This window comes from Poecilia reticulata, chromosome 14, assembly GCF_904066995.2.
Source record: "Poecilia reticulata chromosome 14, P_reticulata-male-v2, whole genome shotgun sequence".
NCBI classification, from domain to species: Eukaryota; Metazoa; Chordata; class Actinopteri; order Cyprinodontiformes; family Poeciliidae; genus Poecilia; species Poecilia reticulata.
In genome coordinates, this window is record NC_088843.1 from 8,436,569 (window position 1) to 8,537,886 (window position 101,318).

The following is a 101,318-nucleotide window of genomic DNA, read 5'->3' on the forward strand; positions in this document are numbered from 1 at the left end:
ACATGAAAGAAGGCAACGCCAGCTGTTCTGATGTAAACCACATGTTGATTAAATAAACAAAACTAATATACACATTTGCTGTGTGATATGAAACTTTTTTGTGACAGATGAATATCATATTATTTTAGAAATTAATGAAACACAGAGTTGAAGAAGAAATCTCCTGCGGTGAAGCTTCAAGAGACGTTGCCATGTTTAAAAACAGCAGAAGAGAAATTCTTCATGACGTGTGTGAAGACCCTGAGAAACAGATTTTTGCCCTCTGCCACATGGCTGCCAAATCACTCCGACCCTTGAAAGCATTTCACACATAGGTTTAAAGTGGCGTCTGCCAATCACTTTACCTTCAAACCTGTCTGTGGAAATATGATTCACATTATAGTGTGAACGCGCAAGCACAAACAAATCTAAAAATATAATACAAGCACCATGTGACAAACAAGAAGGGCTACTGCCAACAGGGCCTTTTTGAAAAACATTACACTGCAATAGTAAAAGGTAAATTAGAGGTGTCAAAGTAAACATAGACTTCAAGGTCCCTTAAGGAACATCGACATCTGACTGTATTCTGTAGTTTCTGATGAAGTTACAGTTGAAAATGTCATTTGGTGATAATATCAATTATATCAACACTTGGGTTTCAAAAAACAAAATTCATATTTCCACATAAAACCTTCATTTATTTGTTATTGCTAGCTTATGTTTTTTTTTATTTAAGAAAAAAAGGAATGGCTTCTAAATAAATGGCATTATCTTCTATTATTGAGGCTTACGGGTTTAAATGTAATTTACATTTAAATGTAATTTAAATGTAAATGTAATTTACATTTAAAGCAACATATGAAGTATGTCTCTTTAATTCCAACGTGGCAAATCAACCTCAGACCAACTATGTTGTTATGATGTTAATTTTCTGAAATGTTATTTTTACAAGATGGAAATGCACGCTTTTCTTAAGGTTTTGTCTCGAATACTATTCTCTGATATTCTGGATATAGTCAAGATGTTTCTGGTAAATGTGAAACAGGCTTTAGGTTATTTCAATAATGATTATTTTATCTTGGATTTGTGTACAGAATATTTCTTATTTTAAAATTGTGAACATTGAACTTAACTGATGCAAGTCAGCGGTGTTTAGAGACCTGGTATAATCTTATTTATATATATAATTACATTTTTTTATTGATTTTCTGAACATAATGTCACATGAAACATAAACAATAACAAAAACAAAATTGCTGACAAATTTTAAACTTTTCAAGAAAGAGATTTTTTTTTTAACCAAGTAGTTTTCATCAATCAATTCATGATTTAACAAGAGGGTGTTGGTTACAATTTCACTGATGGCCAGATTATTTTTTAAAGCTGTTATCTCCTTAAACAATAAAATGAAAATTTGAAAACTGCTATTTGTATTTTCTTGGGTTCTCTAGTTGTTGTTTTTATTCATCAGTACATTTGAAACAAAAAAAAAGCAAAAACAAGAAAGAAAAATTTTCTTCACAACAGAATGTTATTCCTCTGTTCTATGTTTACATTTATATCCTCTTCAAATACATTTGCAACCTTTATGTCTTGTAAAGAACTTTTTTTTTACCAATACGAAAAGTGAAGATGGCATACACTAATTATTGGACATTTTCAACATTATAATTAAAAAATATATTTTGTGGCAGTACATATTTTGTGATTTTGTGTCTCTAGTAAGTATTTGAATTTAAAAAATATCAATCTTAGTACTCAAGAAATTTCCCGAGAATGTTTACAAAAAAATATCACTTCTGTTTTGAAAGTTACTTCCACCCATAACGTTAGTTTTCAAACTAATGCTAAATTACTAAAACTGGGATAATTAAAGATAAAACCAAGAATGGTAGAACCGGTTCCCAGTAATATCTTGCACTCTCATTACATTAAAACTCTTCAAAATTACAAAGAAATATTAAAACTATGTTGATTTAAACATCCATAAAAAAAGATAACTGCAAGACAAGCAAAGCATAAAACAATAAAACTATAAAATAATTTTAAAAAAGATAGTAAAACACAATAAAATAGAAAGGGTGAGTCAGAATAAAAGTACTAAAATCTTACAAAACAAATTGGCGCATAAACATTCTCTTTACATCTCTTTAAAAAAACGTGCCCAACGCAACGTGCTACGTCATCGTTCAGCGTGAAGAGCGTGGTGATGTGGTTATACGCTGTGGTCCACCGCCAAATTCAAATTGTAAGGAAAAAAGGGGGAGAAAGGGAGCAGCTGCAGCGGAGGACCGACGATTGTCACAAGTATCTGTTTGGGGTGAGTAATTTACGTTGTGAAAATACTTTTCCCCTCTTTCTAACTTTTAGAAGCTGCCTCTAGTCGTAGCATGTCGAGTTATTATTATTTTATAAAGGAAAACGGGATTCCTTTACAAAATGAAGATCACGAACAAACCCCTCAATGTTAATATATGTGTGTTATTTTTAAGCTTGACGCGCGGTTGCTAAGGAATGTGAAAAGTTTGTAACTTTTAACGTAAAGAAGAGCGTTGAATCTCAGTTATTCTTTGTTCTGGGGGTGTTTGGAAAGCAGTTACTGTCGACTGGAGTTAAAACAGGGCAGGGCAGTCTGCACGGCAACACACACACACACACACACATTGTTTCAGAAACATTGTCTGAAACAACAAAAGAAAGTGAGGCTCCACTAACATGATTTTCGTTGCTTGATTGTGAAGGTTGTTACGGGTCATTTTTCACCTTCTGAATATTTTTCACACTTCTTGACAGTTTCTCTTTGAAAATTCCTTTATAAAATTAAACATTTGTCGATAAAATGGTCTAAAAAGAGTTCTGCCTTTTGTTTTTTACTTTTTGTTTACTTGTTAGTGCTGCATTCAAAGTAATGCAGCAATTCAAGTCGCCTGTTTTCCCTCTCCCACTAATTTGGGTTTCTGGAAAATGTTCTTGGTGTGAAAAACGTATCTGAATTGTTTAATCACTGCTACTACTTGTATTTTCTCTATCAATTTGTGTTGTATTATTTAACAGCAGTAAGAACTATTGATGTTTTTACATTTTCTTTGTGTAAATATTGTGAAATGTTTTTTATTTTGTTCAGTTTTATCATACCTGCTCATGACTCTGTATAGTTGTGTCTTGTTTATCCAAGCTATACTTAAGTTACTTTTTTTTAAAAAAAGATTTTAGATTTGGCTAATATATTTCACTGTTTTCATTTTATTTCCGTCTTGTCAATACAGAGTCACACATCATGGATGGGTTTGGAAGAGCTGTGGTTGGAGTCTGGCGGGCGCACACAGTCCTGGATGAATCTGATGGGGCAGAGAGCTCCCCAGAAGTTCCTGATCGTTTCCGTAAGATGCCCTCCTCATCCTCACTCGGCTCCCTGCGGATGTCTTTGCGGAAGCGGCTGCCGCTCCGGTCGGTTCAGGCAAACTCCCTCCAGGAACCGTCAACCACAGAAATCCAGAAGGAGCAGCCCAAACCCAGCACAGCCCGCAAGCTCTCCCGCAGCGCCAAGAACTCCATCAGTGAAATGTGTCAGGTGAGTGTTTGCATCACGACTTGCCTTCTGTGTATGTTATGCATGAAGTTAAGTGGCTTTGTTTAATCGCCTCAGAGGTTTCAGAGGACCAGAGAGTTTTCACGTGAGGAGTGCTTGGTGGCCACCCCGGGTCGAGACCCAGAAATTGCAGGTGCATCATCTTGCACTCCGCGGCGCACTCCTCGTCGAGCTGCAACACCCAGACGCACCCCTAGATCTGCTGCCAAACCCGGCCGCATGCCGGGATCTAGAGAACAAAAGACCCCTGAAGCGTCTGTACGTGGGGTGAAAACGGGGAGAGGCAGGAGGCAGCTGGTCCGAATGGCTGCGCTGCGAAGTCCCTATTCTTCCCCAAACACAGAGAACCAGAGAATGTGAGTTACATAGTTGACTTTTTTTTTTTAATGCTTTATTACTTGGTCCTGATTTTTGAACGCCTTATTACTTAGTCCTGATTTAAACCCTTTTTTGGTGTACTTTTGTTGCTTTTATTTAGAAAATTTGACAAAGATTTGGAGTCTGTTTCCAGTGGAATCAGACGACTCAAACATCTGTCCAAGGCTTTTGATGACATAATTCGAAGAGAGGACAGGTAAATTTATGTTTCTCCTAAATGGGTGTTTTTATTTAGTTTTGTTTCTCTTGTTTAGTTTTTTTTTTTATGATATAGTAAATAATATTTGATAAAGAGAGCACCTTCCTGTATCTGAGGAGTGTCAAAGGACTGTTGAGGCAGGTCAGGATCCAGTGCAGATTGTGGGTCTCCAGGCTTCCTCCCCTTCACCCGCCCTCTCAACATTCTTCCCGCCTCAGTTTCTGGTATTTGAATAAGTGGGGGTGGTGGGCGTGGGAAATTGGAGCCAGATGAAATGACAAAAATGTGGGTGCCTTTTTTTTTTCCTTTTTTTTTTTTTGCATCACTTCCTGTGTTGACATTCAAAATCCAAAAGCAGCGCCAGAACCGTAAGCAATGAGACACTGTTAAAGGCGGAGACACATGAACAGTGAGCTTATGTGATATCTGTTCAGGATGCATGCCTCTATGGGTGATCCTCACTATAAAAAAAAATTTGCATATTTAGAAGTTTATTTCTCTACAGGGAGCTCAGACATCCCCTGATTGTGGAGTAGGACCCAAGGTAACTCAACTCCTAGAAAGATGTTTAACCAAACTTGAACACCGTTACTAATTTCAGCATGAAAATGCATGAAGAAGCCCCCCTCATGCCTATCTGGCTTCACAAACCAAGTCTTGAACATCTAACATTCTAACAGTTGGTCATTTAATGAATAACTCACTGTTCAAGCAAGAAATGTTTTTCTTTGGTCACGTTGCACAATTATTCTTACAGGTTTCAAGAGAGCTTGGAGGGACTTGATGATGTATTAAAACTCCTGATGGAAAGCTGTGATATCTGGCATGTCAAGGGTCACAGATATTGTTGCATGCCCAAATAATTTATGATTTCTTTTTTGTTTTTATAACCGTAACAATGTTAGTTTGAAACTGTTTTTTTTTTAATGGCAGGATATTGCTTTTGAAACTTATTTCTGACTGTCCAGTCCCACACGGTTTATATAAATTCATCAAAACCATTTTGGGTTCACCCTTTTCCAGGGTGGAATAATCATCTTCATTCAGTATAATATGTTTTTATAGTAGATTTTCTCCAATCCAAACAGGGTCAACATTTTTTATGCTTTCCTATGTTCATCCATGCCCCCTAATATTTTTCTGTCATTTAGCAAGTTTTGTCTTGACGAGATCTTTTTTTTTATTTTTACAACTTGAAATAAACTTCTGGCATATTTCAGACTTGATATTTGACCCCTCTTCTTGGCAGAACTGTAGAGCTCATGTAAATCAGTTAAATTCCAACATTCATATTTATAATGTTGCCTGTATTGATTAAACAGAGTATATATACACATTAAATACTGTACGTCCTGTTTTTGTGTTCCATACAGACCTGGTTCAAGCAACCGTCCTGGAGGGGCAATGATGAGAAAGTTGGACCCTAGTGGTAAACTCAGTCGGTCCAACCTCACACGCCGCGCATCAAACCTCTCCAACACACTGGGAGGATGGGCCAACACAGCTGTGAACACTATCCGGAAACCAAACTGAAGCACACAGAGTCTTCAGTAGCCATGTTTAAAGGTGTTATTGTGGTGTCACTGTTACATGTACTGAGAAACTTTCCTATAGCTGCTTGATTTTCGTCTTCTATGTATGTCTAGCATTATTTGTGAGTCTTGTGTTTACATGTCTCAGGTTAGCTCTGTAGAGTGAACATCCTCATAACTACCAAAGGGATTGTGATGTTGAAACAATATATTTTACATATCCTAACTAGTATAAAGAAATGCTGCACTATACTCAGATTGTAGCTGTAAAACTAACACTAAGTGTTCTGAGAGAGTACAGGTAGTTTGTCTTTACCATATGTATGTAGAAATCTTAATGTTTTTATACTCTTTTTATATTCCTTTTAATAAACCAAAATTTTATATTTTTCCTTTTTATGCATTTGTAACGGGACCTTTTTTATAAATAGCCTGGGTAATATTTAAATGGGCACTTTCTAGCAGAGGTTGTTGCTTGCAATGGTCTGTGAATGATTCATGCTCCAATACAGTACACATAAATCATCAGATAATGTGATGGGGGGGGGGGGAGTGGAAGAGTTAAAGGCTCATTACCAGATGACGGCAGTGATGATGATGTTATGAAGAAAAATCCAGTGAGTTATTAGCGTAGTGACAGCCTCAAATGAAGCAAAACATTTTTTTTTTCTTCGCTGTGCTTCCTTTTTCTGAATTAATGGGGAAGAAGGGAGAATCTGCCTAACTGTGAAAAGGAATTATACAATAAAAACTGCAAGTCAACATAAGTCTCCTTTTTTATAAATGTATATAAATGCATTTGTTTGAAACGACATGTTGGGTAACCTAGAACTGTTCTTGTAAATTATTTGTATGTTACTGGTATCATTAGAGTTAAATCTTGAGTTAATTTGTTTTACTGTTTTCCAAATTAATAGATTCAAACATTTTGGGTTAGAAAAAAGGGGCTTGTTTTGTTCGACAATGAAAGGCTTTCAATTTGGCAGTCATTTATTTTGTCACACCACTAATGCAAATGCTTTCTAGAAATCCTGAGTTGATACCTTCATAAAAGCACAGTTTGTCGTAATCACAGCAAGTTTTTCAAGAATGCTCAGCTCTGTACTTCCTAAAACTGAAATTTTTCCCCATTCTTTTTAGAATAGTTTCACACCAGTCAGATGAGATGTAAAATGTCTTTTCAGATTAAGTCTGGAAGGAGATTTTCAGTTGCATGTAGGTTTGAACACATGTATATTTTTGATATAAGCCATTCTGTTTTTCTGAAAGATTAACAATGTCTAAAGCCCTGTTTCTGAGTTTCTTTCAATACAGTACTGTCAGATACTGAGCTATTAGCATGTCATGAGACTGTCTTCTGAGAACAGTCTTCAGTCAGAGGCCTCTTCAGATTTGTTGCTTGACTGACTGCTATCAGAGATCCTTCCTCTCCACAGTATCACTATTAACACCTATTTGAATATACTGGATATGAGGTACAATTGTATTTAATTTCCGTTTGGGATACATACAAATATTTGTTTTAATTGAATTGAATTAAAGATTGTAGAAAATATTACAGCACTACTTTGTAAAATGTATTTTATGAGAAAAGGCACCATCAGTGGTTAAAAACTGAGCATTTTTCATAAGACAATACTTCCCCCATGTGGTGTATCCTGGTCACATCTGAAAGAAGAGTCGTTCGGTTTGTCCCTTGTTGGTTCCCGTTAGGTTCAGATTGCACCTCCTCCGTCTCTCCGGCTTTGTACCCAAAGCTGAACACACGCCGCGGATTGCTTCTCCAGGATACCGGGGCTGCATAACGTCGAAGAATGGCTCTCCACATCCCCAAGCCCCCTGGCTTTGCCCAGATGTTAAAGGATGGCGCAAAGGTCAGAATACATCGGCATGTAGACTTCTTGGAGTACTTTAAAGAGGGCAACATGGAAGTTAGCATGCTAGCTACGGCTAGCCATGAGTTAGCATGCTCATTCACAGTCATGTGGGAGCTTTCTAGAAAGAGGCAGGCCGCTTGAAGCTGGTGGTCCCGCATCCGTAATAAAAGACAAAATTCAGTTTCTTAAACGCCTTTTACATTTCTTTACCAGCGTACAGACAATATCTACGTCTGTTGGTTAAATGATGCTGCAATGATAAATGATTAGGCACACCCAGTTAGCCTTCAGCTAGCTGTCACCACTGAGAGTGATGCTGTGAATGTCTAATACATCCTGTTATGGCTCGTTTCACAAAAGGAGCCATCAAACTCACCTAGATAGAGTTGTCTCTTTCTTTACAAGTTGTTCCACTTTCCACAAAGTAAATTGCTGCGCATCTCAAGAGACTTGTATATCAATTCATATTTATTTATTTATTTTACAAAAGTTACTATAACAGGTTTCCTGCTATTTTTAAAAGTAATGAAATTAGAATTTTTCATTTTCCAACTCTGGCAAAAAATATTTAAAGACCATTTTTAATCATTGTTCATTGTCCCTTTAATTAAAAAAAGAAAACAAATTTTAGCAGAAGTTTTTTTTCTATGTTACATTTATTTATTTGTGGATGCTGTCATTTATCTTACATTTTACGCTGTACAACATAACTTTTTGTGCAACTTATTTATTATTTTGACTTTTAAGTTACAGAATCACTAAAATAATTTGTTTTCTTCTTTTTTTGACTATCTTAGATTGAGGTTGTAAATTGCACCTGGTTTAAATCCAAACAAAGTTATGTCGCACACAGTTGTTAAATATTCAGAAACAAAACAGATGTATCTCAGATCTAAAATTGTAATTAAAAAAATCTGTATTTTTCACGTTGGACAATTGTTTTGGTGACAAGGTGCCAAAAAATAAGTAAAACAGCTCTTTATCAAATTGCTGGAGTTGGCTTCGAAAGTTTACTTTATTATTTTCTAAATGTACAGATACTAAAACATCACTAGTCAGATGTTTCAAATATGTTGGAATTGTAATATTTGTTGAAATCCTAATGTAAATTTATAGTAAAAGTAATCACAAATTTTATATTAATATATAGCTGAAAATTTCCCTTTGTTTGTAAAAGGCTCACTGTAACTTAACAAAACGTTTCTTTTGTCAAAACAGCACTTTTCAGGACTTGAAGAGGCAGTCTTTCGTAACATCAGAGCTTGTAAGGAGCTTTCTCAGACCACACGCACTGCATATGGACCCAATGGTAAGCATTTTCCTCCGACAAAAGTATATTTGAAGAGATTAAAAATCTAGTACCGAAATCAGATAGGCAAATAATTAAAAAAAACTGTCAAATGTTCCAGGTATGAATAAAATGGTCATCAACCACCTGGAGAAACTGTTTGTCACCAACGACGCAGCAACGATCCTCAGAGAACTCGAGGTGAAGCCTCTTCTAGCCATCATGTTCTGTCTGCTCAAAATTAACTGAAAAATTTATGTTAATTATTTCTCTCTTTTTACTTTTATTTTTTTCAAGGTGCAACACCCAGCCGCCAAAATGATAGTGATGGCGTCCCACATGCAGGAGCAGGAAGTAGGTGACGGAACCAACTTTGTGCTGGTGTTCGCCGGAGCTCTGCTGGAGCTGGCTGAAGAGCTGCTGAGGATGGGCCTGTCTGTGTCAGAGGTGATCACATGCACCTGCTGAACATTGTTGTCGATAGAAATTTATTTTATACAATTGCAACAGAGACACTTTTCGCATCATGTCAGTCGTGATCAATAGCCTGATGTTACCATCCATCCATCCATCCATTTTCTTCCACTTATCCGGGGTCGGGTCGCGGGGGCAGCAGCTTCAGAAGGGAGGCCCAGACTTCCCTCTCCCCAGCCACTTCTTCCAGCCGAGAGACGTAATCCCTCCAGCGTGTCCTGGGTCTTCCCCGAGGCCTCCTCCCGGTGGGACGTGCCCGGAACACCTCACCAGGGAGGCGTCCAGGAGGCATCCTTACCAGATGCCCGAGCCACCTCAACTGGCTCCTCTCGACGTGGAGGAGCAGCGGCTCTACTCTGAGTCCCTCCCGGATGACCGAGCTTCTCACCCTATCTCTAAGGGAGAGCCCAGCCACCCTGCGGAGGAAGCCCATTTCGGCCGCTTGTACCCGTGATCTCGTTCTTTCGGTCATGACCCAAAGCTCATGACCATAGATGAGGATGGGAACGTAGATCGACCGGTAAATCGAGAGCTTCGCTTTTTGGCTCAGCTCTCTCTTCACCACGACGGACCGGTACAGCGCCCGCTTCACAGTAGACGCTGCCCCAATCCGCCTGTCGACCTCCCGCTCCCTTCTTCCCTCATTCGTGAACAAGATCCCCAGATACTTAAACTCCTCCACTTGAGGCAGGACGACCCCCCTGACCCGGAGAAGGCTCAAGACCTTGGACTCGGATTTGGAGGTACTGAGCCTCATCCCGGCCGCTTCACACTTGGCCGCGAACCGCTCCAGTGAGAGCTGCAGATCACGATCTGATGAAGCCAACAGGACCACATCATCCGCAATAAGCAGAGATGCGATCCTAAGGCCACCAAAACGGATCTCCTCAACACCTCGGCTGCTCCTAGAAATTCTGTCCATAAAAGTAATGAACAGAATCGGTGACAAAGGGCAGCCTTGGCGGAGTCCAACTCTCACCGGAATGCGGACCAGACTCTGACACCAGTCATACAGGGACCTGACTGGTGTCAGAAGGGCCCGGTACCCCATACTCCCGGAGTACCCCCCACAGGACCTCCCGAGGGACATGGTCGAACGCCTTCTCCAAGTCCATAAAACACATGTAGACTGGTTGGGCAAACTCCCATGCACCCTCCAGGACCCTGCTGAGGGTGTAGAGATGGTCCAGTGTTCCACGACCAGGACGAAAACCACACTGCCTGATGTTACTGCTGGCAGAAAAGACAAAGACAAAGAAGACAACAGGAAGGAGGATAATGATGTTTTTTAATGACTGATCATGTGTGACTTTATTGCGTTTCTTATTTGATGGAAACACTGCTGTTGTGAAATTGTGTTGTTTAGACATAAGTGGAATATCAACAAAGTTTGGTGCACATTTGTAATAAAAACAGTAAAGTTGGAAAATAGTAATTAATGGAGCTATATTTGCTCCTGCATATAGATATATTACTGCCAAGTCATATTCCATTTTTAGAGACTACTTTAAAGCGTTTGGTCACATATACTTGTTTTTTTTTTTACGTTCTTGCCTATAATGCCAGTGAATGTAGCCATACCTGTGTGTTTAACAGCAGAAACCACATGCAGCTCTTCCCCACTCCATCACCATAATGTTTTCCTCTGACCTCAGGTCATCGATGGTTATGAGAAAGCGTGTAAAAAGACTCTGGAGATCCTTCCAGACTGCATATGCTCCTCTGCCAAAAACCTCCGTGACATCACCGAGGCCACGGCTCTCATCCGTACAGCGGTCATGAGTAAACAGTACGGTAACGAAGACTTCCTTGCCAACCTCATCGCACAGGCCTGTGGTGAGTTGGCAACTTAGACGACCTCAATCAGCTCATCTGTAAAAACGTGTTGACAGCAGTGTCTGACTCTGTTCTTTGTTTGGTTTGTTTTTCAGTATCCATTTACTCAGAGTCCGGCAGTTTCAATGTTGACAATGTCAGAGTTTGCAAAATTTTGGTGAGTGGCTGTTTTTGTTTAATATTTGGGGGGGTTTCTTAAGTTTGAGGCTGTTTTCTTATAAGTATTTGAATTCGTTTTGTGTTTAGGGTTGTGGAGTGACGGCATCCACCGTGCTGCATGGGATGGTTTTTAAGAAGGAGGCAGAGGGAGACGTCACATCTGTTAAAGACGCCAAGATTGCCGTGTTCTCCTGTCCCTTCGACTGCATGGTGACAGAGACCAAGGTAACAGACTTTAAAAAAAACAACTCTTTTTTTGTTGTTATATTTCTTTCATTCTGCTGTATTTGTGATCGTTGATGTTTCCTTGACTCGTTAAATTCGTCACGGCCCGTTCAGTTTTATTGCCAAACCAGATACAGACTCAAAAACGGTCATTTGCTAAAAGAAAAACATACTCAGAACATTAATTAAACCAAAATTATGGAAAAAAACTTATATAAAGGCATCATATTTGTTTTCCAATTTTAAAAAGAAGTCAAATTATTTGTTTAGTTGCATCTTTTAATGTATTTCTAATAGTGTATAGAAAAGCTTAAGTGGTTAACTAAAAAAGCTACAGGAGGTGTCAATTTTTATCTGAATAATCATCGATTACTAATATAATCATTGTTGCTGCTCTACTAATTAATGCTCATGGAAACTATATCCTCTTGCATTACGTGAATGACAAAATTAACAGTCCATGTGTTTGTGTTTGCTCATAGAGCTTTGAATAATTAAAACATTTTATAGCAAATCATTTTCATCTTTTATAAGTCCCATGTTTGAACTTCTGTTAAAGTAGACGGCAGCATTTAATGTGTCAAGGCTTAAATTCTGCTGAAGTTTCTTGGTTGGTTCCTAACAGCAGTGCTGCTTGCTCCACAGGGCACAGTGCTGATAAATAATGCGCAGGAGCTGATGAACTTCAGCAAAGGGGAGGAGGACATGATGGAGGCGCAGGTGAAGGCCATCAAGGAGGCTGGAGCCAACGTGGTGGTAACTGGAGGCAAAGTGGCTGACATGGCTCTGCATTATGCCAACAAGTACAAGCTCATGGTGGTGAGGTAGGAACACAGAGGCTCAGGTGATAAGATTTAAAATGAAAGCAAAAAAGGAGCAATTTTAAAACAATTGGACATCCTGAATTTTATACTGAGAAGGTTGGTTACAAGTGGAAAATATTTAAGACTGTTACTAACTTTCTCTGTTAAGTGTTAAAGTGCAGGACACTAAAATTAGGGGAAAAAACATTAGAGAGAAAACCAATAAATTAGCAGAACTTTGGTTTGGAAAATTACTGAACCAGTTACCAAATTCATGGACAATGTCCTGTAGACAGACTGAAACAAAGTAGATATGTTTACCATAATGCATGGTGCCATCACACATCCTTGAATTAACCTTGAATTGAAAACATATTTTCCTTTTTATTATAGCTTTATTCTCAAGTTTTGGTTCTAAATCTTTCCTGCAGACTGAACTCCAAATGGGATCTCAGAAGGTTATGCAAGACCGTGGGAGCTGTAGCTCTGCCTAAAATGGTTAGTTTACTCATGTTTTACCGTCTTCAGATATGGGAACTGTAACCAAACTAACTTTAACGTCATCCACTTTTAGACGGCTCCGACTCCGGATGAGATGGGTCACTGCGACAACGTCTACCTCACAGAGGTGGGAGACACTCAGGTGGTGGTCTTCAAACATGGCAAGTCTGTTCTTGTTAAATTCACAAATTCAGACCAGATTTATCCTTTAGGACTTTTATGCATGACTTATTGTTTGCTGCATTCTTTAACAGAGAAAGAAGATGGCGCCATCTCGACGGTGGTCATCAGAGGCTCCACTGACAACCTGATGGACGACATTGAGAGGGCTGTGGATGACGGTGTTAATACCTTCAAGGTTCTGGTCAAGGTAAGTAACTTGTAGAATAAGACTGTCAGCTTAGCAGCCGTGAGACAGGGGCTACAGTTTCCCTCTTTTTCTCCCTCTGCAGGACAAACGACTGGTACCCGGAGCAGGAGCCACAGAGATCGAGCTGGCCAAGCAGATCACCTCATTTGGAGAGGTAACAGAGAGTTGAGTTCTGCTGTTTTATCATTTGATGTCCACGTCATCCCAACCTTGCATATATAACTTGTCTCTATAGTCCTGCCCTGGGCTGGAGCAGTACGCCATCAAAAAGTTTGCTGAAGCCTTCGAGGTGTTGCCGCGGGCGTTGGCCGAGAACTCAGGGGTGAAGGGGAACGAACTCATCTCTAAGCTGTATTCTGCTCATCACGAGGGAAACAAAAACATCGGTTTTGACATCGAGGTGAGGAGATGGAAATGAGCTATAATTTCAAGTCATTTTAATTAAAAACCTACTATTTGAAGCAACTGATGGTGTGGCTGCCCTGTAGGGAGAAGGTCCGGCTGTGAAGGACATGCTTGAGGCCGGCATTCTGGACCCCTACCTGGTGAAACACTGGGGCATCAGACTAGCCACCAACGCTGCCATAACAGTGCTGAGAGTGGATCAGGTCTGTATAAACACATGGAAAAATATAAAAGTTACTCCAGCTGATATTGAAAGGAGTTGCTTTCTATAGTCGCTTAATTAAAAAAGATTGATTAGGTTTTTCCTTTCATAAGGATCTTCTTCCTGTCGACATGGTAATAACTTACCTTTCCGCAGCAGTCTAATGAGGAAAGTCCAGATAGATGATTTAGTATGTATGTATATGATCCAGATCATCATGGCTAAGGCTGCAGGGGGACCCAAGACTCCCAAGCAGAGAGGCCACTGGGACAAAGACGGTTGGGATGAGGAGCCTGATCATTTTGAAACCCACCATTAGAGGGCGTACTTGTACACATAAAGTGCTCTGTCAGTAGGTCTCCGAACAGAAAAGTTGCTCGCTCACAGAACACTGTAGTGTTTGGACTCTCACTACTAATGTTGAATTTCACCCCAAAACGTTTTTAAGAGATTTAACTTTTTCCAAGTGTGTCTCTAACAAATGTGTCTCTAGGGTTGCAGCTGTGTGAAACTGCACAAAATAGTGAATGGTGTGACGGCATGCTGCATGTACGACTGAAAACAGCGCAGGATTATAATGAGAGTGGAGTGGAGAATTTTGACATGCTCAGTTGACTTAGAGATTTTTGATGTATAAATATTAGCACTTGGACTGGAATGAGAAATTGCTAAACCTGACCTTTTAGTAACATGTGGCCACATTATAACTTGTCTTGTGACATAATCCTACAAGGAAATTCACTTTCTTAAACTTTCCTTGTGGTATTCCAGCAGCTGCGTTTAACTCAATGCTCTAATTTACATTTACAAAATATATTAAATATTTTTTTTTCTTTTCCAGATTATCATGGCCAAACCAGCAGGTGGACCCAAACCTCCCCAAGGCAACAAGGACTTTGATGATGATGACTGAACCTAAAGCTTCCCATCTTAAGTTCCTGCTGCATTCACAAACCTTTTCTACTTGTTTATTTAAAGCTCAACTGTTTGGTTTATTTTGTAGACCACCTCTGGTTGCATGGATCAACATCATATGTGGAAGAAGAAAGTACAGATGGCTTTGTTTGCTTTTTATGTTCCTAGGTCCCAAATAAAAGGCACTTGTGCTGTCAACTACTGGCTTGGATTTTCCTCATTTTGTGGTTTAGATATTATGCCGAGTATGTTTTTAGAAAAAAACCATTTAACCTTTTTGATTTTTTTCATTCCAAAACCATGGAATAGAAAAAAAATGCATGTTTGTGTTGTGTATTTGCTGAATAAAATATACAACTTCTTTTTCATTAATGTTCTCTTAATAAATATCTTCAGATTTATTAGATAGGACTTGTTAAAGATATTTTAATTTGTTGTACTGCTTTAACAAGGCAGTAATTTTATAGAGATTATTGAAAAAATAACTTTAATAAGGCTATATTCTGATTTTTACATACATTTAAGATGTACTGTTAGCTTAATTTTGTGTAAATTGTGAATTTTCTTTAATGCTACTCTGAAGGTTTGTCATTTGCAGGCTGAAACCATAGACAGTTCTGCAACCAGTGGCTTAATTTCAGTAATTAATCTCGCAATATTTCACTGAACGCTTTGTTTACAGTGATAATGGATTTCTTAAAATCACAACTGAATCTAAGCTATTTTGAGGAATTCAGATGTTTTAATTACACCGACCAGCAGATGGCGCTGAAGTCTCTGGACGGCCGAGATGTAGGCGGATTTGCTCTGACGTTGCCCACATTTGGGATTAACTTGTTTTTTTTATATATATCGCCATATCCCTCGTATTTTTGCAAACGAAGCCAGATGAGCTGAGGATATTGAAAAACATAAATTTGCTTCAGTAGGCCCTTCGTTTCAGCCATCTCTCTGCGTTGGGTTTTGGAAATGGGACGGGGATGTCCTGCGGCGCATATTGAGAGGCTGACTGAGGAGCAGCAAACGTCGCACTGACTGAGCCTACTGCGCCGATGTCCCCTTACGCTGATAATAATAATTATAATAATAATGGGGGCAGACGGAAGTAAAAACAGGAAGGTGAGTTGAATGGAACTCCTGGTTGCTAAGGTGTGGCGCTCTCTGTTTCTATGGCGATGGTTTGGTGTCCAGGATGCAAAGTCGGTTTCTGTACAACTAGAACACACGGCTCCGTTTCACCTTGTTTTAAATCAGCATGCGAAACTAAAGTATTACATTTTTGTTAAGGATTTACCTCCATAATCAATAAAATATTTCCACAAGAATCCCGCTCTTATAGCATCAAGCTTTTACTTTGAATGTCTAAAAAAAAACAATCTTCCTATACATAATTTATTTCCAGATAAAAATATTGATACAAAAGGCCTACTGCATCCTGTGTCTGTGGTGGCAGTATTGGATTTATATGTGTTTTTTATCTTAGGTCATTAACTTTTCCTGTCTGAGAGATTGGTGCTGCTGTGTGTAATGAATTATGGTTTTGATAAAAACAGTAGTACTGCATGCAATTAAAACTTATACTGGTAGCTACTTTAAATTCATTACAAAAGTGACTTTAAAACTGTAAACAAAAATACAGTAACAATACTGGCAATAGTGCATTAAATGAATTGTGGTTATTTTGTAACTTTACCATGCAGTGACACTATAAACCCTATTCCTGGCATCCAGATGTTGCAGTAGAAATAAACAACAAAATTGCAACTCATCATCTTGGCGTTTCTATGATTGTCACGACCTATTTTTTTACTGTTTGAATCAGAAACATTTTTAGATGTTAAGTCAGTTATGCAACAGGGGGGAATATATCTTTCCTCCGATTCTATGCAAATCTGACCTGCCAAACAGAGATATAAGAAGCTTGTGAAAAAATATTGATTAAATTAAATTGGTAAAAAAAATAAAATAAATAAAATTGTCTTGGTTAGAACCAGAAGTTGGGGAAAAGCAATCTAAAAACAAAGATGGAGGATTACAGGATCTACTACCCCAATACAAACCTTTTACAATTCTTTTTTTTAACCAAAAACTACCCTGTGGAACATTTTCATGTAAGGAAATGACAAAGTGTTCCAAAAGAAGAAATTCCTGTGGAATTCCTGTGCATCAGGAATTAATCATCTTCTGCCTAAAATTATTCAGAAATTATTAAGAATGAACATTTATTTTTGATATGGTAATTTTTCTAACTCAGCTTTAGCACTCAACAATAGCATCTTATGTACTGTACTGTTCAAGTCTTTTTCCTCATTGTCTACTAACTTTTTCAAGGTGAAACCTTAAAGAAATAAATGTTTTTAGGTATTGGATGCCTTCCCGTATGAGGGCTGACTGTGAGTCGAGTAAAACGGAAAGAACTAACACTGTTTGTCTTTTTAAAAAATAGGTTTGACTAAAAAAAACATGCATCTCTAGTAGGTTCTCTAATATCCAGTATTGCTGTGTTCTCTTATTGTTCGCTTATATCAATCAAGTTTATTTGTATAGCACATTTCAGCAAAAAGGCAGTTCAAAGTGCTTGACATCATAAAAACACACACAAAAAAATACAAAGTTAGAGCCATCGTTACACATCAAAATTTTGATTAATGTTTTATTTATAATGATTCAACAACAGCTCTAAACAGGTGAGTTTTTAGTCGAGATATTTGATGAAGTACCTTTTAAATGTTGTGTCTGTCTTCATTAAATCACTGGTCCTGTCCCGTTGCCCTACCAGAGGGCCTCAGGAGGGGCTGAAGACGAGCCCATCCCATCTGGATGGCGGGGTCTCCTCTCCAGCATGGGCCTGTCCATCCCAGAAGGTCTCTGCCGCCTGGCCCCACCCGCCCTCCGTCTGGGCCAGCGTCGGATGCTCCAAGGAAAAACCCCTGAGGTGCCAGAGCACGTCCTCAGGTTGGCGGGAGTCGGACCAGGCAGGCTGAGAGGAGAATGGAGCCTTCCAGGCTTCGTTACCATGTTTCTGCCTGAATTCCCCCACAGAGCTGTGCCAGGGCACGAACACTTTCAGGTAAAAAAAAACAACAAACTGCTTCATTAGACCCACTTCAGCTCTATTGTATTGTCTATCTTCTATGTTTTCAAGCTTTCTCATTTGATTTTTACCCTTTCTTTCTAACAAGGTGCTGGGATACATTGCCAAAGGTTCATTTGGACCCATTCTGAAAGTGAGGGACAAGTCCAAACAGAAAACATATGCTGTTAAAGTGAGTGTGCTACCTGATTATTATACGCCAATGTGTTTATTTAGCCTATTTAGTCCATGATGTGATAGTTTTCTATCTTAGTTTTTCTATCTTGTGGGTTATTCTTGATTGAATACTATTTGATGCTGCAAATGTAACGTAAATGTGCCATGTTAATTCACAAAAAATGTTCTACATTCTTGCTTGTTAGAATTTGTCTGCTGGTACAGATTTGCATGCATTCATAAATTCTGCTGGTACAGATTTGCATGCATTCATAAATTCTCTTCATATATTCTGTCTGAGCTGTTTTTTTTACACTTTAGTCTTTTTAGTGGGTTTCACCTGGCAAAATTATTCATAATTGAACATTTTTACCTTTTGATACATTTCAACCACAAATTTTGACACATTTTATTATTATTCTATGCATTTTACTTATATATATATTTTTTTGCGAACAATAATCCAGATGTGCATTTGTATTTTAACCCTTTTTAGTCTTATTTCCCAAAAGAAAATTCTGGTCAACCAGTGTTTTTTAAGGTGCTCTATTTCTAACTTGGACCCAGCTGTGTGTTATTTTATCACAGTGTAAATTAAGCTGTTCTGTGAAGGCCTCAATAGAACAAAAGTGAACAAACATCATTGTGAAGCTCAAAGGACACAACAGAGGTCAGGGACTAAGTTGTGGAGAAGTTCCAGTCAGTTAGGCTTAAAAAACCCAAAACAATCTTTGAGGATATCAATCCATCGAATGAAAATTAACTGCCAAAGAGATGGCCACCCACCTGAAATGTAAACAGTTTGTTCATTATTGTTTTTGCTTCCACCAACAGGTTATACCTAAAGCAGAGATTTTAAGGCTGGCGGTTTTGGAGCAGTCTAAAGAGGAAGTTATAGTTCAGGTGAGCGCTGCCTTCGAAGGTCTTTAAAATGATTATTGATATTTTTGCTTTGTTGCAAATATGTTTCTATAGACGTATAATTATTCATTTCATGTCACAGTAGACTTCAAAATTCATACACTTGTAATTAAATTAATTACAAGTTCCGTGTTTGATTTTGAAAGTTTCAGTGTATCCAATACTTAGTACAGTTCTGAGACAGAAAAAAGCAATGCAAAAAAAAGCAAAGAGAAAAGAAATGAAGGAATAAAACCCATATAAATTAGCTTTTTAAGGAATTTAATTTTTGACCTTTGCCCTCTGCAGCGTCAGGTTCGCCACCCATTTGTCCTCGACCTCCAGGACTGCTGGCAGACTCAGCGCCACCTTTACATTAGTGAGTCAGGCAGTTAGCAGTATCCCACTCGTTCCCAAATCTGCAACCCAAGAATCCCTCACTTCCCCTTCTGTCCCCTCTGCTTCGGTAGAGTTATCTCCCCACAGTCCCAAACCTAACACCTAGAACATGATAAGAGAAATGCTTCGGTTCAAGTGTTTAAATTCTGGATTTCACCTAAGCTCCCAACCTCTCCAACTCCCACCATGCCAGTTCTTCAGCCGTGTTGCCCTTTTTCCCTTCCCTCCAGAGCATTTATCCCTTTTTCCAAAATTACTCACTGACTCAGAAAGTGTGACCCACTTAGTCTGCCTCCCAACCCCCTGTTAAAAGAACTCCACAGTTCAACAGAAACACATGCCACAGTTAAAAGGGCCTGCTGCATGCTTTTATCTAGAATCCTCTTGTAGCCATGCTGCTGGAGTTTCTTCTATATATTAGCAACAACAGACTGAAAACCAGAAGAGCCTTTCCCTGATTTCTTTAAAGATATGTAGGTGTTCCTCACTTTAGCACAAGTTTCCCTGGTTTAGGTTTTTCACCAGTGTTTTTTCTATCCTCTGCCGCCCATCACTGCTCCTCATATGTCCCACTGCGTCAGAGGCTCATGTTAAATCGTATTCTGCTCCAACAGTGTGCGACTACTGCAGCACAGGGGACCTCTACACCTACTGGCAGATGATTGGTCAGTTCTCAGAGGAAACCATGCGAATATTTGCAGCAGAGCTGGGATGTGCACTCGGTTTGTATGCTATATTTTAATATAAGTATGTTTTTTAATGTCAGGGAGGTGATAAGAATAAAGCTACAGAGTCAAGTTCTGCAGTGATTTGCAAGTCAATTTAACTTCATGTTGGCGAAAATGGATTACAGCAAAAAGCCTTTAAAATACATTATGTTTTAACTTTTTACTCTAGAAGTATTTAATCCTTTTAGAGTAAAAAAAACCCCCATAAAATTTCTATTTTAATAACAAACCTTTTTTTAGGGGGTCTTGTTTTGTTTTTTTCTTTTTACATACACATTTTTTTTAGCTTTCTCTTAAATGTTCTACATAGTCATTTCATAGGTTGATAATTACTCACTGTTCATTTTACAGGGTTTTTGCATGACTTTGGGATCATCCACAGGGATGTAAAGGTAAGACAAGCAAAGATGTCCCTTCTTACTTTTTTAACACATACAGCAGTACTGCAAAAACAATAGGCATATTACTTTTGAAATCTACATAAGTTATTTTATGTAGCATGACTAATTATAGGAAAACACAATATGTGAATTTAGAAAGAAAAGCAATTTTTTATACCTGTAGTTTGTCCTCAGGTGTAAAGGAGTTTTTTGGGGTTTTTTTAGAAATTGATGTCCCACTTTTAAGGTGTTAGGTGTGAACTAGTTCCACTTGCTTTGTTCCATTCATCATCCTAGTGTTTTGCAGTTCAGAGCTTACTGAGCAGTACTTTGTGTTGTTCTGACTGGACCATGCAGACCTAAATGTAGCACTATTAGCTTTATTGAATTAATGACCCAACATGTATTTCAGCCAAAATTAAATAAATAAATAAATGAGTAAAAATTATGTTCTTATCATCAAACAGCCCTAAAATAAAACATGAAAGCCATATCTTATACAATGCTCCTTAATAGGTAAATGTTAAATATGAGTAAAGTATACATTTATGAAATTATTAGTTTTTCATTAGAATATGAGTTTTAAATACCTTTAAATAATAATAGCACAGTTTTGTTTGTAATTTTTTTTGTTTGCCAATCAAAAGGAATTTCCTGAGAATTTTTTAAAAAAATAACACAATAAATTAAATCATTTATTTAATGAGTAAATTATTAAATAAATGATTGTTTCGTTTATTTAAAACCAACACTAAATCACAGTACACAAAACTCAAACTTGACTTCTGAAATTTGTATTAATTTAATATAAAGACAGAACATTCATACATAGCTGGATGTATAAAAATTAAAACTTCTTTATTTTCTTTTTGGATATTATCTGTGTTATGTGTGAATTCCTTTTCATAATTTGTGGTTTATTCTTTTTACTTAATTTAAGAAGAATAAATTGACTTTGGGGCTTATAATTTGGCCAGTCTTGTAAGTATTCCTTTATGAATACAAGTAGACTCATTCAGATTTTTCCTTCCTTACTTTCAGATGGAAAACATCTTATTGACAGACAACGGTGAGTGAAACAGTCACCAGCAGAGGGCAGCATACCTCTGAACAGGCAGCACAGAAGCTTCCAGAGAGCCTCTTTACTGTAAAGCTCTCAGCTTGTATTTTATACTATTAGCAACGAGGTCATGAGTTATTAGAAGAAGATGTTTGTATTTTTATGAGTTTAAGCTCATAAAAATGAGTTCCTAGCATGGTGGATGTGTGGAGAATTGTGATAAATTCTTGTAGTGATGCAAAGAAAATGATCCTTTGTAGGCCACCTCCGCTTGGCTGATTTTGGTTTGTCCCGCCGCCTGGAGAGAGGAGGCCGAGCCTTCACAATCTGTGGAACCATCCAATACATGGGTGATGAAAACCTGCCAAATCCAACAGTTTGAGGATTGTTTTTATATCTTTTCCTTTCCAAAGTAAAGAGCTGAATGTTAAAAATAAAACTTCTGATTTTTTTTTCTCTCTTTTACCCCTCTTCAGCTCCAGAGGTACTCAGTGGTGGACCTTACAACCACGCAGCTGATTGGTGGTCACTGGGAATCCTGCTATTCTCCTTGGCCATTGGGAAGGTGAGCTTTTGTTTCCAATGTGTCCAGCAGGCCTCATCTACAAGCAGACATAGCTGAGCCTAAACTGGGTTGGAAAAACAGAGCCGTACTCTTCTGGGCAGCATGTAAGATCTTTGTACTGATGAACAAAGTTATAATTTGAAATCTGCCTCTTTGTTTGCCTCTACAGTTCCCTGTTCCTCCAGAACCAGATCATTGCAGCATGCTGAGGAAAGTGAGGAGTTTTCCCTATGAAATGCCCCTGAGCCTGAGCTCACCGCTCTCCATGTTAATAACAGAGGTACTTTTTTTCAGTGCGTGTAAATGTAGTTTTGTCATAGTTATGCTAATTTGTAGCATCGTGATATTTTTTTCCAGCTTTTGTGCAAAAATCCACTACGACGCCTGAGGACCTTGGAACGTTTCAAGCGTCAAACGTTCTTCTTTGGGACATCTTTTGACCTCCACCTCCTTCAGCGTCGACCTGTGCAGGTAACCAACGAATGCCTGGTTGTAGAAAGCTCAAGGTTTTTTTCTTTCTTATTATCTGAATGAACTCTTCTTCTCCATCAGGTGATCTTGGAGCTGAGAGAGAGACCAGACCGTACTGCCAAAGCTCGACGGGGCCTCACTTTGTCCCTGCTGCCTCTGAAGGGCTTTGACTTTGATTCCCTGCTCAGCCCTGCCGCCACGCCGGACACACAGCTGGACGGAGACACACACACACGCACAGCTGTACCTCTGCCTGGCCCCTCGCTGCAGGGGCCAGGCAGCGGGGGGCCTGCTGCAACCAGGCCCCTCAACTTTTCCACTCAGGAAAAAGTTGCACGCAGGGAAGTGTTTGTGTGAGTGATTATAAGTCTGGCTGCAGCGTGGAAGGGAAAGGCCTTCATCAAATGGTTTTGATTTTGTGCGAATTTTCCAAATTTTTTACCCTCCTTAAAAATTAGGAGAGTAAAAGTGAAGGATTTAAATACATAAATCCCCATATTTACAGGGCCTTGCAAAAGTATCCATTATTGTGACATTGTAGCCACAAACCTCAATGTGTTTTTTAGGGAATTTATGAGATAGACCAACTTTTAAGTAATGCATAATTGTAACGTGGAAGCACAAATATGCATGGTACTTTAAAAACTGAAGCAGGAAATCCTTTTGGGGTATTTCTCTACTGGCTTTGTATGTTGAAACTTTACTGTGTGCACACTATTATTGCAGAACAGCTGAAGCTGAACCAGACTGGATGAAGCCACTGAACATTCAGATTATGTCGCTTAAATGTTCAACAAACATCTGAAGACAACGTTCAGCAAACACTGGCTGAACATACAGCCATACAACATCTACAGACAACACTGTCTGCTATGGGAAAAGTTTGGTCTGAATAAAAATATGCAATTACAAAGAAACAAATCACACCAAATAAAACACTTTTCCAGATATTGTTTTTATATGAAACCACTGACAATATTTAACTGTATCTTTGTCACCTTCAAATGTCTTAGCAGCTTCAACAGATACAAACTAATATCAGAACAATTGAATCCTCATTTTAACATAAATTGCATCCATGTGTATACCGGTGTATACTACAGAAAAAATGAATAATTGTCCTTCTACTTTGCAGTTAAGCTTTACTTTGCGTTGCTTTGTCTCAATTCTACTCATAAATTAATATTTGTGGTTATAACATGATGTAATGTGACTAATTCAAGTCTGAAGAGTATTTTTTGCAAGGCACTGAAATAACATTGTTCTTTTTAATGTAATTTTATTTTATTTTATTTTACATGTTCACCTTTTAACGTTTACTGTCTCTTTAGTAGCAGTTGTTCAGTGGTTTTGTTCCATTACCCATTTTGTAAAACGTCCAGAGTCTCTTCATGGTTCGGCTGGCAAAACATTGTGTACCGAAGATAATTTAATCCTAAATTGAAAAGTTAGGCTAATAGCCCTAACTATATTGTATTTATTTAACCATCTATCCATCCATCCATCCATCCATTTTCTGGATGGATGGATGGACCACTAAGGGGTCCAGGGTGACCCCTTAGTGGGGTTGGGAGGGTTGCTGGTGCCTATCTCCAGCTAACTTTCCAGCAGAGAGGCGGGGTCACCCTGGACAGGTCGCCAGTCTGTCACAGAGTATCGTAATTTGTTTAACCGTTTAACCACATTTGAAGTGGAACCCAACCAAAACCCTTAAGAAAGGAGAGAGGATGTTCAAACCTTTGCCTTCATGCATCATGTTGTGTCATCATGAAACCATTTTTTAACAGAAGTGGACAAAAGAAACTCTGTCATTCGTTCCCACTCCTTACCTTTGTTGTCCTGCCTGTAGAATTGGTTGCAGCAGGAACTTCTCCCCTGATTTCAGAGTGAAGCAAGCAACACAGCCTTAGAGTCTGATGAGCACGCTCGCAACTCTGCGTTTATTTCCTACAACCGGTGACTCAGGGGCGCACTTGCTGGTTTTACTACTTAGCTTCATTTTTCACATAAAGTCAGATTTTAAACAGTGATTTAAGTATGCTCTAAACTTCTCTTTGAACTTTATAATATTTTTATAAATATGAAGGCTATTTTCTATTGTTTTTTTCCTCACTAAACAGATATTTAGATATATTATGATTTTCTAAATGATGCATGATATTTACCCAGATTTGCTTCACACGCACAACTCTGAGCTTACCTTCTTGATCACAAAACGCTTGTGTACATATTTATAAATATATAAGCATATTCCTCTTTATAAAGTTTATATAAACATTTTTGAAGAGTATTTCCTCATGTGTTATGATGTCTTTTTGCAGTTACCTTGTAGCATGAACAGAATATTAAAAGAGTTCTGCTGATTTTTCTTTTGTCTTTTTGTTGTGATGAAATGATTTTGGGTGCACTGACCTCTGTTGCCTAACTCACCCCAACATTGTGTCAGATTATTGCAGAATATCCTTGCTCAGTTAAGAAATCACACTGTGCATTTACTTAGTTGGGTTACTCAACACACCTTACTCACAGATTGACATTTGAAACCCTAAAGTAAGCAGATGGCGATCTACACTTGGAGAAAAAGATTTCTTTAGATTAAATTTAATATTTCAAATTCACTCATTAAAGATAAAAAATATTTTGCTGCTCCTATTACTGTCAATTAAATTTGATTCTGTATTTATTTAACATACCTTTTTAAAAAAAATATATATATGTATTTAATGTTTCAATGCGTATAAAAGCCAAACCAGTGTTTTGGCTACATAACAGCTTGTCTTGAAACAAAACACTCCATAAATAGGAGATCCTTGCTGACAGCCAAAATAAAGACACAATACTGGTGTGTCACAGTTCAGCCAAACCAATAACATGTATATTATTGGGCTCTTGTGTGGAAACTGACACCATGTGGCATCATGATGTGGAAGAAAAAAGACCCCTGATTTTTAAATTGAAAAATACAATTCTGAAAAGTGAGGTGGGCTTTTGTCTTCAGCACCTTTGAGGATGCACATTTGGACTTTATTTTTTATCTCATTCTTTTCAAAGTACACTCTTTGGTAACCATCATTTTTAAAGTACTTTTACAGATTCTCAATTGGATGTAAGACAGGACTTTGATGTGGCCACTAATGTCTGATTAAACTTTTGATCTAGACCCCTCCATTGTTGTCTGGCTTCCACCAGGTCTACAAGAATCATGCAACCAGTTTTAAGTCTTGTGCAGCCAACTACAAGTTTTCCTCAATGATCACCTTGTATTTTGCAACTTTTTTCTTTCCATCATCCAGCTGTGCAAGCATCCCTGTCCCTGAAGAAAAGCATCCCCAAGGCATGAAGCTGTCGCCTCTTTTCGCAGTAATTATGGTGAGTTCAAGGTGATGTGCGGTGTCAGTTTTCCACCTCACTCTTTTCTACACAGTTGATAATAAAATAATGAATTATTATCTGTTTGTTGATTACATAAAATCTCAATAAACACTGAAGTCTGTGACAGAATGTGATAATGTAATAATGTAAGGTCGATGTAGGTGGGCCTTCCTCTGTGGGAATTATGTTCCAATTAAAGAGGTTTCTTCAGTCATTCACAGTTCAGAAGAAGAACAAGATTCTTCATAATTAATTTCTCATCCCATTTCCAGTTGGCTTTCATTCACCTGCGCTTACAAAAAGTAAATGGTAAAGATTCATGAAAGGGAAGAGATGTCAAAAAGCTGCATACAGAAAGTGTCATTCATGATAAAGATGGACGATAGAGCTTCAACTTGCTACATTGGCTCTGCTGTAATGACCCTTGTAATGACAAGCCTTGTAATGGCTTGTGGAGCCATTGTTTACTGTCCTCTATATATGCAGGCCCACACCAAAAATAACTTTACCTATTGGCAATAACACCACCTAAGAGGCTTTAAAGACAAGATGCCAACAGCAGCAGCTTGAAGTTCACAGATTCCCTGCTGAAACTGGAGAACCCAATTGTGAGTTAAATAAGTCACCCAGTAGATGTAGAGTGTATGTCTGATCTGTAAATGGAGAAACTAGAGAGTGAATTGAGCCTAGGCCCCAGCTGCAAAAACAGGCATGTATCAACCATGTGTGCCAGAATTTGTATGCAAGAAGCCTATAGGAACAAACTGAGCGCAGCGACAGTTTTCACTGAGTGCATCAACAAGAGGGGATACAACTCTCTGGTAAACAAGTGCTATTGCCAACCTGTATTTATTAAATTTGCTGTTGGTCTCAAATGAAAATAAAGGAAAAAAAACAAATTCAATTTGTTTTGTGTCCTCCTGGAATGTGAACTTCAGCCCCATTTCAAGGTTTTTGAAGTCAATATTTTGTTTCCCAGTATTGATGTCTAGTTTCCATGTCTCTGCTCTGGATAATCAGTGCCACCTTATGCCGCTACCACCACCATGTATCACTCTGTTCAGGCGTGCTGTCAGTTCTCTACACATAGTTTTTTGCATTTAGGATAAAAATGTTTTTATTACAGTCTGATCCACAGGTGTCAACAGTTCTCATGGGCCAGTGTCCTGTAAATTTTAGATTTGTTTCTGTTCCAGCAGACCTTAATTAAGATTATTTGAAAGACTCTGGAGAACCTCAACTGCATACTGAAGAGGCAATTCAGACATTTGATTCAGCTGCGTTGGACCAGGGATACATCACAGCACAAAACGGTCCATGACGACAAAAGTTTGACACCTCTTGGAGAACTTAATTAATATGTTCCTCTGTCCCCTGCATAAATGGCAGTTTTGGTAAACTGTACTCTGGACTTCATCATATTCTTTCAACAATGACTTTCTTCTGGCTACTTTCCTATAAAGCCCAGGTTTGTAGATTTCACAAGTATTGTCTGCCTTCCTAACTAGGTGTTAAGTGAGCTCATAAAATCCCAACAAAACATTGAAATTCATGACTGTAAATGTGATAAAATATGAAACAGTTCGGGAAATATTTGCAAGACGTTGTAAATTACTTGAGATTGTCCCTTGGCTTCATTACTTTTTATAGCGCTGTTACTTAGAATTCAGCATTCTGTAGTAATCTGGGAATATTTGGACATATTTTCTGCTTATAATTAAACTACTTTCTTAAGGTGACGTGTGTTTTATTAGAAGTCCGTATGCTTGTTGGTTTCAGATGAAAATTAAGCAGCAAGTCTGGAAAAGATGCAGAATCATTCTGCGTTCGCGTTGCTCTCTTTTTAGATGGAGGATGTTCTACGGCGCATGCGCGATAGACGCAGTTTCACTCCATCATATGACGCAGGGGTGTTGGCTCCTCCCTCGGCTCGAGAGGCTTTGTAAAGGGTCACGTTGCGCTGCAGCAGTTAAACAGGAGACAGCTCCGCATCTCTCACTTACAGCTCACCTGCTCTATCAACTGAAGACATCAACAAACAGGTAATAATCAAATCTGAACTGCCATTTGTGACTGCTGTACATTGTAGCATTTTCATATCGGACCGCTGTAACTTTAACGGCCGAGTTGATGCTGATGGGAATGTGATGCTGCGCTACTCAACCTCAAGCTAACTTTGTCCTCCTAGCTTGTTAGCCACAAATTGTTCCTGTTTTTATTATGACGTATGTCTCTTATTTCGCGTGTTGGCTTCTAAAAACAGCGTAGAGCTTTTGAGCTTATTTGACCATATATGAAAGCTGCGCATTTTAAGGATCAACGAACCACACAACAGGAAGGGCGTACAAACTTTGACCTTCAAGGATGGAAGTGAAGGTGACGGATCTGGTTTTTCTGTTAGTTAAGTTAACGTACCATGGGTCTGCAGTTTGGAACGTGTTCAGGTCGATGACACATTTTGAATTAAAACGTGGTTAGGAGCAGTGGAGGGTGATGGGGGAGGGTGATGATGAAGTCGTTTCCTGTCGGAGTGTATCTGTTCAAGCGCACGTAGACCTCTGATGTGACGATGGCGGGGCGGGCATTGGAGACACGCCACAATAACCGCATATACATACATGTGGATGGGATGTTTTAATAGAAGACAAACAAGAAAAATCAAGTATCTTTTAGTCGACTTTGAAGTCCTTTTTTAAAATAGTATATTTTATTTTTACACTTTATTTTTACAATTTTACACTGCCCCTTTGGTTGCTAAGCAACACCCAGCTCTACTACTTGTTGGTTCTTTCCTACGTTAGTCCCAATCCCTAAAATAATCCGGTTCCTTGTTTCTAAAAATCATATAACATCATATGCAGTCAGTTTGCCATTTTGAATGAGAGAAGATATACAGCAGCCTTATGTCTCCTGTGTTTAACATGAAAATGATGCTTTTGTGTAACCTGTACATTTTCACCACTGTCAACCTCTCTTTGAACCGCACCATGCATCACAGCCGTCGCATCTGCTGTAGGCTCCTGTATCAGTGGGCAATGGGCAGTGCTCCGGCTAGTGCTGCTGGATCAAAGTCTGAAGATAGAAACAGCCCAAATACAGGAACGTGCATCAGTTCCAAGGCCAGCAGCCTGTCTGGTAAAAACGCAAGCAAGCAGGCTTTTAAAAAAAATGTTTGCAATCTGACTAGTGCTGCTGTGCAGGAGCCATTTTCAGCTCTATAGCTTGCAACCTGGAGACATCAACTAGCTGGGTAAATCTCCAGGGGGGCGGTAATGATGCAGACAGTGCAGCAAAACATAGATCCCGTTTCCCTTTAACTGTGCCATCCTCTCCCGGCTTGTTTATAATGACAATAATTCAAATGTTAATATGTGCAGTTCCAGCCTGATTCGGTTGATACCAGCCTGTTAAAACCCTGCTTACAGCCTTTATAAATGCTGGGCTTCATAGTTTGCAGGCCTGAAGTGTTTTGTAGTTAAAAGCTTGCAGTAATACTTCACAACAGACCAGCTGTGGCTTGTTTACTGTATCTATTGGCTATGATGTTTAAGTATTTGTGATTTTTGGCTACATTCTGCTCTGTGCTTTGCAGGGTGAAAATGGTTGCATCAGACACGTCATGACTCAGAGTCAGGAAGTAATAAATACTAGTGGGTCCTACTGTAGTTAAGTTTTAATCGTGCCCAATAGATTTATTTTGAACTTGTTAACTCTGAATAGTACGACAGAGATTCTGGGTCAATAATTTGAGTTATCTAAATCATGCGGGGATCTTTGTTATAATTCACACATTATATATAACTGCCATAGTATTCTGTGATCAAACTGGCATTTCCTGTTAATTTCTGAAGGGATTCCATGTGACGCAGCAGGGAGTTGGCCACGTATCTTGATGTCGCAATGCAGACATGGTGTTTGCCTGGTAGAGGAAAACCACTGTGCAACAGGCAGAAGTGAAAATCCGAGGCGTGACTGAGAGAAAGTCAAGCTCCTGACAAAATTATCTCAGCTTTTCTCTCTCAAAAGATACCATCTGCAAATTGTTTCAAAATCCCCCCCCCCCTTTTTTTGTGTTTTAATTAAGAAATCATTTTATTATAAAGCACATCTCAGAACAGTTAAACAACAACTTTGATGAATATTTCTCTTCCTTTGACACTTCCTCACTTCCTCAAACCGTACTTGCAGGAACCACGACCATGTTTGAAGCTTGTGTAATCAAAATGTCAAGTCGGGTTACAGGTTGCTGTCATGTAATATGCGCTTTGAAGACTACGTTTAAAAGGTTTGATGTCTCCCAGGGACCTTGTTGCATCTTTGGCTGCTGGCTTCACCAAAACCAGTTCCATTTTAGGAGATGTTTTGTTGCCTGGACACCATCGCTGGGCTCAGCGGCCAGCTCAGGTGATTGTGACACTTTAGTTCACCAAATCTGTAGTCTAAGTTTCACTACAGTAAGTACCTGTGGAACAAAGATAATCTTTATATTTTCCTCTCATATTCCCCAAATGCATTGAGTGTTCCCTAGAGGCAATATAGGAGCAGAAAACATCAGTGTCTCCTGCAGCCTTACCTACATTGGTATTACAGCATTCAAACTAGTGGTGTTTTATTGAGTTGCACTTATTTTTGTCATCATTATCCAGAAATAAATGGGAACATATTTGTAACAAAAGTAGGAAACCATATAAAATATATTTTTAGATGCCTTGTGGCGACTTATAGCACAGGATAAACCAGGAGAGGATTGATGTGATCCATAAATGGCTGTAAAATAATCACTGGAGTCCATCCAGATTTTCAATCTGTTAATCAATAGTAATAGCAGCTACAACCAATAGGAGCTAAAAGAAACGGCTCTTTACTCTTAAGCCTATTTAGTGTTAATTAGTAGCAAGGTTACCAAAAGAATTAGCCAAGATGGGGTCAAATCTGTGACATTTTTATGTTTTAATTTAATATTGACCCAAGATATGATCCCAAGGAGGAGCTTGAAGTCTGAACTATATTTGGAAAATCGTTGCATAAAAATGGTACCGTTTCCAGCTGATCTGCTCATGCTTCTCTGAGCATGGTCACTTATGGTCACTTGTGTCATCACTGACAGTTTTTTTTCTATGAGTGACTGAAATATTACTTTCTTTTCTGAATTATATCTACCAGAGGTGAGAAGTGTATTTTAAAGAGGGACTGGACAATGGATCTAGTGGAGGCCTTCTGTTTGCAGTCCACATATAGACATGTTTAGAAATCTGAAAAAGCAACCCGGATGAATAATAGAATAGGCATCAATAACATTTCCCATTAGTTCCCATTGCTGCACTTGGCTGATCATGTTTGGCCTCCAAGGTGTGCTGTTTCTGACACATGATCCCCTCCAGGTTTTCTTTTCCTCTCGAAATAAATGTCACCTGCAACCATATCGATGTGAACAAGCTTCACTCTCAACTTGCACAATAATTTTTTTTTTTTTTACAAATACTCTTTTTTTGTTTTTTTACTATTGGCCTAAAAATGTAGATTGCACAGAGCACCCATCATTTTTGCAATGTTTGGTGACTGGAAACTTGAATACACTGGAGCTGGTAAAAATGCATTGTTGAAGCACGTAGGCATCTTCCTAAAGATAAGCCAGAGTCTGTTGGGCATGACTCCTTGTCTGGCTAAGAAAACACCTAAAATACACACACTGTGTCTTGTGATTTCAATGAATTATCAATTTCATTCAGTGCACTGGAGATTGTGCACTCACTTCAGACTGGTGAACTAACAGTTCCCTTACAGTGTCAAATTACAGCACTCTGTCCTGACCTGTTTGGGTTCACCTCCCTGCAGAATTTTTCAAACAGTAGTGAACTGTTCCTGCAGCAGAGCCGCCCTGCAGAGAGGCCTGTCTGTGTTCTCCCAAGGCCCTTATCCCATAGCTTAAAGCTGTGGATTAACGGAGGATATGACCCTCGGTGTCCTACAGCAGCAACCCAGCCTTAGTTACACTGCAAAAATACAACATTTCACCAAGTATATTTGGTCTAGTTTCTAATGCAAATAACTTAGTTTTGTCTTGATTCAATTATACTAAATTAAAAGTAACTTTTTCGCTCTTTAAGACAGAAATATTTCGGCCCTGCTCTTTCTAAGCAAACATCATTCCAGCAGCTCACTGCAGCTAAACTCCTGGTCCTCTATCAGGCCATTTAATCCATCCCTGATCCATTGTGGCAACACATAGCATTTCACTTGTGCAGCTGTGAACAAACCAATAATCAGTGAAGCCTTCACAGTTGATGCAGTCAGCCAGACTGTGTCCTCAGGCGTATTCTGGATGTGTGGAAATTTACAAGTATTGCATGGATTTTCTTCACATTACCTGTGCAGAAGGGAATTGTAGTTACGTACTGGCAACAATAGACCGACAAGAGGCTAAAATGGTGGCAGCACACAACATTCTTTTTAAAGAAATATCAGTAAATCAACTACAAAGATGTAAAGAATGAAAATGCTGTAATGGTGTTAACTGGGAAAAACAGGAAGAGTGTTGCTAGGGTAGAGTCGTGCTGCATCCAGACCTGCAGCTGAAATCAAGCCCGGCAGCTGAGTCTGTTGAAGCGTTTGTTTTATAACCCCTCATCCCTCCCCAGTCTGTGATTCAGATGCACGTGGTGGGGGTAGGAGTTGCGTAACCACTTACTTCTGCCGACTGAAGAAGGGCGTGATCTAGAAACCTTTGTATGATGGCTGCCACCAAATGGTTTCACTTTGACCAGACCCACACTAGAAGCATGGTCTGTTAGGAAGTGTGACAAAATTCACATTTTTAAGTGTAGAAGATGTAGCATTTCCTTTCCTGCAGGAAGCAGCTTGCTGCCTTTGGGTTTATCACATCTCCCACACATTCTGCATCACTGGATTGTGAGAAATTCAGTATTTTTCCGATGCATCTTGCTAGACTTTTGTCATTCTTCAGCCAGTCCTTCTGCTCACTGCTGTGGCAAGTCAGCTGTTTCCCAAACAATAAAACGGCATGAGAAAGAGGCCAGAGCTGGGTGGTCAGATGGTGATAAAATGTCGTCCTCTCCTTCTCTTTCAGCCACCATGACTCACCAGTACCCCGCACTGACTGCTGAGCAGAAGAAGGAGCTGCAGGAGATCGCTCAGAGTATAGTGGCTCCAGGAAAAGGCATCCTAGCTGCCGATGAGTCCACCGGTATGTTCAGTCAGACTAAGAACATTGCAGAAGGAGTTTGTGTATATGAGGTAAAGCTAAGTAACTTTTCACTGTGTGTCAATTTCAGGCAGCATGGCGAAACGCCTGAACCCCATCGGGGTTGAGAACACGGAGGAGAACAGGCGTCGCTACCGCCAGCTGCTCTTCACCGCTGACGAGCGCATCGACAACTGCATCGGAGGGGTCATCTTCTTCCATGAGACCCTCTACCAGAAAAGCGACGATGGCGTTTGTTTTTCTAAGCTCATCAAAGACCGCGGCATTGTTGTTGGCATCAAGGTAACCCAGAAATGAACTGTTAGATTCAAACACAGTACTTTTGAACTTTAACTTCATCTGCCTCCAAACAGTCTCATAGTTTGGTAGGTAAAACTTGAAATGTGTCAATCAATCAATGTATGTAAAAATGAACACATGTTTACAGAAAAACCTGAAAGATCAGTTTCAGTTGTGAGGATAAACTGCCCTAAAAGAGCTTTTATGTTGTATATTCAGGAACGGTAGAAATTCAGCAGCTTTTTGTTTAATAGATATTTCTTTCCATCCGTTTTTAGGTTGACAAAGGTGTCGTACCACTTGCTGGAACAAATGGAGAGACCACCACCCAGGGTGAGCCAAAGCAGAGGGAATATTCTAACAAACTTTAGAAAAAAGTCAAAGTGTAGCAGGAACTCTAGATTCTTGTGTGTTGATGCGCAGGTTTGGACGGGCTCAGTGAGCGCTGTGCTCAGTACAAGAAGGACGGTGCAGACTTTGCCAAGTGGCGTTGTGTGCTGAAGATCAGCGAGACCACGCCATCTCAGCTGGCCATCCTGGAGAATGCGAATGTACTGGCACGATATGCAAGCATCTGCCAGCAGGTTGGGTTCTTTTTTTTTTTACGTCTGGTTAGACACCAGCATTTTTTAATACACTTAAAATGTGCCTTTTTGAGCCATAGCCTAAAGCCCCTAATAACTTTACGTTCATACTTTTTAGAATGGCATCGTCCCAATTGTGGAGCCAGAGATCCTGCCTGATGGGGATCATGACCTGAAGCGTTGCCAATATGTCACAGAGAAGGTGAAACATCTGGAAGGTCATGATCTGCTTTGCATACATATCAACATATTTCTAATCTAATGGCAAACTCCTTGTGTCTGCTCTTAGGTCCTTGCAGCGGTGTACAAAGCTCTGTCTGACCACCATGTGTACCTGGAGGGAACATTGCTGAAACCCAACATGGTCACCCCTGGACACTCCTGTCCTACCAAGTTCTCCAGCGAGGAAATCGCCATGGCTACCGTCACTGCCCTGCGCCGCACTGTACCTCCAGCCGTTACAGGTGAGTCATAGAAATAAGAGAATGTATTTATGAAACTGTAAAGTGTAAGTATTTTTCAAACTTTTTGTTTATTGTGACAAGTCAGGATACTGTTTAATGAAATGCATATTAGATTTTTTTCTTATGAAAAATATTACATTTCTGCATACTTTTTCCCACACAGGAGTGACTTTCCTTTCGGGTGGTCAGTCTGAAGAGGAGGCTAGCGTGAACCTCAATTCCATCAACACCTGCCCCCTCAACAAGCCCTGGGCGCTGACTTTCTCCTACGGCCGAGCCCTGCAGGCCTCCGCCCTGAACGCATGGAAAGGAGACCTGAATAAGGAGAAAGCTGGCACCGAGGCTTTCATCAAGCGGGCCCAGGTCAGTCAAATCAAAGACCCCTCAGAAGGACCAACATGCGAAATCCTTTTGGGTTTATATTAAGACGTCTCTTTGTTTCCCTTCTGTCTCCCCCAGGCTAACGGGCTGGCTGCCCTTGGAAAGTACAAGTCCTCTGGAAGTGCTGGTGCTGCTGGTCAATCCCTCTACGTGGCTAACCATGCCTATTAAACTTTAACGACCACATTCAGCTGTGGCCTAGTGCTAGTCTTAATATCTGCTCTGCTATTCCCTTCTCACTCCTCCATCAGACACAGGCCTGCGCTGTCTACTGTACTTTGTTAATAGTTATTAACATTACATTATTAGATGTCTATTTAAAATCTATGTAAGAATGCAATACTAAAGGGAACAGGTTTTCATTTTTATTTCAACAAATAAATCCAGACAGGTTTGAGACAATTAATGACTGAAGTGTTGAATTTCATGTCTAGCTCTGGTTAGACTCTGAGATTAATGCAGAATGTAATCCAGAGAATCTGTCAGTATTCCTTTCTTGCCTCTTCATAAGTGCTCCTCTCTCTCCACGTTTGGTTCCTTCTCCGTCATTGGTCCTCTCACATCGGCTCCCCAGCAGTTCAGATCAGCAAGTGCGCATCGGTGTTTCGCTTCAGTCAGAACCCAGCGTTGGCCCTTCGTTTAACTACTGTACTAACATTCACACTAACTGTGGGACCAACCAACCAATAGTGGCATCAGTGCATCCGTTTTAAGGGTAAAACGAGAAGCTGAGCAGAGCGAAGTCGAAATGTTGAACTTGGAAGTTGATCTTGCGTAGTTCATCGGTGGGTCCAGCAGAGGTCACTAGACACGGTGTACTGTAATAAACGTTGCACACCAGTAATCGTTTTTTTTTTGTTTGTTTTTTTTTTTTCCCCCTTGTGCTCCTTATTACCATTATCAACAAAAACGACCATCACGTGTGTCTTCTCAGTATAACATTAGCTTTGAATTACACTTGGTAAATATCGTATTTAGTTGTGTGACGGTGTCTATGTGATTTCTGTGTGCCACCCGCCCCCTGCCTGACCATCCTGTTTCCCCCCTGCCTGCCCCACGGAAAGATTGGAAGAATTTCTATCGATGCAGACATGGACCAACACATGGGGGTCAGCAGCGCAGAAATGGTCACTGCTTTGTTGGATTAATGTGTTTGTGATGTTATTGTTCTTGAAACAATCGGTGTGTCAAATAGTGGAGAAATAAACTAAAATACACATTAAAACTAAACGCGTCTTTTTGTGTGTGTCTGTGTGTACAAAAAAGTTAATGTGTAAAGTCTGCTTTATTCCCTTTTTTTCCATTTTTCTTTTTTAATTTGGACACTTTCTGGTTGCATTCAGAAAAAAAATTAGTGTTGAGGCTTCTTGTAGTGGGTTGAGTCAGCAGTAGCCGAGCATTCTGGAGTTTATGGCACATTGATGGGGTGGGGGTTCAGCAAGGCTATGAATTAAACTCCCAACAGTGAAATGGTAAAATAACCTTTGAAAAACTGCGGCTTTTATGGTAATATACTCTCATTAAAAATTTGGCTTTATTAGCAGAATACACAACCTAGTAGATGACTGCAATAAAATTATAATTTAAATACCTATTTTAACAATTCGATTTCCTACGTATGTTTCCCACATAAATGTTACTTTTGCTGCTCAATTGGGGAAAATACTGGTCAAGCCACACGACTATTTCTGCATTTGCCAACCAGTAGGGGGTTCTGTTACATGTCCCACGTTGTCTACATGCGTTTAATATTCTCACCGTGGTTGCCCGGAGACAGCGCTGCTCCTTGTATCTGTTTTCTCTCTCTCTGTCTCTTTTCTCTCTTTTGAGAAAAGATTTGCTTCCGTTTTGAAAATGCAGCACTAAACACAGTTAACGGCTCAGTCTTAAAGTGACGCGCCCGATTTAATTCCAACCTTTGTCATGTGACTTGAGGCTGCTTGTGTGTGTATGAACAAACGCACCCAAGTCATTGACAGAAATGGCCACCGCGGAAGTGGGTGAGTTGATTCAGTAGCAAATTTTGTGAAGATTCTTTTCTTGCTTTAAAATGTGTTTCTTTATCTTACTATCGAATGTTTTAGACTGTATATTACATCTTCTACAGCATATCTAGAACTGTCTCGTTGCACTTATGTCGTTCATTGAACAATGTTAATATTATGAACCTGGAAGCTAACAGCTAGCTTTCCCCAACTACCTCAAGATGCTGTCTGAAATGCCTGCAGGTTTATTGTACCTTTTTATGTGTGTTTCACTAAAGCTTATAAAGTCACCATTAACTCCTATAAAATATTTTAATATACGTTGCGTGCATATTTTTCCCATGACTGAAAGGATTTTGAAAAAATTCTGGACTGTTGTGTTGAATGTATTTACATCCCCATCATTTAATCAGTGATTCTTGAGAATGGGGACAAAACAGGTCCTATGGATAAAGCACAAAATTTGAATAAAATATACACAAAATATAATTTTTTTCAAATATCTGACTAAACTAACCTGGGTCATGTGAGCACAACAATGTATATTTTCCTGGTTGCTGAATATTTTTTTATTTTAAACATTGTAGTCGGTGGATGATGCCTGTAAAGTCCCTTGTCCAAAAGCAGAACTCAATACATTATAATAGTTTTAAACAATTAAAGAAATACTAAAATTATATATTATGACAAGTCATATAAATAATTATAAAAGTATCAATAAATTGAATTAAAAATAATTTTTATATATTTTCCAACTCCATTGAAATGTGTCCCTAGTTTTTGTCAACACCGTCAGAAATGAAAAGAATGTAAAAAAAAAATCAGGCATTATTGGGGGCACCAGAATTTCTGAGGACCCCATGACCACTTCCTTTCTCTTCCTTTGCTAAGAGGGCTAGTTAGCTCTGGTTAGCTTATGTTATTCTTAATTTTTTCTTCTTTTTTTTCCTACGTTTTTTGTCACAACCATGATGTGTCAACACCATAACTGACAATTTACTAAACGTTTATGAAATTTTGTGAAATAAAGCTTAATTTTGGTATAATGTAAAGATTTCATGGAACTGATGAACTACAACATGGCCTCCTTCAGAATTACATCATATAAATTGACATAGTTTGGCTTTTTGTCAACTCCGTCAGATGTCAACTCCACCAGAGTTTTTGTGAATCTTTCAGTGGAATTGTTGTCAAATCTCGCTTAAATGTGCAATTAATTAATTTTAATGTATTTTACATAAATTGCATTACTTCACATGTATCAAGTTTTTCTTTTTACTCACTAGTTTGTCACCACCTTCAGTTCTGTGTCAACTCCGTCATGCATTGTCAACTCTGTCAGATGAACTTCTAGTTTTTTGTTTAAATAATATTTATTTTGTTTCTTGAGAAGCATTTGTCTGCAAAATGAGTAAAAATATCACTAATAGGGTCATTAAAAATTATTTTTTATTTATTTTTGTCAGATGGTGATGACAGCATTCTAGGTCAGGTCGATTAAAAATGTAATTTAAAAAAAAAAATGTTGCAACTGGGAGCCTGTACCTTAGCATCTTTATATTTCCAAAACATTATTTGTCATATTTGCATACATCAGGTTGAGAAATAACAAAAAAAAATTATGGGAAATTAAAACCCATTTTGTCCCTATTCTCAAGAATCACTGTAATATTAAACGAGAATAAAATATCACATTAACTAGTGTCAGAAACATTGTTAAAATTCAAAATAATTAGAGATTTAGGTCACTCCAAAGTTTGGAGTTTCATAAAGTAATTTAGGGCACGTTGTAGGCTACTAATTAGGCCCGAGCAGCTAAGCGCTGCGAAGGCCTATTGTAATCGTGCTGTAAATTATTATTATTCTTCTTATTCTTCCGTAAAATAAATTGGCTTTTTGGGGGCTTTATTATATTTTTCTATTACTTTCTTATGCAGTCAAACTTTATAATTAGTTTTTAATATAGGTTTAACGATTTTTTTTCTCATTTGTAAGACTTATGGTTCTCCCAGGTACTTTTTGCAGAATTATTTTATTTTTGTTAAGGTTTTAAGCCTTGACTTTATTTAGTCCTCTTTTATGCTTTTTTTTTTAAAGCACACACTGTAAAATGTGCAGTGATGCAGTCAGGCACTATTTAATTCATTTGAATTCAAGTCAGTTTATGAGCTTGGGGACTTTACAGGACATACAGGCTAATTAATAAACAAAAATATTACTTAACCAGAAACTCAGTGCAACCACTTGACAGAGTATGAATAAAGCTAAATTCAAAATAAAATTATACTAACATATTCACTTTTAAAAGGTCTTTTACCAGCTCTTGTGTTTCTCTCAGAGCGCAGACGAGGTCAGCTTGCTGCTTTGTCCATAGCAGCAGTGGTCATCATTGTGGGAGTCCCTCTGTGGTGGAAAACCACTGAAACCTACCGGGCCTGGTTACCTGTCAGTCAGATCAGAGAACTGGCTAAGCTGCAGGTTTGTTTGTGGATTCATCAATACCTCTTGTATTGATCCATCTATTTTTCACATGGCTTACTCTGTTTGTTTCTCAGCTCCAGCTGAGTGCAGATGTGGAGGTTGTATTTGCCCGTGGAACAGTGACACCAGAGCAGCAGAAGAAGGTGCCTCTGACACAAACCCAGGAGGAGCATCATGCTGTAGATGGTGACTTTCTTTAAAACATAGATGCTTATAATCTTTAATTTAATTCCTGGAATCTTGCATACTTTTCTTGTTCTTCTCATCATTAATGCTATTTTTTTCAGAGGATACAGCTTTGAAATATAGGTATGAGACAAAATATCGCACAGCCACCATCATGGAGGAGGATGCCCTGAACAAACCTACTGCAGCGGGTGAGTTTCCTGTAGAATCTAGCTGTTTATCTCATCTATCCATTTTAGTTCCTCCCTCAAAGCACAGTGGTCACATGCTGCTTGTGTTTTTTGTCTTTTATAGAGGCAGATCTTTCTCTGCATGTGCTGAGTGAGAGTCCATGTGGGTCTTTGGTCATATATGTGATCCCTGAGTCGTCCTCATTACTGCCTGAGGTTAAAACTGCTCACACTTTAACATTTACTCCTTGTTTATTCAAATACTATAATGTTGGATTGCTATGTACACTTGAAATAACTATTATGTTTCTATTCTAAATTTTAATTAAATTCCGGACTAATTGAATTGAATTAAATGCCTTTGACACTGCAGATCATGGGTTGTTGATGAAAAAGCTTAAGAGATATATTAGGGACAGCACATTATTGGATGTAATGGTACTCTAATAAAGGATACGAATATGTAATTCATACGCTGGTTTACCAAAGTTTATTTGTGGTGTACCACAAGACTGTGTGCTTGGTCTTAGACCTTTGAATGAATTAATAATAATAATATATAGTATAGTAATTTATCAAATAGTCTGTAAAACTATAATAAAATGTTATTTTGATATAAAGAAATGACAAATAAAGTTCAAAGAAAATGTTTTGTTTAAAAAAAAAAAGGAAAGGTCAAGACATGAAAATACTTTCACTTTTATTGACAATGTACATCCTAACAAAATGGAACATAACCAGGTGGTAAACAAATATAAAATATATTTTATATTCAAGTTAGTTATTGTAAAAAAGATAGAGAACAATAATTTCTGTGTTTGCCATTTAACCTAATATATGCTTGATTACGTTTCTTCTGTAAGTGCTAATGCTGACTGAATTGATTGCATCTATAATTATTCTCACAGGATGTTAAAGTGTACATTGGTCAGCGACGGACTGCGCTGCTCCGTGTTGTTCCCCAGATGAGAACAGCTAAGATGCTTGAGCAGCTGCTGCATCACCTGCAGCCACACATCAAACAGGTACTGAGAGTGATGTCATTCAGCCGTGCTGACATCACTGCTGCCCTCAGCGACAGAGTCCGTTTCCACCCAGGCAACAAAGAGAGCATTGCAGACAGTATGAGAGCCTTCAAATCCAGTCCAGGTTGGTTATTTTTGTCAGAAGTTGCCTTAGTGTAATTTATCCTATGGGTTGTGTGTGTGTGTTAACGCTTCCCTTCTGTTCTCTGTTTATTCTTTTAGGCTATGAGATAACATTCAGCTTGTTAAACCCCGACCCGAAGTCTCACCGGCTGCACTGGGACATTGAGGGTGCTGCGCAGACCTACATACAGCCTTTACTTACCAAAATGTCCCCGGTGGCTAATTTTAGCATTGACTCTCAGGTACTTGTGTTTGCAGTGCACTGTGTCCTTTCTCACATTGTAAGCAAAAACCCTAACCTACTTTATTGTGGCACATCAGCAGGGAATAGCGCATAACTGTGAACTGGAAAAATGGATGCATGGTCTTGAACATTTTTACAAATCTGAAATGTTTGACGTGCTTCTGTCACAGCCCACATTAACCCAATGCCCCTAAAAACATCCAGTGCAAACAAACGCCTTAATGGAACTAAAATTGACATGTTCAAATATATGAACACTGTCTCTTGGTACCCCTAATCTCATCAAAGTGCAAGACAAAACTTATGCAAATGCTCAGGTTTTTGTACCCTCAATTTTACAGACCTTGCATTATGCCATGCTGGGTGTCAACCCACGCTTTGATAACACCCGCAATGCCTACATGCTCAACGCCGACAGCCTCGCGCATGTTATCAACCCAGTGGAGGCCAGACTTGGTAAAAAAATAAAAATAAAAATTACAAAAGATAAAACACAAAATTAATATATTGTGATTTTTCTTATTATGTATTTGTGTATACATTTTTTTTCAGGCTCTAATGCAGCATCTTCCAACCCAGTGTTGAATTTTCTTCTATATGTTCCTGATGCCTACCATTCACCTCTTTACATCCAAGATCAAAACAAGCAGGAAGTGCCCTCCAATGCGTTTCACTCGCCACGCTGGGGTGGGATTATGGTAAGATCACAGGATTATACCTGACGATTTAAAAAATGTGTAATGAATATTAAGTATTACATATGGGCACTTTCATATTTAAAATTTTGACAGTACTTGGTTATCCTGTGATTATCACAAAAGAATCAAAAAAGCTACATTGCTGTTGATCAGCATAGGGTTAGTTACATAATGTAACCGTGGCACATAGGCCATATTGACGGAATAGTTAAGGTAAATTAATACTGATTTGTGTTTTTGTGTGTGTGTGTGTTATTTACTAGTTGTGTCGCAGTTTGACATGGTTGCGGATGGGGTCAGTATCGCTCCGCTGTTGCTAGGAGATGACGGTTGTGGAAAGGATGTTTTCTCTTTTTCTAACTGCTGTGTAGCAATACTGCTAAAGGAGTTACTTTGTAACAGTTATTGGATTAAAATGTTGCAGACTTAATCTCACTTGATTGTTTGCCACCGTTACATAACAATATAATAAAATAGTCTGTCTTGTAATGTATATGTTTTCTTTTAGAAAAATATATTGTCAAAAACACCTTGAAATCAATCAATGCAAGCAAATATTGTGCTAAAATCCATTTTACCCAACTTGTATTGGTTTTCATTTGTACACAGAGTTAGCATTGATGTTCCCTTCTTTTTTTGTAAGCACATCTTTCATAATCAAAGTATCTTTTGAGACAAGTAGGAGGGTTTTCTAGCATGAACATTCTGCAACTGAATGTTACAGAATGTCATAATTCAACATCTCAATTCGACTGAAGTCCAGACTTTGGCAAAGCCACTCCAAATCTTTTATTTTTCCTTTTTCAGAGGTGAACTTGGTGTGTTTTGGGTTTTGCTACATAGCCCAAGTTTGCTTGATCTTAAGGTCACAACCTGATGGTTGGACTTTTCTCTTATAAAATTTCACTATAATGTTCACATCAGGCCCGGATCCTTGTGTTAATTCAAATGTTAGCTTTCTGACCTGTAAATGTGTTTTGAACTGTCTCGATGAAAATGTTTCCTTGTTTTCAGGTGTTTAATGTAGACAGTTACTATGGGCCAGAGGCAGAGTTCCCTGTTGACATAAACATCAACATGGCTAAAGTCATGGGCGTCTTCCTCGCACAGCTTCGGTAAGTCTCAACCTACATCATCTGAGATTATTTTTTATGAACAAATTCTTCAGGCTTTTGCTTTTTTCTTACACTTAAATACATGTGAAAATTAGATAAAAATGACCTGAGTAAATATAAAATTTAGTTTTTAAATTATGATTTCATACTTTATGTGAACAAAGCTTTCCAACCCAATCTGGCATTATATGGAAAAATAAATGTTCACTGCACAGCACTGTTTATACCAGGTCATTTTTCAGAGTTTTTTTCCTCTGTCAGACTGTTGCTGGGTGTGCAGTCGTCACCCCCACCCCCTGGCTTCCTGGTGGCACCCTGTGGCAGAACCGGACTAGCTGACTGGGAGCTGGACCGTCTCATGTGGAGCCGCTCAGTGGAAAACATTGCAACAGCGACCACAACAATCACCTCACTTGCACAGCTGCTAGACCAGATAGGCAACATTGTTATTAATGACAACATTGCTGAACAGGTAAAGTATACATGAAATCATTAATACTTAATAAGACTGATGATGATATTTCCTTAAAACAAAAGCTATGAATATTTGTAATTAAAATGAGATGATGTATATAGAGTTTTGATGGAATAAGGCTGTGACATGGAAAAAATGTGGAGAGTGCTACTTTCCAGGTCTACTGCATGCAACTTCTGGATGATAAAATAAAATCATTTGCACTCGATTTTATTTAAGTTATCAGAGTAAAGGAGTACAAAGTGGTGAAAACCATGTATCATTTTTCATAATTTGATCATTATTAAATCCTAATTAAGATATGTTGAGATTTGAGGTTGTGACGTAACAAGAGGGAAAATGTTGTGGGGATTTAAATACTTTAGCATTACAAGTCATCTTTCTTTTAATTGCACGTTTCCTAATCTATTATTCCTGTCGCTGTCTGCCAGGTGTCCAGCGCTGTGACGTCTCTGCAGCTGGCTGTTGCAGAGCTGGAGGCTGGAAACCTCAAATTCGCCCTGCAGTTTAGTAAAGAAGCCATCCTGGCTTCAGAGAAAGCCTTCTTTGACCCCTCACTGCTCCATCTCCTCTACTTTCCTGATGACCAGAAGTTTGCTATCTACATACCTCTCTTCCTGCCGATGTGTGTGCCTATTCTGCTGTCTCTGATCAAAATAGCTTCTGAGGCTAGACAGAAACGTAGGGAAAAGCAAGCTAAGAAGGACTGACGTGAAGATGTTATGGATAAACTGTTTTGTTGGTGGCTTTGACATTTAGTGGCAATGGGGGCATAAAGAAAGGTTTTTATACAGTGTTGTTTGGGGATATTGTTCTGTTTGAAATTAGGATGGGCATGTGTTGAAAGTTTTTATTAAATGACTACTGGAACTGTAGCTGTACGGTTGAAAGCTTAAATTTGTGTAAATGTGTAAAAACTTATATATATATGAACTTTCTTTTGTAAATTATTAAGAATTAAAGACTAAAGATCTAATTCACATTTTAGACATTTTTTATCTGCACTTTTGCACACAACTTTTTCAATTAAGCTTTTTATCAAACATTTTGTTTTCAGTAGCTGTAAGCAAAAAAAAACCGAGAGAAATATGACAATTTATGAAAACACTAAAGTTGCAGTAACCTAAATAAAATACAAATATTTTGTTTGCCCAAATCAAAAAACTTATTGTACTCAAGTCTCAGCAATTATTTAATAGTGCCTTCAGCTTGCCTTGGTTGTAGGGTATGATTTTGCTCATCCCTGCCAAACTTTGTGCTTTGCATTTCTGTCAAGGCTGTAGTTGTTCTTTTTACCTGTACACTTTTATATTGTGGAACATTAACATTTTCAGAGAAACAATTTGGATTTTATTTGGAGGTAAGCCACACAACCATAAAAATGAACAGAAATAAAGGTTAAAATGCATTAGTTTTGTGTTTGCATATTTAGCTTAACTTGAATCACTTAAAGTTTGTGATGCTGCTATCAACTATTAGCACTACAGTAAATTTAGTCAGCTGTATTTTTAGAGAACATAATTTGTAACTAATGGATTAACATAAAATCTTTGTTTTTAGCATAACTATATGTTAAAGAAAACAAAGCTGCATCTAGTTTCTACAAAACCAAATGACTGAATTAAAAACAAAGAAGCACTGCTTCAAAAAGTATTTAGTTTTTTTGATAAAGACAAAGCTCAAAAAACCCCATTGTACTACAGTAGTAATACGGAAGTATAGTAGGCGAGCCGTTGCCTCTTAACCAATGCTAAAGGTGATTACGTGAACTAGCGTCACTACATGGCGCTAAGTTCGCCATTAAAGTTAGAGCGGATTTAGCAGCCGACAACAGAACAGTGTCGCAGCATTTCCCTGTTCGTTTTCACCCGAAGTTTCCCGCCTCTGTTATGAGATAGCTCTGCCGTAGCCTTTTGTTCACTAGCTCTTAGTCCGTTTGCGGTACGGTTAGCTTATTTTGCGCTAAAATGTCCGGAGGATTCGCTCGAGGACCCTCGGGAAGCAACGATTGTCGGATATATGTGGGGAATCTTCCCCCAGACATCCGCTCCAAAGACGTCGAAGACTTATTTTATAAATACGGATCTGTGCGTGATATTGACCTGAAGAACCGCAGAGGAGGACCACCGTTTGCTTTCGTTCAGTTCGAGGATCCGAGGTAAGCATCTACATCCTGGTTAGCATTATCGCCACTGTTAGCCAGATGCTACACCCAAAGTTGTTTTAATCTTCCCTGACACAAATGTTAATTTACCGCCAGCTGCTAGTTTTAGCCATAAGTCTAAGCTATGTTTTTGACCCACTTTTACATTCGTCTCATTGTTATATTTTCATCCTGTTGTGAGCGTGGTGTTCGTTTGCCTACATGTGGTAGGAGTGAGGCCTACTTCACAAAACATGCTCTCTAAAGGGCACCTAAATACAAGTTGTCATGGTTACAAATAAACCTTCCTTGTGCTTCACTTCTTTTTAGTATGTGCAAATAATCGAAGTTTTTTTTTCCAGTATTTATTTTATATGAACTTAAATAGTTGCTTTTTCGATATATCTGCAAAGTGGCCCTAGCTTTTTAAAGGCGAGACCTTTTAACATAACAATCACGTGAAAAAAATATATACAACAAGCTATGTGTGTTTTTTTTCTTCTTCTTCTTCTTCCTCTTCTTCCCTTTTTACATTTTCGGGGAGATTAACATTTTTAATACGAGGTTTAGACATGGTCTCCTTCCTAAACAGAAAAAAATTATTTTTTTAAATGTTCTGTTAAGTGGCTTTTTTGTGTGAGAAATAAATTATGACCTCACCTCATCTATAAAGTGAACAACCAGGATGGAGATTAAATTTTCTTTAATCTCTAAAGAACATTTCCAACAATATCAACTATTCCACTGAACAGAAAGATGGAGGTCATTAAACTTCCAACATGAACAAGTTTGGATATCTCAGCAACACCCCTTAATAGCGGGCAGCAATATGCTAAAATAAGTCTCCAAAATTTATATAATGTCATGACAGGACTTACAGCAGGCTCCTGCTGCTGTTGATGTAAAAGTCCATATGTGCACAATCAGAAAAAGCCTCCACATGCATAACTTTACTTGGATTTGTTGAAAGAATAACCTTTTATTTTCTTAAAAAATACTACTTTATCGTGTTGCATATTTCAAATCTCTTCATTGTTGTCTACAGATCAGTGGCGACAGCTACCTCTGCTTTAAATGGATGTAAACTTTTGCTTTTTAAAATTTAATGAGTACGTAACCTTACTTTAACAGTGGCGCTTTCACAGTAATTCAGATCTGTTGATGTCAAGATCCTCCAGTTGTACTTTTTTGTAGTTACTGATTATAAAAAAAATTGCAGGGACGCTGAGGATGCTGTGTACGGGCGAGATGGGTATGATTACGATGGCTATCGACTTCGTGTGGAGTTCCCAAGAAGTGGAAGGGGTGGCGGCGGAGGAGGAGGAGGAGGTGGTGGAGGCGGAGGCATGGGGCCGTCAAGGAACCGGTATGGCCCTCCATCCCGACGCTCTGAAAACAGAGTGGTTGTGTCAGGTGAGTAATGCCTTCCTCTTTTTTGTGCCTTTGTCTTAAGAAAATCATATTTTGTACATCATCTTTTTCTTTCCGTTTTCTCTCAGGTCTTCCCCAAAGCGGGAGCTGGCAGGACCTGAAGGATCACATGCGGGAGGCAGGTGATGTATGTTACGCTGATGTCTTCCGCGATGGCACAGGTGTGGTGGAGTTTGTGCGCAAAGAAGACATGACCTACGCTGTGCGTAAATTGGATAACACCAAGTTTCGTTCTCATGAGGTACGTAATGAGTCAGAGCAGAAAGCTTTGTTACTGAGGAGGTGCTCTTGCGCTGCAGTTTGAAGTTTGCTCATTTAGATGAAGAAGCGGGATTGAGGGGGATGGATACCCAACTGTAAGTAAAGCCAAATCTCAAAGTGTCCCTGGGAAAAAAAGATCATGAATTTTATTTTCATATATGTTTATGATTAAGTACAGGTTCAAATGCTTGATCGATCAACATTGTTTTTTTGCTTTTTTTTTTTTTTTTTTTACAACAACATTAAGAGAATTACTAGCCTTTTTTAGGTTGCTGAAACCAATGTGGACTCTTCCTGGTGTCTGCTTGTACCTGATTGTTCTCTTCATAGATGCTAACACACGCGTTTGTGTTTAGGGAGAGACGGCCTACATTCGTGTGAAGATGGATGGCAATCGCAGCCCCAGCTACGGCCCCTCTCGCTCTCGTAGCCGCAGCAGAAGCCGCAGCAAGAGCCGATCCCGCAGCTACTCCCCACGCCGCAGCAGGGGATCCCCCCAGTACTCGCCCCGGCGTTCCCGTTCACGCTCCCGTTCCCGTACTTAGATCTGCCTAAACTGAAGCAGCGGTGTACCTCAGAGCCAGAGAGGAGGCGGTCACGTTTAAAATCCAGTGGTTACTCCCAGGATCATCTCTCACTTGTGTACAATGTTGTTTTGTGTGTTTCACCCACCCCTCCTTCTCCATTTTGTTTTCCCTACTTTTTTTGCAGACCTGATTTTCTCTCCCGCTTGGCTTCCTCTGTCTTTTCCCCTTCTGTTTCTGCTATCCACCTTTTTCTCGTCCCAGCATATTTTTTTTTTCTCTTCTCGTTGAATGCTTTTGTTTTTTCTTTTTAGCCATCGTCTTTGACTTCTCCATAGCATATACAACTGTCCTTTGACCTTCTTGTGTGTTTCTCTGTAGAATTCAGAGGAACAGGATAGGATGGGAAGAGAGGAAACAGTTCATTTTAGGATAAACAGGAGGAGGAGGAGGAGTCAAATATGGCACCAATGGTATGATGGCTGTGCCTTGTCGACTGTGAAATCTTCACTTAAGGCTTTTGTGAATCTCTTTTCCTTTAAATACTCAGTTTACACTTGAGTACTGCTGTTGAATGTTACAGTAAAGTGTGCTGTAAACTGTTTTTGGGGACCCTAAAATGTATTTGTTTGTTTTTTTTTTGTTTTTTTGTTTGCTTCTCATCTTTTTGTAGTCAAAGTATTGTTTTGGATTTGATTGGTAGTTGAATTATTAATATTTTTAAAATGTTTTCCAAAGGTGTGATTCTAACTCACCTCCTTCTCTTTGGTTCTGCTGGTTATTCTAAAGGTTTGGACTGGGCTCATTGGCTCACCTTTCCGGATCCGGATCAGGATTCAGGATCAGTTTAGGATTAGGCTTCAGGATGGATACATGGAGCACGACCCCGGCCCTGTCCACCTTACCCCGGCTAACCGGAAACCTCTCAGTAAACGAGATAAATCAAACTGATTTGGCTTTCGAAATTATCAAAATTATTCCTTCATTTTTGGTCTGGGACACCAGAGACGCAGAGTTACTGGCTGCAGAGTGGGGAAACCATTTCTCAATTTTTTTATTTTTTATTTTTTTAATTGTAAAAAGAAGAGCAAAGCTTGGATAGGATCCAGTAGGAGGGCATGGAGGTGCAGGATGGATCCCACGCGTAAGGAGAGCGGTAAATTGTGGGGAACATTTGTCAGGGGATGAGGGAGGTGTGGTTGGTAAAATGAAAGGATGCTCAAAATGGTATGACTTTTCTTAGTTCAGTCATTTCCAAAGATGGATAATTTGTGATTTTCAGTATTTCACTGCTTATTTCTCTTTTAATAAAACATTCAGTAACAATAAGTGAGTGCTGTTTTTGTTGTATTTTTTTAAATCTGTCATAAAGGTTTGGTACAATGTTACACATCACTTGCACAAAGTATTTCTGAGTAAGCTGAGGTGATAGGAGCAAGTTTTCCCTTCATTTAGATAGTTTCTTCCTATTTTTGTAAAAGTAGAATTATTCTAGTCGTATATTCCCAGATTTTTCAAAGCATTTTATTAAATAAAATGACTTAATATCAGGTCAGAGAATCTTAATGTATTCCATACCATTTAATCATATTCAATTCAATATGATTAAATGGCAGAGTATTCACTGAGCACAATTAAATTGCATTTCTAAGGATTTGTTAAGTTTGAAGAATTACACAAGTTTTCAGTCAGCTTTCATAGTCAGATTGCAGAAAGTAAAAAGTTTTTGCTCTTGAAGGAGAATATATGCTCAATTATTGGAAAACTAAACGGGGGGAGGGAGGACAATCTCACTTTCAGCTTTAAAAAAAAAGTAAACAGTTGTGTAATTTAGCAAAAGGGGAGGTGTATCAGTTGCCCATATGACTATTTTCTTATATAATTATCACAAGCCTTCCATTCAAGGTGTCAGTCTCTCAAATCAGCTTATGATCAGTATTTTTGTGCAGTAATGACCGCTGGTCTCCTTAAGCTAGTAAACCTAAGGCCAGAGTAACACAGTAAGCCTTTTTTCTCAGAATTAGCCCTCTTTTGTCAGTAATTAAATGATTTAACCGTCACAAAATAAAAGTGCATGTGTGTTTTCCTTCATGATAAATATCCTGCTTTAGATGGGAAGACACATTAGTGTTGATGGGGCAAAAAAAGTTTTCTTGAAAGATTCAGACTTTTCTCTTTACCACTGCTTAGAGAACGTTGGTAATGGAGTTGATATAGAGTCCATCTACAACCAGAAAATGTCCGACTTATCTTGGGTTCTGTTAGGTTCCCCTTTGATTCATTTCAAACCTTAGGCAGCTAAATTGTGACTCCCTCTCTGAAAGACCTTACAATTTTACATTTTAAAGTCTGATTTCTATTTTTATTTTTTGTGAGAATTAAAAGCTCTTTAGTGATTACACACCATGCTGAAAAGGATATTTTTGAATGTTATTTGTGAGAAAAACACTATGAAGTCATAAGCCTGGGACTATTATAGTTCTCTGTTATTTAAGTATTGTCAGACAAATACCATTATTTTGATAATCCTATTTATTTCATGTAAGAAAAAAAAGTTTTATTTACTTAAATAAAGCAGTGTTGAGTCTGACTCCTTGATAAAAGAAATAATAGTTTATGAAAATGTTCCAGACAAAAGCTTGCCACACGAAATATGGCGAACAGGCTGACGTACTGTGTAAGTACGTCAAAATGACATCTACGGTGAGGCAGGAGGTGAGAGCGGTGCAATCTGGGTGGAAATAAAATGCAGGCCCTTCTCCGCGAGTAGAAAATGAGCGTCAGCTGGGCGAAGGCTTGTCCTGAGCCAATCAGCGGGAGGAGGAGATGCAGGGGGCGGGGCGGGAGCACCACGCGTCCTTCAATAAATGAAAGAAAAGCTGTGTAGCCCCCCGAAGCGTGCATCTCTGAACACTGAAACTACACAGGAACGGTAAGAGTTATTTAAATATTACACAATGTGCGTTGCTATGACCGAGTATGCACAAGCTGCTGCGCAGGAGAAACCGAGTGCTTTGCATCTTTCCTGTGCCGTTTGAGCAATAAAAGCGCATGAGCCACTGTGGAAACCTGACTACAAAGGGTAATGGTGGCTGAAGCAAACATCCTCTCGCACAGAAGCACCAAGTTGGTATAGATGTGTTGCACTCCCAATACGAGATATCTTTGTAGCAGCACTGCATGAAACGCAAAATGCCTCCCGCTGTAAAATGCCGGGCTCACGTGGTTTGCAAACTGAAGCAAAAACCTCGATCGAAAGAAGTGCTGACAGTGGATTCTATGCACCAAACAGCGTCTTGTCTGCATCCTTTTATGTACAATGTATCAAACTTTTGTTGTCTTGCAGGGCATCATGTCTGACAAGAAGGCAGTGATCAAGAATGCAGACATGTCTGATGAAATGCAGCAGGATGCTGTAGACTGTGCCATGCAGGCAATGGAGAAGTACAACATAGAGAAGGATATCGCTGCCTATGTTAAAAAGGTATGGCGCTCTCGTTTTTAAGTTGGATAAATATGACCTTTTTGAAGAACTTTTACATCAGCATTGACCTTCATCTTTCTCATCTTTCCCCGCAGGAGTTTGACAAGAAATACAATCCGACATGGCACTGCATCGTTGGCAGGAACTTTGGCAGCTATGTGACGCACGAAACTAAACATTTCATTTACTTCTACTTGGGTCAGGTGGCTATCCTGCTGTTCAAGTCCGGCTAAGGCATACACACCCTTGTCACAATGTGCATGCTGCCACCTTTCTGCAGACATGCCTACCTCCTGGTCTGCTGCTTTCAACAATTACTTTGTGCCAACTGCAACACAAACCATTGATGATCAGTGCTTTAATCATGTCTGCACAGATGATTCATAGGAAGTCCAAGAATTAGGAGCAGTCTGATGGTGGCCCTCGGTCAGCGTTTGTACATCCGTCTGTGTTTTTGCTTTTGTGCCGACCTGCCCATTATTTCAAAGGAGTTTGTTGTAAAATAACTTATTTTTAGTGCATTAAATGAGCAACAGAGTTTTTGTTCAAATGTCTTTAATTTCCAGGACTAGAAATGTCAGGACTGTTGCTTGAACCTAATAAAAGCTGTGACATGTGGAGGTTTGTACGTGCTTTAACATTCCTGGTTATGCCTGTGAAGACTTGCAGCGATCCTGTTCTGTATATCTGTAAACTCATTTGGTTGCCTGGTATTGTGACGGTTTTTTGTCGACAAATCAAATGTTGAGCACAAACCAATTTTGACAATTAAATGGTTCAAATGATGTCTGTGGATGCATTTTAATTTGGTTGTATTGCATGACTTTAAATGGCGTTATGCCTCACATCTGACATAGCCATAACACCCTACTTGGTGTTAAGGCTATGACGAGGTGTGGGGAATTGTATGTAAAAGAATTTAAAACTTGCAGTTGGAACTAAAAATACATTAGAGGTGTTACTTTCATTGTACCAGTTTACTATCAAAGAAAAAATGGCATTTCAGCATACATAAGGAAAAGGCTCACATTAGTGGTCCAGTGAGTTGGTGAAATGATTTAAGAGCAATTTGTTCAGATTCTAATTCATTAATACATTTGCACAGCCACTCACAAAGCAGACTATATGTCTTCATAGAAATCTAGTTAATTCTATATGATGGGCCTAATTTGAGTATTTTTTGGTGTGAAAGGACGTCATTGAAAACGGATTTTACTAGCGTTAGTTTAAAAAAAATGTAGCAAAAATGGGAGGACATTGGTAATATAAAACCGAAATGAGAAGCAGAGGAATCATCACAGATTTCGGGATTCCAGACTAAACGGCACTCCTAATTTTAGGAAAACATTAGTGCATGTGTGAATATTCTGTAGCGTTACTCTAGAACGTTACGTTATTTTATTTGTTATGAAGAAAGACAACAGCTGATCCAAAACTTAAAAACTAGACTTAGTTTATTTATTCATTTAGCAATAACTCAAAGTTATCAGAAAATATTTAGTTATCTGAAATGAACAAAGTTGAATAACATAAATTGGGTGACATTCTGGTCTACACTCCATGCCAGATGGTGGCGGTTATTTTTGGTCACGTACCAACCGCCACAACTAGACGAAGAAGAAAAACGAACAAAAGTTCTTCCGGGTGATAAACATGTCGGCTCCTGTCGGGGTGTCGGCACCGGTTTTCGGCCGTCCTGCCGCCCCTGCCTTCCCGTCCATGGCTCTGTCGGCCGAAGCCGCTCCGTTCAGTCCCGGAGAGTCGGGCTGCTCGCCGCTAGACTCTCTGTCGGACGCGGAGAAGCAGTTTTCCCGCTGCTCCGCAAAGCTTCGAGCCCTGAGACCAGACTGCAGCCAGCTGAGAGAGGAGCTCAATCAGCTGTTTGACCAGCTGCTTTCAGAGAACTACAACAGGAGCTGTGAGCTTCCCATCACCATCCGACCAGAGGTAACACAATCTACCGACAAGCAGCCGCTCCTCTTCGGTCATTTTTAAGGGTTTGTTGGTTGTTATAAAGCGTCTTGCTTCCCTTTTCCAGGATGTGTGTGTTCTGCTAAAGCACACCAGTGGTCTCGTACCTCTGAATCAAGAACATTTAGTTGTTAAATTCTGTCAACTTGTTCATCACCTCCTCAATCAGCTGAAGGTAAAAATCTACTTTACCATCTAGGACTTTGTAAACGTGTTTCCCTACAATTGTTTTTAACTTCAAAATCAATTTAAATGGATGTATTTGAATTTCTGGCTGTAGCCTCAGGCACCTTTTTACTCTTGTCTTATGTTGTTCATTTGTTTTTGTTTTTTTGTTGTTCCTTGGATGGGCTGAACTGAAACAAATATTGTCAAGCTTCTGTACAATGACAATAAAGGCTGATTCTGATATTCATTCATACCCCTTTAACATTTTGAATATCTGGTGTAGGTTGAAGTTAGTTTTTCTGCAGTGTGCTAGATTATTAACTTGTTTTTATTCTGCTTGGATTTCCTCCAGGTTATAATGGATGAACAGACACTGGATGTGCTGGTAAACTATACTGTCGATGCCCTGAAACAGTGCAGTACATGGACCCACTCAGATGTTCTCTTGGCACTTTCCACAGTCGTGTATGGTAATGGATCTCAGTGCCACCAGGTAGATTATCATTGTTCACTGCTTTTTAAACTGTATTTGGTATTTCCATGGCTTTAATTAAATATTTGAATCTTAACAGTGAATCAAGGAGTTTCTAAATTCTTATATTTTCAATAATGTCCCTAACCTTTGTATAATCTTTAATAAACTCCAAAAAATATCCCTTAAACAAGTTGACATTTAAACTCAGAGTCTTCATATTTTTGAAGAGTGAAAAATTTTAAGTCAAATTTGTCAATAATTGTTCTACCAGAACCAATCATAGAAATGTTTTCCTGTTTCAGTCATGTCTGTTCTTATTTGCATTGAGATTTTGTTCGTTCACAGCTTGTCAGTGACCTGCTGCATGAAGATGGAGTCATTCTGCAGTACAGTTCTCCTTCCCAGCCAAATATCGAATTGAGGCACGTTGGGCTCACCTTCATGGCCAACATCTGCCTCAGGTAGACTTCATGACGGCAAAAATGTTCACATTTCTTCACGTTATAGACATAACCTTCTATTTATCTCATTTTAGATTTCATGTAGTATATCAACACAGAATGGTGCTTAATTGTTTTCTAAATGTCTTTATATGTTCATATTTGAAATGTTACTTATGCTTCTTTTGTGTCATTTTGCCGGATGGCTGCGTGTTTTCCTCTGCAGGATTCCCGGTCAGCCACTTTTAGACGATCAGTACCGAAGTGTTTGTTTCAGACTTTTTCTGAAGACACTGCAGTCACCCAAACCTCCCAACACCGATGATCTCTTCTACTGCATGGTAGCTACGTCTGGCCTGCTACAGTAAGAAAATAGTTGAAGAATGCATGTGTAGTGATGGCTAACACTTGTTTGCTATGTTTTGTTTCTTGCAGGTCATCCAGGCTGCTCTGAAGGGACTTCAGTTCTGTCTGTCAGGTGGGAAGTGGAAATTTGGAGGAGGAGAGGAGCTTGGATCTGTTCTGGCTGCACTGAAGGTGGAAAATCGAACCATATTTACTTCTGCACCAGTCTGCCTGGTGAAGTCTGTTAATTTGAGACCTCCTGATTCTTTTCATAGAGGCTCATGTTCCAGGGAGCCCCTGGTTTGAGTGTCGACTGGCCAGAGGTAATTTACCCAGCGCCTCTTTCGCAGTATGAAAGTCTCTCTCCACCAAAGCCTGCTGAACCACCAAAAACTTTAGAATCACCAAAGGAGGCTGATAAGACTGGAAAAGCTTCAGGAGTAAGAGGAACCTTAGTTCTTACTGACTTTAGTACCTACAGAGGATTTTTCTGCATTTATTGCAAGGTGTTCACTTTTATCTTGTTTAAGAAAAAAAAGAGGAAATCGAAAGGAAAAGGAAAGAAGACAAAAACTGAAGAAATCAAAGTGGATGACAGAGAGGAGGAAGACAAAGAAGCGGTGCCTGAAGTCTGCGGAGGCGGAGGGGACGGCAGCAGAAATGATGTGGAGAGCTTAGCCAAACCGCCCGCCCCGTTTCTCTACCCGTTCTGGAAGCTGAACAGTTCTGAATCGGAGTTTTCGGACATCGAGGGGAACGCACAAAGCAAGTTAAGGTACACAGAGAGCTTTTTACATATTTGTTCTTTTGATCACAGGGTTCCTCCACTGTTTTGAAAGGAATGCTTTTCCAGAAATGTAGTATTTCTTGTCCTCCATCCATTCATCTCTCTTTTTTTTTGCTTTCTGCCACAAATTCGTCAACTTTTGTTTTTATACTATAAAAATGATCAGGACAGGACAGAGAACATTGTGTTGGAACCCTGTTTTAATGCCAGTATTTTTATTCCCATCAACAAACCTTTCCATTTTGCCATTTCAGAGTTTACCAGTGCCGTGTTCGTCAGTTAGCGCTGCACTGCATGCTAGCAGTAGTGAAAGCTGTGGAGAAGAGAACTCTGTATGGTTACTGGTCCTCCTTCATCCCAGACTCTCATGCTGGTGGACCCCCATCTCTAACTCTCCTTACAATTATACTAAAGGACCCCTCACCAAAGGTACAGCCAGTCACAAACATTTGCTCTGGTTTTCAACAGGACGTGTGAAACATTACACTTCGTCTTTAATTCATGTATTCTTTCTTATTCTAGGTGCGACTGTGTGCGCTTCAGGTGCTGTCGGCCATCTTGGATGGCTCCCGGCAGTTTCTGGCTGCGGCTGAAGACACGGCATCACCTCGAACGTCTTACACGCCGTTCTCCTTCATGCTAGCTGCTGCTGTCAGAGAGCTGCACCGCAGCCTCAGTCTGGCTCTCCTGGCTGAAACGTCCTCTCAAACACTCACACAGGTCATAAAGGTGGGCAAGCTGATTTATCATTTAATGTTTAGGCAGCTGGTCCTAGACCACAAGCTGAGTGCATGATGATAACCTCAGAGTGCTAATCACAAATTAGCTGCCTACAATCCTAGACTGCTGCTCTAGGACAAGAATTTATTTAAATGTATTACAGCATATATATAGTAGCACAAAGTCTCTCACTTTCCCAAATGGGGGATTGAATTACATTCATACCACACAGCGTCACATGGGCGAGTCGCATTGTATTGACTAACATCAAAGAGATTGGGTTTACCACCTGTGGACTGGAAGACAATGGCCGTCTGCAGCATTGTTCTGTTGGCTGTGGGGGTGAAGCAGTGAAGACAACCAAACTCTTAAATACTTCATTTATGATGAAAATGACCATAACTCAACCTTTGAATAATAAAATTGAGCAAAATAACGTTAGTTTGTGCTGAAGGAAAACATGTGTGACAGACACAGTGCTGCAGTCACGGAGTATCTCCTCTTCTGTCTGTTAGTGCCTGGCGTTCCTGGTGGCCAACGCCCCCTATCATCGCCTCAGACCTGGCCTGCTGAGCCAGCTCTGGAAACAGATTCGTCCTTATGTGCGCCACAGAGGTCTGCACCTCGTCTCAATGACCTCTCTAACTATTTAAAGTTTCTCTCTGACTGTATGAATGCTCTGTCTACAGATGTGACCGTACGCGGGTCTGTGCTGAGACTGTACGGGGCGATAGTAACGGCTCAGGCCCCGCTCCCTGAGGTACAGCTTCTCCTCCAGCAGCCAGAAAACCTCGGCGGTGGCAGCATCTCCGGCTCCGTAACGCCGCAGGACTCTGCTCTCAGCTGGAGACACAGGAACGGAGCGGCCTCGCCTGCTCGGACACCAGCAGCTTTCTCCCAACAAAACTCAAGCACACATTCCCCCCAGCTCCCTCACACACCGAGAGAGGAGGAGAAGTCATCACCGTGGCTGTTGAAGCTCTGTGTTTCTCTGGTGACTCAGCCCAGGGAGGAGCAGTCAGACAGTGAGGGAGCTGGAGGCAGTGCTGCTTTAGAGCCCTCTCCTGTTCGACTAGAAGCTCTGCAGGTAAAGATTATGGAAACAACTTGTAAACGCTCTAAAGAAGCATTCCTCAAGATATGTTTTTTTTTTTCAGGTTTTGTCCCATCTGGTACGCGGTTATTTCCCTCTTGCTCAATCAAGCCTGTATGAGATCGGGCAGCTGAGCGCTCGGTGCCTCGAGGAGACCGACCCCTCCATACAGCTACACAGTGCAAAGGTAAATCTGTCTACCTCAGCTGCAAGCATTACACATGGTCACAAAACTACAATAAGCAAAGGACCTTTGTGTTTCTGTGGTATTTTTTTAGCTACTAGAGGAGTTTGGTGCAGGAATAATCCAACAGTACAGAGCTGAGAACAGTGTTCCTGACAGCTCTAAGGTTCCTGTGAACCAGGTAAGATCCTTTGCTACGGTCTCGGGATGCAACTATTATCTTATTAATCGATTATTAACATATTTTTCATCAAGGCACTTGAGCCTTTTTTATGTAATACTAGAGATACATTCAAATGCAAATAAGCAATTCAGATCCTTTTTTAAGTAATAAAATAAAAATTAAAAAATTGCATAAAATGCAATACCATAGGATTCCTTTAGTGAATTTGAACTGGGTGAAGCTAAAACTTTGCCACTTGAAGAGTTTTGAGAAAAACATATTTATAAACCTGTTTTTTTTTTTTTTTTGATCTTGAATGCAAAATGTGCATATTTTATACAATTTTGGCTTAATTACTGCTCTGAATACAATGTTTTTTCAGCAAATTGTCTTTTTTAAGTCTGTATACTCCAGTTTATTATTAATCACTTACTAAATTAGTATTCCCTAGTTAAGGTAGATTTAAGAGTTTGTTGTGAAAACTGAAGGCTCAGCTTTTCAGAAGATTAAACATTATGTCATGATGGGTTACAGGACACTTCCAAAATCACACAAGTTTAAAATGGATAAAAATAAATTACATCTTAGCTGCCTGAATGTTGGACCTTATGTCCAACATTCAGCTGGGATTGTGCTCATGTCATGTTAGCCAACCTGTGGTCCTAAAGCAGTGTTTCCCGCTTGTAGGTGGTGGAGTTTTGGTTAGAAGTGTTGAGTGGGCCACTAAATGCAGCACTACAAAACGAACAACATCCCACGCTACAGGCAAGCGCCTGCGACACCCTCGCCTCCATCCTGCCACAGGCCTTTGCCCAGCTGCCTGTGAGTTTCTTCTTTGATCACCTTCTAATTTTCTGAAGATAAAATTGAAATTCCTCCAGCTATATTTGTAATCTTGGTTTTCAGGATAAAACTCAGCTGATGTGCATCACCGTGCTGCTTGGCCTGACCTACATTGAGAACTATCTGGTGAAGACTGCAGCTGTCAGGGCTTTGGGAGTTTACATACTGTTCCCTTGTTTGAGAGAGGCAAGTAATCAGTAAAGATCAGCATCTGTGCTGTTCAGTCATCTGAATGTTTTCAGATATTCTCTTATTATATTCTCCTCTCAGGATGTGATGTTTGTGGCTGATACTGCGAACATTATCCTCGCTGCCCTTGATGACCGATCTACAAACGTCCGTGCAAAAGCTGCGTGGTCTTTGGGAAACCTCACAGACACACTAATCATTAATATGTAAGACTGCTTGGGTTCGAAAAGCAGAGAGAATAGGGTGAAAAGTCTGGAACTTCCTCTTAAATCAGCAGCAACATACTTAAAGGTGGACATTACTGGATATTTCAACTGAACACTCAATAAAACAGATTTTAGAATCAATTGGTTTGGAACTACAACTGTACTAAGCATTTTATTTATGATTTAAATTTTGATCAGTGCCAAAAAATCAACCAAATTGATTGGTTGATTTGTACTCTATACTCTGTCCCTGGTAGAGTGGTCAAACAACCAGCCAAAAATGTACAAGGAATTTGTTGAGGGCTGCAGTTGCAAAGGGGCATTTAAGCCAATAATATATAATCTGCATGTGAAACTTTGACCCAATACAGAAAATCTACCCAAAAAAAATTGAACTTCTGCATCAAATTCTTGTTGTTTTGTTGTATCATAATTCCATCCTGACTAAAAACACTTTAAATTCATCATTAAAAACTGACATTAAAATACCTTCATGGCCATAATGATTGTAAACTTCTGGACCTGATCTGTATCTTTCTCTATCTTCAGGCAGAATGTAGGTGTGGATTTCCAGGAAGAATTGTCCGACATGCTTCTGCTGAAGATGCTGCAGGCAGCAACTCGAGCAGCTGCAGACAGAGACAAGGTGAAAAGAAAAAAAACAACACATTCACTCAGATTTACGGTAGTAACCCCAGATCTCCCAAGGGCAACGTGTTCAAGCTAATATGTTACCTTGTTTTCTTCTCCTCTAACCTTCCAGGTGAAGTGCAATGCAGTGCGAGCACTTGGAAATCTCCTTCATTTTCTGCGTCACAGTCAGATGACTCGGCCTGTTTTCCAACGCCCTCTGGAAGACGCGGTTCGTGCTCTGGTCAAAACCGTCCAATCGGAAGCAGCTATGAAAGTCAGGTGGAATGCCTGTTATGCACTGGGAAATGCGTTCAGAAATTCCTCTCTGCCACTTGGTAACTATTTTTTTATTTTTTTTCTCTTATGAGTCTAGAGATTCAAGTGAATATTATGCAAAATTCACTTTCTGCCCGTTTTTATACTTTCAGTTGGGCCTCAGCTGCTTTTAAAAACTGTCCAGGCATTTAAAAAGAAACATTCAAATGTATTTTGGCAATAGGTTGATATTTTTTAGTGTCTGGAAAACAAACCGTTTCAAAAACCTTCTTTGTAGAGTCATTACTGCCTCGTTACCTAGCAACCCCAGTGTGTTGCCACAAGGTTAAGTTCTCTGATGTACTCGTGTGTTTAAAGAGGAAAAAATAAAAATTTCCGCAGCGCTCCGAAGTAAAGATATAAATAAAAATTTCTTCCACAGTTTTTTGAGTAATTCTTTTACAAGAGCAATAAAGTTCTTCGCTAACCTCCACAAACTACGGTTGAAAAACCGTGTGGCTCTGTTGCTCCTTTTGCAGCGTTTTCCCTTCTATCTGCCATCTACCTCGTTTTCACATGGCCCACCTCATTTGCATAAAATTGCCAGGTGGCCAATTAAGCTATAAAACATACTTATAGTAACACTTATTCACAGTAAAACATTATGAAATTAGTTGCATGCAATATAATAATTCTACCAAAAAATTCAACAAATACACTTATTAAATTTCTAATTAAACAAATAAGTTTTAACAGTAACTGGATACTTTCTACATTAACTTGGCCTCCACACCCAGCGAGCCCAGTTTGCCACCTGGCAACCCAAGCATTAACTTTCCGTCTTTTAGTTGTTGGATTTTGCTGATGTCAAACATTACAGCTGCCTGTTGTTTCTTTCTTCATGACAGAGACGGCTCCATGGTCTCAGGATGCCTTCTCCGCCCTCTGCCATGTGGTCACCTCCTGCAAAAACTTCAAAGTCCGCATCAAGTCGGCCGCCGCCCTCTCGGTGCCAGCCCAACGCAGCTGCTACGGCGACACAAAGCGCTTCAGCTGTGTGTGGCGCTCTCTGGCCACAGCCCTGGAAAATAGCGAAGATGCGGTCGACTTTCTGGAGTACCGCTACAGCGCCAGCCTGCGACACACACTCTCTGAGGCTCTGCTGCACCTGCTCAGCCTCGGCACGCTGCAGGACATGCCTGAACTCAGCACGTTGTTGGCCGGGGAGGAGGGCAGGGTCATCAGAGAGCATTTAATCAAGTATCTTAAAGCGGAGGAAGGAGAAGGAAAAACAGGAGGAGAAGATGAAGCAGGAGAGGAGAGTAACTGTGGGGAGGAGAGTGGACAACTGCAGCAAAGACTGGGCCGACTCCAGGAGACGCTTGTCAGACTTAAGAGCCTGAAGGCTGAAGAGGAGGGAGGGGATCAGGAGAAGGACGTGGTGGTTCATTTCCTCGAGGATCTGTTGAAGATATGTGAGGAGTTTTAGAAATTTACTTTAACCTGAGTTTATGGTAAATCAGGCAGGAGCAAAAAGTTAAGAGAAGAGCAAATCAGTGCTGATACATTTGAACAACATGTTTTCAGAAGAATTAAAATCTGCTTTGAAGATGAATTTGTCCTTCAGATTTCAAATGCTCACTGCATATATAGACACCAATTTACACAAATTATTAAAACAGTTTACCTCCTAGGTGCAGTGGTGGCACAAAGGCAAAGCATCACCCATGTATTGAGGCCTTAATCCTCATGCCGGTGGTCATAGGTTCAATTCCCAGCCTGGCGACATTTGCTGCATGTCTTCCCCCTCTTTCCTGTCAAACTACTTTCAAATAAAGGCCACTAGAGCAGGGGTGGGAAATCCAGGTCCTCGAGGGCTGGTGTCCTGCAGCTCTTAGATGTCACCCTGGTCCAACACACTTGAATCCAACAGCTGAATCACCTCCTAAGTGCAGTCAAGTTCCCCAGAGTCCTGATAGAGATTCATCTAAAAGTTACAGGAGACCAGCCCTCAAGGCCTGGAGTAGCCCACCCCTGCACTAGAGTCAACAAAACCTTAAAAAAAAACAGTTTACCCCTGAGAAAACTGAGCTGAAATAAAAAGCTGAGGGGGGAGAAGATCCCCAAACCTGACAACCCACTCAGAGAAAGGGTCTCTGGCAGGTGAAAAAAGCCTCTCTGGAACTCAAAAATATGCTCATGTAAAGATGTAAACCTGAAATATAAAACATGGTTGAAAATAATCCCTTTGTGTCAACATTTGAAGTAAAACTAGAGTTACTATTTCGGTTATTTTATGTTTTGTCATCCCTTTTATTTCTATACTGCTACATTGATTTCTATTGTATTTAGTTAATAAAAAACACTTGTACTTGCCTAAAATCTTTGACCTGTAATTTATCATAGTCATAATCGACTAACTGAAGTCAAGTCACCAAATTATTCAATGGCACTTTTGTGGAAACATTAGTATTGGTATCACAATACTAGCTTTGTATTTACTTGATTTTAGATCAGTACCAGAGTTCCCAGGATTGCACATCCCTATATGAACCACACTACACCGTCTTTGGCTAGATATATGGCTGAGTGTACAGACATATTTTACATTTCTTGTATTATTAAATAATTTCTGCTGTCTGAAAATAGATTGATACCTTTGTTGTTGTTTTTCTGATTCTTCCAAATTTTTCTTCTGTCATAAAACCTACAGTGCCTTGCAAAAGTATTCAAACCCCTTGAACTTTTTGCCACTTGTGTATGTGTATTTTAAAATATATTGTGAGGTGGAAGGTGAAGTGTAGTTTGTTTTCAATTTTATTTTTTACAAATAAAATTTTTAAAGCTATGGCGTATGTGTATTCTGACACCCCCTAACCGATGTGAATAAGATCCAAACATTGACTAAACTTTGTGTTTTGATGTGGTGCTTTTAATGGTGAAAAGTACAATGTACATCACTAAATTTCTCCTGGATATTTTGGGGTAAGTTGCTCTCAGAGGATACTTTGATCATGGCAGGGTTTTTTTTCAGGGAAAATAGTCTTTTCTCAGATTTACAAACAGCTGGGGAAAAATATGTTTAACCCAGTTCTATGCTGTCAAATTATACTTTCTGCAGAATGTCAAATTTTTCAATACATTTTGCCATCAGGATGCAACCAAAAAGTGTTTGCCCCACAATGTGGTAACACACAAACTAAAAGTTTTTGATGCCAATCAGTAGCATGTATTTGTTGCCTGTAGCTTGGCAGTTCTATTAACTATATTTTTTGTGTGTATGTGTTGTATTTGATGCTGCCTCAGGCCTTGAAAAATAGGTTTTTAATCTCAATGGGTTTTTATTGTGATTTTTGTAAAGGTTAAATAAAAAAATAAACATGTGTATTAATCGTTGCGTTTCATCTGATCAGTCTTCGCAGAAATCAATAATTAATACAAAGTGCCACCATAAAAGATCCAAAGCAGAAATGTTTGACGGAAAACGTACAAACCACGTGTGTAGTACCAGCAGTGGCCACTAGGGGGAAGAAGAGGCTTGAATGTGCATGAACCGGATGTTGATTGTCTTTGCGTGGATATTTCACAGACCACGCTGCTGCCACAGCAATGGACACATTCGAGCTGTTTAGGAAACTCGGAGCCGGCGCTAAATTTGACTTAAAGAGATTTGGTCAAGATGCTGCTCGGTTTAAGGTACTCTTGATAACAATTCTCGGCGGAAGTAGTAGCTAACACTAATAGCCGCTGCTCATGTTGGCTAGCAGTGATATCTGTTGCTTCTCTAGTTTCTCTTCCCTTTTGATGATTAGCTGTGGTATTATTATACGAGGCACTATGGTCACAGCATAACCTGCATATGTTCTGACCCATTGTGTAGGTGGCCAGGTCTCAGGGCAGAGAAGCGTCGCTGGATTCCCTGTCTGCGATCAACTACTTCGGCACAGGAGCAGCTAATGGAGCCCAGAGCGTGGATGAGGAGGGCATCGAAAGTGGAGACTCTGAAGTAGGAGGCAAAAGAAAACGCAAAGAGCGACCGGGAGAAGTGGGACACAAAAGCAAGAGGACGGAAAGCAGAAGGGTGGAGGAGGACGGTAAAGGACGCAGAATCCATGCTTGTTTCTTAGGTTTTTTATTTTAATTTTATTTTTTTACTGTTTTATATTTTAAGAGTGGCAATATTCGATAAATAAGAAATAGTTTTAAATTGTGAATTAGGGCATTTATACACACAGCCCTAGAGATTAAAAGTTTTGTCCATTCTTCTTTGTAAATGAGCTCAACATCTGTCATATTGGATGAAGAGCATCTGTGAAGGACAGATACAGTTCTGTCTGTATCAAAAGTGTCCATCACTTTGACCGAGAGATTTGATTTTAAATGATAAATGTGGAGTGAGGCTTGTAGCAGCTTACCTTACTGTAGGTGCAAATTGTATCAGGCAAAGTTCATTTTTCAGAGTATAAGCTCGCTTCTCTGTTTTTATCTCCAGGTGGTGGTGAACCACTGACTGAGACCCAGAGAAGTGGCATCACCTGGACCTCCTCCTTGGACAGAAAGATCCAAGACGAACAGAAGGATGGGACGGAGAAATTCTCGCTCAAGAGGCTGAAGCATCTTCATCAGGAGAAGGTCTCCTCTCACTGAAACCCCCAGAAAGACATTTTTGTCTGCTTTTCTATAACTTGGACGTTCATGAAAAGAACTCTACACTCCTTAAGGGTTTTTTCTTTTTTCTTTCTGGGTTTGGCTTCAAGGTTAATCGCATTCGCGCGCAGCACCGTATAAATGTCCATGGCTGCGATGTGCCCGACCCGGTTTGCTCGTTTGAGGAGCTTCAGTCCGAGTATCGTCTCAACCCACGCGTTCTTCAGAACCTCAAAGACGCAGGACTGAACACGCCAACGGCGATACAGATGCAGGCCATACCGCTCATGATGCATGTGAGTTAAAATACTTTGCGATTGGCCAATCAGAGCACAGAGCTCTTTTTTTTTTTTTTTTTTTTAATTTGAGATTATTTCTGCTGGTCTGGTTTCTCTTTTAGGCTCGGGAGCTGTTGGCGTGCGCTCCGACCGGATCTGGAAAGACTTTGGCCTTCTCTCTTCCGCTGCTCGCCCACCTGCAGCAGCCTACAAACCTGGGCTTCAGGGCTCTGGTCATCTCCCCGACCAGAGAACTGGCCAGCCAGGTACACAGATTGTTTCTACCCCAGTCAGGATAACAAAATTTACTGGATGATAAATTGTCTCTGAAATTATTGCGGTAAACGATAATATTGTTGTTTTGAGACAATTTACTTTTGTACAGAACACTCCACACTGAAACTGGAAGATAGTTCTCATATCCAAAATAACACAGAAACATAAACAATAAAATGAAATAAAAACTACAACTGAAACCATGTGCAAAATGGATTATGAGCTCTGTAAATGAAATTCATGGAAAAATCAAAATGGAAATTATTGAACTCATTTTAATTCATCATGAGATTAATGAATCAATTGCTTATCGCAACAGGCTTGTTTCAGACCTTATTTTTGTGTAATTCACCTCTTACTAGTGTCGACTGTGGATTTATCAAATACCTATTATAATGTCGATCAAGTATTGGTTGAAAACTTGAATTAAAGCTGTAGAAAAAACAGCTGGTGCTCACAATACTTTAGATATTTCACTGGTTGTTGCAGAGGAAGAAGATGCTGAAATTTAAGTTTACTTGTTTAATAGTTTATTTGATTTTGTTGAATGTTAAACAAAAAGTAGCTTATTAAACCTGAAGCAGAGCTTTAACTGCATCTTACATCTAAGATTTCATTTTTAGGTTAAGATACAGTGGATCTTCTTGTGACCGATACATCAATCAATCAATCAATCAAATTTTATTTGTATAACACATTTCAGCAGCAAGGCATTTCAAAGTGATTTACATAATTAAAATAAAAACAGAATAAACAGTGAGAAAGAGAGATTTTAAAAAAAAAGATAACCTTAAAACCCGCGCCCCCCTTAAAGGACTTCAGTTAAACGTCGTTTAACTGGGACTCTAACCCTCTGGGACTTTAGTCAAAAACATCGTTTGACAAGGACTCCAACCTCTAGGTTTTTAGTTGAACGCCATGAACTGGGACTCTAAACCCCGTAGGACTTTAGTTAAACGTTTTCCGGGGGGCTTTACATCATTAAAACGGAAACTGTGAGAAAGAGAAATAAAAAGAAATTAAAAAGTAAAGATAAAAACATTAAAGAGATTTTTACAAGATTAAAAAGGTAAACACATAAAAACATCAAAGACATCAAAACCCACACTCTAACCCTAATTTAGCCATAAGCAACTCTAAACAGGTGGGTTTTAAGTTGAGATTTAAAGGCACCCAGTGTTTCAGCTGTTTTACAGTTTTCTGGAAGTTTGTTCCAAATCTGTGGCGCATAGCAGCTGAATGCTGCTTCTCCTCGTCTGGTTCTGGTTCTGGGGATGCAGAGCAGACCAGAACCAGAAGATCTGAGGGGTCTAGACGGTTGGTACAACAATAACAGATCTTTAAGGTATTGTGGTGCTAAACAGTTCAGTGATTTATAAACTAACAACAGAATTTTAAAGTCTATTCTTTGAGCTACAGGGAGCCAGTGTAGGGACTTTAAAACTAGTGTTATGTCCTCTATGTTCCTGGTTTTAGTGAGAACCCGAGCAGCAGCGTTCTGGATCAGCTGCAGCTGTTTGATTGATTTATTAGTCAGACCTGTGAAGACGCTGTTGCAGTAATCAATGCGGCTAAAGATAAACGCATGGATGAGTTTCTCTAGATCGCGCTGAGACATAAGTCCTCTAATCCTGGAGATGTTCTTCAGGTGATAGAAGGCCGACTTTGTGACTGTCTTAATGTGGCTCTGAAGGTTCAGGTCAGAGTCCATCACTACTCCCAGGTTTCGGGCCTGATCGCTGGTTTTTAGTTGTAATAACTGAAGCTGTGCATTGATTCTAATTCGCTCCTCTTTAGGTCCAAAGATAATAACTTCAGTTTTGTTTCTGTTCAGCTGGAGAAAGTTTTGGCACATCCACACATTGATCTGTTCTAAGCATCTATTCAGTGATTGGATGGGTTCAGAGTCACCTGGTGACATCATGATGTAGAGCTGTGTGTAATCCGCATAATTGTGGTAGCTAATCCTATTTCCTGTTATAACCTGAGCCAATGGGGGCATATAAATATCGAAGAGAAGGGGTCCTAGGATTGAACCTTGGGGTACCCCACATGTGACCTTTGACCTCTCTGATGAGAAGTTTCCGATTGAAACAAAGAAATTAGTTTCATTTGATCCTTTCTAGACTCTCTTCAACACTATGGCTTTATATGAATACTGAGAAAATTCCTACGTGGGGCTCAAGAAGACTCAATGCTTAAGTTGAACCAAAAGTAGCTTTAATAAAGTTTTAGTATGAGGTTTAAACACCTGTTGGACATGTTGCCTGGTTATTTCATCCTTTACCGTGGTATTGTTACAGATGTGTTCTTTTCGTAGGCACTCTCTCCATGTTAGCACTCAGCTTTGTTGTGTTGTGTCCAGACCTACAGAGAGCTGCTGCGCCTGTCAGACGGAGTCGGCTTTAGAGTTCACATCATCGATAAAGCTTCCCTGGCAGCTAAGAAGTACGGTCCACAGTCAAATAAAAAATATGGTGAGTGGTCACAAATGTTGTCCTTTGGAAATGTTGAGGTCTTTCATTTTTGTTTCTTATTAAATCCTGTGGATTTTTTTTTTGTGCAGACATACTCGTCAGCACTCCCAACAGACTGATCTACCTTCTCAATCAGGATCCTCCAGGAATCAACCTGAGCAGGTATAATTTATCACACTTCTCATTTTGTTAATTTAACGTCTGTCTTCACTCCTGACACGCCTCTTGTTTCTCAGTGTGGAGTGGCTGGTTGTGGACGAGTCCGATAAGCTGTTTGAGGACGGGAAGACGGGCTTCAGGGAGCAGCTGGCGACCATTTTTCTGGCATGTTCCAACGCCAAGGTGCGCAGGGCTTTCTTCAGCGCCACCTGCACGCCGGAGGTGGAAAAGTGGTGCCGCCTGAACCTCGACAACTTGGTTTCTGTCAACATCGGACACAGGTAGCGCTCTGCCAGTAGAACTGAATACCTCTTTGTGTTTTAACATAATAATGCTGTAGAAAATGTTCAGAAATACAGCGGTGGAGACGGTGGAACAGGAGCTGCTGTTTGTCGGGGAGGAGAACGGAAAACTTGTGGCCATGAGGAACATCATCAAAAAAGTAAGGAGCGCTTTTTTGTGTTTTTGAATGTTTTTGTTGGTGGAGTGAAGCATGTTTTCCTCTTTGTGCTCCAGGGTTTCCTGCCTCCCATGCTGGTGTTCGTTCAGTCCATAGAGCGAGCGCGGGAGCTTTTCCACGAGTTGGTGTACGAAGGGATCAATGTTGACGTGATCCACGCAGAACGAACACAGCAGCAGGTAGAAAGAAACACACACCACACACACATTCACAGTCTAGCCATCTGTTATTCGATCCTTTCATTCTCAATTCGCTGTCCATCCATTCATCCATGAATTTATCTATCTTTCCACCTTTCTCCTTAAATATTTGTTTTATTATTTTTATTATTACTTTTTATGACTATAAATAGAAATTCTTCTCCTGGAAAGAACTTGGCTTTTATTAAACGGGCTGCTGCAGGACTCCAGCAACATAAAGTAGTGTTACTAGTGAAAAATAGTAAAAGTAACAATTCAAGAATATTTTTGAGTTTTTCAGGCTGGTAAACATCATCATGAAGAATTTTTTAGTGTCATGTTAAAGAAAAATACTATAAATACAATTGAAAAAAGCAATGGGATAGTTAATGGTACGATAATAGTGCATCCTTTCTGTATATCCATCTGTTTGTTAGTCATTGTACAGAACAACAACAAAATTCTTTTCAGCCTGCATGTCTGTCCATGCATTTATCCATCTGTCCTTTCATCTGTCCATCTGTCCACCACTATCCGTCCATCATAGTGAGCGTTTGCATTTAGACATTGAGTCTGGAAATGTTTAGAGTCTAACCAAGTAAACAGTGCAGGAAGCCCAGCATGGCTCATGGCGTCCTGACTGGCTGCTGCGTTTCAGAGGGACAACGTGGTGAACAGCTTTCGCTCCGGGAAGATTTGGGTGCTGATCTGCACGGCTCTGCTCGCCAGAGGAATCGACTTCAAAGGAGTGAACCTGGTGCTGAATTACGACTTCCCCACCAGCGCCGTGGAGTACATTCACAGAATCGGTGGGTTTATTGGAGGACTGCTGTTCAGCAATGTTTATTTATTTGACTTTGAGAGTGGCTAAAGTTACAACATTAGTCGAGTATTTTGTAGAAGTGTAAATTATATAGAATGTGTTAAATGCTTTTTCATTCGTGTGTTTTTTTTTTATTTTCATGAATCTCTGTCTATCCCTCAGGCCGAACGGGCAGAGCTGGACATCAAGGGAAGGCCATCACCTTCTTTACAGAAAATGACAAACCGCTGTTGCGCAGGTTCAAAATAAACCGATTATGTTCGAACCAGTGAACATTCTGTAACCCAAGCTGTTATGGAGGATTGGGAAGATGATGGCTGGTTTCCTTTTTTATAAATTTTCTTTTCTGACATGTCTATGTTTTTCTCATCTGAACAGCATTGCTAATGTTATAAAACAAGCTGGGTGCCCTGTGCCGGACTACATGATTGGCTTCAAAAAGATCCACAGGTAAGTGAGATGTGTGATTATAACCAAGTCAAGCTGTGTATCAATTACACAAAGTACTGCCTGCAGGGAACCCCTTACCGTTTTTAAGTTTTGATCATCGTATTTTGGATATTTTGTTTTTCTTTCAGCAAAGTAAAGCGAAGACTTGAGAAGAAACCTCCCAGTAGGACCACCATTTGCACAACCCCTCGCTTCCTCATGAAGAAGAAAGTCAAAGCTGAGAAAAAAGAACATAAGGAAGCGTCAAAGAGCAAACAGAAAGGAGAGAACGGGGCTCAGACAGCGGAACAGCAGAACAAGAAGAAGAAGACAAAAGGAAAAGTTCAAAAAGCAGGACAGAAAAAAGGAAAACCTAAAGCAGCAGTTCAGAAAGGAGGATCAAAATTAGGAGGAGCCAAGTTAAAAAAGTAAGCACGGGCTTCACCGGCTGCTTGTTGAAGAGTGATTCATGAACACCTTAGAGTTCAAATAAATTAATCACTTTCACCAAAAATGCTTATAGGAAAACATTAAATGACTTGTAATATAATGAATAATATCAAAACTTCAGGACTAACTACATGAGAGCTACATGTAATAATAATGTTCTTTGTCTTTTCTTAAATCAGGAAAAACAGATGAAAAATGTACAAAAGGACAAGAGGACGGTGGTTCGGTGTTACAGTGGACTTTGTTTTCATGAACATTCGGTTTAATGGTTTCACAGTTCTGGATTTTATAATCAGAATAAAGAAAAACCTTTTATACATTGTCATTTTGCAGCCTTTTGTTTATCTATTTTGTCAATAAAAACGCACTATTTGGTGTTTGTGTTTACAGATTTGTCTCAGTAAATCAGAATATTATTGAAAATTTCAGTAACTGAATTCAAAAAGTGAAATCTATAGATTCATTAGAAACAGAGTAACATGCTTACAGCTTTTCTATGACTTTAGATTATTATAGTTTGCAGATAAAACTTTTAATAAAGTTACAAGTGCTGTTGCTAAAAAGCTTATTGTTGCCAAGAAGATTTAGTGGAAGGATAAAGTGTTTAAGAAGAATTTGCTAAAGCAAAAATAAAAAAAAAACATGGGAAGGTTATGAAGCAAAGCCCACAGTAAATCTTTTTGAGTTTCATGTTTGAATTAAATTTGTGAAGTAAATAAAAATAAAAGATTACTTTTATATTAAATGAGGAGGGTTGAAATTAGGGTTGGAAGGAGGACTGAAAGGGTGATGGCAATTAGAGTTTGTAGTAAGGTTGGAATGAAATTTGAAATTAATGTTGGAAGGAGGATTAGAGGGAGGCTTGAATGGAAAATTAAAAGATGGGTTGAAAGGGAGGTTCCCTCCAATCCTCCTCCTAACCCTCCTTCCAAATTTCATTCCAACTCTCCCTTTTGGTTTCTGGAGGTCATTTAATCCTGTTTTGGATTTTGCCTGTTGTTTTTCCTCAGCCATTTCATGCCCAGTTCTTAGTATAACAGCACAGTGTGCAACATCTGTGTGTGCTTAAGAAAATGAGAACAATTTAAATCCAAGGAAGAAGTCTTAGGTTTGTATCAATTTAACTAAAGAAATGTGAAAAATGTGACAGGCTGCTTTGACAAAGTGCATGGCTGATTGTTTCACAAACTGATCATCTCCATGACAGGCCGCAATGATGCTGTGATTAGTGTAGAAGGAGCCCTGATCATGTATTAAGAGCTTATACTGGACATGTGAACAGGTCTCATTTTTAAAAATCTTTTTTTTTATTCATAGTATATATTCATAAGTTTGAGAAAGTAAATCTTTGAGTTTCTATTTGCTGTAAGCCATAATAAAGTTTTAGTAATTCAATTTAATTACAGAAATAAATGTACTTCTCTAAATTCTAACTTATTTATGGAGACGGGCACCTACATGTGGTAAAAGAGAGCGCTACCATTAACTCACTGTGATATCGCGACAATGCTCTGAGATCTCGCCCTTGCATTATACTGAAGGAAACCCCAACTGCTCTTCCTTTCTCAACATGGCACCGAAGGCGAAGAAGGAAGGTTTGTGAATCCTAAAATTGTGAATGAATAAATCGCACATTTTGTGATTATAATGCCTCGAACAGTAAACACAGATGACTCGTTTGAAAGTATATATCAGTGGCGACATACAAAGTCTAATTTCACAGTTGCCAACTGGTTAAATGTGGTTGTAATCTACATTGCGAATGTGGTAGAGAGGTTAGCTAAGCTAACGTGAGCGCTGATGTTACCGACAAAACGTGGTCTACTTGGTCATTAATTTAACTTCATTAGCCTACTCTGATGCATTTGGTATGGAAAAACGGTTTCAAACAATATATCGCTAACCGTTTGTTTAAACATCAGTCATGTTTTGCTGTTAGCATGAGTTTTAACAACATGAGCGTCTTCAGTGTGGCTACGCTAAACTGTGCCGGATGACCATCAACATTTACTTCAAGGGATGAAACTACCCAGTGTAGTTTGGGGGTTTAGTTGAATTTTGGGAGAATTAATCATTTGAACGCAATTAAGAAATCTAGCATCCATGTTGATGTGCACATTTTTGTAGCTGTATGACTTAAAATGAAGACTGGAAATTATACCTTTTGTGATTCAGAGGCATTTGAAGGCTAACTTGGTTGATTCTGATGTTTTTGACACTTTGATCCTGAGGAGAAAAGTTTTGATCAAACAAATTCTGTAGCCTAAATCTTATACAACTGTAAATATATTAAGGAACAAGACTTTTCTAAATGTCAAAGTTCTGGCCGGCACTGTTCGACATCCAGGGTTTTAACTAAATTAATTTATTTTATTTTTTTTAGCTGTCCCTGCCAAAACAGAGGCCAAGTCAAAGGCTCTGAAGGCAAAGAAGGCTGTGCTTAAAGGCGTACACAGCCAGAGGAAGAAGAAAATCAGGACTTCTCCCACCTTCCGTCGCCCTAAAACCCTCCGTCTCCGCAGACAGCCCAAGTACCCTCGCAAGAGTGCTCCTCGCAGGAACAAGTAAGTTTTTAGACCTTCAGCAATGAAAAGGCCAAAAACACGGTGCACATGATGGTAAATGCGATCAAAGTATGAAAAATCATGAGTCCAATTTTATTAACTGCTGATGCACCTCAGTTAATGTACTGTTTTAGTTTAGTCTGTTTTGTTTTGAAGCTTTTTCTACTTGAAATAATCTGTTAAATTTATTTTTTTAATCTTTCAGGCTGGATCACTATGCCATCATCAAGTTCCCCTTGACAACAGAGTCTGCGATGAAAAAGATTGAGGATAACAACACTCTTGTATTCATTGTGGACGTCAAGGCAAACAAACATCAGATCAAACACGCTGTTAAGAAGCTGTACGACATTGATGTCGCCAAAGTCAACACACTCATCAGGTAAGACGTCTTGGTCCAGGCTGTGCATTTGGTTTCCATGATGAAATATTGCATAAATATGCACTTTGCTCTTTAATATAGAACCCAACATGAGCTATATATGATTTCAAATAACTGTAAAATGACTTTCATGGAATACTTTTGCTCATGTTTACTCGCATTATTTGTTCAGGCCTGATGGTGAGAAGAAGGCCTACGTTCGGCTTGCGCCAGATTACGATGCATTGGATGTTGCAAACAAGGTGAGTTTTATTTCAGCAGGCCGATGCTGTAATGTTTAATTTTATGGACCTCTGTATTTTGCAACTCTGTGCATGTGATGTAAACATTATTTTGATCTGAATGTCTGTGATGCATTCAAAGGAACCACTGATGCCAGATGCTTCAGATTTAGATTAACTACTTTTAATGAGCTTTATTTAATTCATGCATTTTTCTCTTTTTTTGTAGATTGGCATCATCTAAACTGGCTGAATATGTGTGGAAGAATAAATATTTGTAAAAACTAATTTTTGTGTCTTTGTATGTTTTAAGAGATGTCACCAAACCTTTTGTATGTATGTATATTACACACTTGCTGTCATTGACTGATAGGAAACTAAAGTTTTATGTTCTGGGATTTAAACCTATGGATTGGCAAATTGTGAAACTTTTGACAACCTTTATAATGAAATTTTAATGCCATTATGTTTTTTGCACTTGTTTATGTAGGCATAGGTAATATGTTGGAAGATGAGAACCTGATGAAAACCTCTTTAAGCAGAGATCATGGCATCTAAGTAGATTCATAAAAACTTCTGCAGCAAGAGTGTTTAATTGTAATTTTAGACAAAACTTTCTAGTTATGTTGAACTTAATTTGAAGTTACTTCAGCAGTTTTCATAAGCCCATAGTGATTTTAAATAAACTCCCAATAACCCTTAAGCTAAATCAGTGATAATTGTAATACATTCTATAAATCTCCGAACATGCCACACAAATGTTTAGAGATTTGTGGCATGTAAACGGTTTCCAATATGTAGTGGAAACAGTTTATAGATTTTCAAAAACCAATAAAAAATGTGATGGATTTACGTTGTGTATCCTTGGACAAATGACACATCCACATCACCTTGAGTTTTACTGGTTTAATATAATAAAAGCACTGTTGCAGTTATACAGTGGATTCTGAAAGATTAGTTAATTATACATATATTATTGCACTGATTGAAGATTGGATATTGCACACCCTGATGCAAGAAAAAAAGGACTACTTTCAGACTGAAGAGTTATTCACATCTTGATGAGTAAACCTTTTTTGCTCGTTTCAGTTTACATGAAATAGCCACAAAATGGCTTAAAGTAATTCCTTTATTCTTACATTTTTACAACACATTTTGCTTTAAATTCTTGGCACCATGTTGCTTCATGACAGAAAAGTTCGAACTGTGCCTTTAACAAGGCCTCTGCAGATTGGGCACTTCCGCAGGGATGGTGCGCACTCCTTGCACACTACCAGGTGACCACACGGGATGAAGACGATGTTGACCTCTTTGTCCATACAAACTTTGCAGGTACGCTCCTCCTGCAGGCGCCGCAGCTGCTCCTCCATTGGTAGGTCTGTGGAGTCAGAAAGTTTCAGTCAAGTATGACCATAAGAACCTGAACCTAAATCACAAATACAATTGCACCACCTAGTGTTAACATTGCGTAGTGACAGTACATTTGTGTATAAAGGAATCAAACTTATTTTACTGGTAGTTGGAGTTCTTCGCAATTTAAATAAAATGTAAGAGGTTTTAAACAATTTTTCTGTGAAATTCAATACAAAAACTGACATCACAAGTGTTGAAAAAACCCTCAATACTCAATCTTTACAGTGTTAACCGCACATCAACCTTATCAATGAAATGCAATTTAAAATGTTGATTCTCAATAATCCAGAACATGACACTTAGTATTCAAGAAGCTTAGTATTCAAGAAGGAAACTGGATGACTTCTCGTTTCTAGATGTTTTTGCGTACAACCCTAAAGCCTTTTAAATAAGACGAAGCATTTTTAGGAACCAAGTTGTTGTGTTGCCTTCTATTCAAACACTTGGAACTAAAAATAAAATATTCAAGCACCAAATATCATTTTATGCAGATGTCACACAGGACAGTGACTATCTTCACACTGAACATAAAATAGTGTGAAGGTGATGTTAGATTTGTTGTTCAATGTAAATTAATTAGTCAAACTTCAACTTTAGAGAAAACTAGCTATAAAAAAAAAACCCAGTCATTCACAGCAGGTGACCATTTCCACTTCCATTTTGGAAATTATGACATGACCTCACAAACCCAAATAGTTTCACATGACTGTAGGTTGGGTAGATGTCATTTGTTATAACATCTTGCTTACTCAAGAAAATTCCAGAGATTGTATGTTACACTTCTCATTGAGTTCTTAAAACAACCTGCTATATTTATATTGGATAATTTTGCTTGTAGAAATGTCATAAGATTAGGTTGAATCAGAGGAAGAAATCCATTACCTGAAAGATCTTGGCTTGGTGAAGAAGCTTCATTCGACTGAGCTAAAAGAGGGAAAAAATGTGTCAAAATCAGGCTTTGATAAAAAAAACAAAAACAAATGTGCTTTCAGAGCGAAATCCTGACTTTGAGTTTCATCTTACTAGAATCCATTTCAGATTTTTCTAGCAAGTCTTACAACTGAAGTTGACCTCTGAATCCTTTTAATAATCTTCTGTGGGAATAAATGTTCCCCAAATTTGTCTTCACCAGAAACTGCATTTCTGTTACATTTTCCAGAAAAGTTCCGATTTTAAATTTTTCATAAATATTTATACCAATTTAATGTTTTAGTATTTTTATAATTATATATTTATATTTGAAAAAAATAAACAAAAAAACAAATGATTTTGTAGGTTGTCCAAATATTTTACGACTAGATATCTCTAATGACATTTATTTGAAGCACAGTTTGTGATTTATTAATTAAACGCAATGTTGTGTTCAGCATTTAAACCAGTTTGGAATCCAGTGGATAATTTAAACTTTCTATCTAAACACTGAAGCTGTGAAATGACCCTTTTCTGAATCAATACAGCATTTATATGTGTTGTTCCTTAAATTAACTCAAAACCTAAAGCAATGGCTTTGTGCCATCAAAACATAATAATCATCAAATAAAGGCAAAAAAAAAAAATGCAGAAACTCTTTACCGCTACAGAAAAATCAACATTTCTATAAAACCAAAGCATGTTCAAAGTTTAAAAACGATGCAGCTAACTTTCATACTTCTCAGGTCTGTGTTGGTGTCCTGTGGTGAAGTCATACCCATGAGGTCTCTGAGCAGGTGGACGTCGTTTTTCTGGATCCAGTTGCGGAACACCTCGGCGGCAGCGTTTCCTTTGTTGAGGACGAGCTCGATCAGCTTGGCAGTTTGCTGCTGGGCTGAGGTCTGGGCCAGGAGGCTGCTGTAATCCTCAGCAGCTGCAGGTGAGCAGAGACCAGTCAAAAAAACTAAAATTTACAGGAAACCAGCAGGAGGTTCAGCTAAATTCACAAAATCTTTCCCATACGATAGCTGCTCAATGTGGATCAACAATCTCAAAGATCTGGTAGCCTATATTAAATTAGATTTAAAAAAAGGTTAACGTACATAACACATTTTGCTCTCTTAAATGCTCCAACACCGGCTCGACACTCTTCAGACGCTGAGCCAATGCCGCCTGATGCCTCTTCACAAACGTAAAACCATCTAAAACGACAAAAAATTAAAAAACATAAAATTTTCATTCAACAGCACAGAAGCAGCACATTTCTCAGTTATTTCCTCACCTGACGCCATCGCCTCTGCTAGCATCTCCCGCTCCTCCTCCCTCTTTTGGTCTTCAGCGCTGAGCAGATCTGAGACCAGCTCCTGGACGGTCCGGTAGTTCTCGCCGCTCGTCAGGATCTTGCTCTGCACCGTTTGCTTGACGAGGCTGCGGTCGAAGCCCATCTCTAGAGCAGATTTGATCACAGGCGTGTTCATCATGACGGCATCTTCTGACCGCTCCTCTCCTGGACCCAGATGTACCACTGATGGGGAAAAAAATGTCATGAACACTTTAAACCACTGTTATGGTAACATTTTTAACTTCATATGGGTTTAAACTCACCTGGTGGATCCACAAACTCTCTGGAGCTGGTGTCTCCTGTTGTTAGAAGCTTTTGGAGATAAAAATTGAGCATTTTAAATCACCTGGAGCAGCTTTTTATCAGCAAGTAAAATCCAAAATGATGCTCTGAGCTAACCTGCTCAAACAGGCGAGGGAATCGAGCCTGAATCTGGTGGACGAAGTCTTGTCCCTTCTCCTGAAGCAGATATTCACACCTGCAAAAGAACAATCAGGAAATTATGCTCAACAATCAGAGCAGTTTTATAAATAATAATAATAAAAAAGAGGTCGGAAAAGGCAAAATTTACCGAGGAAACCATTTTGCATGTTCAACCCATGGATCATCCCCAGATTCCCAGCACCGCAGGCCTCCATCACAACAGAAACACTTGACGTCATCGTTTCTCCCTGAAGGGACACACAGATAAATACGCTCGGTGTGTCATGTGGTTTTAGGGGAATTTCAGGGACTTGGGGAAGGTCAACAGATGATAACATCTCAAAACGTGCCAATCATCTTTCTCTTTCTCTCTCTGGGGGAAATTTAAATGATCTAGAAAGACTAGTTTGAGTTCTGGTACAATCATACCATAAGTAGTGTCCATAAAAATTTGGTCTATATGGAATTTCCAAGTGAAATAAAATGAAACTCTGCATTCAAAGCTGTTGTATAAAATCCCCTGCTCCCTCTTTCGAGGTAATTTTCTTGACATAAATTTTTTTTTTCACCTTTACGAAATTAATAAACACAAACGAGATTATTAGCAAAACTGCAGTTCCTAATTCCTGTTTACTTAAAGTTTAGCCACTGCATGAGGAAACAATCACAAGACGAGCCATCCAATAATAAATAGTAATCGTTTGCCGTCCTTACCCACATAGTAGAAGCCGGCCTTGGCCAGCTGTTCGGGTCGGACTGGAATACGAGACGGCCAGTTGACGAAAGTGAGAAGCCGCTCATCGCTCTGCTGCATGGAGGGGTTGGACACACTGGTGAGGGCTGGGGCTCCAGCTGGCACCTGGGATGTCGTTGCTAAAGATACGGTTCCCGCGACGCCGGACAGCGACACGTTATCGGCTCGGTCCCCCCGGACGAAGCGACAGTTTGGATAATGGCGCTGATGCTCAGATACAGCCCGGTCACCCGGTTCCCAGTTGTTCAGCTGCAAACCAAGACAAACTCTGGTCAAAGGTCACTGACACTTCACAAGAGACTTGTGGAAGAGAAAAAAACAACACGTCTTTTAGGAAATATCATAAAGAGAAAGGCATGAATCTCTTAAAAATTAATTCTGATTATTTTGATTTATAAAGTCATGATTATAATAATTTGCAGAAATTTAACATAAACAACTTTAAAAATGTAAATGCTAAATTTTACTTCTCAAATTTGGCACATAGTTTTGCTAAAATAAGTTTAACTTTTTTATAAATGCTTTAATTGTGTCACTGAAACTGTAAACCCACAAGTACTTTTGTTGTTTGTACCTAATTTAATATTTCCAATTATATGAAGAAAAAATTAATAAACCAAGACAGATAAATCTCTGAATTTAATCTGGCAAGATCTGAAATCCTGAAATAGGAAACGCAACGCTAATTTTAGCTCCAAAGGTTTACATAGCATCTGTCTGCATGGTGTTTACAGTTGCAGAGAGAATAAACATGGTATTAAAAAGGTCAATTCAATAACTCCTTTAGATGCCCACCTGTCCGCCGCAGCTGAAGCAGGCCACCCTGTCACCTTGGCCCAGGTAGTAGAAGCCTGCCTTGGCCAGTTCTGTGGGGGTGATGATGGAAAGTGTCCAGGAGTGGAAGGAGTCCAGGCGGTCCTGCTCTCTACGCATGCTTGGGTTGTGGCACGTGGGTCTCTGATGGGACATGTCCTCTACACCCCGAGAGCTCAGGGGACTGGAGGGCGGCAGAGCAGAGAAGGCCGTGTTCAAGAAACCAACCGGATCCTCGACTTGGCTTACTGACGGGTTGGGAGCAGCCGAGCCGGGACCAGGAAGCTGGAGGAGAAGGAGAACGATGGGAGTTTAAAACATTCTCAGCTTTCTCAGACGACTCTTCTCTCGTATGAATCATGTAGTCTTTTGAGTAGACAATCTTTGATCTTACTGGTAGAGCCGGGGCGATACGAAGTGGGGAGAAAGCAGAGTGGGAGGAAGAGAGAAGGTTGGTGGTGGATGGGAGGCTCTGAATGAAGGAGCAGGAAGGCGAGAGCTGTCTGTGTTTCTCTGTTGGACAGTCCCCAGCCTGCCAGCCCTCGGCCGTCACGTTACACCTGAAGCACTGCACCCGGTCGCCCACGCCGGTGTAGAACCAGCCCGCCCTGGCCAGGCTTCGCTCTGTGACGGGGGAAGCTGGGAAGCGGGCGAAAGTAGATATGCGATAGAGCTCTGGGAGAAATAAACAACAGCACAGTGTCACTTTAGATGGAGGGCAGCGGGAAACGAATGAAGATAAATTTGAGTTAATGCGTCAAAGGAAAGGTCTAAAAAATACCTGAAGAGTTGTCGTATTGTAGGTCAGGTGGCGGCCCATTACGACACAGTCCCATCAAAAACTGGTTGTTTTTTAGCTGAACAAGAGTTTCCATTTTTGGATTTTTTTATATTAATAATAAGGGAAAAAAAGAGATGTCCCTTCGAGGGAGAGGGGTTTGAAAAAAACCCAAGGTCTTTCTTTCACTCAAACATATTCACACTCAAGTCTCACACACACAGACACACACAGAAACTGAGAACGCTAATACAGCTAAATAAACCAAAGACATGACGGGACGCTTAAGAGTGAAAATGAAGGCAAGCCACGCATAAAACTTAAGAGCTTGTATTCTCTGCTTATTTTTTACCAGTAGCTAACAGGAAGCACGAAAGCCAAAGTGCAAAACCTGTCAGAAACAGTGTAAGTAAATATGCGATTAAACAAAGCACTGCAGTGAATCAAACCCAGCCTGAATATTATCATTATGAGTCTGATCCCGAGACAGATCAACCAGGATCAGTATACACCCTACTGTTCACCTTTACCACAGACATATCTAACCCTTGAAACTTATGTGTAAGCTTAAGGATAAACATTAAAATAAATTAAAACAACAACAAAACAAAAAAAAACTCAAGCATGCACACATACAGACCTGGGAATATGTGCTTTCAAACCCCTCTCCCCGTGTGGGGCATCCCTTTTCTGGGTGTCTAAGCTTCCATAATTGAAGGCTAAAAATCTAATTAAAAAATATTTTTAATCTTTTAGAGGATAATGAAATTCCCCTTTTGAGTTGTTTTCTGGTGGAACCTGCAGAGACACAAGACGAGAGATAAATAAAAACATACTTGAAATACCCAATTATGTTGAATTATCACGTTGTAATAATTGGTCTTAGTTGAACACGTCACATGACGCAGATTTCTGACACTTTGTTGAACCATCTATGTTTGGTAAATAGACGTACCAACAAGTTTTAAAAAGTTCACCTTCAAATCTACAAAGTTTTCAATGTGACAGACTGGAATTTCCTCAAGCAGTTTGGAGTGGTTTACAGTTTTCCTACACATCTTTTTTTGTATTTGTTTTTAGTTTGAAGTGATCATTTGATACATTGTCTTTGTCCTAATTATTCATTCACTCTGTGTCGTTATATCCTATCATACCATACCAACTTTATTTATAAAGCACTTTAAAACAACCACAGCTGATACAAAGTGCTGTACATTAAAACACAACAAAAAAATAAAAACTTACAGTTTAAAACCTAAACAAACATACAATTTAAAACTAGATCCCGCTGGAGTTGAAAGCCAAGTAAAATAGATGGGTTTTAAGACGAGCTTTAAAAGTGGACATATCCTGCTGAAATGCATTTTTTAGTGAGAATTTTATCCCCACCAACAAAATCAACTGTACATTATTAACTGGGCTTTATGATTTACCATCTCAACAAGTTAGTTATGCAGCAGTATAAGCAGCGCAGAACTATTTATACATCTCTTTCCATGACCAGTTCAATATAATTTGTTTTTCCTAGAAATGAATCATACTGTGTATGTGCAACTTATCCTAATCAAACGACTTTTTAAATTAATTGTATGTTAGTTACCCTAACATATAATGTTAGTGAGACGAGGTCATACATTTTAATTGAGGGATTTTTAGTTATACAAGATGGTAGGTTAGAATTGTGTTGTACAAGAATCAAAGAAGTGTAAAATATATATTAAAATCTAGTTTATTATCTGAAAATAATTAGTTTTTTAATGATTCCACAAAAGTAATTACAGCTAGGTGGAAAGTCCCAAAGGAACGGTGTTTCCCTCCCATACCATACCAAACCTACATTTTGATTAACAACACCTGTTTAACCTTTACATAATGCAAGGGGGAAATAACCACTTTGCAAGCAAAAAGGAGTCCCCATTTCCTCTAAAGCCTTCTCGTTTGAATATTGTTCCGGGTACATTAGCTTTGCTGTGTTGCATTTTTACCAAACGTTTGCCAGCGTTACGGCGTTTCATTTCTAGCACAGCAGATGAATAAATGCCAACTGAATGTTTTGAGTCAACATCTAATCCGAAAATAATGACGCAGCAAAAAACACTCAAACGTTCTTTTTGTAGCTCTACAGCCGTTAGCTCGCTAAAGCTAGCCTCCGCTAATGCTAATAAAAACAAGGATTTTGTCCGCTCCACAACTCATTGTTCCGTGTCTCAGTGGACAATTAACTCAAACGGTCAACTGTAAAGGCTCCATTACGAAAACAAAACCACAGCAACAGCTGCCCTTTGCAATTTTATACAACACTCACCAGCTCAGCTCGCAGACGGACAAAAGCTCGGAAAGTCCCCAACGTTCCGAAGAATTGACGTCACCTTCCGGTTATGGCTTAAAGGGCAAAAATTAAAACAGTCATTAAAGGAATGAATGAATGAATGAACTGCTCCTGGCAACCCCTTGGAAATCACACGGGTTAAAAAAAAAATTGCGTGACTAGAATTTAAATACATCAGAATCAGATTTTTGGTCAAATCTCTAGTTTGCTTTTACTAAACCATGTTGCTAAAAAAAAAAAACAAAAAAAAAAAACCGTTGATATATAAATACAACCATTTATCTGGATTTTTTTTTAGTCACCAAAAAATCCAGATAAATGTGTCCAACAAAGAAGCACCAATTAACTTGTATTCACAGACTTTGTCTAGGATAAATCAAATAAAAATAAAATGGACAAGACAATATTTAATAGCAACCAATATAAGCAATATTTTTTAATTCAGCTGGGTTAAACTTAATTAAATTTTGAAATCCCAAAAGAATTTTAGATAATTTATCTATAGATCAATTAATGACATCACTGACCAGTCCAATTTTTAAAGTAATTGCAGTCAAACTAACAAATATTCCACAAAGACAAGGTTACTTACATCTGCTCGGTGCTCGCTGTACTTCGGTACAGAAGTAGATTTGAATTTTCACGTGTCTTTTTACCCTAGATCGCCACGCCCCGTCAAAAAAGGAAAGCGAAACACGTATCTGAAGAAACGCTCATAGTCTTAGCCAGTGGCGCAACTATCAGGTGGATGCGAAAACATAGATCGCCCCCCCGAAGCGACGATACATGAAGGGTAAAACTCCCTACATTTACCTCGTTATGTGCGCGAGGTGAAGCAAATTAAAGCTGAAGTCAGGATTTTAAAAGAAAATAACCATAAGGAGCAAAGCTGGAGTAATGTGAGCTCAATCATCCCAAATAGAAATTTTCTTAATTCAAAAATATTTAATAAAATGTGAATACCCACCCTGGATGATGAGCTGTTTTGAATGATTTCCAAGAGTCATTGAAAAATACGTGTTTTTTAACAGCAATTAGGTGCTATTAACAACCGCACCTAAATTCACCTAAATTCCTCCAGTCTGAACTTGTTGCAAAAAATGTCACAAAAACGGTTCAGAGCGACCAGGCTGTCCAGGGAAGAAACCACCTGACCCTTCATCAACTCAAAGTCCAAACTAATTCTTTAATTAGTTTGTAATTTATTTTTTTGAGAAATTACGTTATTTAGACAGTTTGAATAACTTTGAGTCCAGATAACAGAGATGAGAAACTCTATGAAGAACAGAAGTGGGCCCAAAACAGAGCCTTGAAGAACCATGCATTTCTGATAAGTAGAAACTGACAGGATGTGGTTGATATAAACACAGGAGTCATCCTAAAACATTGTGACGCCTCAGAAACCCTTTGTTACTCATAAACACATGATACCAAGAAGGGAGTTCAATAAGCTTCACCTGATTGATCATGAGGCGCAATTTCTGTTCTGATGAAACAGTCAGAGAACATTTCACAATGATGTGTAAAACCACACAGTATCAATCAATCAATCAATAAAATTTTATTTGTGTAGCACATTTCAGCAGCAGGGCATTTCAAAGTGTTTTACATAATTAAAATAAAAACAGCATGTGACATTGAATAAACAGTACAAATTAGGTCATCAATAGGTTATCTGCAGTTTGCCATGATGGTAGGATCATGACGTGGGAAGTTCAAAATCCAACGCCTGCTACAGAAGTGCTAGGAGTCAGATAAGATAAAAACCAGATACACAGTTGAGCTAATAAATATAGAAGAGTGTTGAGAATGACAACAATAATTACATAAATCCAGGCGAGAAAGAAACGAAAACTCCAGGGACCAAACCCGCAGCCGGATTTGATGAGCTGGGTATTTTTGTGGGTGGGTGGGGAGTTTAGTTCAAATCCAGCCCGGCTGAACTTAAAAAGTTATGCTAAGATGAGCTGGAAAATTGAAAGAGGGAAAATTCCAATGTATGTGAGCAGAAAAAAATAAAAATAAATTTTTTTTTATTTAAACAAAATTTTCCCTTAGTCTTTTTATTGCCCAAAGACAAGGGAAATAAAAACAAAATACTATGGAAAGCAGAGATCGTCACATTGAGATTTTTTAATTTGCGTCATTTAAATGTTCAAATCTAAATAAAATCTTCTTTAATGTGCGTCAACTTGCGTTTTGATGCAATAATTCAAGATAAAGTTTTAGTGCTCTGAATTTTCAGGAATAAAATATAATCCTACCAATTCAGCTAAGCCATTACAGGTAGACATATACACCTGTGTGCTGTTTGGTCGTAGAAATGAACAGAACAGGAAGCAAAATATCCAGGTGTAATTTCAAAGTTTATTAAACAGAAACTTCTTTAATTTGATTATAATTATATTAATCATGCATAAACAAGTAAAAAAAAAACAACAAAAAAAAACAAACCTCAAATCAAAACTCTTTGTAAATAGTACAATAAATGTTATTATATGCAACATACAGAACATAGCAAGTGTCATGCATGCCAAGATAAATAATAGACTTGGTAGTGTGTTTGATGATGTGCAATAAATCACTTGTTAAGCTGTTCGGCACTTTAAATGAGAGCTACTAAAACAAGACCGGCTGCTTATGTGGGATTTTCAGAATGAAGTCTTCAGTTATAGCACTGCATAAACATTAAACAAGGAAGTCAGTAAAGAACCAATGATCTTATCTGGTCATTGATAGCTTAATACTCAGATCAACTCTAAACACACTGCAGAAACAACCAAGCAGATAAAAACAGATATAATTTCCACATGGCTTGACTTGACAAGGGAAATAGTAAAAAAAAAAACTTCCTCATTTACCGATGCTTGGACCTGATGTTTGCAGTTTGAATAAAATATTCTAAAAATGCAGCATTTCAAATTGTATGTCACCTTTACCAGGAATCCCAACTTCTTTAAGGTGTTTAATAATAATAATAATAATAATAATAATAATAATAATAATAATAATAATAATAATAATAATAATAATAATAATAATAATAATAATAATAATAATAATAAAAAACTATGTTTAGCAATCTTAGTTACATCTGGGCAGCTAAGTGTTTTGTATTGATATTGGCTGAGTAGTAAAAACATACAGTATGGAGGGACATCAAAATTGATTTCATGTCTAGAATAAAGAAAAAAGGAAAAAAATTCATAAAATTAACCACTGCAGTCACCTGGAAGATCGAACAAACTGTTTGATCTTAATGGCATAATTTTATCTCCACTATAAGCTTATATGACTATTTTAAACCTCGAAACCAATCATGGGATAAAGCATTCTTTAAAAATGAAAATCTGATGGTATTACAAAAATGTATGGCATCAACTTAATGTTTAAAAAAACACTTCAAAAGGGTCCTTTAATTCTAAATGTATTTACATGAATAAGAATCACACAAACAATCGATGCAATATTTAGAAAGCTAAATCTAAAAACAAAACAAAAACAAAGCTAAGAAGGTTTGGGATTTGAAGTTAGACATTTCTTTCCACAAAACACTTGAATCTCACTTTCTGATGCTTTGACACCAACAACATTCACTGCTTTGACTTTTGAGTGAAAAGCAGAATCAAAAAGAAATACTGGATCAAGAAATAGTATATGGAACAGATTTTCAGAAATAAATGAAAAAGTAGCATCTAAAATGTTGGAAGTCAAGGAGAAAGTGAGAATTTTATACACTTTAAAGCTGATGAGATGAAAAAAAGAGGCTGTCTCTATTTGAGTGTGTTTCATATTGACCCGTTGAATGGATGCAGCTTAAACTAACAATGGGGAATACTAGGAATGTTTCAATCCAGCATTGCAATAAAAGTGTTACTGAATAATAATCATTGCAAAAATCTTAGGCTGCAAATATTATTCCTCGTACATTTCCCAGGTCAGATGGCAACTAGAGAGGACTTTTTCCAAAACAAGAGTTTGTCAGAGTGAAAATGAAACAACTATCAGCACAGTGGAGTTAATTAGAATCCAAAATAAATACTGAACCTGTGAAGCTCATGTTCAGTGCTGGCATGGAATAGAAGTCTGCTATAAAAATATTTGAATAAACAAACAAACAAACAAACAAAAAAAATACTAAAAGTGTTTTAAAATTACCCAAATATTGGTGGCCAATATCGATATGATTTGAAAAAGTTTTTTTTAAAAGGTTTTTTTAATCATTATTGAGAAAAGAAAAGCTAAGAATCAAAAACAAACACAAAACAAGAAACTGATGAATGAAATCCTGCATTATGTTGGACTTCACCCTGATCACGTGCTCATTTGCTTATATATTGAAGTCTCAAAGTTTTAAAAATACATATTTAATGTTCAAAACTAATATATTGGCAATATTCTTTAGAATCGGCTGGATTTGTTCATTCAGGCAGACAAATCCTAAGAATCTTGTACTTATTTTTAAACTTGCTCAACTGATGCAAGTTTTGGGAGGAAATATTGCTATTTTCTGACTCACCACAAGAGGGCGCCATTCCCTCCGTTTTAATAAGAGATGCCCTGAGATTTCGAAACTATCGTAGTTTTTACCTAAAAAATCCTTTGATTCTTTGCTCACTTGTTAAAATACAATTCTGAGTACATGTAATAAAATCACAAATTGCTCAGACGTAGTAGCATGAGATGCTGCTTTTAACTTTCACAAGTCACTTGGCTAATTTAAACCTTTAAACCTTTTTTTTAATGTTTTATTATTTTATTAAATAAAATCTTTATGTTACATTAATGCTAGTTTACCAGGTTTTTGTGTTCAAACCACTGAATCAAGAACACTTGACTCTTACTTAAGGCAATCCCAAGTGTGACTTTGGATGGAGGACCAGGATGAAAAGAAGAGGAGCATTTTGCAAAAACCAGACTCAAAAAGAGAAAACCTCCAGATTTTGTGAGAGTCATTTGTTTTTTCACACGGCAGGAAGTGAATTCTGTAAGTAGATATCCAACACATATGTCTGTAGCATATTCTCTCTGAGTAGCTGTTCTGTACCACTTTTAAATCCGAATCAAATTTCCCAGAATTCTCAGTCATGCTACAAAAGCTCGATTTCAAACCACACTCAAATGGACGGCGGCTGCTTGCGTCTATAGCCAGGTGAGTAGGCTGTCCCTGTCCATGTGCGGCCCGGAGAGAACTGTGTCCATTTCCATCAACATGTCTGAAGTCAAACTGTCGGGGATGCCGGACATCAGCTCCTCATTTATAGGCAGCACAGGCATTGACTCTTGCAGGCCCATTGAGGGAGGCTCACTTGAGTCACCTGAACAAATCACAGGCACAGAATGAGATTTACAATAACCTGAACAACTTACATGCATTTATTGCACCAATGTACAAATATTTAAAAAATATCAAATATAGATATATATATACCAACAGGAATGCAGATTATTTAAGCTACTTTATACATCTTTTTAAGGTGAAATAATTAATTTGGGTACAGAAGATTAACAAACTAAGTCTATCTATGTAGAAAAAAAAACCGGTAATGTCTTAAAGCTGCGATATTTAACTTTTATGAAAAATATTTTTCTTACATATTTGTTGAAACTGTCTCTATGTTGTTAGACAGACGAGGGTCTTAGCGCTGTCAATTGCAATCTTGTGTCATTTGTGTTACCTGCTATGTTGCAGCTAGCTGAGCCTGTTGTGAATGCTAAGGCTAGTTAGCAAGGCCAACTGTGGTAAACGGTTTTTCGGTAACAGTAAGTTGTTTCTGGGCCATTAGCACATTTAGCAGCGAGTAAATGAGAATGATTGACAGCGTTAAAACCCTCCTCCTGGCTCTCATTGTTTTGTTTTTTTAGCATTTCAGCAATAGCAGCTCAACGAGGAGGTGGAGTAGATCAGTCTTTTCACAGATTACTTGTCACGTAACATACTACCATGACATGGTGACAGGCTCAACAAACATGTAAAAAAATATTCTTTATAAAAGAAATACATGCAGGAGCTTTAAGAAAAGAACAAATAAGAACAAAAATACATAGAAAAATGTAATGAGTCTGGATTGATATTTAATAAAGACAGCTATAAGGAACAATACCAATGTCCATGTGATCCACAGAGCTCAACATGTGGTCCGATGTGCGTGATAAGCTGCTGACACTCAGACCACTGTCAGTGCTTTCGTTGCGAGAGTGAGCCCTGAGTAAGAAACAAATAATTATCTGCAGTTCTAAGATAATCTTTTTCCTTCAGGTCTGGCCACCTTCTGCACTCAGAGAATAATTATTTCGGTCAGCATAATTCAGCAAATGTACGAAAGAGTATATTTCGTACAGTTACTGAAATACAGAAAATGTACAAAGCTTACAACTGCAGTAAGCCAGTATGAAAGAGGTGTTTAGTTTCTCTAAAGTTACTCTGATGCTGTGTCACGTTTACCAGAAGTCTCAACCTGGATCCAATACAACATTCCAGCTGTAAGGTGGGAAACTCCGTGGGTTTTACTAATTGTTTTTCTGAGTGACAGACTAAAAGCTACTGTGGGGGAAAAAAAAGCCAAAACAAACCAATTCTCAGCATTTTATGCATTCAAACACCAAAGGAAGATGTTCCCAAATACTTCCTGTCAGAAGTGAGGTTATTCATTTTCATTTGGGAACTTCATATACTCTCTGAAGCACGGCTGCCATATTGGATTCTGCACTCTCAGTTTCCTTCTTGGGATTTCAATTTTTGACACTTCACATAGTTTCAAAATTCAGGCACTGTGAGTCACAGTGACACCTTACTGAATGCTGCATGCAGCGTTCTTTGAATTAATCAATTTTTTGACCTCAGGTCCTGGACTTTTACTTCTACCAATCTATTATGTACTGTCTGACAATAGATTGGACAAGCCTGATTAGTTCAGAAAGAGTTTTGGGAACCTTTCTGAGCAACGCAGTATCCAACAGATTCTACATAAACACTATAAAACATCTTCAAGCTATCTGCTAACTTTTATTCCTTTGTTAGCCCAGTAAATGCAACTTAGGGTCAGGAATATAGATACATTTACAAATCTACTGGCACTATTTTTTCCCCTGAGTATTCTGTGTATGAACAACACAACTGTAAATTGCGTACTTTTCACTAACTTGTAGTATTGTGTTAGTAAAGACGTACCCGTTAAGGTTAGATTCTTGGTTTAGGGTCCTGATCCTGATATCCACCGAAGGGACAAGCATCTGTGCGCTTCTGTCATGGTCCATCCCGCCGGGCATCTGGTTGCTCCCTCCCGCCTCCTGCACCTGAATATGTGTATGCTTAATTTCATTTGACTTTAAAGAAAGCAGAAGTTTAGGATAACATTGAATATTTATGGAACGACTCGCTCCAGCTTGGTACTCTCTCTGACCTGTGGGGCAAATTGTGGAAGGACGGCGTGCTTCAGTCTGAGCTTTTCTAGTCTTTGCTGGATTGCCAAAGGGAGGACGGCCGGGTTCACCTTCGGGGCTACAACACAAAAAGACATTAAAAATATACGCATGAACTTCTTCAAAATGAAACATAAATCATACAGTGAAACAATTCATGAAATATAGAGTGTCCAACACTTTGAGATCCTTCTTTTTTGCTGTCTTGCTGCCAAACATTGAGCTGTTCTAATAGCGCACATTGGAACACAATGTTTCTCATTGACAACTGTCAACTCAGGAGGCACAAAATCTGTTATAGTGTGCTACCTAGACGCGGGTCGTCCCATGTGGTTTCCTGTTTTATGTGATCAATGTAGTACACCTCTCCTTCTGCAGTCACAGCCTGCTCCCAGCCTTTAGGCAGTGGACCTGAACAGCAGTAAAAGTACAGAGTGAGAAGGCAAATGGTTGCTGGAGCCAAATGGAGTGTTGAGAGGAAAGTTTGTAGTTTGCAGATTTTAGGAAGAGAAATGAATAACTGCTTTATTTTATTTACAATTAGAAAAATGAAACAACTGTAAGTGCATTTTGCCTAGCCTCGGTGTGTGTGTGTGTGTGTGTGTGTGTGTGTGTGTGTGTGTGTGTGTGTGTGTGTGTGTGTGTGTGTGTGTAAATGAACGTCCATCCTTAAAGGGTCATGCTCACCCAAATCACACTATAAAAATTTTAAAATACCTCTCAGAAGAAACAGTGTCTCCAATGCTGGGAACATTTACAAAATAAGCTAACAAATCTGATAGCGGCTTTGCCGTAGTTGAGGGTCTGGGTGATGTCCTGTAGTCTGTTGTACATTCAGTTTGTTTTATACCAAATACTGAAAGCAATATTTGACTCATTAGACGGTAAAGAGTCAGCCGGGCCAAGGTAACGTTTAAAAACTAGGGGTTACGTTGGTAAAAAGAGTAAACCTTCTCATTCAACTCTGTGAACTTTGATTAACAATGTTACAATCCAAAGAATTTTTTTCTTATGCTCCAACTTAAAAAAATAAAATAAAAATCCACAAAACCTACATTTTTTTTTTTTGCTTAATGCTTAAAATAAAGAACCATATTTCTTTTTATATTTTAGAAGAAAAACAAATGCACAAAGAAAATGTATAAACAATTTTAAGTGGGAAGTTGCATATCTGTTCAAAACAAAGTAGATCGTCACCTAATAAAGACAAATATTCCTTGAATTGACATGCTCAGACAAACAAATATGATTACAACATTTGCAAGGATGATCTCGTGGTTAGCACAGTAAGTCTTCTCTGAGTGTCACAGTACAGGACAGAGTCTCATCCCCACAATCAATAACTTTAATCTGGTTTGAGATTAACATCTTTGTGGATGAAGACATCCACAGGTTTTCATCGCTACTTTTTAACAGAAACATCCAGATGAGGCACTTGTTACAAAAGGAGAAGATGATGGATTTCTTTATTTTTTCACAGAAAACCTGTGGCAAATAAAACCCCGACTTTGCCTCGACTTTTTTCCAACACTCAATCAAATAGTAACTAAGTGAGTCATTAACATTTAAAAAATTTACATGACTGAAACTTTCTTAATTTATGTTGATATTTTAAAAATCACTGCTTTTTATCATGTGAGTGGTTTGTAAAGCTGTTTGGCAGGCTTTTCCCATTTCGCTGTTGATCAAACAAATCTGGGTGTGGACGACCTAATGTTCACACAGCAGACAAAAGTGGCGCAAATCCAACTTCTCTACCAATATATTACTGGTATCTGATTTCTTTTAAAGACAGTGTGAGCACAAATCAATTTTTCTTCTCGATTTCACACCCAGGTCGCTTACATACACACTCCCAAACTGGATTCTTATCTGATGTTGGTGCAACCAACTTGAACGGTCATGTCACATTTCATCCAACTTTTAAGTCATCGAGGTGTGACAAACATCGCAATTTTGTTGGGAGGAGTCGGCAAGTACCAAGGTCAGATGTAAACAATGGACTTAACAAGTATTGCAGAAAATGTTGATGGAACTTGTCATGACTGCACAACAAACTCAGAATGAATGGAAATAATAAAAAACAACAACTAAAGATTGGTGTCTGCCAAACATCTGAATTAAGACTTTAAAATGCACAGTGCCACTTTTTAAGCATTTTTCACCATTTAAAACTACACTGACTGTAAAGGAGAGACAATACAGGCTGCCTTGGCTTCCTGTCTGTCAGTATCATATGACCTGCTCTGCAAACTGCAAAATATGAGGTGCAAAAACAATAGTTAAAAAGGCGAGAGATTAAAGTTTTGCATAGGTTACAAGTGGATTTATCAACAACAAGTCCTATCAAAGCATGCAGTAAACATGCTAGATTTAGCCTAGAACTTCAATTCCACTATTGATGAAAAATGGTGGAAAGTGTTGAGTCTGATGGGAATTTGGAAATCAAGCCCATCTTAACTGAGTAAAGTTGGTCTCAGAGAAACATGAAATATAAAGGATGTTCAGCTGAAACTCAGTCTGAGAATAAATATATGTTATTATCAAGAAAACTAGATTCTGCAACATCCTGAACATCATTGGTGAGCGAGTTAATAAGTGGAACACAGACATGATAGTAATGAATATGGACACCAAATCATCTTTAACCTTGCTTCCCTGTTATGACTTATTTCAGCAAAAACGAATGTATTACTCTCTCAATTTTAAAAATAGGGACACAGTTGCTGCACTACTCTACATTTTAGGTATCTAAGCTAACATGGGGGTAATATCGATGAAACGTGATGTGGCATTGTACTGTAATTTGAAACTACTGAGTTTTCAAGCAAGTAGATGTATTGATTTTAATGTCGCATCGGCCTGGCACTTAGCATTGGTAAATAATTCGCCTTAATTGAATAATCCGTTTCAGGGGCAATGAATTCTGATCTGGACATACAAATTATTTCCAGCACAATGTGATATTTTGATGGGTGAAGCTCAACAAAGCTTTCAAGCAGCTTGTCCAAGCAGTTTTTCCTCAGTGAGAAGGTTTGTCAGTAACACTTAAAACCATTATGAGTCTAATAATGCCTAATAAGCAGGTGGATGACAACTGAAAGCAAAAGTCAGTTAGAAAGAGTTTTTTATGAGAGCCTGATTGCTGTTTAAAAAAAAAGATCTTATAGGTTGTACTTGAAGTCAGTGATCACGTGTTGCATCATCACATCCTGTGGTTGATTCTCTCATTTAAAGAAATACAATTTGGGTAAACTGACCCTTTAGACATTTACATCAAGCTAATAATGGAAAAAAGACTTATACAACCTGCATGATTCTTTTTAAATTGCACCCTGATGTAGATTTACATATTAAGTCTGATCATTTTTCAAAGCAGAGGCATTAGTGTAAGCAACCCAAAGAGAATCCCAAAGGAACAACACCCAACACGCTCCAGGTCAGATGGAGACAGATGGCGACAAAAAGGGCACAGCGCTGCAGTGTGATACCTGTCTCAGGAATAATATTTTTTGGTTGCGTAGTGGGGGCTGGGTTGCTGAAGGAGTGGGCGTGGCTCGGGGTGCAGGCGATCTGATGCTGGGCTGCAGCCGACTGAAGCTGGGACAGGCGGGGGTCCTGCCATGTGGTCGACCTCTGCGCGTGGCTGAAGAATAAAGAAACCACACACACACACACAGCAAGCGATGCATCTATTAAACCGCAGTAACCTGAAGGGCGAGGAGCGTTCTCCCTCAGACTCGCTTTACCTGTACGACCAGATGTGCTTGCACATCTATGCTCCTCGAGACAATCTCAGGCTTTTCACAGAGCAGGAAACGTGCTCTCATGAAGGTGAAACCCAACAGGCCACAGAACTGGTTCAACTGTTTCCTGTTTGCATGAGTTTTAATCCTGTGTACAGCTCTGCTACTTTACTTTTAGAAAAATGAGAACACCTTGTGTGGCAAAAGAATTACTTGTAGAAAACAAAAAACAATATTTTGAATCATATCAGAGCTGGAATGGTCCTTTCGGACATCTATCAGGCTAAAATATTCAGGTTGCCACTTTCCAGTTCCAAAATCTGCTGATTCAGAATCTGTCTTGCACAACCTGCTTTGGGAAACTGTCATCCGGCACAGAAGCCCTTTTTAAAGAAAACCTGCAGAGCCAGAGATGCAACACAGCGTAAAAACTGGAGGAAGCCCTTACTTGATGAAGTACCGTTGGCCAGTGGGCGTCTTGGCCATCTCCCAATCCTCGGGGAGTGGCACATCGTCGGGTATGATTGGTGTGGCCACTGCATTGACTGAGTTGATTGGGAGGGAGGCCGGGGAGGAATGAGCACGGACGTGATGAGGGGCGAGGGAGCTGCACACGCCTCCGTCTGAACTGGCCTGACGAGAAAGGAGCAGGGTTAGCAAGTCTGCAGCGGAGTGACAAATGGCAATTCGAAGCATAAACTCAGAGCAAAAACAAAACGAGTTCAAATGGGTAATGAAAGCTAGACTGTACAAGAGTTGCTTCACACACTGCACAGTCTCGCAGCCAAGTGGTTTTATTGCAAAGAAATGTACACTGGAAAATGGCAGGATTTTGCGATGCATCATTTCAAAACCTTTTTCCTCCTTTAACGTGGCATTTATCCTCCATAACTCAACTAAAAAACAAACAAGCTTGTATTGACCTGTTTGCATAAGTGTATACATACACTTAACCCAAAACCTAAGTAGCTTTTGATCAAGTTCAACATTTAGTTTTCCTTGGCAAGAGTCCATCAGCATCCCTCAGCTTCAGTTTTCAATATTTACCTCTTCTGCCTGGCAAAGGTTTCCAAATCATTTAGATTGTGAGGACATATCTTGTGTAGTTGATGAACTAAACAAAAGAAAACCAATTCAAATTTTTATTTACAAAACATGAAGTAATCCCAGAGCATGACTCTGCCACTACCATGTTTATGCTTCGCTGTTGTTTTCTTTGGAATTGTGGATCAAAATTCAAGTTTGGTTTCATCAGACCACAAGTGGCTCAACCTTTGGAAGACTTCAGTAAAGTTTGAAAGACTTCTTTGGAAGGAAAGACTTCTGTCTTACAAATGTATCTTTCATCTGACACTTTTCCAATAATCGAGCAGAAACTCCTGCAGCTCCTTCAACTGTTGCCGTCCGGCTCTTGGCATTGTCTCTGAAAGGTTTTTGTTTTGTCTTTCCATCAGTTGTGATTTCACTCTTTTCTCATATTTTCTTTAAGCACGTTGTTACTGTGCCGTGGTGTGAATTTATAATGGGGGATTATGTTTCTGACTGACACATTTGTGCAACAAGATCTTTTGATCCGTTGTTCCCTCTCTGCAGACTTTAGTTTTGCAGGATGCAAATGCTATCAAAATCGTTCTGCAGTTGCAGAAATGTGCTTCTGCTTAAGCAAGTTCACTTTAAATGGTAGCAGGTATGTACTGAAAGGACAAAATATTGTAAGTAAATCAAAAAGTAAATGAAACTTTGTTTATGGGAGGTTGCTCACAGGTGTGCATCCACATGCCGCCTAAGAGCTTTTTTTTATTTTAAAAATGTTCTCCCTTCCTGATTGGCTTGATTTTCTATTAAAGTGTGCAGGATTTTTTGTCACAACAAAATCATAAAAATATTTAAAATGATTTATGATTTTTTTTTACACAAAAATGATTTTAATTTTAAAAGGGGTTAATGCAGGTTAAACATCCCCTCTGTAGTGACTTCAACTTTTTTTTAAGAGTGACAAAACAGTAGCCGGCACATCCTGCAGTCTGATATTAAGGGTTTAGATTTCCTAAAACGAATCTCTTGCATGTGTTAAATGCTGCAAAACAATTCAAGTAACTATTGCACTCATTCACAGCTGGTGAAGTTGTGTTTGTTACTTTCTGCAACTTTTTGTGTTCATTCGAGATTTTCCCACAGCTGGACCGAAAATGACAAGGGGTCAAAATCAGCTACAAAGATGCAACATGAAGAGGTCTGATAATGGCAAAACTGAGTGACCTTTCGTGGTTGTAGTCGCTGGAGCTCTGAGTGCAACAGCCTGTATCAAACTAAGAAAATGCAACTTGAAATGAATTCAGCAGAGACTAAGAGACGTAAAACTGAATGAGATTTCTTGTGGCCCTGAATGGATGCACAATGTCCAGTTTGAGTATTATAGCGTCTGTGTATTCTTTGTCACCTTAGATAGTTTGTGCCTTGCTTTTAGTGAATTGCGATCAATTTTACAGCAGTAAAATGTATGTATAACGTTCTGATGTTTTAAACTGTCTGCGCAGCTGCACAGGCCAGAGAAAAATAATTATGAAGCTCTGGATCTAAAAGGAGAAATATTTACTGCTATGTTAAGATGTGAGGACTCTGGACTCCCAAAACACTGGTACAAAAACTAGCGGATTACATTGTTTTTGTTGTTAAAATTCCTATTTCCAAAGTATTTAATGAACACTCTGGTTTTAAATTGGGGTCACAACCTCCTGACATCTTCTGAAATGAAACTATAAGAGTAAATTGATTACGGCAAAAGCATTTTAATGCTTTAACAGATAAAAACAGTATTTATGAACAAATAATAATAACCTGGTTTTTATGTCATTTTACCAGTTTCATTTGGATACTATCAATCCTTCCATACCCAACCAAAGGCCAGTCAAAACATTTTTCTCTATTTTTGTCCATGAAAATCAAAGTGAGCAGCTAACAAAATGAAATGTATGAACATAAACCTATAATCCTGAATCCTTTTGTATGTTTAACCCATGGATTCATTTCATATGTTTGGAATTAATGTAAGAAACAATGGTCAATGTTGAGAGGTGGAATTATTAAAAATTTAATCTAAATGTGAATCTTAGTAAATTAATTATAACTCAAAGTTAGTGAGAATTAGTCTTGTTTGATTCCATGCTCACTGCCATACATGGCAACAAACTGATATAAAATCAATAAAAAATGAAAATGAATAAAATTAGAAGGCACCAAGTTGGCATAAGTGAACTGTGACCAAAAGATTTTAGTTTTAAAAGGTCAAAAACTATAATTATTAAGTCCATTATTCTCCTGTTGCAGCAGAAGTACCACTGGTGGTTACCTGAGCTGCTTTTAGTGGGATTCATTCCCATATTTGCTAATTAAGTCCAAGGTATTTATGAATATATCACAAACAGTAAACAGATTATTTAGGTTTGATCTTTGCTTCCTCAGAAAAATCTGTGAATAAATTCTCTAGACCTCCCTGTAAAAACTGAAGAACAGTGAATCTGAAAGTTTTTCCTCTGTCTATATCCACCCATATATTTATATCTGTATTTGTATTTATGTATTTATATCCATCCATATATATAAGAAACCCACTCTTGGAAATTTTAACCTTTCAGCAAATTTGCTATTTATTAGCAGTTCTGCTTATTTATATCTCATCAAAACAGAGATACACAAGGCACTGTAAAAAACAAAATCTACCTGTGAACATCTAGGTGCTTTTTGTATGAATAATAATAATAATAATAATGATGATGATGATGATGATGATAAATAAAGAACATTTACTCGGGCTAACTCCTATGCAGGTGATATCTGCTAGAGCAGATAGCCTGACTACTACAGAAAATACTATTGGGTTCTCTAAAAATCCCAATAGCAACAAATGAATAGTTTCTGCCCAGTATGGGTGCAAAACCACAACTCAGTTAAGTGGGTGTTAATGCTGCAATGGATAAACAAATGAAACAATTAAATGTTCCAAGAAACAAATAGTGAGGATGTTTTTTTGTTTTTGTTTTAAATAATGACAAAAAGAAAAAAAAATCAGATTACGTCTTAGTTTTTTGTGCAAATAACGTCAAACCGCGGTACTTCGCTCGATGTTATATCGTGATTATCTCCTCAGAAGCCTACACGCAAATGTGTGTTTTCCTGCTCAATTTCTAAATCCATTCACTAAATATTGGTGAACTTCATGCAACAATAACCATCCTGCAGAGCGAAGCAATTTGCAGTAACATTACTTGTCTGGAGTGGCCCCTGGGCTCCGGCGGCTTGAAGAAAGAGTCCGGAAACTTCCTCATCCTCATGGGCACGGACTGAGTCTGCCTGGCCGCCTTGCCGGGGTTCATCACGGCGTTGAAGAGGGCCTCCAGCTCCGTGTTGGAGTCCCCGCGGACGTGCACGACCTGTTGCCCGGCCGGAGGCGCGCCGCGGTGCGCGTCCATGTCGCCCAAAGTTTGGAATCGAAACGTAGCTGTAGAAAAAGTTCGCTCATGTAAAACAAACGAAGAGTAAAACGCAGATTGCCAAGAAAAACGGGGTTGGATGCGCCTGTGTGCAACAGTTATGATCAGATGTGTTTACACTTTCAGACCCCCCCTCCCTCCTCTTTTAAACCCCCACCCCATTTGAACTTTTTGTGTCGATGCCTCGGCGTTTGAAGCTCGAACTTCTCCAAGTTATTTAGCAACAGGAAAAACATCAAGCGTCAGGTAAACGTGGTCAAAATGGTGTTATTTAAGCCATAAGATCGCGGACAAAAATCAATCTCGGCAGAGCACAACATGCCTCCCACATACCTCAAGCAGCCAGAGCGTCCCCACTCCTCCTCCTCCTCCTCCTTCTCCTCCCCTGTGTATTACTGCAGGGAGAAAAAGAAGTCCCAGTCTGGAAAACACTCAAGCCGACTCCTTTTCCCCCGACACGGACGGTGGAGTAAAAACCCTTTAAAAGGCGAGGCAGGGCGCACACAGCAACAAGCTGGCCGGGGAAGAGCGATTTCACCGAGACCTCTAAACTTTTCCCATCCAGCGTTCAGTCCAGATTCATGTGATAGTGCGGAGGGGCGGGGTTGTTGGGTTTAAAGCTGCCGCAGTCGCAGGGCAAATATTTCACACTCAAGACAGATATGTAAACCATCGCTGGTGAAAACTTCTAGAAAACCAGGAGTTTATTTACAGCTCCGAACTAGAGCTGGTCAGCTGGGAAACGAAATAATCACATTTATTCTGTATTTAGTTTATTTTTAAAATCCATCTTGCGCATTTTCCAGTCGTTTTTTTTTTAATAGTAAAGGCAAGAGGTAGAGAGTGAAATAGTGCAACAGCCTCAGATAATCTAATAGAAGGGCCGCATTAAGTTCTTCATTTTCCCCGACTCTGGGTCTGGAGGGTCTTGTGTATTTTTTGGGGGGTTGGGTAGGGGAAATTGGGAAGTTGCGCCGAGAAAACATCCGCCCCATGATGAGGCCAACCCAGTCCGAGCCTGTTTGTCCCGTGCAGGCTCAAGCCGCAGTGTAGCGCCCCCTGGCGGAAAACACGCACCAGCGAGCCCACAATTCGGCTGCTGCTGGTAACTACTGACTGCCAAAAAGTGTTATTATTCAGGGATATATTTTCAGAGTTGTGTAGTGACAAGTTACATTTACTCAGTTACATTTAATTGAGTGACGTTTTTGATATAATGTACTTTTAGGAGTATTTTTTATTATGCTGTACTTTACTTTTGCTTGAGTAATTTTATTATAAAGTATTTCTACTTTTACTTGAGCAAAAAGTCTGGATTTTCTGCCCACTGAATAAAAAACAAACATATTTTAACCAAAAATGGACCAGATTCAGACCTGCAGTTTTTTGTTAAAGTTTCATAAGTTTTTTTATTGAAATAAACTGATTTGGAAAAATTTCTCTTGCCTGATTTTGTTATTTTTTGCTACTTAAATGAATTATTTACATTTTTGTACCTTAAAACACCAACATTCCGCTTAAGTTTATAATTTGGTCCATCTGATTGTGTAATTTTTAAATATTAAATTTGATTTGATCAACTACTCTGTACTTTTTACCAAATACATTTTTACTCTTACTTGAGTAATTTCTTGGATGACTACTTGAGTAAAAATGTGTTGAAGTAGCGCTACTCTCTCTTAAGTACAATTTTTGGGTACTATTATGTCTTTAGAAAATTAATTTCTGCTTAATTTCAAAATATTTACATTGACATTTGAATATTTATTCAGTAATTTTAATGAAGCTGATTTTCTGTGTTGAAATTATTAAGCGGTCGAGAGGTTTTTGTTTCTCTGGTATCTGTTTAAGTTCTGAAAACAACTAAAACTAGTGTAAACAACTAGTGTAAAACACTGGCCAATTGGCCTCTCTTTGTTCCCTCTTTAAAAAGAGGAGAATAAAACATTGTGTCATAAAGCCATCAGAGTCTGACTGATCGGTACCGTGTGATTACTCCCTTCCTTGTTTCAAGAAGGAGCTACAAACATTGAAGGTGTAGAAAAGGTCGACAGAAACTTTCCTGGCAAGTTGCTCATTGTCAGGAAAACAAGATGCTCTGCTCTGCACAGTATCAAACCTCACATATGTACCATATTTTCTGTTTGTAGACTTTCTTTTTTGTTTCTTTGTTTTTTAATGTGGAACAAAGATATTATTTTGTCAAGATACAGTCAGTGTCAAACACATTTAAACAGTTAAACATGCTTTTTGTAGGCTGTTTGAGTTACAAGTCAGGGGTTTTGAGTCAGTGTTCATATTCATTCCTAAACTCGGTGTAAAGTGATTGTATCTTTGCAATCCCATTTTATAAACTGATGTCACATGCATCGTGAAATAAAATGAGCTGGTGTGCCAATAATTTCAGTAACCTAAATTTTATCATTTTGTCACAGAATTTAGTTTTAAATAAGTTGCATTTTGGTTGAGTTACTTTAAAATTGTGATAATTTTAGCTATAGATTAAATCCAGAACAGAAATTTAGCAACACATTGATAAGAAACATTATTGTGAAACTCTCCTGTGGACAACAGGTGGCAGTGTCTCCTTTTTTACATTAATTTCTTCTTTTATTTTTATTGAGTCCATTACTCACTATGAGAAGATGAGAGCTACATCCTGTGTAAATATTACTTTTGTATTCTCTCTTTGTGTTGTTCTTTCCTAACAAAAACTTGCCCACTGAATAAAAGTTGAAAGTAAACCAAGACGAATGTTTTATGAGCGAATTGTACTCACAGATAATCACATTTCTCTAGTTCTTTATTTCTATTTTTTCTTGATTTATTCTTCCTTCTTGGTTTTTAAGCTGCTTTTTCAAACAGCAGCAATATTGGTGTGAGTTGTCTCCTCACACCAAGTAAAGATAGCAATGTAGAAGCAAATTGTTGAACATTAATTTGAGAGAATTGTCATACATGGCAAAGATTTGACTCAGTTAATAATCAGTTAATGATCTGTACAATCAGTTGATTGTTCAGACCATTCAACCTATCAAATTTGAGGAAATCATCAGAATGATTTCCTCATCCAAATAAAATACTTGCCATAGCCTTTATATTATTGGCAGCAATTAACCGGGAGTGTTACTTACATACATTTTTATTAATTTTTTAAATTTTGCACCCCTACCCGTTCAGGTTTACAGTCGTCCTGGGCAACTGCTCAAAGCAAATATGGCCACCTACATTTTTAAACTCTACTGCACTTCCATAAAGGGTCAATCAACAACAGTGACTTTTTAAAAAATTTCTACAGCTTTTTATACATTTGCTGATCTACACTTTGTCATGCAGAGGCACTGTGTTGTTTTAAAAATATATATATTTGTTTAGCTGTTCTAAACATTAAATCACAAAAAAATGTAACAAGCTGTAACAATAAGCATGGTTCCTGAAATAGCTCAAAACCTCCTTACTAGGCCTTTATTCATTCCCTTGATCTTCATGAGTTCACCCGTTATTGACATGCACACACTGTTTTTGAGCAGCATGTAAAATTGCACAGATGTGGGGTCCCTGAGGCAACAGCGCCAGGCTTTTTCCACATTCCTCCTTCTGGTCATGGCTGCAGACTCACAGAGGCCTGGAACAGCAGTGATCCTTTCCACTGGCACTCTCAGAAACTTTTTCCAAGGAAGCGACAGACTCCAGCTGGACCCTTCGTGGCATTTTCAGCTGTTCTTTTGCTTTTGTATTTTCTTCACTGCTTAAATGCCCACTTTAGTGGAATAATTGGTTTCACTCTGCAGGGGACTTTTGACTCAGTGCTTAGGGTCGGAGGAAACATAAGTAACAAACACCCTGCCTTTCTGCACCCTACCTTCAGCTGCAGCTCCCACGCAGCGACACCAGCCGAGTCTGGGGGTTCAATAAAACAAGCTGCACTTTTTTTTTTTCTCCCCACA

General features: G+C 38.8%; 12 protein-coding genes across 20 annotated transcripts; 10 read left to right on the forward strand and 2 right to left on the reverse strand.

The window, feature by feature from the left end:
- Window positions 1-2,071: 2,071 nt before the first annotated feature.
- Window positions 2,072-6,079, forward strand: pimreg (PICALM interacting mitotic regulator). Of its 2 annotated transcripts, XM_081615472.1 has the most exons (6): window positions 2,072-2,302; window positions 3,251-3,553; window positions 3,629-3,927; window positions 4,050-4,145; window positions 4,654-4,692; window positions 5,522-5,659. In XM_081615472.1, exons 1-5 carry the CDS (start codon window positions 2,192-2,194, stop codon window positions 4,682-4,684), a joined length of 840 nt encoding a protein of 279 aa, XP_081471598.1. In that variant the 5' UTR covers window positions 2,072-2,191; the 3' UTR covers window positions 4,685-4,692; window positions 5,522-5,659. The 2 variants fall into 2 exon arrangements, with proteins under 2 accessions (XP_081471598.1, XP_008425368.2); XM_008427146.3 differs by lacking the exon at window positions 4,654-4,692 and having other exon boundaries at window positions 2,079-2,302; window positions 5,522-6,079.
- Window positions 6,080-7,392: 1,313 nt separating this feature from the next.
- cct8 (chaperonin containing TCP1, subunit 8 (theta)) lies at window positions 7,393-14,933 on the forward strand. 3 transcript variants are annotated; one of them, XM_008427143.3, is made up of 16 exons: window positions 7,393-7,554; window positions 8,776-8,866; window positions 8,967-9,046; window positions 9,143-9,292; window positions 10,975-11,155; window positions 11,251-11,312; window positions 11,402-11,539; window positions 12,185-12,363; window positions 12,774-12,840; window positions 12,917-13,004; window positions 13,098-13,213; window positions 13,296-13,367; window positions 13,449-13,613; window positions 13,702-13,821; window positions 14,032-14,172; window positions 14,662-14,933. In XM_008427143.3, the coding sequence occupies exons 1-15, from the start codon at window positions 7,495-7,497 to the stop codon at window positions 14,137-14,139; spliced, it is 1,677 nt and encodes a 558-aa protein (XP_008425365.2). In that variant the 5' UTR covers window positions 7,393-7,494; the 3' UTR covers window positions 14,140-14,172; window positions 14,662-14,933. The 3 variants fall into 3 exon arrangements, with proteins under 3 accessions (XP_008425365.2, XP_017164196.2, XP_008425366.2); XM_017308707.2 differs by having other exon boundaries at window positions 14,032-14,168; XM_008427144.3 differs by lacking the exon at window positions 14,032-14,172 and having other exon boundaries at window positions 7,394-7,554.
- Window positions 14,934-15,272: 339 nt separating this feature from the next.
- rskrb (ribosomal protein S6 kinase related b) lies at window positions 15,273-24,851 on the forward strand. The gene is made up of 13 exons (XM_008427145.3): window positions 15,273-15,854; window positions 17,515-17,805; window positions 17,918-18,001; window positions 18,820-18,888; window positions 19,195-19,264; window positions 19,899-20,006; window positions 20,364-20,404; window positions 21,434-21,461; window positions 21,713-21,802; window positions 21,929-22,017; window positions 22,187-22,297; window positions 22,375-22,488; window positions 22,570-24,851. Exons 1-13 carry the CDS (start codon window positions 15,825-15,827, stop codon window positions 22,843-22,845), a joined length of 1,401 nt encoding a protein of 466 aa, XP_008425367.2. The 5' UTR covers window positions 15,273-15,824; the 3' UTR covers window positions 22,846-24,851.
- A 2,894-nt stretch (window positions 24,852-27,745) lies between these two features.
- On the forward strand, window positions 27,746-36,020 carry aldocb (aldolase C, fructose-bisphosphate, b). Its single transcript, XM_008427141.3, has 9 exons — window positions 27,746-27,902; window positions 32,948-33,064; window positions 33,153-33,364; window positions 33,640-33,694; window positions 33,785-33,945; window positions 34,064-34,147; window positions 34,235-34,409; window positions 34,573-34,772; window positions 34,869-36,020. Exons 2-9 carry the CDS (start codon window positions 32,953-32,955, stop codon window positions 34,959-34,961), a joined length of 1,092 nt encoding a protein of 363 aa, XP_008425363.1. The 5' UTR covers window positions 27,746-27,902; window positions 32,948-32,952; the 3' UTR covers window positions 34,962-36,020.
- A 477-nt stretch (window positions 36,021-36,497) lies between these two features.
- pigs (phosphatidylinositol glycan anchor biosynthesis, class S) lies at window positions 36,498-44,268 on the forward strand. The gene is made up of 12 exons (XM_008427140.3): window positions 36,498-36,790; window positions 39,114-39,253; window positions 39,331-39,442; window positions 39,544-39,633; window positions 39,737-39,828; window positions 40,521-40,761; window positions 40,860-41,002; window positions 41,346-41,460; window positions 41,557-41,702; window positions 42,717-42,817; window positions 43,079-43,289; window positions 43,724-44,268. Exons 1-12 carry the CDS (start codon window positions 36,772-36,774, stop codon window positions 44,000-44,002), a joined length of 1,689 nt encoding a protein of 562 aa, XP_008425362.1. The 5' UTR covers window positions 36,498-36,771; the 3' UTR covers window positions 44,003-44,268.
- A 760-nt stretch (window positions 44,269-45,028) lies between these two features.
- On the forward strand, window positions 45,029-48,980 carry srsf1b (serine and arginine rich splicing factor 1b). Of its 2 annotated transcripts, XR_535334.3 has the most exons (5): window positions 45,029-45,450; window positions 46,655-46,848; window positions 46,935-47,107; window positions 47,484-48,124; window positions 48,441-48,980. XR_535334.3 is itself a non-coding variant. In XM_008427139.3 (4 exons), exons 1-4 carry the CDS (start codon window positions 45,260-45,262, stop codon window positions 47,670-47,672), a joined length of 747 nt encoding a protein of 248 aa, XP_008425361.1. In that variant the 5' UTR covers window positions 45,029-45,259; the 3' UTR covers window positions 47,673-48,980. The 2 variants fall into 2 exon arrangements, 1 of the variants encoding a protein (XP_008425361.1); XM_008427139.3 differs by having other exon boundaries at window positions 47,484-48,980.
- A 1,447-nt stretch (window positions 48,981-50,427) lies between these two features.
- Window positions 50,428-51,920, forward strand: dynll2b (dynein, light chain, LC8-type 2b). The gene is made up of 3 exons (XM_008427138.3): window positions 50,428-50,583; window positions 50,998-51,135; window positions 51,231-51,920. Exons 2-3 carry the CDS (start codon window positions 51,004-51,006, stop codon window positions 51,366-51,368), a joined length of 270 nt encoding a protein of 89 aa, XP_008425360.1. The 5' UTR covers window positions 50,428-50,583; window positions 50,998-51,003; the 3' UTR covers window positions 51,369-51,920.
- Window positions 51,921-52,403: 483 nt separating this feature from the next.
- heatr6 (HEAT repeat containing 6) lies at window positions 52,404-62,455 on the forward strand. Its single transcript, XM_008427137.3, has 20 exons — window positions 52,404-53,082; window positions 53,174-53,281; window positions 53,627-53,767; window positions 54,095-54,210; window positions 54,416-54,530; window positions 54,625-54,726; window positions 54,810-54,974; window positions 55,065-55,309; window positions 55,576-55,750; window positions 55,844-56,050; window positions 56,557-56,656; window positions 56,731-57,128; window positions 57,199-57,321; window positions 57,413-57,499; window positions 58,169-58,303; window positions 58,388-58,510; window positions 58,595-58,719; window positions 59,269-59,365; window positions 59,483-59,687; window positions 60,516-62,455. The coding sequence occupies exons 1-20, from the start codon at window positions 52,789-52,791 to the stop codon at window positions 61,094-61,096; spliced, it is 3,642 nt and encodes a 1,213-aa protein (XP_008425359.3). The 5' UTR covers window positions 52,404-52,788; the 3' UTR covers window positions 61,097-62,455.
- Window positions 62,456-63,138: 683 nt separating this feature from the next.
- Window positions 63,139-70,110, forward strand: ddx52 (DEAD (Asp-Glu-Ala-Asp) box polypeptide 52). Its single transcript, XM_008427136.3, has 15 exons — window positions 63,139-63,303; window positions 63,488-63,701; window positions 64,100-64,239; window positions 64,365-64,550; window positions 64,655-64,798; window positions 67,174-67,285; window positions 67,375-67,447; window positions 67,522-67,725; window positions 67,796-67,886; window positions 67,961-68,083; window positions 68,742-68,892; window positions 69,069-69,144; window positions 69,285-69,356; window positions 69,485-69,763; window positions 69,965-70,110. The coding sequence occupies exons 1-15, from the start codon at window positions 63,217-63,219 to the stop codon at window positions 69,975-69,977; spliced, it is 1,965 nt and encodes a 654-aa protein (XP_008425358.2). The 5' UTR covers window positions 63,139-63,216; the 3' UTR covers window positions 69,978-70,110.
- A 1,131-nt stretch (window positions 70,111-71,241) lies between these two features.
- On the forward strand, window positions 71,242-73,240 carry rpl23a (ribosomal protein L23a). Its single transcript, XM_008427135.2, has 5 exons — window positions 71,242-71,380; window positions 72,169-72,349; window positions 72,555-72,731; window positions 72,904-72,973; window positions 73,182-73,240. The coding sequence occupies exons 1-5, from the start codon at window positions 71,356-71,358 to the stop codon at window positions 73,194-73,196; spliced, it is 468 nt and encodes a 155-aa protein (XP_008425357.1). The 5' UTR covers window positions 71,242-71,355; the 3' UTR covers window positions 73,197-73,240.
- A 603-nt stretch (window positions 73,241-73,843) lies between these two features.
- Window positions 73,844-82,324, reverse strand: birc2 (baculoviral IAP repeat containing 2). 3 transcript variants are annotated; one of them, XM_008427133.2, is made up of 14 exons: window positions 82,306-82,324; window positions 81,690-81,766; window positions 79,388-80,182; window positions 79,001-79,281; window positions 78,589-78,891; window positions 77,754-78,042; window positions 77,188-77,287; window positions 77,016-77,094; window positions 76,880-76,928; window positions 76,557-76,799; window positions 76,378-76,476; window positions 76,053-76,208; window positions 75,248-75,289; window positions 73,844-74,330 (listed from the first exon to the last, which is right to left on the reverse strand). In XM_008427133.2, exons 3-14 carry the CDS (start codon window positions 79,479-79,481, stop codon window positions 74,137-74,139), a joined length of 1,929 nt encoding a protein of 642 aa, XP_008425355.1. In that variant the 5' UTR covers window positions 79,482-80,182; window positions 81,690-81,766; window positions 82,306-82,324; the 3' UTR covers window positions 73,844-74,136. The 3 variants fall into 3 exon arrangements, with proteins under 3 accessions (XP_008425355.1, XP_081471894.1, XP_008425354.1); XM_081615768.1 differs by having other exon boundaries at window positions 76,014-76,208; XM_008427132.3 differs by lacking the exon at window positions 82,306-82,324 and having other exon boundaries at window positions 76,014-76,208; window positions 81,690-81,784.
- A 1,736-nt stretch (window positions 82,325-84,060) lies between these two features.
- LOC103475479 (transcriptional coactivator YAP1-like) lies at window positions 84,061-97,971 on the reverse strand. 3 transcript variants are annotated; one of them, XM_008427130.3, is made up of 9 exons: window positions 97,705-97,971; window positions 97,147-97,379; window positions 93,330-93,514; window positions 92,627-92,781; window positions 89,445-89,546; window positions 89,117-89,214; window positions 88,885-89,009; window positions 87,818-87,918; window positions 84,061-87,031 (listed from the first exon to the last, which is right to left on the reverse strand). In XM_008427130.3, exons 2-9 carry the CDS (start codon window positions 97,348-97,350, stop codon window positions 86,856-86,858), a joined length of 1,146 nt encoding a protein of 381 aa, XP_008425352.1. In that variant the 5' UTR covers window positions 97,351-97,379; window positions 97,705-97,971; the 3' UTR covers window positions 84,061-86,855. The 3 variants fall into 3 exon arrangements, with proteins under 3 accessions (XP_008425352.1, XP_008425353.1, XP_017164245.1); XM_008427131.3 differs by lacking the exon at window positions 89,445-89,546 and having other exon boundaries at window positions 97,705-97,970; XM_017308756.2 differs by lacking the exon at window positions 97,705-97,971 and having other exon boundaries at window positions 97,147-97,693.
- Between the last annotated feature and the right edge of the window lie 3,347 nt (window positions 97,972-101,318).

Coding starts and splice junctions, on each gene's coding strand:
- birc2 (XM_081615768.1), bottom strand. CDS start 79,481: ATGGAAACTCTTGTTCAGCTAAAAAACAACCAGTTTTTGATGGGACTG. Junction 79,282..79,387: donor ACAATACGACAACTCTTCAG/GTATTTTTTAGA, acceptor TATTTCTCCCAG/AGCTCTATCGCATATCTACT. Junction 77,095..77,187: donor CATGCAAAATGGTTTCCTCG/GTAAATTTTGCC, acceptor GTTCTTTTGCAG/GTGTGAATATCTGCTTCAGG.
- pimreg (XM_008427146.3), top strand. CDS start 2,192: ATGTGGTTATACGCTGTGGTCCACCGCCAAATTCAAATTGTAAGGAAA. Junction 2,303..3,250: donor GTCACAAGTATCTGTTTGGG/GTGAGTAATTTA, acceptor GTCAATACAGAG/TCACACATCATGGATGGGTT. Junction 3,554..3,628: donor CCATCAGTGAAATGTGTCAG/GTGAGTGTTTGC, acceptor TAATCGCCTCAG/AGGTTTCAGAGGACCAGAGA.
- rskrb (XM_008427145.3), top strand. CDS start 15,825: ATGGGGGCAGACGGAAGTAAAAACAGGAAG. Junction 21,462..21,712: donor CATCTTATTGACAGACAACG/GTGAGTGAAACA, acceptor GATCCTTTGTAG/GCCACCTCCGCTTGGCTGAT. Junction 22,018..22,186: donor TCTCCTTGGCCATTGGGAAG/GTGAGCTTTTGT, acceptor TTGCCTCTACAG/TTCCCTGTTCCTCCAGAACC.
- ddx52 (XM_008427136.3), top strand. CDS start 63,217: ATGGACACATTCGAGCTGTTTAGGAAACTCGGAGCCGGCGCTAAATTT. Junction 64,799..67,173: donor CCAGAGAACTGGCCAGCCAG/GTACACAGATTG, acceptor TGTTGTGTCCAG/ACCTACAGAGAGCTGCTGCG. Junction 67,448..67,521: donor CCAGGAATCAACCTGAGCAG/GTATAATTTATC, acceptor CTTGTTTCTCAG/TGTGGAGTGGCTGGTTGTGG.
- pigs (XM_008427140.3), top strand. Junction 41,003..41,345: donor ATTTTAGCATTGACTCTCAG/GTACTTGTGTTT, acceptor TCAATTTTACAG/ACCTTGCATTATGCCATGCT. Junction 41,703..42,716: donor CACGCTGGGGTGGGATTATG/GTAAGATCACAG, acceptor CCTTGTTTTCAG/GTGTTTAATGTAGACAGTTA.
- aldocb (XM_008427141.3), top strand. CDS start 32,953: ATGACTCACCAGTACCCCGCACTGACTGCTGAGCAGAAGAAGGAGCTG. Junction 34,148..34,234: donor GCCAATATGTCACAGAGAAG/GTGAAACATCTG, acceptor GTCTGCTCTTAG/GTCCTTGCAGCGGTGTACAA. Junction 34,773..34,868: donor CTTTCATCAAGCGGGCCCAG/GTCAGTCAAATC, acceptor TGTCTCCCCCAG/GCTAACGGGCTGGCTGCCCT.
- rpl23a (XM_008427135.2), top strand. CDS start 71,356: ATGGCACCGAAGGCGAAGAAGGAAG. Junction 71,381..72,168: donor ACCGAAGGCGAAGAAGGAAG/GTTTGTGAATCC, acceptor TATTTTTTTTAG/CTGTCCCTGCCAAAACAGAG. Junction 72,350..72,554: donor AGTGCTCCTCGCAGGAACAA/GTAAGTTTTTAG, acceptor TTAATCTTTCAG/GCTGGATCACTATGCCATCA.
- srsf1b (XM_008427139.3), top strand. CDS start 45,260: ATGTCCGGAGGATTCGCTCGAGGACCCTCGGGAAGCAACGATTGTCGG. Junction 45,451..46,654: donor GTTCAGTTCGAGGATCCGAG/GTAAGCATCTAC, acceptor AAAAAATTGCAG/GGACGCTGAGGATGCTGTGT. Junction 46,849..46,934: donor AAACAGAGTGGTTGTGTCAG/GTGAGTAATGCC, acceptor GTTTTCTCTCAG/GTCTTCCCCAAAGCGGGAGC.
- dynll2b (XM_008427138.3), top strand. CDS start 51,004: ATGTCTGACAAGAAGGCAGTGATCAAGAATGCAGACATGTCTGATGAA. Junction 51,136..51,230: donor TCGCTGCCTATGTTAAAAAG/GTATGGCGCTCT, acceptor CTTTCCCCGCAG/GAGTTTGACAAGAAATACAA.
- LOC103475479 (XM_008427130.3), bottom strand. CDS start 97,350: ATGGACGCGCACCGCGGCGCGCCTCCGGCCGGGCAACAGGTCGTGCAC. Junction 93,515..97,146: donor CCAGGGGCCACTCCAGACAA/GTAATGTTACTG, acceptor CTTTCTCGTCAG/GCCAGTTCAGACGGAGGCGT. Junction 92,782..93,329: donor GGCCAACGGTACTTCATCAA/GTAAGGGCTTCC, acceptor TTTATTCTTCAG/CCACGCGCAGAGGTCGACCA.
- heatr6 (XM_008427137.3), top strand. CDS start 52,789: ATGTCGGCTCCTGTCGGGGTGTCGGCACCGGTTTTCGGCCGTCCTGCC. Junction 58,304..58,387: donor AGGCCTTTGCCCAGCTGCCT/GTGAGTTTCTTC, acceptor CTTGGTTTTCAG/GATAAAACTCAGCTGATGTG. Junction 59,688..60,515: donor AAATTCCTCTCTGCCACTTG/GTAACTATTTTT, acceptor TCTTCATGACAG/AGACGGCTCCATGGTCTCAG.
- cct8 (XM_008427143.3), top strand. CDS start 7,495: ATGGCTCTCCACATCCCCAAGCCCCCTGGCTTTGCCCAGATGTTAAAG. Junction 7,555..8,775: donor TGTTAAAGGATGGCGCAAAG/GTCAGAATACAT, acceptor TTGTCAAAACAG/CACTTTTCAGGACTTGAAGA. Junction 9,293..10,974: donor TGGGCCTGTCTGTGTCAGAG/GTGATCACATGC, acceptor CTCTGACCTCAG/GTCATCGATGGTTATGAGAA.